This window comes from Aedes albopictus, chromosome 2 (assembly GCF_035046485.1).
Source record: "Aedes albopictus strain Foshan chromosome 2, AalbF5, whole genome shotgun sequence".
Taxonomy (NCBI): Eukaryota; Metazoa; Arthropoda; class Insecta; order Diptera; family Culicidae; genus Aedes; species Aedes albopictus.
The window spans coordinates 160004480-160115335 of record NC_085137.1 but is presented as its reverse complement, the minus strand read 5'-3'; the positions used below and the strand labels follow the sequence as shown (position 1 = coordinate 160115335).

Below are 110856 nucleotides of genomic sequence, written 5' to 3'. Positions count from 1 at the left end.
GAAGTAGTTTTCCTTAGGTAGTGCGATAACTGGTACAAGCACCCTACTTAAAACTTTAAAAAATGTTTCGGGAAAGTAGCTAATTTGTTGGCGTTAAGTCAAAATTTGTCATTTTTTGCGATGGTGTTCCGTTACGCTCTATTTCTTAATATTTCTTGAAGTAAAAAGTTCCAATTTTCATTTAGAAAGCATGAAATGAATCTTCTAATCAAATATGATCGTTTGATATACTGGTTAGCATGTATTTAACAACATTACAATTTTTGGAAACAAAAGTTTGATTCTCGCGCAAAACGTAACGCGTGAAATGTGTCTAACAGTATAAAGCTTGTAATGCACGAGTTGAATTGCGCCTTACATTGTGTGAAAGATAAAAAATGTAAAAATATCGTTTAAAAGAAAACCATTCTTTCACTTTTCTACATTTTGTCCTTTCAACAGTTTGCCCCTTCGATGTTTTGTACTTTTGACTCTGTCACACAAACACCTGGTACGAGTTGTACCAAGTACATGAAGATATGGATATAGTGAAGCGAATAAAAGACGGAAGGCTACAATGGGCAGGTCACGTAGCCCAGGCACGTACGTCGGAGGAATGACAAGCTACTTAAACCTTTTTCAACAGAAACCAGGAAGTGGCCATTGGCTTCTTGTAAGCCCGCGCACACGTTAGATTTTTGCAATTGAGGAGAACCTACGGACTCTAAATGTTTAGGGCGACCGGAAGCGTTATGAGTTGTAGGCCTACTGCGTTGTAATTACTGCAAAGATGATTCTTTGATACTTGAGATCAAGTAGTCAGCCTCGAAGCATCTCAAGTATCTACAGGGGTGGATAGATGCGTGGACATACCGTACCAAACGCTCAAAGTTATGTGTGATACAAAATATGCGAAAACGCCATATGAACTAAAGTAATCATGCTTCAAAGAAATGGAATTCTCTCACCGAATTTCTGCAATTGTTTGAATCTTCACGACAAGTGTTCTCGAAATTCTTTAGGGGCTTGTTGTAGCACAAGAAGTGAACTCGCATGGCAATTATCCAGAACGGTTCCTGGCAATACAACTTCTTGATGTTCCTTGTAGCTTGGACACACTACACATTCACATACTCATTCAGAAAAAGGTCCAATCACAATGGTCCACGAAACAGATTTACGAGGAAAGCTGCATTCAGCGCCTTCAAATGATTTCTAGATTAATATGGTCTTCTACAAAGTTGTTTCTAAAAATAAGGCCCTCTTTTCAATATACATGAAAATTAGGGTGGTTCATATTTTCAAAGAAATTGGGAACCAAACTTTTTTATTTGCAAGAATAACTATATACATTCTTCAGGATAGTTGTAGATCTATTAATTTTGAGCAAGTTTGCTGAAGACACTTTTTATGTAGCTTTTAAATTGACCGATCTAGAGGTATTTTTCTGAATAAGCTTCTGAATAACCGGTTTTCTGGCGTTAACTTTTTCAGTTTTTATTTATCATCAAAGTCGCCCAAGAACACTTATAGAGCATTTGGAGACGTGTCGTTTCGTGCGCTGAGATGGTCGTTATCTCTTTTGGTTCAAAAGTTACAGGCATTTTTCTTTAAAAATCATAGTTTTTTAAAAAGGTGTTATGACGGGTTGGGGCAACCATGAACAATATCTTTTGCCCGCATTCAAAAGAAGAAATGTTGTTATAAAACATATAAAAAATTAGAGGGGTGTTATTTTTGTAACTCAAGTGAAAAATACTTGAAAAGTGCCTATTTTTTCTAGAAAATCATCAGAATCTTTTGAACGGAATGACGTAGCACATTCTCATTTTTAAAGCTCCAAAAATGGTTCTTAGACAACTTTGATGAGAAATTTGAAACAAAAAAGATAAATCGTTTAAACTGTTTTGACCAAATTTGGAGCATTTTCCCATAGCTTTAATAGGGTGACGCTAGAACAAATCATTTTATTGCTTTATCTTTTTTGTTTCAAATTTCTCGTCAAGAATCACTTTTAGAGCTTTCAAAAACGCGCATTTTCGTGCGCTGAGAATGTTGCTACGTCATTCCGTTTAAAAGATATGAATGATTTTCTAGAAAAAATAGGCACTTTTCAAGTATTTTTCACTTGAGTTACAAAAATAACACCCCTCTAATTTTTTAATATCTTTTATAACAACATTTCTTCTTTTGAATGCGGGCAAAATATATTTTGTATGTTTGCCCCAACCCATCATAAACCCTTTTTAAAATTATGATTTTTTAAAGAAAAACACCTGTAACTTTTGAACCAAAAGAGATAACGACCATCTCAGCACACGAAACGACGCGTCTTCGAATGCTCTACAAGTGTTTCTTGGGCGACTTTGGTGAAAAATAGCAACTGAAAAACTTAACGCCAGAAAACCGGTTTTTCTTGAACCACCCTAAGCTTATTCAGAAAAATACCACTAGATCGGTCAATTTTAAAGCTACATAAAAAGTGTCTTCAGCAAACTTGCTCAAAATTGATAGATCTACAATTTTCCCGAAGAACGTATACAGTTATTCTTGCAGATCAAAAAGTTTGGTCGTATTATTAGGGACAACTTTGTAGAAGACCATATTTGCCTAAAAACTCATTTGAAGGCGTTGAATGCAACTTTCCTCGTAAATCTGGTTCGTGGACCACTGTGAATGTTCCAAAAATGTCTCTTGTTTGATTACAATTAACATTTCATACCGTTACTTTCGTTAACGTAACAACTTACGCGTGACCCCCAAAGAAATTTGCGTCAGGTCATAGCAAACATAAAATATAAACATAATTAACAAAACTAACTACTACTTTCTGTTTTAAGAAGGATGAAAAAGTGTTCAGCTAAAAAAGGGAACCAATACCCTGTTTCAGCCTTTCTCAAAATTCTTTATCAACGCATAAGCCGTTCAAATATTTGACAAAAACAAAAACCTGGTTTAATTCGATCGAATTTCCAATTGAGTTGTCCAAAAAATGTCTCACGAAACCTAATGCAAGCCTATCCATATACGTGAGAACAAAAGATGTTTACAAAGTTCTTACAGATAGATTAACACGGGAAATCTGAACACAAACCACTACCACACAGGAATTTGGATTGGTCAATAGTGCCATTCAGATGTTTTCTCTTTAGTTCATTTCTTGTCAAATATTCGAGTACACGGAGGGCGTTGGGGCCTTACGGAGTTTGCGAAAGGCGGCCCTATTTGCGAATTTGCCCTATATCTCAAACTGTCGGAGTTACAGGTTTTTTCCTGCGGAGTTTCAAGTGTTTGCAGAGGGTCCTCAGGAAGTTTCAGAGGTATTCAGGAGAACTTCGGAGGACTTTTGGGGTTTTCAAGAGATTTAAAAGATATGTCAGAGCGATTCAAGGGGCTTTAACAAATACAGTCAGGCCTTTTTTTTTACGCGGCCACGTAAATGAAAACTTCATACAATATTTTTTTCATCGTTTTATTTATGCATAATTCGTCGAGAAACGGCGAGCCTTTTTTTTATTTTAATTTTGAACTATTTTTTTTATGCATTCTCCGTGTAAAAAATCTGACTGTACTTCAAGAGGTATTAGAGGGTTTTTGAATTTGTTTTAGCGGTGTTAGGAGTGCTTCTGAGATTTTGTCACGGCAATATAAAGAAAAAAAGCTTCGTACCTGCCACGCTATCTACACGTGCAAAAAGGCCATTGGCAGAGGAAGCCCCCAATAATTAACTGTGGACATTGACGCAGCCCCCTGACACCACCCCCCCCCCCCCCCCCCCCCCGAAAAATTTTATGACTATATGTATGGTAATAAGAAAAAAAATAAACCACTACTACTGCCCTAATGACAAACACAGATGTATAGTAGACACACAGACAAACAGGCGTAAAACTCTGATAATTATCATCGTACATCGATTTAAATTTGATGGTTGGAGAAGTTTCTAAAAGAATTCCAGGGGGAATTCCTAAAGGAGTCCCAAAAAGAGTTCTTGTAGGCATTTTTAAAATATTTCTGGAAGTTGTTCCTAAAAGAATCACAGAAGGAATTCCCGGGTGAATCCCTGGAGGAATTCTTGAAGGAATTTGTAAAGAAACCTCATGATCAATCCCGGAAGCAATCCCAAGAGGTATTCCATAGGCAATCTCAGAAAATATTTCTTAGCGAATTTTTAGAAGAATTTCTGTAGGAATCCCCGGTCCGGGGGGATTCTGCATAAATAAAAAAATCTGAAGAAATCCATGTGTGCAGTAATTTTTGGACGAATTATTGTGGGTTTAGCACTAAATTGATTTCCGAAAAAACTTCATTGACTTCCACTGCCTTTCCTTTGCGTTAAACATAACGTCGGAAGTAGTGCGCTGTACAGTAAATCTGGTTTTCTATACAGCGCACTACTTCCGACGAAATGTTTAAGGCATAGGAAAGGCAGCGGAAGTCAATGAAGTTTTTTCGGAAACCAGTTTAGTGCTAACGCCACAATATTGAAGGACTCCTAAACGATTTTTGTACATTTTTTAAGAAATTCCTAGATTAATTTTTGAATAATTTCTAGTAAAATTTTCTGAAAGTATTTCTTGAAGATATTCCTGCAGAAATACTTCGAATAATTTCAGATGGACCTATTGGAGCAATATCTAGCGGAATTCTGGAAAGAATAAATGGAGAAGTTTGTTTTGTTTGTTTGTTTGTTTATTTACCAGTAGCGTAAAGGTGAACTTTTTTTGTTTGCTACCTGTGGTTCAATCGGGTGATACACAATAAAAACTTATCAATTACATACAAAACATCTATATAGGGTGCTGGTTCCCTTATTAAGCATGTGGCTCCCATTTTCATCCTACGAAAAACAAAGGATTGAAGCGTTGTTTGTTTTGTTTGTTATTTTTGTATTTTTTGTTAGGAGTGAGCACGCATGAAATCAAAAAGAACGGAATCAATCGGTGCTGTAATCGCTGGTTTTCGAATAGGACGAATATGGGAGCGTGAGATTACTGATGGAACACATACCCTATATAAAAATGTAGTGGCATACGTGGGACCACGCATAACTTGCGAACGGATGGTTCGATTTAGGTCGTCTAAGTTTTGTTCTGTTAGTTTTCACTCAAGGAAGGTTTATGAGCCAAAAAAACATGAAAAAATTGAGAGATTTTGAAAATCGGGTTTTCATACATTTTGAACGGGGACTTGGGCTTGGATAAAGACTTGAAACGTCAAAAAACGCAGTAGGCAAGACAAAGTTTGCCGGGTTCAGCTAGTCTTCTATCTATATATATAAAAATGGATTTCCGTCTGTCTGTCTGTCTGTCTGTCTGTCTGTCTGTCTGTCTGTCTGACCGCTATGCATTCGGAAACTACTGAACCGATCGGTGTGAAATTTTGCATGTGGGTATTTTTGGGGCCGAGGAAGGTTCTTAGCTTGGTGCGGGACCTCTCCGGTCTCTGGAACGGGGGGCTCCCATACAGATGACTTAGCGGGGGACGTCCCTATTGAGCTGTACGTCAAAAAACACAGTAGGCAGGCAGTACGACGTTTACCGGGACAGATAATGACACAACATGACTCTAACGGACCGAGAGAAAATGATCGCAATTACTTCAATTATGATGGCCGTCGGACGAGTGCCATATGATGATTGGGCTGCTGCGGGATCATTGCCGGGAATTCCGGAGGCTGGGGATCATATGCAAGTGGGTCAAGCAAGGCAAGAGGCGTCCGGTGGCCCTGATTCAGTTGGCTTCACACATAGGTCTGTGTGCTATGTTATGCTGATTCGGCTATGCGAAATGCAGAGGATCTCATTGGAGCTGGGGGACCTTCTGAATGACCCGGCCATAGTCAAGGTTGACGTTGACTCACTGAAAGATAATAGATTTCTGAAGAGCGACTACAACCAGAAGGCGGAGAGCACGCTGGATCTGTGGCACCTGGTCGATCGATGCGGAGAGTCGAGTCCCTACGAAATGGCAAAACTGGCCGAGAAAAAGCTTGGCGTCAAACTAGACAAATACTGGCGTATCAGGATTTCAAACTGGGAAAATACACAGCTCTCGAAACGCCAGATTAGATGCGCAGCCAGCGATGCCCATATGACGGTGGAGATGTTTCGGACGTTTGCCAAAAAGGCTGTTCCGCGGTGAGTATCAAGCACAATCCCTATTCAATCAAATTAGCGATAGATGCTAGAAAAAGTTGTCATCGTTAGCTATTAAAAATATTGAATTGGGGATTAACATTCCCAGATCAATATTTGCCAGCCAAAAACCTGGCTCACAACGACCATCGGCAGCTGGAATGTTTCTTCAACCAGAGGTTCCGCGACAGATTCGTGGCAAGTGACAATTCGAAGAGCCAGGGTAAAAATAAGACGCTGGATGTATCCATCGACGCCAAACGCACGATAGCGACCCGTGCCAAACCGCTGTACGACAATTATCTCATGTAGGCCTAGGAGGTGCTGAGCACGTGCGATCACAAGAAAGCCAAATGGTACATCAAAAAAGAGCTGGCGGAAATCGTAATTGATCAGTCGACTTATACTATCCGTCTTAAGTTCGAACCAAAGGGCACTAGGAATAGATAAATGACCCAATTTTGTTAGTCCCTTTTGGGAGCACGGTATTTGCTTTCCTTGAAAAGACGGGCCGGGGCAGGTTCCTAGCATGGTTTGAGACACCTTCCCCTCCGTGCGATGACCTTAAGCACTTTTGATAAGACGCCGTCCACAAATTACGTAACGCTCTAGGGGGAGTATGGGAGGTACAGTCGAGCATTACGGACCATACAAAATGTTTAGGATTTTCATACAAAAAATCTACTGAAAATACTTCAAATAGTCTACTATCCGGAATTTTGGTTCCCATTATGCCATTTGCCCAAATAGATCATTACATAGGACCACGAAAACATATTTTTCTTAAGTTTTGGAAACTCATTCCTCTAGGGATTGCTTTTAAAATTCCTCCACGAATTCTTTTAGAAATACCTCCAGGATTTCTATAGAGATTCCTCCAGGGATTCATCCAGGCATTCCTTCAGGATTTAATTCTGGGACTCCACCAGAAATACCTTTAAGAATTCCACCAGGAATTACCACAGGAATTCCAGCAGATATCAACTCAGGAATTCCTGCAGAATTTAACTCAGCAATTCTGGATTTCATCCAGGCGTTTCCTCCAGGATTGCCACCAAGAATCTCCTCTCCTCTTCTTGGCGTAACGTCCTCACTGGGACAAAGCCTGCTTCTCAGCTTAGTGTTCTATGCGCACTTCCACAGGTATTAACTTAGAGCTTCCTCTGCCAATGACCATTTTGCATGTGTATATCGTGTGGCAGGCACGAATATACACTATGCCCAAGGAAATTTCCTTTACGAAAAGATCCTGGACCGACCGGGAATCGAACCCGTCACCCTCAGCATGGCCATGCTGAATACCAGTGCATTTACAGTAGACGTTCGCTCGGTGCAAACGCTTTAACTGCAATGCTTTTTAACTGCAAGTCCGCTAAGTGCAACAATTTTGCAGTTATCGCACCGCTATCCGTCAAAATGAAATGTCAGCAGCGATGCGATGTTATTCGCATGCACTTTTGTTGCAATGCGATGTTTTTCTTATGCACATTGGTTGCATTCTGCAGCAACTGACAGTTAGGTGACGTCTGTCAGTTGTTGCAGTTATCGAATTTCATTCGGTAAGTGAAACGTAAACATGTTGCACTTATCGAACGTCTACTGTACCGCCTCGGCTATATGGGCCCTAAGAATGGGCCACCAAGAATACCTCCAGGAATTATCCCAAGAATTGATCCAGAAAATTCTCCAGGGATTCCTTTTTGAAATTCTTTCAAGAATTTCTTTAGTAATTCCTCCAGGAATTTTTCCAGGGATTGCTCCGGGAATTCTTCCAGGGTTTCCTTGAGGAATTTTTCCAGAAATTTCTCCTCCAGGTATTCCTCCAAGGATTCCACCAGAGATTTATCAAGGAATTGGTTCAAGGAATTCCTTCAGGAATCCCACCAGCATTTCCTCCAGGAATTCCTTCAGGGATTCTTCTAAAGATTCTTCCAGATATTCCTCCATGATTTCTTCTGATGATTCCTCCAATAAATCATCCAGATATGCCTCTAAGAATTTTTCATGGAATTCCTCCAGAAATTCTTCAGGAAATTCCTCCAGAAATTTCTCTGGAAATTCCTAATGGAATTTCTGCAGGGATTCCTTCAGTAGTTCCTCTGAAGATTTCTCAAGGATTCCTCGAGGAATTCCTCCAGTGATTCCTTCAGGTATTCATCTTGATTCCACAAGGAATTCTTCGAGGAATTTCTTCAGGATTGTCTTAAGGATTCCTCCAGGAAATTTACCTGAAAGTTATCCAGCGATTATTCATAAAAACCTCAAGAAACTCCTCCAGGAATTCCTCTGAAGATTTCCCAAAGAAATTCTCTGGCAATTTATTCAGGAATTTTTTTAAGAACTCATCCTCCCGGATGCATTATTCCAAGAATCCAGGGATACCTCCAATGATTCCTCCAGAGATTTCTCCAGGAATTGTACACTGTAATGAAAGGATGGCCTTTTGTTAACAAAAATGAAACAATAGATAGAATTTATTCAGGCAATTCAAACACAAAATGTATATTTCTCAAGTAAAAAGCATGTTCTGATAGAAAATCTGATCGATTATACATACACGACGTTGCATACCCTTTGTAGTCGATGAAATAGGGGAATTTGCCTATTCTTGGCCGTTTTGTTCTCTTCGTCTTTGGGGGTTTTTTGAAACCTATTGAACTCAGAGTTGGTCTCAAATCCTTCCCAGCTAAGCTGAATTATATGGCCAAGTTTCAGGCAATTTTGCTGACAAAAACCACCCATGACGAAGAGAACAAACCTGCCGATAATACCCATTGTCACCCTATTAGAACGATCGGCATGATTCCTTGCGCGGTTCAATTCGACTTCAGGGTGGCTATGTTTAGATGTATAAAAAGTTGGAAAAATAAAATACATAATTTATTAAAAAAAACTGTGACATTACTGATATATGCATGAGATGCAAAGAACAAAATAAAATAATAGTAAATGCGGTAGATGATTGTAAAAAAAACTACATCACCAAATGGGCAATACAAGGTTTGCCGGGTCAGCTAGTATATATATAAAAATGGATTTCCGTCTGTCTGTCTGTCTGTCTGTCTGTCTGTCTGTCTGTCTGACCGCTATGCATTCGGAAACTACTGAACCAATCGGTGTGAAATTTTGTATGTGGGTATGTTTGAGGCCGGGGAAGGTTCTTAGCTTGGTGTGAGATCTCTCCGGTCTCTGGAACGGGGGGCTCCCATACAGATGACTTTGCGGGGGACGTCTCTACAGAGCTGCATGTCAAAAAACACAGTAGGCAGGCAGTACGACGTTTGCCGGGACAGCTAGTATACTATAAATTCTTATACATTAATCACGGTTCCAAAACTCTAGACTAGCTGCTTTCGATACTGAGCGCTTTACCACAGGAGGTAACATGTTGTAATTTGTCACACCTCGAACGAAAAAAGAGTTGGAGTCGCACATCGAGCTGTTTGGTGGGGAGTCCCTGAAGAAATCTCTGAAGGAATACCTGCAGCCATACCTTAAAGGATCTCTGGAGAAATTCCTGAAGGAATCCTCAAAAACAGCATTTGAACAATCACTGGAGAAACCTCTAAAGATATCCCAGCACAAATCTCTGAATAAATGTGTGGTTGAATCCCTAGATGAATTCTTGAAGGAATCTCGGGATGATTTCATGATCACTGCAGTAAGCTATGGAAAAATCATGGAGGAATTGTTCGTACTCATAGTTAACGAAACTAGAAACAAATCTAAACCAGTCATTTTGATGCCTCAAAACTGCAATGCTGATTTGCACACAAATCGGACACCCATGCCGCTTAAAAGTCAGGCCCCCTCCTGAAAAAAAAAATCCTTGCTACGCCAATGACTGTGGAAGTGATCATAGAACACTGCTGTGAAGCAGGCTCTGTCCCAGTAGGGGACCTACGCCAAGAATGTGAAGAAGAAAACGAAGGAGAAGAAGAATATAGAGAAAAAGGAAAAGTCTTCAAGGGTTATTACGTTGGCCTAATGACTTTCACAAGATTAAAAAAACACTGTTTAGGATTCCGACAGCATTTAGGTTTGCAGACACAACTGAAGCAAATCAGTTTATTCGATTGGTCACATTTTTGTAATCTTACTAACCGCTTCTAAACCCAAGCTTGTTCCGTCTGTTTACCGACCATAGATTTCCACTAGAAAATCATAGCCTGAGCCCATCTGGCGCCCCTGCAGCCACACAGACACGTTCCGGTATCCAAGGCCACCTGAGTACACGTGTGCTGCTCCGGTTCGGTTCAACGATCGGTCATAGGCGCGGATTGCGGTGACGTTGTACGTTCCGACGTGATTTACGATTCGACTAACCACCTGGTTGGCCACTCCGGCGGCAGCGTAGCCCTGGGAATGCAGCACCCGATCACCGGGAAGAATGTTTCCCAAAATCAAATCCGTTGCGTGGATCGCTCCGAGCAGGGCAACCGCCACGATGGCCGAAACGATGATGGATTTTGCCATTTTTTTTGCTCTTCTGTTGTTTATTGACACGTTTAGAATGATTTGGTTGGCCCCGGGCTTGCGAATTTATAGCAATCAGTTACAACTTACTGGACCGGTAGATGTAGATAATGATACGAAAATCACAACAAACGGAAGCAGTATCAATGTAATATTGATTTCTTGTGAAACAGTTGGGAAATGTGATTCCCATTTGGATTGTGATAAGTAAGATAAGAAAAGGTAGCATTTCTTCGCGTCCGGAAACAGCGATTTGGCATCGAATTGACTAATTTATTGCTATAACATGCACCTTTATCTCATGCTATCAACAGCCAACACCCATATCATATCTAATCGTCGCTCCACTGGAAAGGGACCGTCGGGTAGGTTCGCAGCCAGTACGCGAAGTCCGTGTGTCTGAAGCCCAACTTCTCGAACATACGTTTGGAGGGAATGTTACTGTTGTTGACCAGTGCGAAGCAGTCCTGATTGAGGATGGCTAGTTTCTTGGCCATCGCCGCCGTCACTATCGAGCCGTAGCCTTTCTTCAGATGTTTTTCGTCGACTTGGAGGGCGCCAAGGGGTCCAGCTTGAAGCCTGAAAGAATGGGAGTGAGTTCAATAATGGTATGGAGAGAGTGATAAAAGTACAGTGATTTTGAGTGAAATTCCAATATCCGTCCAATTTTCGAATATTTATCGATATGGACAAATTCAATGTTTCAAAACAAGTACATCTATGAATTTCATGAGCCTACGAGGTTGAAACTTTACTGCTAATCATTTTATTATGAAACATGTCATTTGAAATGCAAATCAAAAGTTTTACTTTCGGGGTGAAAATGATCCGTCAGTGAAATATTTTTGTAAGTATGCACTGAAAATATTTTTTTCCGTCTGTGTTAACCATCCCATAATACGATAAGCTATCCAAAACATTTACAAGTTCGCTAGTGTTTTAATTATTTTAGTTTAAAGATTAATAAATCCTAAGAAAACGCCTGAAAGTATGCCATTTCCATACTAAATATGTGATTACTTCCAAAAAAGTATATTTAATATTTATTTATAGAATTTTTGATGACGAATTCGGGTTTAGCGAATATTTAGCCGCTAGAAACTTCCATTCCAATATTCATTACATCGGCACCAACATTTCAAAAGGGCGTAACTGTATTTACAACCAATGCCTTCTCACAAAGCTGTGGAGTGTATCCCATCCCTCTCGAGCCATCCACTAGCACAAATAGAAAGATAAAATCCTCCTCTTTCGATTAATGGATGTGAATTGCGTGAGATGAATGAAATACGACTCACAGCTCTGTGAGAAGGCATTGGTTGCAAAAGCAGTTACGCCCTTTTGAAATGTTGGTGCTGACATATGTGATACTGCTGATCAATTTCACCCGAAAGACGGAACATTGTTTTTATAGAAATGGATTACCTGCAGGGAGTGCGTTCAATGTTGCTCAATAGGAGTAAAATCATTTTATTTTGTATGGCGAAAAGCATCTAAACTCGAATTTCTCGAAATGAAAAGCTTTTACCCAAAAAATATTTGGTAAGCACCAAACCGGTCATCATTGTGCACAACCGCTACCAAATATTTTTTCGAATAATGTGTTTCACTTCGAGAAATACGCCATTAGGTGCTATTCGCCATACAATATTTTTGCGATTTACTTTTAGCGATCTTTCGCGCATAGAAGCTAGCGCCACATTGGTCGATGCGGAGAGTAGGAAAACAGTCGAAGCATTTAATTCATGTGGACGGTGTTCTGTTAAAACAAACTAAATGCCATTTTTTGGAAAAGTGTTTTTTTTTTCAACCATTGCATCACAGAGAACAGACATCCAAGCCTTTAGAAAATTTTCTCGAAAACTGTGTAAGGGTTCAATTTTTTACCTATGCGGCAAATTGCTACAGTCAGTGGTGAGTACGCATATCTAGATAAGTTTTATATTCACCACCGACAAAAGCGTGGGAACTTTGCGATAGCAGCGCCACTTGCGTTGCCATTTCAAATGACCGTTAAATTCCTTACACAGTTTTGGAAGTGGAATTGGATGTCTGTTCTCTGTGATTGGCTTTCAAGGGCAAAACAAAACATACTGTTACCTATCTTTGTTTCGGTAGCGCAACTACCGAACTGATGATGTTTACCTTTTTTACATACCTATCAACATAATCTGTTGGGGGAATTATTTTATTTTTCCTACTTACAACCCACATCCGACAATTTTTTTAAGTGGGAATGGTAGAACTTTTGATTCCCTCGGTCGCACGTACATTAGTTTTGCATTTTGTTCCACCATTTCCAGGAAAAATGAGATCCGGCTTGTGCAAGTGAGGAGTTGAGGTTAGAATTGTAGGATATTCTAGGTTAGATTTGCTGTCCACTTCGCCTGTACGATTTTCAGACCCAGAAATATCGTACTTCTAATTAGTTTTCGCTGCCGTAAAAAAATACTGTTATGCTCAGAATAAACAGTTAGGGTAAAAGCTCCCTTAGTGGAGGTAGCACCAATAGTGGTGGTAGTGCCAATTTAGCACTATTTCAAACAAAAAGCTTGCAAATGACATTTTTAATAGATGCATCATAACTAATTAATAACATTAATTCAGTTTTGTGTTCAGGATTTGCCGAAAAACCTATTTTAAACAATTATTTTCCTTAAATTTTTAGCTCCTTTGCACCTATAGTGGTGGTAGTGTTCCTATAGTGGTGGGTCCCATAAGAAATCAATGGAATGCGCCACTATAGGAACCAATGTTAAATTTTACCTCCATAATAGGAACCGTGTACCTATAGTTGGTGCAAGTGATTTATTAGCAAAAACTTAAATAAACCATGTTTTTTACATTTTTCCTAGCAAATTCAAGTGAAAAACTACCGATTAACGTTTTCAGACTTTTTATTTTGTGGTATTATCAATTTTATTCAATTAGTTTTCTACAAGGAGCTACTAATAGCACCACTATTGGTACATTTACCCTATACCTTCGGATCACACTTATTTACTCAAAAATCTCAATCTGACTGTAAAAATAATGAATTTCTTTCCAATGTTTTGAAACCCCGAACGAATTTGACATTGCTTTCGGGAAGCATCATCACGACGACGACAACACTCCCAAGCGGTGGAATCGTCGTTTTGGGGGCGAATTGCATGTAGCAAATCTTTCTGCCATGTGAAAATCGAGTAAATCGTACCATTTTCTGTTGAGTTATCAAACAATTTCGGCTTGATAGAATATGCAAAAAGTGAGATTGCAGCCAAACAGACGTAACACATAGAAGAATTTTCGTAAAAAATCCATCCAGTTCACACTGTAGTGTTTGACCACCGCCGGAATGTAATCCCGAACCAGAAACACGGCACAACTCGAGATCCGGAACCCCAAATTCAACCATCCACAATCGCTCTCCTGACAACACTCCCCGTCCACAACGTTCCACGTTCCTCTTCCATCCCTCTCTCTTGTCAACTCTCCACCAACACGGAAAAATATTAAAACCCAAAAAATAAGTTTTAAAAACTCAAATTTGGCTAAACTGCTTTTAGTTTTAACTCAAAGTTGGGTTGTTTTCTCCCTCGCCCCACCGCAATGTTGTCGAAAACAAAGAGAGAAGCACCGACGCATCCGCTGCTCTTCCGTGGAAGAAGCCAAATTTGGGTTTTCTTGAGTTAACCCAAATTTGCGTCATTTGAGGCCTCCGTTGGGTGAAAATAACTTACCAGTGGGTTATTTTTTTTGCCGCTCTCAAACGAGAACTACTCACTCACCACTTTCGCAGTTTGACGCAAATTTGAGTTATTCCACGGAAGACCGGGATTGCGTCAAAACAACTTAAATTTGGGTTGATTTGTAGTTCCGTGAATGTCTCTTTCCTTGCAAGTCCGCTTATAGGGCACTGCATGAATTTCTCTCTTTCTCTTTCACTCTAACAGAAATTTTGTAAACAACAAGGCCAAGAAACGTCAAAATTCCATACAAAATCAAATCAATGCAGTGCCTTATTGCACCTGCATGTTAGTATTTGTAAACAGGGGATAAGACCCTACACGGAGAAACTGAAAAACTCAAAATTAGGTACTTTTAAACTCAATTTTGAGTTCTTTTTCATCTCCCTTTTCATGCGCTCTTTCTGTTGTTGTCAGAGAGTGAAGAGAGAAACAGCCCAACTTTTGCAGTTCCGTGCGTCAAGCCAAAATTGAGTTTCTAGCACAGTACTCAAATTTGAGTGAATACAACGTAGTCAAAATTTCGGTTGGGTGAAAAAAACTTAAAATTAGGTATTTTTTTCACATGGAAGCAAGCGGGAACAACCCAACAAAAACATCGATTCCATCAACTCAAAATTGGCTTGACGCACGCAACCCCGAAGTTGGGTGGAAAGAACTCACTTTTGGGTAGTTTCGTCTCTCCGTGTACATCCCACCTTTTCTTTAAACAAAAAAAAATGAATCAAACAGTATTCAAAGAAATATTTTAGTTGTGTCTAATGCATTGCCTGTAATCAATGCCGTGCATACAAGGTACATGGACACATCGTATCTATTGTGCAAACTTGCCTTACTTTGCATACTGCTGAGCACATGATGATATTCTCTCATATGTAAATTTATACGTTAAGCTGGTCTACAATGATTGACGAAATAAATAAATATTGAAAAAGGGGTTGTTATGTATTCCGCAAATATACACTTGAATATTTTAAAGAACAGGATCAACTTTCCATCTCAAATAGAACATCCTGAATTGTACTGAGTGATACATTCATATAATGCTATCCTCTACCCGTCCCTTTTTTTAAATTATTATCTGTAATGCCACGTATTGTACTTTCATACTCAATATTAAAAACTGCTGCATCTTTCGTCCTCCTACTCAGTTAAGGTTTGACACTACTTTTAGGAAAACTAGATATAAGCCTAACCTGTCCTTCTCATCTAAACTTAGCTTCAGATGAACCTCCAGTTGGAACACCAGCCAACCTGACATTTGAATACATAAATGAATGCGTAGAAATGTTACTATACATACAGAGCCAGAATTTTACTTAAACATCTATTGATTAAACGGTATCGTTCATCTTGCCAGTCTCAAGGCTGTATTAAACAAAAGCACAAAGCCCAGTATTAGGATTATAAAAGCTAACAACATATGAAAAGCATATGTGGAAACAAAACATTACTATCGCTCGCAACACCTTGTTAAATACCACAAGCGTTTCTATCCTAAGTTTTGCAATAAAAAGCTCCATGAACAAAACAATGAGCGTCGAAATATTGTACTTTGCTTATTCCACCTCTCATGGGACTTGGAAGCCTTAAAATTTACTGTTTGGAGGTTATTCAATTTAATGTAATGTTATTGAAAAACATCTATAGTAATGATAAAATAAATAATTTTAAATAGATGCCAAAACTTAACACAAATTGCTTTGTGTTGAAGATACAAACCTTGACAAACCACAAAGTAAGTCAAGAACTCTAACGACTCTCCAATGTTTAGATTTTGTAACACATACCAATCCTCACCCACTTTCTTCATTCCTTCATTCTCACCCATTGTTACATCGACAAGCTTGCCAGCTACTTTCCAAATATTCCTTCGACTATGTTACATCACCAATCAATATGGTCTACAGATACCTCGGTTTTCAGATCGACATCTCATCAAATGTGTATAGATATATTAATGTAAATATTTCTCTGTTAAATCTCATTTCAATATTTCTTGACTTCCAATCTACACAATTCCTTCAATTACTATAAGCTGACAAACCGATATCGCATTATCAATACATCTTCTTCGAACCTAACCTAGACCAACGTCCACCGATATCTCCATCGATTCTTAAATCGATATGTCCGTTGACCATCTATTTAATATTTCCATCGATTCTCAAATCGATATAACTTTGTCAAATTATTATCTTCATCGATTCTCAAAACGATAACTCCTTCGATTCTCAAACTGATAACTCCTTCGACTCTCAAACCGATAACTCCTTTGACTCTCAAATCGATAACTCCTTCGATTCTCAAATCGATAACTCCTTCGATTCTTAAATCGATAAATCCGTCGATTCTCAAATCGATAACTCCTTCGATTCTCAAATCGATATCTCCTTCGATTCTCAAATCAATTTATACGAGTCTCAAATCCACATCATGCTTTTGGTTCTCAAATCGACCTCACACCATTGACTCTGATGCCGTTACTTCATCATCGATTCTCAAATCGATAATAAAACGCCATCTTATCTTCGATTTTAACTCATCGGGCAAGTCAATGAAACTTACGGTTAATGAATCTGTAAATGACTCAACCCGCTCAACCACAATGGGCTTTTTTCATGTTAGAGCGTGCATTTGTTTACAAAGGTTGAGCAACAGCTGCAAACACGGACCTGTCATCTCAATAGAAGAACCGTCAAAGTCAAAGACCCGAAAAATCAGCTGATTTAAGACGTCAAATGCAATGAGAGTCTAATCAGGGTGTGGAAGAAAATACTTCGTGCTCGTGAGATCCGTCTTTGGTGCAAAACATATCACATATACCAGGAGATCCCAGGAGCGTTTAAAGGATCCCAAGGGGTTTCAGGGGCTACCAAGAGATCTCAAGGGAGTTTCAGGGGATCTCAAGGGCTTCCAGAGACGTAACAAGTACCCGTTTAAAAGCGTTTTGAAGTTTTAAAAGCGTTTTAGAGAGTCCCATAAGGTTTCAGGGCTTCCAGGAGCTCTTATGGACGTTCTAGGGAGCCATTACGGGGTTTTATTGGGTCTCAGATCCATTACAGGGACTCGTTAGGAGTACCTGGAGGTCTCAGATGCGTTTTCAGGGGGTACCGACAGGTTTCTGGGTTGTTTCACGTGGTCTCAGGGGCGTTTTAAGGTGTTTCTGGAGATGTTGAGGGTTTCAAGGAGGTACTCTCAGGAGCATTTCAGGTAGTTCCAGCTGGTTCATCCCTGAAACCTTCTGTGCCAGGGAGCCACACGGGCGCTTTATTGGGTCTTAATTGCATTTCAGGGGGTTCTGGCGGTGTTTTAGGGGATCTGTTGAAAAAACTCGTGTCATTCATTTGAACAGTAATCCACAAATCTTATCAGTCATGTTTGCTTCTAGTCATGTTTAAAACAGGCTGGCGCTTCGGGCGTCTCTGTTGCTACGCCCTTAACCTTCCTAATACATACATGGAAAGAGACGAACCAGCCAAGGGCTGAAAGTCTCTATAATAAAACTAAATCAATCAATCAAACCTAATACATCACGTTGGAAACAGCTAGCTGACGTAGTACACACTTTGTGTAAAAAATGACTCTTGTGAATAAAGAGTTGAAGGCTCCTGAAATCCCTTGAAACGCTCCGGAAACCCCATGGAACCCCATTATTTTGGTATCTCTTGGAAATGCCATTGCATTGGACTCAATTCAAAAGCCTCAAACCGCAAGACCTGCTCTTGCGAATTAAGTTTCCTTGTTAAAGTCCTGATTTAATTTATGCACAAATATCCCTTCTTCTAGGCCATTTTTAATTCCCAGCCAATGGCATAAAAAGAGGTTTCACTGCATAAATAAGAAAATAAATGTTTCATTCGTAGAATTGTGTTTTCTGTGTATGCATCGTGCAAATTACTCTTATTTTAAAACTTATCCATCACGCGCCCTTGACAAGCATGATTCATCAACGGCTCTGTTCACAGGCCATTGCATAAATTAAACGTCGAAACCTTGATAATCACCATAATAAAATCACTTTCATTTACTCACCTAAAGCACCATGCAACCAGTTCTCCGCTGGCATTGTACAGCCCCACGTTGGGGTTCCACGCGGCAAGCCTCTGCAGAAAGAACAACGACCCCGTGTGCCGATTGGGCCACACCGCATCGGCCTTGGCTGCATCGGCGGCCGTCAACTCGCCCAGCCGGAATCCCTCGGGAAGCTCGACCGTCAGCCTGGCCGACTCCTCCCGGGCCATGTAGTACAGATAGGTACAGCTGTCATACTCCTTGCGAAGGCCCTTGGCATCGATTACGTCTATCACTGCGTTTCGGTGTCGCGCCAGGAATGAGCTCACTTTGAACCCTTGGCTCCAATCGAGCAGGTGCAGTGCCCGCTGCAGCACATCACTGCCGGCGGCGGCGCCCGCAAGCGTGTAGAGAAACAGCTGATAGCGATCCTGAAATGGGGCAAAAACATTGTTGATTTCTCCACCTCTGTCTGTTCTATGTTTGTGTAGTCAAGCGGTGTCATAGGCAACTCTAGTGTTTTAGGTATCGTATATGTACCATATTTCTGTGCTAATTTTTCATGGAAAAACTGAAGTAGATGGAGAACAAATTAATACGGCGATTCTGTACTCCATGACCTAAGACTTTGCTGAACAAAGTTACAAAAAAATTACTTATCCATTTTTAGTCATTTTTTATTTGTATGTGTGCGTCAATTTCGGGTCAATCTTTTAAAAGATGAACAATGAGAACTGACTAGTATAAGAAGTCTGTTTGTCTGTGATCGCACAGTTTTAAGTAGCACAAATGTAGAGAACTAAACTGCGGTGGCAGTGTCCGTTAAAACTTTGAACGATTAATCATTCATTGGTGATTATTATACAATTACCAAGCAAGAATGGTTTTTGCAGTCACCCCCTTCAAAATCCCCCTTCACACATCACTGGCCATCAATACGACATATACGCACAGCAATACGTATAAGGTAGTTGCGCTCTGTTTCACTTACCACTATCACGTAAGTGCCGTCCTTGCGCCAATCGCCGTTCAGGCTGTAGAACGTCAGATTCCGGATGCTGGGATCCCTCCGATGCCACTGGATGAAGTTGTCGACCGTGTGATAAGCGACCAGATTGTGGGGCCAGTTGGCCACATATAGGTCGCGTAGCTCGGGCCAATCCGCGGGTGGTATCACCGTTAACGTATCGACGACGGTCGTAGTGGCGGAGGCGGCGATGGCCTCGGCGGCGGCGATGTTCATCGTACCGTGTAAACTAGACAACTGATGGTTACTGTCCGACGAAGAACGATGAGAGACCAGACCACTATGCCGCAGTACAGTGGGACATACGCGTGTGAGCGCATAGTGGATATTTTGCTCTGATTCAGAGAGCAAGTTTGCTGTGCAAAATTACTTACACCCCTGTATGGATTGATACTAAAATGCTCGATTAGTTGCTGGGGCAGAGATATTCACTCTCCGGCATGAAACATGATATGGCACATGGCACAGAGAGGAGAACAAGCTCGTTTACCCACGCAGTTTGCGAATCATAATTTGTGAGATAGTTGCCGTCTCCATAAATCATCTGCTTACGTCGTAATTAGTAGGCAGTAGCTTAATCAGATAACAGCTGATTACTTTAACACTAGTTGCAATGATTTTTTCTGCATTAACCTGTATAACTCAAACTTGAATCAAAGTATAAGTTTTTTTTTTTATTTTCTTGGCGTAACATTCCCTTTGTGACAAAGCCAGCTTATCAGCTTAGTGTTCTATGAGCACCTTCACAGTTATTAACTGACGGTTTCCTCTGTCTATGAAAATTTTACTTGTGCATATTGTGTGGTAAACACGAAGATACTCTATGCCCAAGGAAATTTCCTTTACGAAAAGTTCCTGGACCGACTGGAAATCGAACTCGTCACTCTCCGCACGACTTTGTTGAATACCCGTGCGCTTACCGCATTGGCTCGGCTCAATAATAACTTATTTTGATATACCTAGAGATCAAAAAGTATCATTACGGTAGCGGTGAAATACTGACATGACGATCAAAACGAGGTATTGGTTTGATAAAAGATCTGGAAATAGTAATTAAACGAAAAACGTCACCTTATCATATATTTTTATAATTTTTAATGTCTATTTAACAGTTGCTACTTAATTCAATACTTATCATATTGATCACCTTCAAGATCTTACCAAAAGTAACAAGTTATTTGTTTTACATTGATATATCAAATTTTACTATTATTCAGATGTTCCAGGGGCATTTTTAGATATTATTTCAAGTTCTTTTATCTTTCATATCAGTACTTCTGGGCGCTGCGGCGTTATAGTGCGCCATGCTCAAGAACGCCGCAGGTTATTGAATCGAAACAAAAAAAAAAACAAACTCAGCCTCCAAAACGCGGAACGTCTTTTTGTTATATATTTTTTTGTTTCGTAAAACTAGTGTCACTTCAGGGTTTTTTTTTCAAAATATTTATTATTTTTTATTATCTGTATTAACGAGATTTTTAGCCTTAGACTAGTTCATCTCGGGACCCACGCTTTACTTCCCTTCCGAAGGAAGAACTCACATTTTGCGAGTTTGTCGGGAGTGGGATTCGATCCCAGGTCCTCGGCGTGATAGTCAAGTGTTCTAACCATTACACCAGGTCCGCTCCCCTTCAAAATATTTCACAAGTTTTTAAAAGTTGTGTGGATTTTTGGTATCGTGGTCCGAATATTTCAAAATTTATCAAATTTCAGAAATTACGGTGGTTTGATTTTTTTTGTGGGGTTCTGAAATAGTTTATGGTTGTACCCGTAACAAATTCTTGTGCTTCTGCTTAGTTTACGATTTTAAGGAAAGTAACCGTAAGATAGTTGATCAGCGGGGTGAAGTTGATCACTATGGGATCCACGTCTTTCAACTGCTGAGGACGCTACAGTTCTGTTTTAATGGAAGAACTTTTGACGTAAATTAATTGTGTGAATATTTTGAAGGTTTTTTATGCCAATTGTACCAGATTTTACATAAAAATATCGACTGTTTTGAATGTGTATTAAAATTTGGCAAAAAGATTGACATTCAAAAAATCGCCTCCCATCAACGCCATGTGTATTAGATGATTCGCAAAACCCTTTTTTTAATTCACGTTAGGCTCATTCAATATAGCTTTGAGTTAAAATTTATGTTAATATATGGGAAATTGTGTATTTTCGGCAGTTTTGTTCTCTTCGTCATGGGGGAATTTTTGAATGTTACTCACTAAGATCAGCTCCCCAAGTAACACAACTTGTTATATAACAGTCAAAAATTCACTTTTAATGCTTATTGAGAAGTATTATTCTTGTTAAATTTACTTAAATTCGTGTACTTATATCATCAAAACAGCGCAAAAAATGGCGGCTTATAAAACATCTCACAAGTTGTATAATATGTATTCGAATACACTTATAGTACCAAAAATGACGTCCGCGGTATGTTCAAATATACGCTTGAGTAATTATTAGTTGTAATTCAGTCATTTGTTTGCAATTCAAACTTATAAAATACGATCATAATACAATCATATTAAGTAGTTGAAAATAGGCTGCATTCAAGTGATATAACACTTAGAGAATACACTTATATTTCATACCATATGGAGATGTTGAGACTAAGCTATTTCTGAGTTATATTACTTACGATCATAACTAATCAAGAAAAACATCAATGTTAAATGTAGAACATGTCAGAAAAATAAACATTTATGAATACATTTAATTTCTTCAATCTCAAAACAAATTCCAAGTGATGGATTCCTTGGCTTTTCATAACTATTCAGATAACAAATGCTGAAATGGGCATTACTCGATGGTAGTACAGATGTTTTTCATGCGATTCAAGATTTATCGTGGAATCATTGCTTTAAGTCACCCGTAAATTATGCGCCACTGAATTGAACTGAAAACATAGCATGTCCCAACAAAATAATACTGATTTTTTAATATAAATTGTAAATCCACACGCAGAAGCAATATGGCAGACTTTTCGAAAGACCTACAGTGCCGTTCAAAATGCTATAAACTATCATAATCACAATTTTGATTAAACTTTCAATCTGAATAACGATGATTATCACAGACAATATCTCTAATGAAATTCCATTATCAAAACTTTACATTAGAACTGATAATAAAAGTTTTTTCGCAAACAAAAGAAATAATAAGGCTAATTTTGTTTCACATTTTCGTTTCAATTAAGAACATGTTAACTTGTTTTTTACCGGTACTGTTGCTGAAAAATATATTAATTTCTATAAATTTTCATTATCATTGTTAAGTTGAAACAACGTTGAAATTGCGTTATGATGGCAATCCAATAATGAATTGTGGGGGCATGTGTCATTAACTTTTGTAATACGTCTTGATAGCGTTAATTTAACACGCGCATATCAAAATATTAATTTTGTTTTGAGGATGTCATTACAACATTGGAATAACCACATTACAACTTATTCTTTAGTGAGGTTAGAGCTTACAAGGGAAGGTTACGATGGTGTCCCCCGGGGATTTCAACCGGACTATTTTTGTTGCATTCTACTTGTGGAAATATGAATAAATCCAAAGCCTTTCGGGTGATGGGCCAGTGGTGTAGTCAGGAGGGGCCCTCAAAGGGGCAAATTATGCAAAATATAACATTATTGAAAATGCTCAAACGTCATCGAAAAGCAAATTTCAATATATTTTGAAGTAGAAACACACAGAATATGCATAAATACATGTTTTCGTAATAACAATAATTTACCATAGGCGTTGCAAGGGTGAGATGGGTGTTAAACAAAGTGATACATTTTTATTAAAATAACTTCAATTGGTTTTTACCCTGGCAACGCCTATGGTAAATTAAATTTGATACGAAATCATGTTTTCATGCATATTCTGTCTGTTTCTACTACAATACATTGTGAAAGTAGCATTTTGATGACGTTTGAGCATTTTCAATAATGTTATATTTTGCATAAATTGCCCCTTTGAGGGCCCCTCCTGACTACACCAATGGCCCTTCACCCGAAAGACTTTGGATTCATTTATATTTCCACAAGTAGAATGCAACAAAAATAGTCCGGTTGAAATCCCCGGGGGACACCATCGTAACCTTCCCTTGTTAACCAAATGTCAAAATATTATTGTCAATAAGCATCGTGATGTTTGATTTGTTTATGGTGATCACCCTCGTCAATTTTTGGTTTCCGCGAGCTTTCTTAGTATAATCGTGGACTATTAACCTGGTCAGCGTATAGGTCAACGCGTACAGAATATTTCGCGAGTGAGGAAATTCATTTCCAATCGGCCAATTGGCTGACAGCACGAGGATAATTGAAATGACGATTGAGTGCATCGGATCTCTGCGACAGAACCCCAGTACACTGCAAACCCGCTAGCGGATGATCCTGTACAACAATCGGCAACCTGCAGCTAGGTATTATCGGTGCTGATGTAATGCTAAGGAGAGAAAAAGAGCATTACCATCAGAGAATTACAGCCAAAAAATTCGTTGTAATGCGTAAAACTCTAGTTGACGCGGGTGGATCAGCGATTAGGTTCTACTGCCGTTCTGGCCTTGCAGTTGGAGCAGAGTGCAAAGTACACCTGAAGTTGTTCAAGTTAAATGTTTTTATCACGATTTGTTTGTGTTCTAGAAATGTTTTTTACAAGTAAAATCGCTTCATTTTATACATATTGAAGTCGATGAGGAAACAAATTGTATTTATGTTGTTTGTAATTCACAAACATATATGGAGCTTAATATTAACACAAGTTGTTTTCAATTACAGATATACGACATTTATAATACATCTTTTAATACGTTGATTTTAAAAGATGTTTTCTGTGTTACTTGGGTCGGTATTTTCCCCATCTTTTTACTGAGTTCTCAACAGCAGATTTAACTCGGTACGCTCGGTTATCTGTTTTGCCTAATAAAGTCTTGTACCACGGGTACAAGGTACGTACGGTATCTAACTCTGTACAAAAATTCAAATCAATCGGTTTGAAATTGACTTAGTTATAGCGGCAAGTGCCCAAAATAGGTACACCTGCCCAAATGGTACAATACCCTACTCTGTAAATAAGTTAACGAGTTCTGCAAATGAACTGTCAAAAATTACAGATGAACGGTAAACATCGTTACTGATGAACGGTAAATATTGATTACCGAGTGTACCGAGTTAACCCTTCAGCGCGCGCTGTTGTAAAAAGTACAACACTACCAAAAAACGTCGCTCTTGATATACAGCGCGAGCGCGGTGCAGTTTCGGTTGCTTGATGGCGCGCGTCCTGGAAGGTTAAATCTGCTGTTGAAAACTCAGGAAAACGATGAAAAAATACAGAACTCAGCGAAAATTTTACTGAGCTGGAAAATCAGAATCTTAGTTTGTAGGGTTGCAAATCACTTGGGCTGCGGCCGGTATTTTGGGCACTCTTCGCTACAACTCAGTCAATTCCAAACCAATCGACTTGAAATTTTGTACACGGCTAGATACTATAGGTATCTCATCGGGTTCCAAAAATTGTTTCAATTGGTTCAGAATTGGCTGAGTATAACTCAGCAGAAAAGTGCCCAAAATAGGACCGAGATGGTTCCACTTCCCTATTGAACTCAGAGTTGGCCGCAAATCTTTCCCAACCAAGCTGAATTACACTACCAAGTTTCAAGAAAATTGAGCGACAAAAACCCCTCATGACGAAAAGAACAAACCTACCGATAATACCTATCGTCACCCTATAAGTTTTATTTGAAAATAATTTATTTTTGCGAAAGGCAGATATTTTCAAGAAATTGCCTACCTTTTGGCGTTTAATGTGGGTAATTCTGTAGCTTTCCAAATTTTATTTTTTTTTAACATACAACATACACCAGTTGTAAGAATTTGAAGAACTCTCAGATTCAGCATCATGAACGCTGAAAAATGTTTACAAAGTATTATATTATTATTAGATATTATTAAGATTTGTTAAAAGAATTGTAATGAAATGACCAATCCTGCTTCAAAATATATTGGTACATTGTTTTCCAATAGCATGCGAAACACTCCTTACCAATAGCTTGTAATTCAAAAATTAATATTTCAAGGACCATTCCAGTTTCAAGTTCTTTCCAGAATAATTACCGTCAGTATTCCAACCGCCATGCTGGCTGAAACTTTTCGAAGCTCCACATTTTGATCGTAGAACAATACATCGATATGCAAATCTTCGGTTTCAAATTTTATTGTTTTAGATTTTTATTTATATTTTGATGACAATTGATGGAAAACTATGTAACCCTTCATCTCACAATGACCCGTTTCATGCATTCATTAATTTAATTCAACATCTTATTTATGTATTTAACATCAACATTTATGATAACACTGAATCAACAATTTGGCGCCACGCCTTTTTGTACCAACCGGATGGTTAACAAACACCAACTTAGTAGGGTTGTTGTCCGTCATTCTTGCAACATTCCGTATCCGTCCGTAGAGTGCAGCGAACTCGTGGTTCATCCTTCGCCGCCACACGTTTCTTGAACGCAGCCTAAAATCGTCATTAGAACGCGTCGCCCGAAAACTTCGAAACTACCCCGGCTAATCGCATAACACCTTCCAGGGCGATGTTGAATAGTAAGGACTGTTCAATTTATAAAACGGACAACTTTCTTGTGCGATATCTTTTTTATTTTTCAATAAAATCATTATCAGTTTTTTGCATAACTTTCTATAGCTATTCTCAAATGTAGGAAAAATATAACATTGAACAAAATGTTCTTTATTGTGTAACTGATGCGGTTTTCGTAAAACATCAATAAAACCCCATTTCTCAAAATCCGATATTACTTTCCACATACTTATCATGCACATTTTCATGAAGTTTTTAATGTATTGGAATCTTGTACTATCCAATTAAAGATAAAGCTCAATAGTTGGTCAGTAATAATGCACCAAGCAGTCTCCAGCTTGATATAGTGAGTTGCCTTGTTTTCATAGAAATTATTAAAAAGTGTTCATTTAAGTGCTATGTTTCAATAGCATCACGGATTCGGCTAAAAATTTGTCCAGGGTAGTAGAATATTGATCTCTGAATGATGCAGAAGAAAAAATTACTTTTAATTGCATTTTCCATCAAAAATTTAATCCATAAAGATAATCATATTAATAAATTTCATACTTTTTGCTCCATTAGTGCAGATTTTCGACTCTAGCGAATCTTGTTATTATTTATTTTCAACAAAGTTGATCCTATGTTATTGTACACCTTATTTAATAATAATCGGATGCAAAGTTTTTATTTCCAACATCATTGTTACGCAAAATTTGCATTAGGTTGCATTGTTATTTGGAAGAACCTTCAAAGAACGAAACGGTTTTGATTACTGTGTCTGTCATGGCGCACAGTAACCAAACCAGCAATGTTATTAAGAAGCAGTTTTCTGCATTTAAAACCTTATCATTCCCACTTTCGACTGGATGCATAAAAAAATTGATTATTTAATATTTTCATGCCCTTTTTGCTGTATAATTCAATTTTATTCAAAAAATCGAATCTCACTTGAGACTTCAATATCTCAACACCTAATTTCCCGATTGAGTTTAAATTTTGCCAGAATGTTTATTACTCATGCAGCTGCAGCATGGCACATACTTTTCTGGTATTAAAAACGATATACCATAAGTAAACAGTGATTTTATATATATTTTCAATTTTCAGCAATCGAAAAATTCACCTCATTTAACACCTGGCCGATTTTCTATGGAATAAAACTATTTTTATTCGATTCAAAAATGATTACTATAATGAAAGATGATGTACTGAACAACGAAACAAGGGGGGTTAAATTTGAACAAAGCGTCTTTTTTTTATAGCCTTGTAAAGTTGTCCGTTTTATAAATTGAACAGTCCTTAGGCATGAGAGTTCGTCACCTTGTCACAGTCCTTGGCGAAATTCGAATGAACTGTATAGTTCACCTGAAACTCTAACGAAATTTTGCACACCATCCATCGTTGCTCTTTATTCAGTCTAGTCAGCTTCCCAGGGAAGCCGTTTTCGTCTATGATTTTCCATAGCTCTGTGCGGTCGATACTGTCGAATGCCGCTTTGTAGTCGATGAACAGGTGATGCGTTGGGACCTGGTTTTTACGGCATTTCTGGAGGATTTGCCATACGGAGAAGATCTGGTCCATTGTCGACCAGCTGTCGATGAAACCGGCTCGATAACTTCCCACGAACTCATTCGTTTAAGGTGACAAGCCATGTGACAAGCGACGGAAGATGATCTGGAATAGCACTTTGTAGGCATCATTCAAAATAGTGATCGCTTTGAACTTCTCACATTCCAAATGGTCGCCTTTCTTGTGAATGGGGCAGATTACCCCTTCCTTCCACTCCTCCGGTAGCTGTTCGATAGTCAGCTGTTTAGATCCTGGCTATCAGCCGGTGCAGATAGGCGGCCAACTTTTCTGGGCCCATCTTGATGAGTTCAGCTGCGATACCATCCTTATCAGCTGCTTTGTTGGTTTTGAGCTGGTGAATGGCATCCTTAACTTCCCTCAGCGTGGGAGTTGGTTCATTTCCGTCCTCCGCTGCACTAGCGTCGGCGTTTCCTCCGTTGCCGTGGGCTCCCGTGCCTACGTTCTCCACGCCGTTCAGGTGCTGATCGAAGTGCTGCTTCCACCTTCCGATCACCTCACGTCCGTCCGTCAAGAGGCCTTCGTCTTTATCCCTACATATTTCGGCTAGCGGCACGAAGCCGTTGCGGGATTCGTTGAGCTTCTGATAGAACTTCCGTGTTTCTTGGGAACTACACAGCAGTTCAATTTCTTCACACTCCGCTTCTTCCAGGCGGCGCTTTTTCTCCCGAAAGAGGCGGGTCTGTTGTTTCCGCTTCTGTTTGTAACGTTCCACGTTCTGTCGAGTCCCTTACTGCAGCATTACCGCCCGTTCTTCTCCTCCAAAACCGTTCTGCACTCTTCGTCGAACCATTCGTTCCGTCGATTCCGTTCCACGTACCCGATGGTGCTCTCGGCTGCGTCGTTGATGGCTGCTTTCACTGTACTCCACCAGTCCTCTAGAGGGGCCTCATCGAGCTCGCCCTCGTCTGGCAACGCGGCTTCGAGGTTCTGCACGTATGCTGAGGTGACATCCGGATGTTTTAGTCGCTCTGGGTTGTACCGTAGCGGTATCGTACATTGTTGGAGACGGAGAGTTTTGGACGCAATTTGACCATCAGTAGGCAGTGGTCGGAGTCGATGTTGGCGCCACGATCAAGGAATTGGCATCCCTATCCCTCCAATGCAATGTTTTCGTAGACAGCATAACAGCGGCTCAAGCGTAGGGCTCAAGCTGACAACCTATCTTTCAACACAGCAGCATAATTTTAATGCGGGGTAAGAAAACAAGAAGACCATAACAGTCCCCTGGCCACGATAGGTCCTTACGTCGATAATGTCGAAGAAGCCCTCCGTCAAACAGAACGTGGTCGATTTGCGATTCCGTCTGCTGTGGTGATCTCCTGGGCTGTGTTGGAAAAAGGTGCTACGTATGGCCATATTTTTGCAAGTGGCGAAATCAATGAGTCGTAGGCCGTTTTCGTTGGTCTGCTGGTGGGCGCTGAACTTAGCAATCGTCGGTCTGAATTCCTCCTGGCCTACCTGAGCGTTCAGTTTTCGTTACGATGATCTTGACGTCGTGGCTAGGGCAGCGATCGTACTCACGTAGCTTTGCAACTCGCTACATAAATATCTATTCAAAGTCCGAAAATAGTCGAAAATAGGCTGAAATTTTGAACAGTTACTCCTTTTTGGGTGCCAATAAAAATATGGGGGTGGCCTTGAGAATCAGGGAACATTTTTGAAAATGTGGACAGGCCTAGGGACAGGCCTACTGCACATTCTTTAGTCGATCGGTCACCAACCGATCAGGTACCTCTGCATATCACCCATCACGGTGAGAGCTGTTCTCAGCTCGCGTGTGTTGCCGCAGCTCTGGTAGATGGTATGATTATCTCTAAAAGTTCGTAACATGGATCCTGTCCAACACACCTCCCGCAGCGCTTCGATGCTGAACCAGCAGTCCTTTAGTAGATCGGCGAGTATGCGGGTGGTCCCAATGAAGTTGATAGATCGGCAGTACCACGTACCGAGTTTCCAATCGCAAGTCATTTTTGTTCGCTGGGGTCGTTGCCGTTGGTCTCGGTTCATATTATTCTGTTGCTGATTTTCCGTTACAATGTTTTTTTTACGGCTGGCTCGTAGGGCCTGACACCTATCCCCAACTTTCCGGAGCACCATAGTGCACTCGGACGTTGATCAGCCGCCTCTAACATGGGGATCAGACGCTGTTGTGAGCCGCTCCTCCTGGAAAACAGACGCTCAGGTTTGTAGAAGCAGCGTCATGGTCACTTGAGTACTTATTGAAAATAGAGGTAATAAACTATAGAGGGAGAATGTCGCTGGCGTCGCCGCTGAAACATCTCTTGCTGGCGAAGATAGGTAGGTATATAAGTGCCAAAGCGAAAAAGTATGCAGTTTGACAGATAGATACCCGGGATGTTTTCGAACGAGAACAAAGGGAACAGCAGCGACATTCGTCCTCTATAGTTTATTAACTCTATTTTATTGAATTACTGAAGAATAAAAACGGTTATTGGTTTGATTGAGAACATCAGAAATAATATCAAAATCTAGTAGGGACAAGTGTTCAATAATAACTCGTTAAAATATTACAAGATCAAAACAATATCAGACAAAATGTGCCGTCATTTTTCCTTGAAAACAAAAAAAAAAATCTCCCAATAGTCAACATTGAACCCTTGACCTGAAAATCCACAGAAACCGATGTTTATCATTCAACTGCATTCAAGCTCACTGTTATTAAATTAGGGGGAAAAAGAGCATAAGGATCTTCGTTTCCATAGTTTCCATTTCCTTGAGAAGAACTAAACTTGTTCTTTCATAGAAATTTCCAGATATTTCGACAAGAACAAAAACTGCAATCATATAATTTTGTGTGTGATATAATTTTGAGTTATTAGTGCGATATTCGATAAATCTTTGAATAACACATCAATTTCACATAGAGATATGACATTAACAATTGTTTTATTTGAGATCTGATTTAAATATTCTCGTCTACCCGGGTTGCAGCTTAAGGTGAAACAACAGATAATACAAATATGGCTTACACAATGGCCGATTTGAACCTTCTACTAACTAATCTTAATAATTCGTAAGCAAATTGGCCTGTTCTGAAAACCCTGTTTCTTTTATTTTGCGATTGAGAAATGCCAGGGTAAACACTTACAACTTTGTTCGATATATCATTCGTCTGATTTGTGCCTCTAAAGCTTATATGCAAAATTGAAACGGGATTTATTGATAATTCACCTTAAACAATGGTTTTCGTGTAGAAGTAGTTTTGAAAAAAGAAAAAAAAAATGCTAGAAGTAAACTGTTTTCGTTTCCGAGAAAACACTGGGAGAACAAGTCTCACCAGTCTCCAGGGATCAAGTATCCTCAGTCTCCCCTACATATACCGTCTTTTTTGAAACACAATTCATTATCAGTTACAACGTCATGCTCACCAAACCTGTGATAAGCACTTTTTACTAAATTTGCATTTCAATTGTATGTTGCACTCTTTGTAGCGCTATCAGTAAAGCGAAATCAAGCAGCCTCCATTGTTATAAACCCTGATAGCGTCTTCTTCCAACAACACGTCGGGAATTTCTTTCAACAAACAACTCATCTTGCCTTTTCTCTCAGTATAGATTTATAACCTTTTCACTAGTATATTTACAAAATTTAAGTAATCTCATTTTGCGTTGCACTTCACTCACGCCGTCTTCGTTGACTCGGTACTGCAAACAATCTCCTCTCGACAGTGTTTCAGTTCACGTTCGTTCAGTGACTCCCCATTAGTAGCTCTCCGCTTGAGATATCATTGCACACTCACTCCTCCGACTATACGATTACTCAGAGCTGTAGCTCTTCGTAGTTCACAATTCAATCTCAATCATTTCGTCATGGGGAGCGGCAGGAGGTCCTCCGTTGGACGTAAGGCGGGCTACTTCGGGGGTCGGAGCAGCTGGTGGTGTTATCTGTGTTGCGAAAAATACGGAAGAGTGTTTTGCAAAGATTAGTCTCTCTCTCGGTTGGTCGGTACCCTGATGGGAGAAAATGGACATTATTGTATACAACACTCACATGCGGTTTTATTTAGATGTTTCGGTTGCGGTTATCGTGGTAGTATAGTAGTCGTTGGATGGGGTAATAGACCTTTCCCGCGGGAAAAAGAATGTATATCGTGGTTATTTCATGATGATATTGTACAGATTTTATTTTTGATTATTTAAGATTTATACATTTTGGATTCTGTTTAACCTAGTTCTTGTTTATTTTGTTAAATGATAAATATATTCAAATATAAAGTTATGGGAATTTTTTTTTATAAATTTCCCTAACAACGTTTCTAAGATTTCAGCAAAAAAAAAATTGTCATATATTTTAGATGTTCTGGTGGCTTTCTCACTCTTTAAGTAGAAAACGATTTTTTTCTACTCTTCCGACGTTTCGGCCGAAGGGTTTTGGCCTTTCTCAAGGGTCGTAGAAACCCTTCACCAAAACAAATGTTCTCGGCATAAAGACCGAGAAACCCATCCGAAACATCAATCAAACATCCAGTCGTAACCCTTATACAACGTAATATAGTTTTTTTTATGTATATCTAGACGACTTTCTATTCATGAAGTTTAAAAATTATGCCCCAGTGAAATTTTTCGAAGGATATTCAGTAGATCGGTATTCTTATAGATATTTGGAGGAATTTATGGAATGTTTTTTAGCAGATCATCTCGCATAAATTCTTGGAATCGGACTGGAGAAATCCGACAGGAGTTTCTGCAAAAAATATGAACCGTTATGTGTCCGACAAATTTTTTGCTTTTTTCTACACCGTGCTTTTCAAATGGGCGCTGGGTACCCGGGTACCCTGTCGGCCACATAAGGGTTAAAATGATTGTAAAAGAGTTTTTAGAGCACTACCTAAAGGACCTGCACGAATGAACTTCATTTGTTTAAAATGACCTTTATAAAAGGGGTTCTAAACAGTGCAATGCTTCAAGAGCTAACTGTCTATCTCAGTTTGGAGAACTTCAATACTACTGGAGAGTTTTTACAGCCAGTGCTACTAAGTATAATTCTTAATTATAGTGTTTACACAGACAAACAGACGTAACACTATTCGATTCAAAACGTAACATTATTGGACTCAAAACGTAATCACGGAAACATATTCGCCCAATGCTTAGAAGTCTGAGTTTGGCCAACTATGAACTAGATAGCGGTAGAGAGCAAACGTCAAACTCAAACAAAACCGATGCGAGCGCCACGGGTAAGCAGTTGGCCAACTATCAAATTTTTAAATTGGTCGTTAAATCGGTGTATGATGAGAATGGTAAAAGTGTTACGTCTGTTTGTCTGTGGTTTTTCGCTGATATTGATCGGTCGGTTTCAGTTGCACGGTATGAGAACTAACAGAATCCGAGAGCTTCATTCGTGTTTGACCCGCTAATAAGTGGTATTCAAAATCATCCCCACACTGCCTGTGCTGCCAGGTCTTTCATCTCAAACGGTGGCTTGTGAGAGTGGCCACCTCACGCGCAATCATGAGTGTCAATGGTGGAAACAATCACCTTAAGAAAATTGAATGAAAATTAGAATTTTATTTTGCTTATCTTTCTCAATAAATAAGTCGGAATATCAGTCAGTATATAAACTATAGACTGTTTCAGAAATTATAAATACACTTTGTTTATTAAATTAAATGAACTGTTCTAATGATTTTTACCAACTTCTTTCAGAGTATAGCATATTGTACTCCATATTTTTGTATTTCCTTTCAATTGTCTTGATATTTTAAAGAACAGTCGAGTTCTCTAACAAATAACTTAATTTTTCAAATTTGCATTTGCACAAAGGTGTTTTTTCATGATTTCAACATTATTAATCACTAAATACCAAAAATTATCTTAATTTTTATCACATTCGCTTTGTTAACAAGTTGTCTAAGGAATGCCTTGATTAAAATTTGGGAAAAATCTATAAAGGCATTTCCACAACATTTTTTCGGAGATCAAGTTTCTCATTTTTTAAGGTTTTCTACGGAACATAAGAACTACCACACAGTTTCTTAGCTTTCCTGAACACATTTATTCTAAACAAACTTATTTTTTCAGCTCATTCGATCCTTCTGATGGCAAAGCTTGTCATACCATAAGGGCCTGTCCATAAACTACGTAGACTCTTAGGGGGGGGACGGGGGGGTCTGGCCAAAGTCTACGCTCCATACAAATTTCGAAAATTTTGTATGAACAAAAGTCTACGAGGGGGGAGGGGGGGGGGGGGTCTGAGATAGCCGAAAAAAGTCTACGTAGTTTATGGACAGCGCCTAAAAACGAATGCAGTAAGCAGTAATTAAGACATTACTGACATTCATTTGCTTAACGTTTGTTGCTACTGGTGTTGTTGAGAAATTTGGAACAAAAATTTTTGTTTTGAGAAGACCCGTAATGGTGGTTCTTGATCAAATATTCCAGTAAAAACTACTCTTACCAATAGGCTAATCCAAATGATCCCCAATTTTTATTTATTTGTCGTCAATCAATACGTAGACCAAATTTTACAGTAAAATTTATAATAAATAACGTCTGTAACAATGAAATTCTTAATTTCTATTTTCACCTGTCTTATTGCCTTGTGTATCTTGAAAAGAAAACATGTTTAAGTTTCGATCTATTCATTGTTATATCAATTGCTTCACAATAACTATTATAGCACGACATCATTCTATTAATAGGCCCATTAATGCCATAATCAGTTCTTTGGTATTTAATATAAAATAGATTCCTATTTCTTAGTTGACGAGTGGGAGCGTAAAAATTTAGATTTTCTGGCATAACTGCGCTGTCGACTTTCTGTGATATAACATCGTTGATGAAGGCTATCATGGCAAATTCTCTTCTTTTTTTGAGACCAATCAAATTTATTAGCAAACATCGCGATTCATAAGAGGGCAAAGGTAGTGTCGTCCAGCCAAGCTTACGAAGCGCAAAAAGCAAAAACTGTTTTTGAACAGACTCTATACGATTTATATGCGTTTCATGATATGGAGCCCAAACAATACTACAATATTCAAGAAGTGGTCTAACATATGTAACATACAATGCCTTGATTGTGTAAGGGTCATTGAAATGGTAACTGAATCTCTTTATGAATCCTAGCTTGTTACTTGCTTTGTATATGATGTTGTTGTAGTGATCATTAAAACACAATTTAGAGTCAAGAATTATACCTAAATCTCTAACCTGCTTACATCGTTCAACCGGTATTTTATTAAGGTAAATAGCTGTTGGCTCAACCGTATATTTTCTTGTAAATGAAATAGAAACGCATTTTTCAACATTGATTTCAAGCAAGTTTTTCTGACACCAGTTATGGAAAACATCTATATCATTTTGAAATACATCAAGATCTGCTGAATTACATATCTCAAGAAACAGTTTCATATCATCAGCATATATTAGAACATTGAAGCGATTCAAGACACGTTCTACATCATTGACAAATAAAATGAACAATAGAGGACCAAGATGAGATCCTTGTGGTACCCCGGATGTAACCTCAATTATTTTTGTGGATATACTATGTTCAAATCTCACTCTTTGGGTTCTATCGGATAGGTACGATTGTATCCACTTTAACAATCCAGGATTAAAACCAATCCTACCTAATTTAAATAGTAATAAAGCAATATCAACTCTATCGAATGCCTTACTGAAATCAGTGTACAGTGTTTCAACATAATGCTCTCTATCCATGGCGTCAATTGAAAATGTTACAAATTGCAATAGATTAGTGGTCGTTGATCGTCCTTTGAAAAAACTATGTTGATTACAAGTTATTAGACATTTGACTTGAGAGAATATTATGTTTCCAGTTCAAAACCGAATTAGCGACATTTTTTCTTTGACTTCCGCTGCTTTTGCCTTGCGTTAAACACAATGTCGGAAGTGGGGCGCTGTATTGTAAACCTGATGCTCTATACAGCGCCCCACTTCCGACATTGTGTTTAACGCAAGGCAAAAGCAGCGGAAGTCAAAGAAAAAATGTCGGGACCACCACCTTTGCACGGAAAAACACCTATTGACAGCAGCTTTCATCTTATAGCAGCTTCAATGCTGTGAAATAGATTTATTTATTCAATAGTTATAACCTAATTACAATATTTTCGAACTTACATTTAAGTGTATACATCCGCACTTCACAAAGGTATTCTACTTCCAGTTTAGCGAACAAACTACTGACCTATCGGCTCTTCGTATTTGACCAGTGTTGCCAGTTTCACTAAAATACCGCTCCAACATTCTCCCCCCTGTGAAATTGGCTACCTGCCAAATCTCAGAGCTATTTTTGCAATTTCCAAATCTTTTTATTCCTATCCTGAATTGACTTGGCAGAGGTACACAAATTTGCAATTGATAATACTTGAACGAATTATTCACATTTTTTCCTCCAGGGTCATAAATAACAAATCCTGTCGTTGTCGGCATCATCATCGAGCTACGCACTTCACACCGATTCAAACCGTTACATTGGTTACATATGTTATCAATATTGTTGCATCCAAGATTGCATGCAATTTCTTTAATGCGATTTGTTTTGCACTCAATCAATATTGCACTGAAATGGCGCAACAATCCGGCACACATTATTTCTCCCCTACTGCCTGCACCTCTCGCGGTTCCACATAAAACGTTACCAGCATCCAACCATTGTCTAGAAAGGGAATTCTTCCGTGGCTGTCTCGGTAGTTGTTGATTGATAGCCTTGATAGGGGATGTAGTACAAACGGATGGTGATATGTCAGCATCAATGACCGGCTGCAATTCTGGTTTTGATCCTATTCTGACTTTGTAATCACCGAATTGTTTTCTCATCCCATTCCTTTTCACAGCAAACTCCAGCTCTATTTCCTTTGTAGCCTTATCGAACTCTTCTCCAATTTTTATCAGCTCTAGCTGATACTCCTCTTGAATTCGACGTTCTTCTTCTTCGTAATACTTCCGCCGCAGCTCTCTCTGCTCTTGCAGCAATTGGATTCTACGTCTTGTATCCTCCATCTCGTACTATCCGTAGGCGCTTTAAATCATTGAAGATTGTTGGGAGCACCACCTTTGCACGGAAAAACACCTATTGACAGCAGCTTTCATCTTATAGCAGCTTCAATGCTGTGAAATAGATTTATTTATTCAATAGTTATAACCTAATTACAATATTTTCGAACTTACATTTAAGTGTATACATCCGCACTTCACAAAGGTATTCTACTTCCAGTTTAGCGAACAAACTACTGACCTATCGGCTCTTCGTATTTGACCAGTGTTGCCAGTTTCACTAAAATACCGCTCCAACATTCGGTTTTGAACTGGAAACATAATATCTTGTCATTGATTATTGATTCAAATAATTTAGGGATACAGGATAAAATGGCTATTCCGCGATAGTTTTTTAATATCAGATTTTTTACCTGATTTAAAAAATGGTACTAAAAAAGATTCTTTCCAAATATGCGGAAGATAGTTGGACTTAAGAGATGAGTTAAATAGCCAGAAAAGTGGTTTAACTAGCTCTTTCGAAAGTGACTTCAGAAGGACTGGTGGTAGACCATCTGGTCCAGCACTCTTAGAGGGATCTAAGGTTTCAAGGCGCTGTAAAATCTCAATAGGAGATATATTATCTACTGCAATGTCTTTGGTCGGTTCTGGAAGGAAAGAGAAATAATCGTAATCTCTTATATTATTTTCATGAGTTGTATAAATGTTCTGGAAGAAATCGGCGAACAAATAACTTATATCATCTGAATTATTTCCTACCTTTTCATTTAATTGCATATTTGATGGAAAGTTGCTGGATTTTTGTTTGTCTTTTACGTATTCATAAAACGATTTAGGGTCTGACTTGATATTGCTTTCAATTTTGTTGATATGGCTTTCATGTGCTCTTTTAATCTCTAAGTTTAACTGATCGCATATAGACAAGTAGAACGCAAGGTTTGAATCGTTCCTATTGCGTTTGTAGGCTTTATGAGCCTTTTGTTTTCTATTCTTAAGATTTACTATGTCATGATTGTACCATACAGGTACTCTATGTATGTTCACTTTCTTCCGCTTTTTAGGAACAGTCTGTTCAATTATATCGAAGATAGTACGATAGAATATATCGACACCCTGATCAATGTTTGAGTCACGAATAAGAGTCTGCCAATCTATACAGTTCAGTTTTCTTTTAATGAGTTCAAAGTTAGCATTTTTGTAATCGAAGCTTGGTTCGAAAAAAATGTCATCAGGCCTCACCGAGGTACTATGTACGAAAATGGAAAATTCAATTGCGGTATGAAATTTTTCATTTTTCCATAACGGGCTTAATGATTCTGTCACACAAAAATCATCAGTCATATTAGTAAAAAGTAAATCTAAATAGGAATTATTCTCATTTCTAGTATGATTGACTTGATTGAGACCAATTTCAGAAGTGTTTTTGAAAAGGCATTGGAGTGTTTCATTGTCTCCCACAATTGGTATCAATAGAGAGTCATTTTCGTCATCAATAACAAAATTTACAGAGCGTTGATTGAAATCGCCATATACGTGAATATTTGTCTCTGGACTGAACTTTGAAATAATTTTGCTCAGCAATAGTGAAAAATTTTAAGTATGACTCTTTTTCAGCATTTTCAGGTGGAAAATATACCGTTGCAAATATATGAACCTGATTCCCTATTGATGATTTGACCCAAACATGATCAAATTCTTTACACTTGCTGGTTGAAATTTGCTCCGACTCGTAATTGGCACTAATTGCGATTAATACTCCTCCGCCAGATTTCTTATTAGCTACTGCTTTGTCACGATCATCTCTAAAAACGTTAAATCGACTTCCAAAAACTTCCTCGCTACTTATGCTTTCGTCCCAGCTCGTTTCTGTACCTAATATGACAGAGAAATTACTAGCGGCAACCTGCCTATATATTTCATTAACTTTTTTGGCGCCTTTCATTCGGTTAAAATTTTGGCAATATACGATAACCTCTTTACTAGAAAAACATATTTCTGACTTACTATTATCCTCTTGCGAGTATTGCGTCCTTAGTATAGAAAAATCGGGTCCCTCTGTGATGTCCTGGATGATAACGGTTGCATCATGCTCCAAGACTCATCTGCTGTATGTCGGGAGGCGCTTGGTGAGATAAGGAGAAAATCGTTTGTTTACATAAAAAAGTCAATTTTTTGTCGTCCAATTTTACTCATTTTATGCTCTAGAAGTTGCTATTTTCCATTTGCAATAGCTTCCATGATCATTATTCTTGATGCCCACGCCGACAGACATCGGATTGGTCACCTAACAAAAAATCCGGAAGATCGCCCGCCGGAGGCATAGTAAGAGCTCCTCAAATTTATCACATAAATTGTTCGAAAGTACCTACCGCATCTAAGCGCATCTGAAAGAGAATCAAATTTTCTTTCCGAAAAGTGCTCGTTTGTTTCTCTACGATGCGGAATTCGATACCTACGAAAAAGTGAAAAAAGTGCACTTTTCCTATGCTGCGCCATGGAAAATTTTAGCGGAGCCACGTTTTTCATAGGGTTCTCATTCACGCCACCAGATGCGGAAGGATCGTTAGCTTCCGTTGGATTTACCTATCGAGAAATATCTTTTCTAATCGATACAGTAATTTTTATTGTGTTTGGAAATTAAATATTTTATTTGTGAGATTTTTTCCTTTTGTATTATGCTACATGTTTTGACCACTTTGTGCAAGTTCATATTTAAATCATCTAGTTTACAGAACCCTTATTTTCAACTTTTACAAGAAACATCAACAAAGTTGGTACCTATTATTTGTTTCGTTAGCATATCTACTATAAGAGCTAGAAGAATTTTTTTTGATATTGTGCTCAAACTGAAATGGCAGTCAATTGTTAGTGTATTTATAATTTCTGAAACAGTCTAAAGCCTGTATCCGTAATAATCGGGACACAAAAGTACGGCCGTAACTCTGTAATGAATCGGTCAAAATGTCAAAATGCCAAAAAATTGACTGAGAACTCTTTGGTGTATGTTTATTATTTGTGCCAAATTTCATACAAATCGATGCATAACTTTTAACTGTGAATGTTAAACAAACAGACGTGGTTTAAAGCATTTTGTACAATAATAACCAATTTTCATTCGCATTATAGATGGTTCTTTTCCGCTACAGTTCTAAGTTCTGTGAGGATAATTATGAAATTTCGTAAGCAGTTATGATACTTATAGAGACACTTTCTTGCAAAATTTCATCAACTTTGGTCAATTGGCCTGATAAAAAACCTATAACGAAGAGAACGAACCTGCCAGTAATATCATTGGTCACTCTGTATACAAGCTGATCACACAAAATTCCTTACGAACTTCTAGAAATATTGTTTGAATTAAAAAAAATCGTTAGAATATCAAAATATTTTTTTCCTGGAATACTAATTCAAATTCTACAGAAGTGTTCATTATAGTTTCGTTGTAATTTTTGTAAGAATTTTCTCGCAATGAAGCCATCAAAAGCGCTTAGAATTTTACTGAGAAATTTTCGAGCACATTCAACTAAACTTTTTATGAGATCATTGATTCCAAATGGCTTCATTTGAAAATTCTTCGAAGATTTATGCCACACACGGAGAAAAATATATAGTTATATCAATCATATTGCGGTCGCGAACAAGCATATTTGTGCACTGACTTTTATATAAGCCCTTTTTGAGATTGTATTACGCATAATATCATAGGACGAAGCATAACAGAAGCTTGAAATGATTAAAATTGATGAATTGATTAGAGCAAGAAATATGGTTGACTCAATCATATTATGCATACATCAACAATATATATTATTGATGGTTTGACAGCTCATTTATTCTCATGGTAGATTCAAGCATGTTTATATTTAAGTCAACCCCTCTTAACCCTAGACTTGAGACTTAAACTAACTGTATCGGATAATTGTTTCAAGCATACACAAAAATTCGTTCAAATGAGGTTATGTTGCATTTTTAGAATATTTTTTTTTAAATTTGGGATGAACATTTCTATAATGGTCGTATTTTAGTGCAATATGTTCTAATTATAACATATTGCACTAAATACAACCATTACAGGAATGTTTAATTAGCAAAAAAAAAAAATCTTTATTTCTTTAATAATTTGTTCAACTAATTTGTTATCCAAATAATTTGCATAGATGTGCATTTTACGATTCATATGAATCGGCATCGACCCGGAAGTGCAGTCAACGTGAAGGCGTAGTGTAGGCTTTCCGGCGTTTCACCAGCGCTGAGGCATTCTCACATCGGCTCATCAAGGGTTCTGAGGTCACGTCGTGCGTCATTGGGAGGTTCGTGGAGTAAACTCTTCATGATATGATGGCATCTAGTCCGGTCTTGCGCATCTCCAGCAGGTAATCTAGTTTGGCTTGTACAACGGAACCGTCCAGGAGGAATCATTTTTTGCCCACCGGTTTGTCCAGATTGGAATTGGTCAGTCTCCTGTAGTAGTGGATGCTGGGTTCCCTTGTACGAACCGGGGGGTCCCACCAGAGTTGCTTTGGTTCCGGTGGTTGGTTCTTGCTCCTGTTTTGGTGCTGCGGCAGCCGCATTTCGGGCAATCTTTTAATCGGTGCGGTGGTGCTGCACCTGGAAAACATTGAAAACACCATACACATCATGAGTTTTCGAATTCTCGCTCCTTATTACCGGCGGCAAACTTACCTGAAGCTGAAGAAGCAAAGTCCATGAAGATTGATTAGAGCACACTTTTCATTCTCCAGGAAAAAAGTATTCACGTAATAACAATTACCCAACAATTTTCTATATGAAATCGAGCCACGACGACAATAACGTTGTCGTCAGTTTGGACTGCCGCCGCCGCCGCCATGACGAATAATGACGGGGTAGACAGCAGCCAGGAGTCTCGGTCAGCAAGAGGTTAAAATAATGACAAATATGCTTGGTTTAAGCATTAGATGGTTGATGTTCAATGATGTTGATTCTAACGAAATATATGCTTGATGCAGACATGAAATCATTATGAATCAATCTTTTGAAGCAATTATGTCAAGAATATCTCCGAAGCTTGAACGAACTATGAAAAAGGTTATATGAATCAGGAAACATTTCTGTCCGTGCATTTGAAGTTCCTTATTTTAAGTAGTGTTGTGCATATGTGGATGTTTTTTACTTATTCGTTTATTTGGAAGGCTCGAACCACTTATACGTTTTTGTTTTTACATCGTTTACATGAAATTTTATGTGGATGTTCACCTGAAATATTTTTCAGAGGAAAGGTCTATTACACGATTCAGTTGCTAGTCTCCCAAATGAGGCACATCTCGTTCGCGGATTGGTGTTAGCTGAGAGCGAAGCTCTCACGTTTCGCATGCACTTTATACCTAATACATACAGTTACCTTAATTCTGCACCGATGCGATGATGCGGGAGGTGGTGATGGCTTATCAGCTATGGACCTGTGGTGGTTGTTGGTGTAGTACTATGCTCCCCCGACAAGTCGTGATGGTACGTGGTACGAACAACGCGCTAATGTGCGAGATTTGAGATTCGCGAGTTTGGGTTTTAGTAGCCTAGTAATGCTGATGATTTACCGTATGCTGGTATCTGTGGTGGTAGTTGCGTGGTATGTAGTGGTGGTGGTTGTTGGAAGATGAATGCATTCGAATGCACATGGTTGAAAATATACAAAACAAAGTGTGTTAATTCGGCTGTCGATAGTCGCGATCCAGTACGCAAATCGCCTTTAGCTAGGCAAACACACTACACGGAACAACTAGCGGCGGGGACGCATGCAGACATAGTGGATATATTTAGTTAGTACCTAGTATCATCAATGAAGGATTCTCATTTATCTACGGGAAAATATGAAGCTCTATTAACTTTGAGCATAATGGATGCCCTCAAATGAGTACATAAGACATCTAAAAGTAAACCGATATTTTCACTACATAACTTTTTACACTACATTTTCATTTAATTGCGGCGCCTCAAGTTTCTTTATTTTAACCTTCCTTATGCATTCCGTTGGCAACAGATCACTGACTTAGTGCACAGCGTGGGTCAAAAATGACCCTAATGCATATGGAGGGATAGGGAAATGATGTGTTTTTTATTCGCCGAAATGACTACACGGTGCTCCTCAGACCGTTATTATAAAATAAAAATCTCCATCCAATCGGTGCCCACCATTCGTTTTCTATGGCTATCCTGCATGTCTGGACAAAATTTGAAAAAAATCGTACGGCCCATTTTTGAGTTACGCCCTTTTAAAGAGCGTAAAGCCCAATATTCAAAGAAAAAATCGAAATATTTAAACATTTTTTAACGATTTTGATGAAATATTTTTTTGAAGAATTGTATTGCATTGAGTGTTAGATTTGTTTAGCATAGTTTTTTGTTGCAATAATTGAAGTAAATATGACGTTTTTGTGAGTTGACATAAATAAAAGTGTATTTATATGAAAATATTTCAATAATATTTGTAACTTCTCAGGTTCAAAAAAGATAAGAAAACGTGAATGTATATAAACAAAAAAATAAAGTAAATGAAAGGAAAGCTCTTAAAAAGAAAAAAAATAGCATAACATGTGAAAAGGGCCTAAGTGCTTTTTGTAAACAAACACGTTTCGATCGCTGTAGGGCCCAACTGTACTCACGAATATCTGCACCCTTTACCGATAGCCCGAAGATTGCACTTTCTGAAACATGTTTGTTTACAAAAAGCACTAAGGCCCTTTTCACATGTTATGCTAGAAACTATATTATGTATGTTTGAATAAATGGAAGAAGAGCTGTTGTTTTAAGCCCATACTAGTTTTATTCGCACAAGACAAAAAAAAACTAATCAATTCTGTATGAAATCATGAACACCAATATGTGATGATTTATAAATTTTTAATGATAATTACTTCTAATCAGATATGTATTTATTGTATTTGAAAACGTTATATTTTGAATAAGAATGTAGTGTATTACAAAAAATAATACCTACACTGAATGCCGCTTTACGGTGATAAAGACCACAAAAATGTGCTTAAATTTACTATCGGTGCCGAACCCAATCGCGCGCTATTCGTACGGGCGGTTGCACAGGTGCTGCGGTGGAAAGAGACTTTCGCTCACTGTTGAAAACAACTCAAGGCTACTCGACTATGTTTTAACAAAATAGGAAGGTTGGTTTTAAGTACTATGATACCTTACGTAGATTATGGACAACGCCTAAGTTGAAATGAGCCGCGCAAATATAAAGATATTACTTTAAAAAAAAAATGAGATATAAACAGATTTGCTTCGGCATTATCGTTTTTCTAAGTCTCTTCAATTGCATCTCATGTCCACATAGGTTTTAAAAAATAAGACAACACGCTGCCAGGAAGCGTTTGTGGTGTGATAATCATGTTTTCCAACAGTAAATTTACACACATTTTTGTAGTCTTTATCACCGTAAAGCGGCATTCAGTGTAGGTATTATTATTTATAATACACTACATTCTTATACAAAATATAAGGTTTTCAAATACAATACATATCTGATCAGATGTAATTATTTTAAAAAATTTATAAATGTTCATGATTTCATACAGAATTGATTCGTTTTTTTGTCATGTGCGATAAAAACTAGTATGTAAAGGGCTTAAAACAACAGCTCTTCTTCCATTTATTCAAACACACATTATATCGTTTCTAGCATAACATGTGAAAAGGGCCTAAGTGCTTTTTGTAAACATGTTTCACATTGGCATAGCTAGCTTTTTCTTTTCTCTCACTCACTCTCCTAAACAACCTCGCGAAAGAGAAGGATGAAAGAGGGAGCACAGGCTCCCTCTTGCATCCCGCTCTTTCTCATGTTTATTTAGGAGAGTGAGTAAGAAAAAAGAAAAAGCTAGCTACGCCAATGATATTTCCGAAAGTGCAATCTTCGGGCTATCGGTAAAGGGTGCAGATATTCGTGGATACAGTTGGGCCCTACAGCGATCGAAACGTGTTTGTTTACAAAAAGCACTTAGGCCCTTTTCACATGTTATGCTAAATTTCTCTTTTTAAGAGCTTTCCTTTCATTTACTTAATTTTTTTGTTTATATACATTCATGTTTTCTTACCGTATTTGAACCTAAGAAGTTACACATATTATTGAAATATTTTCATATAAATACACTTTTATTTATGTCAACTCACAAAAACGTCATATTTACTTCAATTATTTCAACAAAAAACTATGCTAAACAAATCTAACACTCAATGCAATACAATTCTTCAAGAAAATATTTCATCAAAATCGTTAAAAAATGGTTAAGTACTAAATATTTCGATTTTTTCTTTGAATATTGGGCTTTACGCCCTTTAAAAGGGCGTAACTCAAAAATGGGCCCTATATTTTTTTTTTAAATTTTGTTCAGACATGCAGGATAGCCATAGAAAACGAATGGTGGGCACCGATTGGATGGAGATTTTTATTTTATAATAACGGTCTGGGGAGCACCGTGGACTAATGTATCAAAACTGATATTTAGTAAGTTCTGATCATCATTAAAATATTCACAACTTGTTGCATATTTTGAAGTCAAATTCCTCCAACAAAATAACTTTACAATGATCTTCTCCTGGAACTGCTTCAAGAAAAGCTGATAAAATTTATACGAAAATTCCCTTGAAAATTTTCCAAGGAATGCATGAGTTTTTCCACATAGATTTTGTTAATTTTTTCTCCCCGAAATTCATCCTGACATCTTCTCTGAATTCCCCATAAAATGTTTCGGAGTTCTTGGTGGTATTCTTAAAAAAAGCTAGAAAAAAAATTCATTGTGAAAATCCCAGAGGAATTGATATTTTTGAAGGACAAATTTTATGAAAAAATTGCTAACGAAACATTTTAGTTTTTTTTTATACAGAGTTTCAGGAGAAATTTTATATGAAGTTATTTGTGGAGAAATATCCATGCAAAAAGTCAGGAGAAAGTTTGGAAGAAATTAAAAAAAAAAAATTAGGACAAAAAGCAAGAGAACAAATACACTTGTATGTACCTTCGAATAAATTCTGTTGGAATATTTTATACTTTCCTTATAAAAATACAATATTAGGTTAAAAACCTTTAAAATAACCTTTGTTTCCCTAAAAAAATATGATATGTAGTTCATATCTTCTGTAAGATTTATTACAGGACTAGTTGGTAAAATCTAAAAACTTCATTAATACACAATCAACTATTACGTATATTTATTGAAAAATCCCAGGAAAACTTTTGGAAATATTCCTGTTTTCATTAAGTGTAGAGATTGCTTGTAAATTAAATACTTATGTATTAAGTACTCAGAAATAAAAATATTTAAAAAACGCAGGAGTTTTGAAAGACGCTATTTAAAAATGTTATGAGATATTTCTCTTGGATTATCCCTTTTGGATCCAGTTCGAAATCCCCTGATTAAGTACTAGATATTTTATTGGGTGAATTTCAGAATGTGGCTCAGATAATTCTCTTCGACAAATTATCTAAAAAAAACAAATGATATGCTAAGATGCTATTTCTGACCGAAGTACTTCATAAGAAACTTTTAATAATCTTTTTATTTTTTATCCTTCACTATCGGGTGTCCGGCATTTAAAAAAAATACAAATGATATGCTATGATGCTATTTCTGACCAAAGTACTTCATAAGAAACTTTTAATAATCTTTTTATTTTTTATCCTTCACTATCGGGTGTCCGGCCATTTGGCTGAATGCCAATTAGCCGAATGCCATCTGGCCGACTGTGTCGTTTGGCTGAACGCCGCTTGGTCGGATAATGATCAAAATAATTTAGAAGTACTTTTTGACTTGTCTTTTTTCTGAAGAAACTACAGGAGAAATATCTAAAAAAAAATCGTTGAGAAATGTGGGGAAGATTTATTTGGGGATTCCAGAGAAACGAATAGAGTTTTTCCTAGAAATACATACAGTAACTCCAAGAGATACTCCTAGGAAAGTTCTCGGAAAAAATCTGGAGGAACTCGTAGATAATCTGCGTCCAGAATTCTTCAAATATTTTAGCATGGATGATGTGCAATATAAATTTAAATCAAAACTTCTTGAAAAAAGTTCTAAACTACTTTCTGAAGAAGTTTCTAAAGCAGTTACCGTGGAAGCATTCTAGAAAGTATTCTTTAAAATCTCGAAAGAGCGACTGGCAACACTTCAGAATACTTTTAAAGAAGCGCATAAAAATTATGAATTTCTCGAGAAACATCAAAAAAAAAATCTAAAAAATCTTATTGAAATTCTGGAAGAATCAGCTAGTAGATATACATACAAGAGTTTCACAGGACGTTATCTCTGGACTTGTTCAACCTTGCAAAAAAAAAACAGAAATTCCAAAATGTCCAGGATGAAACTTTAGAGGCATTTATAGACAAAGTGCAGTACAAATTCCTTAAAAAATTGCTGAAAGAAATTCAGCGGTACTTGCTGAGACACTTCACAATAAGAGCTTGGAAAACCTTCACAATAAGTACCTAAAAACTAGTTGTAAAAAATCTTAGGAAAAATCTATAAAAATCGCAGAATAATTCATACGAGGCACTTCTCAGACATTTTTACTAAGTATCCCAATAGAAATGCCGTTAGAAGTTCTAAGTTAGTAAAAAAATACACAAATTTGTTCCAGGAGTTTCTTCTGGGCTTCCCAGAGTTTCTCCCGGACGTTTATTTAAGATTCCTTCAGAAGCTCCCTCCGGGGTTCTTCCTGAAGCTTCTTCTAAGATTGCTTATGAGTTTCCGTCTGGAATTCCTTCAAGAGTTTTTGTCCGGATTTCTCTAAGAAATACTCCCGGGGTTCTTCCAGAGAATCCTGGATCTCTTAAGATAATACTTCAGAAGTTCCTGTATTTCTTAAAGATTTCTTCCGAAATTTCCTTAGAAATTAATTTTGAGATTCTTCTAGGAATTGCTTGAACTGTTGGAGAAAAATCAGTAAAAACTTACAGGAACAAGGAACTTCATGAGGAATCCCAGAAGAATTCTGGAAGTAGTTCCTGCAGAAATCGCGGAAGAACTTCTTAGGGGAATCCCAGAAGGAGTTCCCGGTGGAATTAGCATAAGAACCCCAGAAGGAATGCTTGAAGTAATCCCAGATTCATGAAAGAATCCCGGAAGGAGCTCCTGGAAGAATCTTTTTTTATGAATTTTATAAGGGATTCCAAAGGGAACTTCTGAAGGAACTCCAAAAAGAATCTTAAATGGAGCTCCCTGAGGAATCACAGAAGGAAATCCTAGAATAAATTTTTGGAGCAACCACGGAAAAAATCCAGGAAAGATCCTAGGAGGAATCGCAGAAATAATTTCAAGAGAAATTTCGGAAAAAAAACTTGAAAGAATCTAGAATCTCCTGTAGTAATTTCAGATGTTATTCTTAATTTCTTAGTCCTAGACAAGACCAAACGCGAGTTCCACATTTTGAATTAAAAAATGTGTCGAAAACTTGTAAACACGTTGGAAAGAAATAAAAAGAGAGGAGAGATTTAAAAAAAAAAATCATGTGAAAATTCTCGGAGAATGTCCCGGAATAATTCCTAGGTCCAAGTCGTAAACAACGAGGCCTCAAAACGTTGAAGACTTAGAAAAAAAAAATACCTTAGCGACTGCGGCGTGCATTTCCCTAAATTTTTAAATTATACATTCCGGAGCCAGAGATTTTTAGGAATAATATTGGGCGGAATTTCACACGAAATTTCTGGAGAAAAACATGTGAGAGGAGTTTGTGGAATTCCAGGGGAGTTCCTGAGGAAATTCTACAAAATATTAAAAAAAAATAATGAAAAAAAACTAGGAGAACCTGAAAAAATTTCGGGAATAATTCTAAGAGATTTTTTTGTTAAATTTCCGAAACATTTCGAAGTTACATTCATGGGCAAACTGCAATATGGACTTAAAGAACCCTTTTGGAGAAATGCCTGAAGAAAATTATAAACTTCCCAAACTAAAAAAAAACCTGAAGGAATTTCTTATCCAATTGTTTAAAATTCAGATCATTTTTTTTAGAATTTTGTGAGTTATGAGAAAAATGCAGAAGAATTTCTGTCATACATTCCTGATTTTTTTTTTATTGATTATCAGGATATATTCCATTATTGATTCTCAGTTTTGGTAGAAACATTTGAATTTTTATGAAATTCTTTAAAATTCTTCTGGAACTTCAAATGATGAAATCATGGAAAAGTTTAGAGAAATTCGTGCACACATTTACGAAGGGACTTCTGATGGTATGTATCAAATGTTACGAATTTTACTCATTTGGCAGTTTTGATATAAGCTTGTCGCAGATATTTCAAAAGAGACTTATCGAGAAATTCTTGAAATATACCTCATAAAAAATTAGCTAGAATTTTAAAAGCAGCTTCAGCTAATATTCTTGGCGGATTTGCTAGAAAACCTTCTAAAGCAATATCTGGATAAATTTAAGAAGTGCTTTCTAGACAAGTTCCCAATAAAATTTCTGGCATAATAATTAAAATAAATTGAGAAGGGTTCTGGAATAAATATTAGGAGAAATTTCAGCAGTTATCTCAAGGGTGACATATTCCTGAAAAATTTCAAAAGCAAAACTAGCCAAATAGAATACCTTTCTGATGAAATTGTCGAAATAAATCTTATAAATCCTGAATGCACATCTGATTTTTTTTACTGTATTCATTTGATTCGTTTTTTGACTTTCTGCATTTCCTCGTATTATATTATGTCGAGCAATAACAAAATATTGAAAATACTAACTCAAACTGGAACGACAAATAAATAGTAGTATCCCATTGATGTGAGATCCACAAGGTGTAGATTGAGAATCACTAAACAATACTAGCAAAAATGTCTGTTTTTATCCGTTTATTAAACATTAAACTTCATCCTTCGACACACAAATAACAGAACAAGCACGACAGAACAATAATCGATTACGGTTTCAGCCTTGTTAGTGGGTCGTCACACCGACACACAGACATTCTACGACACTACGACTCTACGCGCGCTTCTTCCGGCCGGAGAGACCGTTTTCAGCGGCCAGGTTACGATGACGGTGGTTAGGGTGGCTGCCATTTTTATTAGTACCATTACTACTACTATTACTACTATTGCTACTGCTATCTAGCGCGTACACCTTCGGGCTTACTTTGAAACACCGGATCCGGAAGTGGGAGCACATTTCCCGTACCACACCTTGGCCGTAGTGCAGGTGCGCCACGGTGACGACCAGAACCAGTGCATACAGGATGTTCCGTTCGTACTCCAGCCAGAGGGCGGGAATACCCAGTATCGGGTAGGGGAATATGCAAACGATGGCGGCCGCCGTCAGGAGATTCAGCAACCCGTTCCAGAGGTCCGCCCTGGTGTCAGTCATCTGGGCTACGATCAGTCGGCACTGCGTGGAGACAAAGTTTGAGATGTCGGGTAGAGAAAACAGAGTGAAAACAAAAAAATTATAAGTGTTTCAAATTTAAACGTTCCATGAAATTTAAAAACGCCTATTGATTTTTATGGTTGAAATATCTCAAAATTATCTTCCAATATTTTTTGACACTCTATAAGGTTGATTTAATGCATCCTGGTAGTTTATGTTAAGTAACTGTTTGTAGCGGAAACAATTGATGTTGTGATTGTAGATCCCAAGGATATGTTTCCAGAACAGTTCGGGCGAAAATTTCGACTCGAAATACATAATAATGCCAATTGATCATCAATGAAATTCAGTGAACATGGTCGATTATGTGATACTTACGTTGATGTTGGAGAAGACTGTTCCACTAAGAACAATGAACATCCGTGGCTCCAGGGTTACAATACTGTTGGGGGAAAGGAATGCCCAGATGGTGCTGACGATAGCTAGGAAAAACAGCGGAACCATTGGTCGGAATGCCTCTCCAAATGGACGCATCTTGCCCGTTTTGTCCCGGTACGATCTACATGGATAAAAACAATACAAAATTGCCATTGAAAGCACCCCTCAGAACCATCTCTCGCGATAATCTTACTTGTAGATGTTGTACGCAATAATGGGATGACTAGTGAGCAGACCGGACACGTATAAAGCCATTTCAAAGTACAAACATGGTCTGACTCCGAAGATTGGAACCTGCCAAATTTCCGGTCCGAAAATACCCGTAGCTGCCATAGTTAGCGAAACACCCTGGAATAACCAATCGGAAACGTCAATATCCTGATTCCGTTGAAAAACCTCCTCCCGCCCGTAGAGATACGTACCCACATAAGGAAATCGTAGCCCCAAGGCAGGAACATCACACCGGTGATGTATTTCTCCACGTGTGGCAGATAAAAGTTGAGATAAGCGTTCAGCATCACAAAGTGCATTCTAATGGGAGGTAGATCGACGATTCCGAACAAACTGAATACGTACACCGGAATCAGTAGCGTGGAGTACGAGTCTACACCGTGGTCAAAAAGTTCTCCCAGTGGTCCACTGGTGCCCGTTCGTCGAGCTTGTTTTCCATCAATACCATCTGTGGAAGAGGGTGATACTTAGAGCTGCGAGGTCGTAACAAACTATTTGCAAGACAGGCTAGTCTGTAACCCAGACCACAAGTCATAAATTATTGTTTCAATAAAAAAAAATCACAGCTATTATAAGAAAATTAGGTTTTCTCTAGCTGACCAATAAATTTTGATATTTATAAGAGCCCTTATCCCTCAAAGTCGATTTAGATTCATTTTTATAGTTGGTTTACTCTAAAAATATTGTTTTTTAAATTATGGAGCAGTGTTTTTGAAAACGGTTCCCGTACAAAGCTAAAGGAAGAGTCAAGGTATAAGTTGTTTTTTTTCCTGGTGACTTATTTAAAAAATGTTTGAACGTAGCGATATTCAAAAAAGTGTAAATGATTTCCGTCCGATTTTCTTCCTTTACCGCGTTAATGCAGGGCTCCGGTGGACCTCCTTTCACGTTCAACTCATGGGATGAACACCACAGACAAACAGACGTCTCACTCTATTCAATTCCCATCGTTTCCCTTTTTAACGGACTAATCAAATATTCTGTAGTTCGCAAATCTCTCGATCGTGGCGCTTGCATCGTTTTTGCTCTTGTTGGACGTTTGCTCACTACCGCCATCTACTCAGTGTGTTGGCGAAATGCAGCGTAATTAGCATTGGGCGATTACACTTTTGTTACGATGATTTTAATCGCACTTTGTTCCATGTGATACGTCTGTTTGTCTGTGGATTAACTATGAAATCTAATCAAAACAAACAAACAAATCAATCAGGATCAATCATGGAGATAATGACGAGGCTAACCCCAACGCAAGAAGTGGGATGGCTAGGTCTCCATCAAGGAGAAGTGAGGAGTCAGGAGCGGAAAGCTGCGCACTAGGGCAGTTCAGACTTTAAACATGTCAAAAATTCAAAGCTCCGATATGTTCTTTACAATCCTTGGTGCAAAGTTAGAGTCCTGTCTAATTTTCAGCCATTTTGGTGGTGATTTAATGGTGGTCCAAAAGCAAAATAGGTTTATATGGGAATTACTATTAAGAATTTTCGAAAAAGGTTCTCCGCGCTGTAGAGCATTCTCACATGCGTGAACTCATTGGATCAAAGTCGAATTGAATTCTTCAGATCTTGATTATCAATGTTGCCGAAGACCGGAACCAATTTCGACAATCGGGTAAAAAGTTATTAAACAAATTCTCACTCGCATGCCCATCTTTATACACGATGTCCTGCAAGGTGTGCAAGAAGGTAACACGCATACTATGATTGCGTGTCAAGCGTGTCGATCGAGCTGTGGTCTTCTGTTTAAGCATGCATGGATGAATATTGATCAAAAACTTCTGTCTCGTGAGTCGGAACGAGTTGCGGTCTTCGGCAACATTCATTATTGAGGCCTGAAGAATTCAATTCGGCTTTGACCCAATGACTTCACCTATGTGTTAATGTTCTACAGCGCGGAGAACCTTTTTTGAAAACTCTCCATAGTAATTCCCATATAAACCTATTTTGCTTTTGGGCCACCATTTAATCACCACCGAAATAGCTGAAAATTTGACAGGACTCTAGTTTTGCACCAAGGATTGTAATGAGCATATGGGAGCTTTGAATTTTTGACATGTTTAAAGTTTGAAGTTTGAACTGCCCTACTGCGCACGCATTTCCATCGTGGGAGCTCCGATTCATTCGCGGCTAGCCTGCCGGCGGAGATATTGGATGGAGCGTAGTTGACGAGGCCCATCAATTAAAAAAAGGTGCTCTTTCTACAATAGAAGTGGCTGAGCAGCAGCTTGGCAAGATCATCGACTTTGCGTCCACGAATTTCAACATAAGTAAGGACCTTAAAACGGCCTTGTTGCGACTTCGTAAGTCGAAGGACGATGCCAAACAAGACCACGAGAGATACGTGAAGACTGCTGCAGCTGCAGAACTGGCGGAAGCTAAGGTTACGAAGTCAACCCAGACGGATGCCTTCACTTTCGCCGAAGAGGAAGAGGAAGAAGAAAAAACCGCAAGTCGAGGAGATCAGGGACGAAAAACCAAGAAGGCGTAAAAAAGCAGGTGCAAAGCGCGTGAAAGGCGACGTGCTCGTTATCAAGTGCTTGGAAGTGAGGACGATGCGAAACGACGCCACCCAAGTAACAATTTCAATTCCTTTTAGATTTGATTATTTTTATGGAAGCTTTATCACAGCATGACCAATTCATGGAACATTTGTAGTTGTTTTTATCAAGAGAAAACAATCTTCGTTCGTTTGCGGTTTTTAAGTTGTCTTCAAGTTAATTTTGAAATTCGCGCATAAAACAACTGAATTTACAAGAGCATTAAATCTTATAAAAAGTTTTAAGGCGTATTTGAAGTTATTTTCAACACATAACATTAACATAGGGCCCATATAGCCGAGGCGGTAAACGCACGGGTATTCAGCATGACCATGCTGAGGGTGACGGGTTCGATTCCCGGTCGGTCCAGGATCTTTTCGTAAAGGAAATTTCCTTGACTTCCTTGGGCATAGAGTATCTTCGTGCCTGCCACACGATATACGCATGCAAAATGGTCATTGGCAGAGGAAGCTCTCAGTTAATAACTGTGGAAGTGCTCATAGAACACTAAGCTGAGAAGCAGGCTTTGTCCCAATGAGGACGTTACGCCAAGAAGAGAGAGAGAGAACATTAACATATTTTATTAAAAGTTTATGCTTCGTTTATTCAAGTGCATTTCATCTAACTGATCCTTCTTTAAAAACTTCTTGAAGCCTTCTATTCTTGACCTAGAGCCATTACTCTGTAACAAGAACTATGCGAAATAATAATAAGACAACGAACTATTTTTCAATCCAAATAATGAATGTAACAAATTGGTTGAAAAACCGCGTTCTCATGCAAATTTTATCACATAAACATGTTTGCTCACTGATAATTTAGCCATTCTTGTGCTGAAAAGTAATCATGTCAACGAAAGAATGATTTAACGGCCAATCAAAAATGCGAGTAGCTGGCTGCTGTCGTCCTGCCTTCAACCAGTTCCTCACACAGGCCACAGCTTTGCAAATCGAAAATGAAATGGGTACTTACTGTGACTCTGCTCAAGCTCATGCCAAATAGTGTAATTTTAGTAAGTTTCACTTTATTATTAATTGCAAAAATACTGGGAAACAAAATATAATTGACAAATCTTGACGCGAAACACCGCGAAATGTACAGAGAAAACTTTCTAGCATCGAAAACGTAAACAAACAATTGTCAAAGGCTGTTACTCTTGAATAAAACGAATAAGTTTCATTTAAGACGAACAAATATGCCTCAAGATCATAACTAGTAAAAACGATCTTCAACAAAGGCTATAGCTTTCTTGCAAGGTGACTTGGTTTCATCATTGTTTTGAGGGGGTTTGGATTAAAGGTAATAACAATTGATGGCGGCTGCAAGAGTTTTGTTCGCTTGGAACGGTAGCCATGTTTAGATAGAATTGAAAAAGTGGCGTAGCCTTTTGTTTTTATAGGAAATTTATGTCTTCGTATATTAATGATTGATATTATTTTTGAAGCGCTTTGTTATTTTCGTATGTTTTGGGCGGCATATCAACGGAAAATTTTGATTCCCTGTCATTAATGATCTATCAGGCAATTTTAATGGTTTAGCCATTTCCATTTGATGAAAATTTATTTTGCAGTTTAATTAACATTTCATCCATTAAATAAAATTTGTTTGCATCTGCATTTTGCTTAGGTGAAAAATTTCATTTATTATGCACTGTTGACACTTTTGAGAAAGACAGCTAAAAGATCAACATGCCTCAAGCTATTCTTGTTAAAGTTTCATGAAGTTCTTATTATAAATCATCAGTGCAAGTACATAAATACAACTAGTTTCAAAGCAGTCTTCAAAAGCAGCTTTGAAGATCTCCTAAAGAGTGGGCCAGATTAGTCTTATGGATAATTTATGCCTATTTTATCTCAGATTTGCAGAAAAAAGAGCTTTATTGCTAAGTTTTATTATTCTATCTTAGAAATTACTTCAGGATTGCCACAAAAGTATAATTGTTACTTGGGCAAGCTCGTAGATCGTAGATCTGAGAGCCGACGTGCGCAGTATTAGACTCACTCGTATGGGTGAAATGATCCTAGAGCTTAAACGCGACAAGGAATGCAACGGCGCTGCCTACAAAAGTCTGGCGGAAGAGGTCATTGGCGAAGGGTTCGAGATGAGGGCAGAGCCGACTCAGAAGGTAAAGAACCTAGTGTGTGTCATTGGGCTACAAACACCGACAAACCGACGTGACAGTGGTGTTTCAAAAGTGGACCCCCCCCCCCCCCCCCCCAAATTTAACGGTCGATCAGTGAAACGAGCGATCGCTTCTGTCAAATCAGCGCAGACGCGAACCTTTTCCTATATAAGCACACGGGGGTTTTCTGTCAAGTTATCAAATGAACGCGAACCGTTATAGAGGTGGCGGTAGTGTTTGGCTATTTTTGATCATGGCGTCGGGGACAATAAATTTGAACTTGGTTGTCCTACCTGTCACATCTGTTCGTCGGTTTTTTTTTGTTTATATTAACGTGTAATTTTAACAGGGGTTCGTCGGTGCTGCAAAGTTCCTGACAGGAGAAAACTGTGCAGGAGATGCGGTGCTTCTAATTTTAAAAAAATGTCTCCGGGATATGATTTCCTTTGTGAAAAGTGATCCACTAGTCGAAATAAGTGGGCTGTACAAAAATGAGTGATTTCGGTTGATATTTAGGGGTGGCGCAAAGGGTTTGAGTAAAATTTTTACTAGAACAAACCTCCAAAAAACATTTCAAAATTAATTTGCAAACATAACATTTCTAGACTAAATCGGTGATTTTAGAACCTAATTAGGTCAAATTTGTGTTCAAAATTGCGATATTTCCAATGGTTTCCAAGATATTTGAAATAAATGTCATGTTTTGGTATCTGACCCAAAAAATACCAAAATACGACATATTTTTTCAAATATCTCAGAAACCAGTACCTAGAGATATTGCAATTTTGAGCACAAATTGGGTTTTTAAATTTAGAAAAATTCAATGATTTTATATTTTTAAACAAAAAAGCACCTTTTTCTAAACCTCTATAATTTTTTTCAGATTTTTAGAACTTTGTTTCGATACCTAAAATCAATTTCAAAAAGATTTATTCAAATCACCTTTTGACAGCTGAGCAACTGCTTGACAGCTCCACCCAGTACAAAATCCAACGAGGGGTGATTCGACAAATCGCTCCCATACAAACTTCAAATTGATTTTTTAATAGGTTCCGGGCTCCAAAATTCATGAAAATTTGGATTTCGGCTCAGTTTGGCGTGCAGATTCAGAATATGGAATTATCTCAACATCGCTTAAAAAGCCAATTTGGCCCAATTGGGTTCTAGAATCATCGATTTAGTCTAGAAATGCTATGTTTTAAAATTAATTTTGAAATGTTTTTGGAGGTTTGTTCTAGTAAAAATTTTACTCAAACCCTTTGCGCTACCCCTGAATAAGGACTGTATATTAAAGAAAGTGGACATCTGTTTACCAATAGTTTAGAGTTAAAACTAAACAAAAAATTGTGAATTTTTGCTCAGTGTGTAAAAACATTGTTCACTTCGGCAACACACTCAAAGAAAACGGAAAAAGTAAGAAATTTCGGGCGATAGGTCGAATTAGCTTTGCGACTAGCAGATTAATTCTGCACAAATGGTGTTCCAAAAAGTTGTCGTTTCGAGAATTGGCTTACTAACACACTTCCGGGACCGCAATTTTTTAACGCTAAGCAGGGGACAGTTGTGCCGGATGCTGTAGGGTACATCAGAACTGAAAAATTTGGGAAAAAGTTTTTAGTGTGGCAAGCCAATTGTTCATGTGGCTTAAAGAGTTCTTCGTATTTCACAACGGGAACAATCAACGGTGAAAATAACAGAAAGGAATGCATCAAAAAACGACTTCTACTTATCTACCGAAAACATACTGATTCTCTTTTGTTTTAGGTGGATCTGGCATCCGCTTATTACGCTTCTTCTACACTAGAGATGCTCAATACGGAAAAAGTCGATTTTGTCGAAAAATGGCAAAATCCACAAAACTTCTCTGAACAGCGTCCTGTGGAAAGATACTGGACAATAATTAAGCGGCATCTTAAGCTCTGTTGATTGGTTCAAAAAAAAATTTGGCCTGCGGCACAACGAAAAGTTACGGAGAAAGTTGTGCAGAATCTAATTGGAGCTGTCAAGAGGAAAGTCCGAGCGTTCTTCCGAAAAGCGAAGTAAATGTTCAAACTCACGTGAATTTGGCCACATGTATGTTGATTGTCATTTATAAAAAATAAAATTATGAATTTGTTCGAAAATACACATTTTCTATTGAAAAACAGGTGTCCACTTTCTTTAATGAACAGTCCTTATCAACCGAAATCGCTCATTCTTGTACAGCCCACTTATTTCAACTGGTGCAGGGGTTTTCAGATCACTTGGAGCATCACGTAACCATGACAAGTGCACAGCGACACATTTAGAAATTCATGCATTTTCAAATTGATTTGATAAAAAGTAATTCGAAATCGTTAGAACATGGGGTCCATGGCCAAGCTAAGGTGCTCCAAGGGATTGAGAGGAAAATGGTTCCCACACCCTCGCAGATATTGGCGAAGAATAATGGAACAAGTCTACAAAAACTCTCCTCATAAATATCATATTTTTAACTCGTAATGGGTAGTCACAAGCGCCCTACAAGGAATTTTAAATGAATTCGCTAAAAAATCTTAGAACAAATCTTAATAATATTTCTTAGCCTTGCCTAATACCAGAGATGGAATCTCTCACTTCTCCAAAAATCGGTTGACCTGTAAATTTAAAAACAACGTATTTATGGCTTTCAAAGCATTTTCGACTGCATTAACAATAGCACTTGGAGGGAATCTATCAAAAAATTTTTTTTTATTCTTAATCACTTAACCTAATTACAGCTCTATTGTCCACAAGGGCACTACGAGAGCGATTTCAATTGACAGCTGCACTTACATTTTGTACAGCGCCTAGATGTATATTCTATTCTACTTTATCGAACTGGTTGCCTTTCTGCTGCTTTCACTTTTCTACTCTATACATGGTAGAAGGATGAGCACAAGGATGATGGATGGCCGTTGTTCCTTTCCAGTCCGATTGGGGGTCCAGTATGAGTGGCAGTTCGCCGATGTCCAAGTATCCGGGTCCGTTTGAGCCACGGGGCTCAGAAGAGAGTCAGTGCCATCCACTCTCGGGGGAAGAGCAACTCACGAAACATTGCAAGTGCCGGGACTGGGAATCAAACCCATGACCATCCGCATATGAAGCGAACGTGTGATCAACTACGCCACGGACCCCGGCTCTATCAAAAATATTGGCAATAATATGCCAAAGTTCTGAAAATGAAACTTCCCAGTGTCTTGCTAGGATTTTTTTCAGATACCCAGTAAAGTCTTAGGAAAACGTCTATCGAAAATCATACAGGGGTCATCAGAAGACTTCACCGAGTTTCTCATTTTAATTCCTTAAAAAACAAAATGCTATTAAATTGAAATGAATTTTATGTGAAACTTTTCAGGATTTCACTCAGCATTCATAAACATCTTGTTTGATTGTTGCTACGAAAAATACGAGTTTTTTAGAAATTTGAAATTGTTTTCTTTTCACCAAATAAACATGTGCACCATGGAGCGATTTATTTCAAAAAAGTGCACCACGATCCAAAAGGTCTGAAAACCCCTGGACTAGTGGATCACTTTCCACATGGGAAATCATATCCCGGAGACGTTTTTTTTAATTAGCCCCACCCTAATGCGGTGCCGAAGGGCCACAAGGCCCAAGGCTGCACGAGCCCACCCATTTGTCTGATTTGAACCGAGAAATCCGTGTACAACAGGCACCTAACAGGGTTGTCCAAGGTGCCCAGCCTTCAAGCAAGCCGCAGTAAACAAACCACAGTGCAGGTGATGCAACTGAATCTGAACCACTGTATCACAGCTCAGCAAATTCTTTGTCAGACGGTGTCCGAGTGGAAAAAGTAAATCGCTATCATAGCGGACATTAGAATAACTAGCCACAGAAGTTCAATGTCGCGACTGTTCGTGTGACTAACATCTAGTTTGCCACGCCATTACAGCGTCAGTGGCGGTACTGGAAGTGTCAAATAAATTTTGTTTACCAAAACAAAAGATCCTTTACAAGATGGACTTACAAACAATCAATTATTACGATTCAAGTTATTAATTTCATTAAATCAGAAAAATAACTACAGCGCCATTGGAGTTCTAGTGCATTTCTATTTAGCGGACCCATACATGGTACCCGGCAATTGCATACATGGTACAACGGCAATTGGGTCTTGGATGGGTCCAGAAAAATGGTGGCGATATGAACGACGGATAAATACCCCGTCCATATCTCCAAAGATGTTGGAGGGGATCATCGAGGGGCTTTTTCCGCGTCATGATCCTAGTTCTTGGCCTTCTTTCGTAGGACAACCGAAGACTGGGGCTGGCGATGAGGAGAGGGTCACCGATGTGGATCTTGCGGGGATAGCAAACGGCGAGGTGGGCAAAACGGCTTACTTCAGTGATCGGATCCGAACCGGATCCATCACATTAGTGAACCGGATCTTCTGATCAGATCAGCGGCTCAGTTGTGGAAAGAATGACCAAGCTTCATCGAACCAAATAGGACTGCTTGCTTCAACGCGTTCAATAGTGCCAGTTTGCCGGCTACAGCCGATGCGCTCCTGCACATGGACCTGCGTCTTGGGATACCCTGGTACCTGTACAAGATTCTCGGAAGTTACTTTCAGATTCGTGTACTAGTTTATGACACAGCCCAAGTAACAATCAGCATGCATTGAAGATTTATTCATGTTTTATCCTGGTTTTATACGAGCATGTGAAAAAGCTAGTTGTTCTATACTAGTTTTATGTGGTAGTTTTTTACTTTGCACCTTTGGCATTCCATAAAACTATCATATAACTTCTGCTATAAACATCGTCATTTTAAGACTTTCAAGTGGTCATGAATTGGTTTTATCACTAATTATATGCCATTTCAATAAAACTTGCTTTTGCGGTTGTTGTCGGAGATATTTCTTTTTGTAAACAAATGAACAAAACTGTGAGGCAACGCTTAGAACCAACAAAAGATTTCGTGGCCATATGAAATGCTGTGATAAGACCGTTAGTTCTATCATTAGCCCAGTTATGACCAGCTTAGGAGGGTTAGCCCTATTGGAGAAATCATCAGGAACGCAGAGTTTTATCAGAAAAATATGTCGCCTAGCCGGGATAATTTATGTAAATACAGAAAAATCATTACTCAATTTCATGATTTCACGTACAGCACTAAAAATCAAACTTAACGATTCAACACGTTTCCGTCATATTATTTTCAGAAAAATTACATAATGTTTTCGAAACTCCGCTATGTTGAAAAAACCTTTTTAACGCCCAATTCCACCGAGTATATTAAATGCATTTAACTTCCTATTAATTCTCAGTTTGTGTGACGCACTTATTTTTTGACAATATCACAGTCACATTCACCACAAATTTCCCGTTGCATGTCTCCTGACACGTATTAAAATGGGAAAACAAACCTGAATTCCAGACCGGCATCTATCCAATTGATGGCTGGATAAATAACCAAGCATAATTTATTCTGACGATCGAACATTGATAATGAAAAATAATCAAAACAAATATTTGACAAGTCAGAATATGGTTATATTTAGAAGGTTTATAAAACTATGATACAACCTGAAATCCTAAGCCGGTTTGCATACGAAGTCCTGTAGATCATAATAAGGCTGGGCCAACTAGCCAGATCGTGGACTTTTGGAGGCATAAAGGAGCTCGAGAGTATTTTCAAGTCGGCATCAATGGTTTTATGGTTAGGGTTTTTGAATCGCTACAAACTTCGATGAAATCAAAATTGTTACTTGGGAGAGGTGGGTCGGAAATGCTTTCACATAGCCTCAGGAGTCCCGCAAGGTTCCATCCTGGGTCCGGTGTTATGGAATGTCATGTATGATGAGGGGTTGAGGTTAGAGTTCCCGGTGGGGGTGTAGTTCGTCTGCTTTGCTGGCGACATTACGCTTGAAGTCTACGGTGAATCGATCAAAGAAGTGGAGTTTCCTATTGCTTTTTTCCAAACTTGGCTAAAAAATCTAGGAAAAAAGTTATTAAGTAAATTAAGTCTTGATGTCATCGACTAAAAGTTTGGGGTCACCCCTCAATATGATGTATCAGCCAAAAGTTTAGGGTTACTTTCGTAAAACATGGAAAAGTGATTTGATGATATTTTTGTCATCTTTCATTCAATTTTAATTCTTCTTGGCTTATTTTTTTTCTAGATTTTTTAGCTAAGTTCGGTAAACAGCAGTTGAAAGCTAATAGAAATCAGGTTATATTACCGCCTCATCTTTAAATTCCCACCCAATTTGACCCAATTTCCAGCAACACTGCCTTAAGTTTATATTATTTTTTTTAGAAAATTTGGCAATTGTAGCTTAAGTTTACATACAAACATTTTGAAAAAAAAATCGATCTAGGGTTTTGAAATCGGACACAAATTGGCGGAGATATGGGCCTAAAAAAATTACATGTTCTTAAGGGGGTGACCCCTTAAGCCAAAAATATAATTTAAATACTATTGACACATACCTAATGTATACGCTACGAATAAATTAATGCCGGCTACTATCCACACCCAGCCGGGTATGGGATTCGGCGTCTGGGTGGCCGCCGTAAAGCCATAGTCGTAGTATCCTATCAGGAAGAAGTTCACCACCGTCAGCATGAAGCCGGTGAATGTGAGCAAATTGGGGGCGATCCATCGCGGGAAGAACTGCACCAGCCAGTTCCAGAAGGGGTGCATCACATGGACGCTGAGTATGCTGTTGTCTACGCAGCTGTACTGTAAACAGATAGAGGAAAAACATTAAAACAATACGGAAATATTGAAACACCATCGATGTAAATACGTACTTCAATGCGCAAAAAAAGTCTTATCGCGTGCTGGGTGATTACGGAAAGGGAAAGTTCACGGCATGGAATGTGCGCGGGTCAACGGGTCTGGACAAGCGAGAACAACAGCACCGCGTCGACATGTCGTCGAAGAATTGTGAGAGAGAAACATGTGTCCAAGTAACACTAGTTTACAGCATTTTTGAACTCGGTAAGCTGATGATCATTTTTGGTGTAGAATCATGCCCGGAGTTCGAAAACGCGAAGGAAAAAAATTACAGTAGAGCGGAATTTTTTTCGACTTTCCATAGAAGGTTGATGATTTGAAATCGATTTTTGTTCTATTTTTAAGCAATGTCGCTCACTTCAAACATCTCATTCTCCGCAATCAATGCTCCGATTAAGGAGATTGTCCCTAAAACACGCCAATAACTCGAATTTCATCAATCTGACGCTACACCTGTATTCAGATGATCGAACGGTATTGTATTCAGCTTTTGATTTATGGAAAAAGATTTAAAATTGGTTGAACAAAACGCAATATATTTGAATTTTAGTAAAGTACATATTTTGAAAAGTTGTAAAACTCGATATTGAGCTAAAACTCAAAAACTGTTCTACTTAAATTTTTTTGAAGTTCGGTTTCGAAATCAGCACTAAATTGGGCTCCAAAAATTCTGGTCGTAGACAGAAGTTCATGACTTTCGTTTTATTTTGTAAACTAGTGTAATCAAAAGCTCCGCTTCCCATGTCAAAATATACATACATCCAAGTAGGAATACAAAGTCTCACGAGCAACTTCAGAATACTCAAAATTTTGAGAAGCATGTTTAGCAGCTTTCAAGCTGATTAAAAGGCTCATACTGAATTTGATCGGACTTCGCACATAAGGTTCAAATACATTAACTGTTTGCCTTTTAAGTAGCCTGCAAGCTGCTTAAGATTCCTTGGTACGATGCTAGAAGTTCATCTTGGTATCTCGATCATTTTGGCGAGGAAGCCCAAATTGTCAGTTTACCAAAAAGATTCAGAAGACAAGTTCTAAACAGTGTTGGTAAAAACTCAAATTCTCAAATCTCATGGTTGAGTTGTTTAACGCACGATTCTTGACTCGCCAAACTCGCCGCCGAAAAAGCATGGATGAGTTAACTCATGATTTAACTCACTGCTTTATTTCTTGGTATTGTTATTATTTACATCGAAGTTTTTAAAATTTCTTGATAGAACAAAAGTATACCTAGCGTACAACAACATTGAATGCCGTTCAAATTGATTTAAATTCGTTTTATAAGCAAATGAGATTTCGGCGCTTGACTCGTGAGAGCGAGATTTTGCATGAAAAACTCGCGCGTGAGAAAACGATTCAGAATCGCGCGCGAGTTTGCTCACGCAGGAGCGGTTCATGAGTGTGCTTTGAGTGTGAGTTTACCAACACTGGTTCTAAATAGAGTGAAGTTTTAAATACAGCGTGTATTTATTTAATATAAGGTATGTTTACAATACCAACTAAAAACAAGATTGTATTGTTGTAGTTCAGACAACGATCTAAAAATGAAGCTGCAAATAAGCCTACAGTGGAACCTCTAGTAAGTTGTTTAGTTCTATGAAGTAACCTCTTATTCGAACTTTTTTACACGGGACCGAAACGTAAAAAAGAAAGAATACACGCAGTGTAGAGTTCATATATTAAAATTTGCAATCACAATGATTTATTGAATAATACTGAAAACCACAACCATACTTGTACCATACTTGTGCCAACCACTGAAAGTTTCTGAGTCGCTTTGAAGCACCTGAAACCCACAGAAATGCGTTCAATCCTTTCTAAAACCTGTCTTCCCTAAAAAGGTCTCCATAAACGTCTGTTAACGTCCATGCAACACGCTAAAACGCTATGAAAACCTACTGACATCCTTCTGAAACACGGCATTATAACCCTTGGAGCCACCTCCTGAAGCCTCATAAAACCTGCTAAAACACACACCGTTTACACCTTTAAACCGTTCTCAAACATCTCTGTGACTCGCCTGAAACCTCTCTACGGCTCTTTGAATTCGGTGTATCTTTATACTTGTGTTATAACATACAGTTCAAATGTATTCTTCAATTTGGCATACCATATCGTAGGGGGTGAGAATGGGTCAAAAATGCATACTTACTTCCACATTTATTGTTCAATAACTTTTGCATCTTTGCATGAAAAACTCGTTTGACCTGTGGAATGTGATCTTTGGTTGCATGCATTACTTTGGTTTCAAAAGATGAAAAAATATTTAGAGTTCTACAATTTTCCTGAAAACTAAAGTGTATAAAAATTGATCCCTTTTCACCCCTTCGAAGGAACCGAAGTTGTTCCGCATTGACAATAAAACAAGTTAATAAAGTTTTGGCCAAGGTTGATACTACTTACCAATAATACACTCTGTTCCATAACTATAGATCCAACTAATATTTATTTGCTATTTATTCAAAGTGCAACTGATTATTTTATGCACTACGCCATTATGATTACTCATGTGCCTTACACAAACTATCATGTAATTTAATTCATGCACATTAGACCTGTTCACTTTGAAACTTTTTTTCTCCGATTCTCCGTGACACATCAAATTATCATCCCACATGCAAAAACAAGTCTTCAGTCCAAAATTGAGCCAAATTGATAAAGATTTAAAGGTGTATCAAATCGATTTTTTGTTTTTTAACCGTTTTCTCAGAAATTTACTCATAAATCCAGAAAATTGCCCCGAAAGGGTGCCGAAAATACCGTTAGGATATAGTTAGTACAATACTCTACAACTTTGCCGAAGATACTACGGTGTTTAAATTGCTTATTTCGAAGCTATTCAATAATTTTAGTTGAAAAATCACGAAAAAGCACGATATTTTTACGATTTTAAATATTAAAGTCATGTAATTTTACATTATTTTAAGTGACTAAATTAATTAGCTATTTCTCCTTTGTGTAACGAACATTTCGTCCATACATCGTTTTTGTGTTGGAATTCGTTTTCAATGACTAATTATCAAAAGTATGTCACGTTGATACTAAAAATCGCGTAGAGTTGCCAGCACGAATTAAAACAAAGTTACCCATGATTAAGACGTCATGCCATCGTATTCTAATGTTTTTCGATTCAAGTATCAGAAATGGCGCAGATGATAAGGCTCGAGCCTGCGGATCAGAAGGTCCCAGGTTCAAGCTCAAATACATAATAAACTTTTTTTCTTTCTTTGTAGCAGTTAGGATGATGAATCTGCCATGAACCATGGCCCATGACTTACACGCAATCTCCCAAATAATGATGATCGGGACCTGCCAATTAAGCCCATTCCAGGACTAGCTAGATATTTAGTTTACTTGTTGACCAGAAATCGTGTCGACGAGATCTGCTGGACGAAATATTGGACATCTGTTTGATACCGATTAATTTAGCTAAAACAATTCAATACGATGATGGAACTGCTTCTGGATGCAAAATTTATCATACAACTGTAGAGATTACTTGCATCTATCTAGCCACAAGCTACACAACTACACGATAAACGGAAACTTCATTCTTACTGTGCACTCTACGGTTTCGAAACAAGGCTATGATCAAGGCTATGATGCCAAATTGCAATGAGATGCAGAGTGCAGTCTTATTAACTTATAGCTGGATCGAGACGCAAAAAATCCTATTCCAGGGCTCGAACCTTGAATCTTCGAATCGGCAGTCTCATGCTCAACCATCTACACCAAATTGAAACCGATGCAGATGCGACAAAGAAATGTAATGACGTTTTAATCATGGGTAACTTTGTTTAATTTTGTGCTGGCAACTCTATGCGATTTTTAGAATCAACGTGACATACTTTTGATAGTTAGTCAATGAAAACGAATTCCTACACTAAAATGATGTATGGACGAAATGTTCGTAACACATAGGAGCAATAGCTTATTAAATTAGTTACTTAAAACAATGTAAATTTACATGACTTTTACATAAAAAGCCGTAAAAATATTGTATTTTTTCGCGATTTTTTAACGAAAATTGTTGAATAACTTTGAAATAAGCAATTTAAACACCGTAGTGTCTTCGGCAAAGTTGTAGAGTATTGTTCTAACTATATTTTAACGGTGTTTTCTGTGCCTTTTCGGTGCAATTTTCTGGATATTGGAGTACATTTTCGTGAAAATGCTCGAAAAAACACAAAATCGATTTGATACACCTCTAAACCTTTATCAATTTGGCTCAATTTTGGACTGAAGACTTGTTTTTGCATGTGGATTAATAATTTGATGTGACACGGGTAGGTCAAAAAAAAGTGAACAGGTCTAATGCACATGTGTATATACAGATAAATAAAAAAAACTGAAATCCCTTTGTTTCATGACTATAGATCCAATACATGTAAGTCATTTGTTGTGCCTAAAGCCGTTCGCAATGCTGTTTTATTTTGTATGGCGAGTTTTAAAAATTTTAAAACTCGCCATACAAAATAAAACAGCATTGCGAACGGTCTAATCAACGCATTGTTTTAGGTTCTGTGCTCAGGTGTATTTCGGCGTTGGACGTATTGTTACGTGTTAACTTTAATTTATAATATGCCGTGTGCAAAATATATATCTGAAGTTGAAATGAGAAAGATTTTGACACATCAAGACAGGTGTTTAACAGTTCGTGAAATTTCTCGTCGTATAAGCAGATTTCATCGTGCCGTTGTAATTTTCTTGTAAGATCCAATTCAATACGGCAGAAAGAAAACACGAGGAAGCTGTCTAATCGTACCAAACGGAATAAACTCGCTAAAAAGTTTGAACCACTTAAAGAAAGAACTAAGTAGCACTAGACGTCTAGGTTGGCAATTTATAGAGTCCTGAAAGAATGTCCACACGATCAAAGTGAATAAAAATGGAATGAGCTCCACAACTTTTGAGTCATCTTAAGGATTCGTGTTTGAAATTTGATTTCAATAACATGCGTTGAGATTGGAGTAAAGAAGATACTACAGTTGACACCACATCTTGATGTTCTACAGGTAAATATTATCTTGTACCGACTTTTCGTACCCTCTGCAAAATACCCTCTTCGAATGAGTGTATTCAGTTTTGTACTTTTTAATTCTGCCCTCTATAGGGCGGCATAGAGAGCGGCATTAAAATGTACAAAACTGATTACAGTTCTTTGAAGGTAAATATCACTTTATCTCCCCCCAAGTAACAATTTTAATTTTATCGAAGTTTTTCAGCGATTCAAAAATCCTAAACATAAAACCATTGATGCCGACTTGAAAATACTCTCGAGTTCGTGTATGCCTCAATAAGCCCACGTTCTGGCTAGTTGGCCCAGTCTTATTAGGGTCTACAGGACTTCGTATGCAAACCGGCTTAGGACTTCGGGTGGTATCATAGTTTTATCGTATCCCCGATACAACCTTCTAAATAAAAACATCTTCTGACTTATCAATTTTTCACTCTCCATGTTCGATCGTCAGAATAAATTATGCTTGATTGTTTATCCAGCCATCAATTGGAAAGATGTCGATCTGGAATTCAGATTTCTTTTCCTATTAAATACGTGTCAGGAGACATGCCACGGAAAATTTGTGGTGAATGTGACTGTGATAATGACAAAAACTAAGTGCGCCACACAAACTATGCATAATTTGGAAGTTAGATGCATTTAATTTACTCGGTGGAATTGGGTGCAAAAAAGGTTTTTTCAACACAACGGGGTTTAAAAGACATTATGTAATTTTTTTGACAAAATAAAATGACGGAAACGTGTTGTATGGTTTAATTTGATCTTAAGCTGTACGTGAAATCATAAAATTGAGTAATGATTTTTCTGTATTTACATAAATTATCCCGACTAGGCGTCATATTTTTCTGATAAAACTCTGTGTTCCTGATGATTCCTCCAATAGGGCTGACCCTCCTGAGGTGGTCATAACTGAGCTCATGATAGAACTAGTGGTTTTATCACTGCATTTTTTTTGTCTATGTTACGGCCACGAAATCTTTTGTTGGTTTTATACATTGCTTCACAGTTTTGTGTATTTGTTTACAAAAAAAATCTCCGACAACAATCGTAAATGCAAGTTTTATTGAAATGGCATATAATAAGTGATAAAACCAATTTATGTCTACTTACAAGTCTTTAACTGAAGATGTTTATAGCAGAAGTTATATGATAGTTTTATGGAACGCCAAAGGTGCGAAGTAAAAAAGTATCACATAAAACTAATTTAGAACAACTAGCTTTTTCATATGGTCGTATAAAACCAGTATAAAACATGAATAAACCTTCAAGGCATGCTGATTGTTCAGTGGCGTAGCCAGAAATTGTCTCTGGGAGGGGTTTTCAACGGTCAATGATACCTTTTTTGATTTGACACTTATATTTTGCAAACAGTAATGAGCAATTGTATTTGTAGTTTTAAAATGGCGGCGCAGCCGAAAATTTTTTTCGTCGCAAAGCGCTTTATACTGAAAATTTGTTCCACAAATTTTGGCTCTGGGGGGGTTTTAACCCTAAACCCCCCCCCCCGTGGCTACGCCAGTGTGATTGTTACTTGGGCCTGTCTTTATTCGATCACGATGTTTTTTGTTCTAGATTTTCTCACGATTTGTCAATATACTATTTTTACAGGTTAATACTGTACCTAGTTCCAAAGGTGCAAATTATTCTGAGAAGGTGAAATTATATCTGTTTGGTGAAGGTTTTTCCTAGTTACGAAAGTTTAAAAAAATGGTTCTTCATTAAGATCTCTAAATTGTTCAACAAATTACAGTTCATTCTGCTCATCTCGATATATCGATATAGGTTGGTTCTTCAGCATGCGGCGAATCAACTGTTATTGTTTAAATATTTATTTGATAGGTTTCTCAAGACATATTTGAAACTTTGGGAGACCTTTTTGGTCGAAAAGAAGTTCAGCTTGTATCAACCGAATGTTTTTTTCGTACTGGAGAGATTTACGAAAATAACCAAGTTACTTCTCAAGGAATCTCTCGAGGGTGGCAGCATGATGGTATGGAGAGGGTTCTGTCGACTTGAATGGACGGGCATTCAGGGATGTGCCGAGCTTCTGAACCTGAAAAATATATACTATCGTTTCTTGCAGCAATGCCGTCAAACAAAATAGACAACGTTTTATCAAGATCATGAATACACTTGTCCACGCGGTTCAAGCAAATATGGCTTAGTTTTGTTAAAAGCTTATTCAGATCTATTCAGATTAAAGAATGGTCAGCTTCTTACCCTGATCAGAACCCAATTGAGAATTTGTAGGGTTGATTATAAAAGCAGTGTGTAAATAGAATAAGCCGTACGGATGTTTTCCAAATCTAAACCGTTTAGTTGTTGGAACGTGTAATAAAATCCACTAAAAGTTAATTAAAAATATCCTGGATAGGCTGTTTGAGCTTAGTAAGAACAAAAGAGAGACTACTTATTATTGATATGTTGAATGTTTTGTATAGCTTAAATTAACTAGAATGAATTCTCGCTTGGATCTATTGTTATGAAACAAGGGAACTTATATAAGATTATTTATCAGATTCAGAGAACAAATGTAATATCAAATTATTATTTTTCTCATGTATACTCTAAATTATGAATTAAACAGGAGAACAATATAATTCGAATTCATTCTTCTAAAATATTGTTTGGATCTATAGTTATGGAACATAGTGTATATTATTTGATAAACATGAATTTGAGGTTCTAAAGAGTATCAATCCATCATAAAGTATGATGTTTCATTGAGCCTCAAAATTGGAATTTTGAAAAGGCCTTATTTTCAAGCTCTTTTTGATGATTTATCAAAACTAAACTGATTGCTCCGGAAACCTATTTTTTGACAGGCTGGCAGCTACGAGGATGCCTCCATAAAATTTTTGGTTCGATATTTGCAATATTTGATGAGATATTTCAGATAAGGTATTGACCCAATCTCGCCCCTCTGGCCCATTGTCATCACCAACTACGGCACTAAACTCTATGAAATAAACTATGTAAGATCAATCTCACTGAGTCTACATAGTTTCATAAAATGTATATGCCAATTGCCAAAATTCAACAGTTTGTCACATCAACAATGTGGTGTATACTGATTGCGCACAAAAATCTCTAGTTCCGGCTGGCGGCGTCCGTCGTCTTAGCTTAGAACGTGCGGATCGCTATCAGGGAACCCTTTCTCATACGAGCGTACGTAAAATAATCGCATGACCTGATGACCCCTCGCCGCGCCGTCGGCCGTCTGCTGGTTGTTCAATTCAATAAAGCTTCGAGTCAACAAACGAAGCCTCTATTTTGCGCTCTACATATGATAGTTGGTTTTTGTATTTCCATTCACCGGCACGGCATCGACTTATTGTTATAACAGCGAATCGATTATGAATATTATTTATATTTGTGCCATTCCAGCTGGCATAAGTACGTGATAGATTCAATCATATTCAAAATTTTGTTTCTTAAACGTGGTCCCACCACTAATAACTATCCATTTTCGAGAAATTTTGAAATCGAACGTGCAAACATTACAAAATACCAGTTTTGAAAAAAAAAATGTTGTCCACATTTATATATTTGGACAACCTAGAAGAAGAGTTCAACATACAGTGGTACAAATTCGTTTAAACGCACTCGATTTTTGAACGGTAAACTTTACTTGAAGGTCATCTGTGTTTTAATGGTATATAATTCGATAGACACAAACGTAATAAACTATCTGCACTAGTAACGAAAAATTATTTTTAATTCGTTTTATTTTTATCAGGGAATAACTATCTAAGTTTTGGAGGAAAATTCGTTTAAACGCACTTTTTTCGATTTTTCCATAATTGTTTATTGGCAACTTATTTCACAATTTTTTATATCAATATGCATTTCTACAAGTACTAGTTCTAGTGATACTTTGAGCGGTATTATCATAATTTTTAAAACACAGCAACATAAAGAGAATGTTTTGAGAAGTATGTGCGTTTAAACGAATTTGTACCACTGTAGCTCTGGCCCTCGTCTTTTCTTAAGTATATCATGAAGATTGATATGGTGAACCGTATGTTTTGGTTGAGCAGCAGAAATATTTCCGAAGAGACCTGAAGGAACCTGTGTCAGGTCTTTGAGAGTGGCCATATTAGTCAAAGTATCCTGGCCTGGCCTATTACATATGTCAAAATCGTGGAAAAATAATTATCATAATACGTCGCAGGGCATACACACTTCAACCTATCTTTGCTGGTTCATTCTTTTGAAATCATGTAGTGTAGATTGATAAGTCGAACGGAATTATTTTGTTGAAAACCAGAAATGTCCGCAAAGAGATTTCAGTTCGGTGCGCTGGGCAAGTGAAAACGAATTGTCAGTGCGAAGAAGAGACTCGGCCAAGTGGGATTCGCTTCCCCCGCCGATTAGATGAGCTTTTTTTTCGATTCCCGGATATTTCACCGGTGATGCATAAATTGGTAAGCTCGTTTCATGCTGTTATTTTATTGTTAAAGTTGGATTGGGAGCAATCACTTGTTACAGGGATGGATATTTATCGGTTATTTTTTTTCCGTAATAAAATAATTAATTTGATATGATATTTAAAACCTAACCTAACTTCAAGTGTCGCATGGAGCCTCATAAAACTTCCTGAAAACCCCTGCAATGCACTAAAATGTATTGTAACGCTTCAAAACGCCTTGAACTTTACTGAAGCTTCCTGAAAACCTTAATCAAATCTCTTAGAATTTCCTAAGACCCTCATAAAGTCCTCCTTAACTGTACTTAAGCCCTCTCAAATCCCCTGAAACGGTTGCATTTTTTAAGACAGCTTTAAATTCAAAGCTGGAATACCCTACAGAGGTCCCCGTAGACTTCCCTTGAATTTCACTGAAGCCCCTAAATCCTACCGAAACGCCTTGAAATCCATGAAAACGCACTGAGAATCCTCGTACACTTGCCTTGAATCTTTTGAAACCCTCTGAAATTCCCTGAAATCCTTTTAAATCCACTGAAACACCCTGAAATCTTTCTGAAAATCTCCAATCCACCGCTAATAGGGTAGTCTATTAAACTTCACTGAAGCTCTGTAAAACCCATTAGAATACCCTACAATCCATTAAAGCCATGAAATGCTTTGAAACCCCCCGGATGGCCCCGTAGAATTCCTTTAAACTCGACTGAAGACCCGTAAAGCCCCTGAAATTTCTTGACTCAACTACCATTTTCAGCGCTATAAGCTTCAGTCATTTGCTTTCTGTTGTGTAACAATCGAATGAAGCAGTCAACGCTGAATAAAAGGGAAGCTTGTCAAATATAAACCAAAAGTTAATATACAGCTGCAAAACAAGCATTATACAGCTAACAAACTCGGTTTTCAGAAATCAATCACTTGTCAATGGAGCTGCCTTTACTGCACTCTATTCCAACTCGGGGAGGTTTCCCGGAAGATGTGGAAACTTGAACTAATCGAATAGGAGTCCCCACTAACAAAACAGCTACTATCATACACTCGACTGTACAGTACAATTCGAATTACTGACAAATCCACAAACTTGCGATAGCATTTCAGCTAGAAGCTGTACGAAAGAAACTGGTGCACGGTGTCAAAATTTCGATTATTATCAAACTTTCATGTACCTCGGATAGTTCTTCATAGAATTTCAGAACTTTGGCTTAATAGTATAAATGGAAAGTTTTAAAATATTCCATCGGAAAAAAATATGATTTGACAAAGTTTTTGGATTTTTTCCATACTAAAATTCAATAAATACTATTTCAGCCCAAAATATGTCCCATACAAAATGTATGGAAAAATTTTCGCCGATGAAATATTTTCTAGTTTTTCGATTATGAATATATAGCCCAAATACTTATCATTTTTGAAGGAAAATACGAGGTACATGAAAGCTCGATAATAATCGAGATTTTGACACCGTGTGGTGGTAACAAAGTTTAAGTGGAATATATAGCTATTTACTAAACAAATACTTTACAGCTATCCATCTCTATGCTGTGAAATTATGTTGGCGCAACCACACAGCTTGTTCAATGTAAATATTGTTGCGTTTGACGTTTCACAAGCTTTGGCAGCAAGATGAAGTTGATTAAGGCTTCTTGTGGCACAATTATAAAGCCTTTTCTGGAGTAAAACAAAACGGGCTATTTTCTATTTCCCATATATGCTATTTATATATAGCAGTGTAGGAGCGATGTCATCATCAGGACCAGTAGTGGATACGGAGATCGAGAGTTCGATTCCAAGTAGTGGCAAATACTTTGATTATTCAATTTTAAAAGCGATAGTTCCAGTTACTCATGAACTGTGTCTTGGGAGGTATCATAACCTAAAATTATATTTAATCTAATAATGTGGGGTTTCTGTAGAACTTTTATTTAACAGCTACCAAAAGGGAGCAGGCCGTTAGGCCGAATGCCGTTAGGCCGAAGACCATTAGGCCGAATGCCGTTTGGCCGAAAGGGTCGTTAGGCCGAAAGGGTCGTTAGGCCGAAAGGGTCGTTAGGCCGAATAGGTTGTCATTATATGTGTCTACTGATTTTATCGTTTTATATTGCACAAAACAAAATAAACATGAGAAAAGTCGACGTGATAGCGGAACTGTAGGGAAAATCAATTTGGGAGGCGAAGTAGAAAAAATATAGCATCTTGAAAAAGCTTATTTTTAGTCAGAAATAAAGAGTTATAATGAACGGGCAGAACCAAAGCTGTCGACAGGATAAAGATATTCAATACATAAACATTGGCAACATAATTATACTACTTGCAAATGAATGTAATACAAATCAAAAAGGCCATTATACCAAACCTAAAAGCATCAACATCAAAGTGCTTATCATTCTACCATGAGCAGGATACGAAAAAAGGAAACAGCGCAAAGGTATCCAGTTCAATATAGTAAAATAGAATACATTTAGGCGCTGTACAAAGTGTAAGTTCAGCTGCCAATTGGAATCGCTTACGTAGCGCCCTAGTGGAAAAAAAAGCTGTGAGCATAAGTGGTTACGAATAAATATAGCATTTCAGCTATTAAATTTATCATCGGGGATTTGTCCTTTTTTCAAACATAGGCTATTCATAGGCATAGGCATTAGAGTGGGTCAACGTTGTATGGAGAAACTTTAAATTTGATCGTATCAACCCGGAACAAAGCTTTTTTAATCTATATTAGCGCCCAAAACAACTGTGCAAAATTTGGGAGCGATTGGTTGCGTCCCCGTATTCCGCATTGCGATTGAAATTTGTATGGAAGTTAGTATGGGAAAACGTACTTTTTTGCATTTTACTCATAAGTTGAATTTTTTTGTTCAATACCATGTAACTAATGACGTTAAAGTATAGCCTAGGATATGCCGAGAAACTTTGCCGAAGACCGCAAAGTGATCCGACGCTTGTGAAAAAAGTTATTCGCCTGGTAACTTAGGCCAAAAATTGAGATTTTATTATTGATGTTATTCCTTTACATGTTAAATGTTAAGCACCACCGGGCAATCTGTACGTTATAATTTTTTTCACAAGTGTCGGATCACTTTGCGGTCTTCGGAAAAGTTTTTCGGCATACCCTAGGCTATACTTTACCGTCATTGGTTAGATTGTTTTAGAAGAAAAAAATCAATTTATGAGAAAAATGCAAAAAATCACGTTTTCCCATACTAAATTCCATACAAATTTCAATCGCAATGCGGAATGCGGGGAAGCAACCAATCGCTCCCAAATTTTGCACAGTTACTTTGTACGCTAAAATGAATCGAAAAAGCTTTGTTCCAAAAAATCGACTTTGTTGACCCAGTCTAATAGGCATAGGCAACATAGGCATACTCACTGTGAGTATTACAGCAATTAAATTTTTCATCGTAGATTTTTCCTTCTTTTGAAAATAGGCTGTTCTTTCTAGTTTGACTTTTCTACTCATTATAAGTATTTCAGCTATAAACTTTTTCATAAAAGTATTCCCTTCTTCTGTACATAGGTTTTCTTCTAGTCTAACAGTTAAAAGACACGGACACGTTTAGTACTTCCAGCGAGCTATTCGCTCTTTGAAGGAAGCACGACGCTAGACAACGGACTAGCATGCAACATCCAGTGGCACAGCCGAAAACTTTTCCTGACAGCTGCGGCGGGAATCGAACCCGCGCTCCTAGCGCGATGCGACTAAATGCTTGGCGACCACGAAGCCACACAAGAAGCAAGCTTCAAATAACAGAGCATTTGGTTATTCTGTTTTTGGTCATTTGTAAAAAGCTTAAAATCAGAAGCTCAGATGCCCTGATTTTGTTAACGAAGAGATTTGTGCGCTCGAAATTGTGAGCAGCCATTTTGGGATTCTAACAAGTCTGTCCTTAAACAGTTTTTTACCATCCAGTTACCTAAGCAAACCGTTTAACCTTACAACCCATTTGACCAAGTGACCAGTTCGGCCTAACGACCCGACCCATCCGGTCAATGGCATATTCGGCCAAACGACCCTTTCGGTCCAACGAAATTCGGCCTAATGACATTCGGCCTAACGGCTTTCGGCCTAACGGGGTAGAACCACCCGGGACGAAATGGACACCCCTGTTTTTGCCGAAACCGTTGACTTTTATGTAAAACTTTTAATGCATAAGTGTAAAGGAACAAGTCATGGTTCTATTATTCAAAAGTACCATTACTATTGCTCAAAAAAAAAACAAAATTTCATTAAAATTGAAATTTGTGAAATTCTTATAATTTCCAAGCAGCATCAAATAAGGTATTACGAGTGTTGGAATGTGTCCACCATAAAAGCAAGTGAACTGTTACCTTATCTACATGTATACGAAGATTTAGCAATGGATGAAGCATTTTATTTTTGATCAGAATTTACTTAAAATAGCAATTTTAATGTTGTAGTCGATTCGGGGCGAAATGAATATTGGCAATTACGAATGGATGTATGCGAATTGCTTACTGTTAGGCGCTTTAGGGAGTTTGGTTATAATCAATCCGATTATTTTAGCCTAAAGTTTATTTAATTAGCTTTGATGTTATGTAAACTCGTCTAAGAAGGAGTATTATATCTGTGGTATTGATCTTCGTAGGCAAATTACTTAACTGTTCGATTGTAACCAAGGAATTAGCATAATATATGCAGGGGTGTCCATTTCGCCCCGTACCTTTCCTGCGAGCCCTGAAAAACACCTTTTATAATTCATTGTTTCTTCACAATAAAGACATTCTACAACCGGGGCCCGTGGCGCAGTGGCTACACGTTCGCCCCGGCACTTCGTCAGTTGCTCTTTCCCCCGAGAGTGGTTGACACTTGACCCTCTTCTGAGCTCTCATAGCTCAAACGGACCCGGATATCGGCGAACGGCAACCCATAATGGACGACCCCTAATCGGACTGGAAAAGGAACAACAGCCACACATCATTTCATCATCGTGCTCATCATTCTAACAAGGACAGGGTAGAAAAGTGAAAGCAGCACAAAGGCAAACCAGTTCGATATAGTAGAATAAGAATATAATAGAATACATTTAGGCGCTGTACAAGTGTACGTGCAGCCGCCAATTGGAATCGCTCACGTAGTGCCCTAGTGGACAAAAGAGCTGTAAATAGGTTAAGTGGTTAAGAATAAAAAAAGACATTCTATCTGCTGTAAATGATTGGAAGACGTAGGAAACAAGTTAAAGTTGTAAGTCAACTGATAATATGTTTAGATCTACTCTGTTATACAGGCCTAACGTACTCATTTGCTTAAGGTGTCCATTATTACCCTTATCCCCCTATATGTGGATTAAGTTCGCTATTGGTATAGGGCTTGCATAGAAGCTTCCGTCCATATGTACAACAAAGTAACTCAGCATCAAGCCGTACTGAGGACGCTTTGTTGACGTTTACATTCACAATAAATGTTAGTTGGGGAAACTCTTCAAAAGCAATCAGAAAAGTTACCTGAGATCCCTGTAGTCTTCCCAGAAACTCAACTAAGAATCCTGTGGAACCCCCCCAGAACCATTGAAATGCTTTGAAGCGTATTGAAAGTCGTTCGCAATTCCCCTGACACTCTCTGAAAATCCCTGATATCTTCCGATGATACACCCTGTAACGCCTTGAAATCCCTCTGAAACCTTTTAGACCTCTCCTGGAAGTCACTGATTTCCGGGAACCCCTCTGAAACCCCATATGGCATCACCTTGAATTTTCTTAATCACTCATCTTCCTTAACCTTTAAAATGGCAAGACGATCCAAAAACCAAAAAAAAATCGAGATCTGAATGGTTTTTCAAGCTTTTAAGCTGAAATAAGTATTGTAAACATAATGGGAATAGTTGTACTATTTGTGAAGCTTCGTAGTCGTGCGGTTAGGGTCACCAAGCTTAATCGCACCATGTTATGGGGTGAGGGTTCGATTCCCGCTCCGGTCGATGAAACTTTTCAGTATCCACTGGTGCATGCTCCGTGTGTCCGTTGTCTAGTGTTAAGTTTCTTTCAGTCTGTACAGCTTCTGGCTGAAGACGGTGTCCCTGTCTTTTAAAATAAGATGTATTGATGGACATCCCCCTGCACTCTCCACCCTTTTGGAGGGGTGTCGTGAAATGCTTACATTCAAGATTTTCTTTACTGATTTTTTTTTTCGGAAATCCTTGGTGTCTGATTTACCTGGGCGATCACGTCCAATATACCTAGACCATCTCAAGGCCTCCAATACGTTATGGAGTCATATGCTCTGTAAGCGCCTGAATGTAATCAATGCAATAAATTCATGGGACAATTATGTCGGAATACTCTTAGAGCCGCAAGATAAAAGCAGGCAACTGTTTTCGGCTTGTTTGGACCATGTTCTAGGATATCCAAATTATCATGGAGTTAAGACTTAAATGGTCAACAGGAACTACGCAGCTCCAATTTAATATAACTTGGCGGCTTTTGACCGTTATTTTCCGAGTTGATTTATAATTGAACGAGAAGTACTTTTTATGGTTTCGGGATATTGCAAGGTTCGCAAAATGTCCTGAAGTTGAAAATTTTCAAGTCCTACAAAAATTTACTACAATCGCCATTGAATCTACGCTTGGGGTTTACGGTCATTGTTATCCATACCTACTTCGCAATTCTACGAGAAAATCTTAATGAGGTTGTACAACATTGCAAAGTATGCAGGACATTCAAGTTCTACAGAATCTACCTCAATCGCCATCTAATCTACGTTTGCAGTTATTGACCTCTAACGTGCTCCCCAACCTAACAAAAAGTATTTTTTCGGTTGTCGTTATTATAATTTGTAAAGTTTGCTAAATGTCCTGAAATGCATGGCTTTCAGGTTCTACAAAATCTACCACAATCACCATGCAATCTACGCTTGTGGTTTACGGTTATTGTTATTCATGGTACTCTCCACAATTCTGCGAAAAAATCTTTTTTAAGTTGTTCAACATTGTAAGGTATGCAAAATATTTGGGAGTCTAGGACTTCCATGGTCTACACAATCTACCTAAATAATCTAACTAATTGCCAATCAGCCCTGCAATTTTTTGAAGTTTTCACCTGAATAGATTCCATTTAGGTTACGAATAGGTAAAAAACTCCATTTGCGTCTCCGACCCATTGTCTAAATAGAGATTTCGGTGTAGTCAAGATCTTCTACTATCTTGCTACGTTGAAATCCTAATTGTTGAAGAACAATTTTAAAGAAATATCAACTTAGTGAATGCAAAAAAACAGCAGATCGTGTTTTTTTTTTCGAATGGTGCATATTACTCCAGACACCCTAACGACCGCTCAGCCGCAAACAATCATCTCACATTTGCGCGAATAACTAATTCCCGGCTTATCAACACACCACACTGACTACAGGCGGAGATTACCGGCCTTGCCCCTGCACTGTGTATGAGTTTGAGTATGAGTACAATTGAACCACCGTCGGCTTCTCGGTGTGGTGATTGCCCGTTCCAAGACAACTGTTGATCTTAAATGCCCTGATACGTTGCATTCTCGCCCCTCATCACTAATGATAGTGTTGTGTTCTGTGACTTAGTATGCAGCTGATTCTACGTAATCTGTTAAGTGACTATTTTTGCGCACTGACTTCACTTAATTCCTACAAAGTATTTGGAAGTTGTATGGTTGTATATAGGTGCGCTACTTACTTTGTACTTCTCGAAACCCTTCAGGTGGGCTTCTTTCAGGTATTTGATTCCCAACATCGTGGATATTCCGTTTGTGTGCAGCAATTTATCCGCGAGAGAACACAGATCCGTTGAGTTTGAATGACAATGGCGCGCGCGAAACTATCGAGATCACCACGCGGTAAGACGTCCGCGCTCGGCTACGCAACACCACCGAAAGAAAGGTCCTTCTTTCCTTGCTCGTGTAATGGCACCCACCACTACCACTAATCCACAGGGGCCGTTTCCAATGATTCCAGCATGGACCACAAGATGTGCTGCACCATCACACTTCCCCCGTCCGTAAGGAAGATTACAACTTCTTCTACGATGTCTCCCAAGCACACGCGGTTTACTTCACTAACACTTCTCGGCTAAATATTACCCGGTCGGGTGTTTTGGAATTACCGTTCTATTTATTACACTCGTTCGTCATATATGGGTTCATTGATAAGAATACAACGGCACATATCATCTGATGATGTCGTTACTCCGTTCGGATTTTAAAGTAATGTCCGTCTGTGTATGATTACAGCGTTGTCTCCGCTGAACTATACCGTATGGCGTGTATACTATATGTAGATGATGGGTCGATGGACTATCTCTGCGTGTGACCTTAATAATTCAATTGTTTCATTCCTGTGTGGAAATTCACGGCTTACTTCCGTAATAATAGACTATTCTCATTCAATTTTCTGATGATACACCTCACTCAAAGTTTGAAGCTACTATCGCCCATTTGATTGCACTCAACTAGTGATCCACCCAGTCTCAAGTCGCCTCCACAACTGAACCTGGCTGCTAACAATGAGTGATGGGATGTTTTACAACCCCAGGACTGAGGAATGCTTTTCAATAGAGAAACGCAAACACCAATACAGAAATCACAGTCGGATAGTCTGGAATCTAAATACCATGCGCTATACATTTTTGATAAACAAATCGTATGATTTATTTCAATCGATCCACTGACTGGACCGGGTGGCGTTTGATGCAGTTTTTCCAGGGGGGAAACGAGAGTGACCCGCACAAAGCATAACGAACGCGTGTGGCTCATATCTTGCGACCATAATCGTTTCACTAATAGGCTTCTGAAACGATAATCACAATCGTTATCGAATCGAACGTTGTGGCGTGAGTTGTGAGAAGATTTTTAAACGGGAATGAATGAGACTTGCAGGGTAGAATAAACATAGTAGGGGAGCTGCGGTATATCGCCTTTGCGCTATTCAGTTACATTTGCGAAATTTTCTGCAGATGCAAGCAAAATAGATTGATCTCGTCAAGATTAAGAATGACCTTTACATTCTTAGCCAACATAAAAGCGTAGAAAACGACAATTTTATACATATGAAAAGATTATTTAATTTGATGCGCATGGAATTCAACCGGACGTGCACTGGTTAATGGTTATCTGGGATCAACCTATTAAGTACCATGCGCCTCCATCTCCTTCCATTATTGCTGCAGTGAATAATTCGCATGGAGCCTCCAGGTAGGGTTATTTGCCAAATAATGAGCAGTTATGACTGATGTTTTTGTTTTCTTTTGTTTTTCCGCGCAAATATGCAACATACAGTCAAGATTCGTTATACGCTACGCCCACCGCGATTGTTCAGCCGTCTAACATCCGAATGAGCTCATTTTTTGTTTGTAGATACGGCATATCGTGAGCTAATTACCCTTCAAAAAAGAACTGAATTGGTTGAAAGACACCAGAGAAATAACGGTGGGCGCAAAGTGGGTGGCACTCCGCATAACGAATCCTTTTTTATGTCTTTATTAGAGAGACTTTCAGCCTTGGCGAATAACGAATCCTGACTGTAGTTGAAAAATATGTACTGAACATTTCTGAACCAGTCAGGGGTAGGGTGCAGGACCATTTAGTCAGGAGGTCCTATTTTTGGCATTTTCCGCTATAACTCAGTCAATTCCCATTCCTCCAGGGATTCCTCCAGGGATTTCTCCAGGAATTCTTCCAGGGCATTCTCAGGGATTTCTCCTGGAAATCTTCCACGGATTCTTCCAGGAATTCCTCTAGGCATTTCTTCAGGAATTCCTCCGGGCATTTTTTCAGGGTTTTTTTTTCAAAAAAACCCTCTGGGGATTCTTCCAGAGATTCCTCCAAGAGATCCTCCTGAAATTCCTCCGGAGATTTCTCCTGGAATTCCTTCAGGGATTCTTCTAGGAATTTCTCCAGGGATTCGTCTTGAAATCTCACGTATTCCTCCAGTAATTCCTCCAGGTATTTCTCCTGGAAGTGCTCCAGGAGAAGAATCAAATGAATTCCTTCAGGGATTTCTCCAGGAATTTCTCCTCCAGGAATTCCTCCAATAATTCCTTCAGGGATTCCCCCAGGAATCTCTCCAGGCATTTTTTCAGGAATTTCTCCAAGGAACCCACTAGGGATTCCTTCAGGAATACAACCAAGAATTTCTCCTTCAGGGGTTCCTCCAAGGATTCCTCCAGGAATTCCTCCAGGGATTGCTCCAGGAATTCCTCCAAGAATTCCTCCAGAGATTCCTCCAGGAATTCCTCCAGGGATTCCTCCAGGGATTCCTCCAGGGATTCTTCCAGGGATTCATCCAGGGATTCCTCCAGGAATTCCTCCAGGGATTGCTCCAGGAATTTATACAGGGATTGCTTCAGGAATTCCTCCAGGGATTCCTCCAGGTTAACCTCAGGGATGCTTCCAAAATTTCCTCCAGGCATTTCTTCAAAAATTCCTTCAGGCATTTTTCCAGGAATATTTCCACGAACCCTCTAGGGATTCTTCCAGAGATTCCTCCAGGAAATTCTCCAGGGATTGTCCCAGGAAATCCTCCAGAAATTTCTCCGAAGGTTCCTCCAGGAATTCTTTCAAGGATTCTTCTAGGAATTTCTCCAGAGATTCTTCTTGGAATTCCTCAAGGGGTTCCTTCCTTTCTCCAGTAATACATATCTCCTCCATAAATTTCTCCAATAATTCCTTCAAGAATTCCTCGAGGGATTCCTCCAGAGGGTTTTCTCCAGGGCTTACTCCAGAAATTCCTAAAGGGATTCCTACAGTATTTCCTCCAAGTACTTTTCCTGGAAGTGCTCCACTGTTTCTTCAGGACATCCTCAGGGGTTCTTCCAGGAATTCCTCCAGGCATTTCTTCAGAAATTCCTTCAGGCATTTTTTCAGGATTTTTTCCAAGAAACCCTCTAGGGATTCTGCCTGAGATTCCTCCAGAAAATCCTCCAGGGATTCACCCAGGAAATCCTCCAGGAATTCCTCTGAAGATTTCTACAGGAATTCTTTCGGGGATTCTTCTATGAATTTCTCCAGAGATTCTTCTTGAAATTCCTCCAGCGATTCCTTCAGAGAAGTCTCCAGGAATATCTCCTCCAAGTATTCTTTCAAGGATTCCTCGAGGGATTCCTCCAGGGTTTTCTCCAGGGCTTCTTGCAAAAATTCCTCCAGGGCTTACTCCAGGAATTCCTTCAGGGATCTTTCAGCAGCGCTTGAAAAGTGAAGCGTTTTATCTCAGACGAATCAAAATTTGCTCTTCTTTAACCGGCGGTTTTCAACCCAAAGTGGTAGATAATCGCCTTCATTGGCTAACATGCTTCTGAAGCAAGTGGGAGCGGGAGCAATAAAAATTATGAGTGAGAGTGAAGAACGACGATTCAACGCTGTGCGGCTCTCTGAATCTCTCTCTTCGTCGATGTATACCTACGGCAATGGATATAGTTGGTTTTTATCCTGTTATTACAGTGCAAATGACATAAACTCGAATTAAATCGGCTGTAATAGTCGCGTCCATCATTCTCTTACGATCAAAATGATTGTTTTCACAAGTTTTACAAACAAAAAATAAATCCACTGAATCATTTACGCATTTTCAACCTCACCACCGCAAGTGAGAACGAAGGGTTTCAAGTCGGTTTGCTTCACCAGCCTACCGATCGATGAGGAACAGTGATCTCGGTTGGTTCGGTTACTCTTCGCTCCCTGTGCGTGTTCGTTCGTAGTGATGGTTGGCGCTGATAACTGATCGTATTTTTCATATGCACTTGGATTCAAGCACTGTCCTCCAGGGATTCCTCAAGGCACTCCTCCAGGGATTTATCCAGGATATTCTTCAGGGATTTCTTGAGGAAATCCTCCAGGGATTCTTCCAAGGAATCCGCCAGGAAATTCTCCAGAACTTTCTTCAAGAAACCCTTCAATGATTCCTCCAGGAAATCCTCCAGAAAATCCTTCAGGCATTTCTCCAGGGATTCCTCAAGGAAATCCTCCAGTGATTCCTCCAAGTATTCCTCCAGGGAATCCTCCAGGGATTCCTCCAGGAAGTTCTCCTGGGAAGTCCTCCAGAGATTCCTCCAGACATTTCTCCAGGAAATTCTCCAAAAAAATCCTTCAGGGATTTCTTGGGGAATTCATCGAAGAATTTCTCCTCCTGGGTTTCCTCTAGGAATTCCACCAGGGAATCCTCCAGGAAACAATCCAGGGATTCCTCCAGGAATTTCTTCAAGGATACCCCCGGGAATTCCTCCAGGAAGTCCTCCAGGGATTCCTCCAGACATTTCTCCAGGAAATTCTCAAAAAATCCTCTAGGAATTTCTCGTGGAATTCATCCAAGAATTCCTCCTCCAGAGTTTCCTCCAAGAATTTCTCCAGAGATTCCTCCAGAAATTCCTCCAGGCATTCCTTCAGAAATTCCTCCAGGTATTCCTCTAGGAATTCCTCCAGAAATTCCTCCAGCAATTCCTCCAGGATCTCCTCCAGGAATTTATCCAGGAAACTTTCCAAGGCTACTTTTAATTTTTTGAAAAAAAATATTGATTTTTTAACTTTACATGAAAGAGCACCTTTTTCTGAGCCGCTCAGATTTGTTTTTACATTTTTAGAACTTTATTTTGATAGCTAAAAACAATTTCAAAGAGAATTTTTGACAGCTGGACAACTGCTTGATAACTCCGCCCAGTACAAAATCTGCCGAGGGATGATTCGCCAAATTGCTCCCATACAAACTTCAAATTGATTTTTAAATAGATTCTCGTGCATCAAAATGTATTTCGATCCAGCTTGATGTGCAGATTCAGAATTTGAAATTATCTCAACTCCGTTAAAGAAGCCAATTCACCCAAGAATTTCTTCTCTAGGGATTTCTTCAAGAATTCCTTCAGAGATTCCTCAAGGGATTTCTCCAGGGAATTTATCCTGGCGCCCTTCAGCTACTCTGCCAGGGGTACCTCCACGATTTTTTGAGTGGTCCATGCAGGTAATCCTCCAAGGATTCCTCCAGCAGCTCTCCCAGGAATTCATCTACGAATTCCTCTAGGGATTCCTCTAGAAATTCCTTCAAAAATTCCTCCATGGATTTCAACAGAAATTACTCAAGGGATTCCGACATGATTTTTTCCAGGGATTTCTCCAGGCATTCCTCCAGGAGTTCCTGCGGGAATTCCTTCAAGCATTCCTCCAGGGATTACTCGAGGAATTTACGCAGAAATTCCAAAACATCGAAATAAATTCTTAAACTTCTTTATTTGTCAAGTATAAAGAATAGCAATATTTCTAAAAAGTTTATCTTCAATCATTTTGGATAAGATTTGTCGAAGACATCAACTTTATGAGTCAATTAAATATTGAGCCATATCAATTTTTAAACGTTATGGTAAGCTGGCCTCATTAACTTGTTTTTTTTTCGAATAACTTTCTTGTTTCCAATTTTACGCATGTTACACCTTCTATGAAATGTGTCTTATTGTATATTTGTAGTGTTCTGTATTATTTTTCACGGCTGGGCGCCAAGTGAAAAATAAAATAGAGCATTTGTAGGGTTCCATATTATTCACGTAAAAATCATTTTATCGATCGGATAAGACTTGACAACTTTCTCCACGAGCGTCGCATTGCTTTGCGGCCTTTGGAGGTCTGATTCTTCATGAAACTTTCTACAGAAATCATTCATTGACTTATTTTTAGGGATCAAGGGTTGACCCCAAGCAATTTTTCATTCCAGAAGTAAATTTTCCCCAATTGTATGAAAAACTAAAAATGGCGGGCACTAAAATATAGTTTTCCCGATCGATCTGAAACTTTGTACAGTTGATATGGGACTAAATTGGAATTCAAAAAGTATACAGAAACTATCATAATAGAAAATTATGATACAACTTTCTTAACAGCCCTTTCAGGTCATCATCTTGATGATACAGGGAATGCTACAATCATTCACCCTACCAGTAGTAAATAATACATTTTTATTAGGGTATAGTTTTTCCATGTGTCCCAGGCTAATATGTACACAGGCATCATCTACGGTAGAGTGCAGATGGAAGACGAGACTTGGAGAAGGCGATTGAACCACGAACTGCATCAGCTGCTGAGAGAACCAACCATCGTCCACACCTCGAAATTCGGGGGGCTACAGAGGGCGGGTCACGTCATCAGGGTGTCAGATAGCAACCCGACTAAAGTGGTTTTCTAAAGTCACCCGACCGGTATAAGAAGACGTGGTGCGGTTCGAGCTAGGTGGGTCGATCCAGTGGAGGATGATTTGTGGACCCTGCGCAGAGTGCGGAGCTGGAGACACGCAGCCATGGACCGGGTACAATGAGAGTTATTCACAAAAGTTGTTTTAAAGTGACCAATTTAACTCCAGATTACGGTACGTGGAAAGGAGTCGATGAAACGAATGGTTCAACGAAGAGTACAGAACGATTTTGAAGGTGAAGAATGCAGTACGGGCGGTAATGCTGCAGCATGGAACCCGTCAGAACGTGAAGCGATACGAGCAAAGAATGAACAGCACATCTATCGGGAGAAAAATGGGAGGCAGGAGGCGACTGCTGAGCCGTTTTGAGAATACGAATTAGGAACAATTAAAAAAAAATAAGTTTTCAAATTGGTCAACTATAGTTTCTAAGATATCATGATCACCGCAACGGTACTTTTTATAAACACGATTTTGAGATAATCGCGTTTAAAGTTTTGCCTGGGTGCCCTACAATGGGCTGTAACTTTGGTTCTAGAGCTTCAATCTTTATGAAATTTTGGATGTCTATTGTCTAGCAAGTATAGAGGAAGGTGGTGTAATATGCATCCCCTTAGCAAACGCTGTCAAAAAACTAAGATTACGATGATTTTATGGGTGTCTTGTGTTTTGGAAGATAGTTTACCACTTTGGACACCTTTTGGCCTGCGTGATATCAAATTTACTGCAACAAATACACAATTTAAATTAGTGTTACGTTTTAGGTGCCGAAAACTATTGGGGCAAAACGCACTTTGAGGTGGATCTAAACGACCTTTGGCATTTCCCGTTTTCAATTCTAAGGTATTACCTTGGGGTTCATATAGATGTTTACGGCAGCAACGGAAGGAATGGGAGGTGGATGGTAGTTAATGCGGTGATTCCATATTATCAACGCGCAGTCGCTTGAATTCTGTGCGCTTCAAATATGACAATCTTTCCAAATGTGGAATACTATCGTTTTCCACGCTTTTCATTTGAATGTTCTAGTAATTCTTGAGCTTGACCAGCTTAACCTCTCTTATATAATGAAATAACGTGAGGGCGTTTTACCCCGAGGGTACGTATTACCCCAGGTTACTTTCAGATAATGCAATAATCATAAAGATCGATTTTTATCACCCTTAACCTATGTAACCCCTTTAAAACGCCATTGAAGTTGAGCACAGTGATCCAAAATCATGTTCAAAATGTATTGTATCGCTCCTAAGACCCTCAGAAATCCCTCAAAACGCCTCGGAAACTCGCTGAAAAATTTCTTAAACTTTCTGCAAATGTGTCCGAAAGCCCCCTGTTAAGCACCGAAACCCACTGAAAATCATCCGTGAAAATCACCTGAGAACCTGTAAAGCCCTCTGAAACACATTTAAAAGCCCTTGAAAGCCTCTGAATACCTCTGAATACCTTGAACCGACTCCTGAAACTCCCATGAAACCCATTTAAAAATCTTCTAGCCACTCGCCCTTCTTAAAAATCTTTTCAGCCATGAAATCCAATAATAGCCAATAATCTGAACCCATTTAGGTAAAATTCTATTTCGGCAGTCCCGACTCATTACCAAAATAGAGGTCCTAGTGCTATTCTGCTCTCGGACACATAAATGTCACATGCTACAATAGAAAAACACATTTGAAGTTTCAAAATAAACTTTGGCTAATGTCGCATTTGAATGACTTCAACGCAATTCAGCTATCGAAATGTATATAAATATAAACATATTGACAAAATATTTCAAAAATACGTATCAAAATATAATCACAGACAAAAAGACGTAACACTTCGAACATTTTTCGATTCACATCATAGTCACGGCCACATGTTCGCCCAATACTAAAAGGACTGAGCTTGGCCGACCATCAACTAGATGGCGGTAGTGGGCAAACGTCAAACTCGAGCAAAAACAATGCGAGCGCCATGGATGGCCAGTTGGCCAACTATCAAATTTTTAAATAGACCGTTAAATTGATGTGGGAATCATCAGAGTGTTACGTCTGTTTGTTTGTGATATAATGTTTGACCACAGACAAACAGACGTAACACTCTGATGATTCGCATCGTACATCGATTTAACGGCCCATTTAAAAAATTAATAGTTTGCCAACTGACCACCCGTGGCGCTCGCATCGTTTTTGCTCGAGTTTGACGTTTGCCCACTACCGCCACCTAGTTGATGGTCGGCCAAACTCAGTGCTTTTAGCATTGGGCGAACATGTTTCCGTGACTATGATTTGATTCGAAAAATCTTCGAAGTGTTACGTCTGTTTGTCTGTGCCCGTATCATTCAAATTATATGCTTGAATTATGAAATATCGCATAGTCGCAACGAATAAATGAAATATGTTTAATCTCTAAGAATGGCAAATTCGTTGAATGAACTTCTCAAAAACATTGGAAAATATTTTCCTGCGAACGATTCCTGTCTATATCTGTCTATCAAACTCAAACATCTCAACTGCTAGCAACACCTTTCAAATATCACATCATATGGACAGTTGCTTTGACGCGAACGTATTATTTATCGCACTTTTTACACTCAAACATATATCGGTAAGGTTTCCCGGTTTACCTATTTATAGTGTCTACAACTCTGTCGTCGTTACGTTCTCACTAGCTAATAGATCCAACAACACCGGGAATTGTTTATTTACACACGCTTCACTCGATAATGAGATTAACTGAGACACGATACGATTTTATGCACATCATCGTCCCGTCCCGACCCGTTCTGGAGAAGCTCGACGCGCTTAGACGCAGCAAATTACCCCGATTGTTTTACTTCAAGCAATTCAGCGAACAATCGCCGTTGGCGCGCACTCGCGCACTTTCCGTGAACCGATCCCGCACTGCTTTGCTTGTTCCTCCGACTCAACACACCACCGGATCCGATTAACCAGAGTTTTCACCTTTTACCGAGCGTCCGACCGTTCGACCCATTCGGTTGCGGAGTTCTAGCGAAACTGAACCTACCTACTGACCGGAGGCAAATGTGCTGCTACATACTACTCAGTCAGACTCAAGTTCAAAGTTTGGAGGCGCACTTTTCCGATTTATGGATGGGCTTGTTGTGTTATACTCGGTCAACTGTCTCATACGTTCTAGTGGCAGTGGTTGTCAACTTGTCGTTTTTGAGTGAAGAACTTCTTGGCAGTTGAACAGAACCATAACAAAAATTAAGAAAAAAGTTCATATTTCCAATTTTTTTCGAAACTTTTGATTATTTTGAATTTTTGATAAATATTGCTTCGAGTCTAATATGTACAGTTTTCCGGTTGAAAACCTCTTCCCCAAAGACACATGCATGATACGAAAGTACCCTGTGTGAAGTTTCATTCTCTATCCTCATTCTCATCTTTTTACACACGACGATGAACAAACTGGACATACCTACCTAGTTCCGTAGTAGAATCTGGCAATATGTGTCTGGCTGGCCTGATGTACGATGATGTTGCTATACATACTCAGTTTCCGTTGTAGTGAGAGCTCGTCCGTCGTCGGTAGGCTGCCTACTATTATCAGCTGATAAGGAGTATGCACTGGTGTGCAACTATTCAAATAGCATCTCTTCTCTACGTCGTAAATGGGGTTCATCTGGTATAAATAAGTCATGTGTATACCGTGCTTTATAATTGGATGAAACACAGCGAGTGAGGAGACGTGAAAAAGTGTCACAACTTAATGAGTTTCTAATAGTTTGGAGTGATTTAGTAGTTTTAATATTCGGAAAGATGTTCACGATGCTGGTAGCTCTTCAACACATTTTTCACCGATCTATTTATAGGACCGTTTACCGAGAAGAGGAACATTTTTAGAGCAACTGGAAAGATTGATGAATTACGTTTTAAATAGCCATCGATGGGAATATTTCAAAGGCTATCTGGCTAGTTAAATTGACTCTCGTGGGTTTTAAAAAGCTGTTCTTCATTTTAGGGGCACTCTTAACGAAAATTTATCTAGCAGTGTTTGGTCTTTAAGGCCGGATTGGATGAAAGTGGAGCTATTCGTCAGATTTTTCGCCGTATTATGAATTAGAAATTGGATCGTACTTCGCACATTTGACACATTCCAGCGTAAGGTTATAAGTATGTACACATGATCAAATATTTGTCATTAAGAGAACTCAAGAAAGAACATCTGTTTGATATTAACGAAAATTCGGTCAAGTCAAACAGGATGTTTGAGCATTGGTTTCTTTTTGACAAATATTTGACCTGGAATCTTAACACGACACCACGAGTGACTTTCGTTGATAATTTACGAGTGTCTTCAGAAATGTTCCTCGTGGCTACATAGTTCAACAGATTTTATATCAAACGTATAATATGCATTTTATCGAAGACTACTTTATCAAGAAGACATGCAACTCTGTTATTTTCCCATACTAACGGCAAGCCTCACTGACTGGTGAGTACCTTTGTGTAAAAGTGTAAGAGTGTATTGGTGCGAGTATGAAAATTTAACACACTATCATGAGTAGTGCCACCTTCATCCGGGATGGCGCTGCTAGCACTGACTCCCGTTTTTCACTAGTGCTGCAAGTCTTCTTGATAATGTGGTCTTCGATTTTATGATACATACAACACTCGTTTAGAGCATAGTTTTCCAAACTGTGGGTCACGACCCCCAAGGGGTATCACAAGAGGGATCACCGACAGGAGGCTCAAATTACAGGTATACCTCGATTTAGTGGACATTTTAATTTTCAAAATGTCTATAAAATAGAATTTTACATAAAATCGAAGAAAATTTTTGAAATTCATTACCAAAATGTATCAAAATATATAAAAACTGCATGAATGAGTTTTCGATAAACAGGCTCGGGATTTTTTTCATAAATTAGTAATAGCTAGTACGATCGAAATCTTCTGTGTCAAAAAAATATGAATGGTTGATTCAAAAGTCAATATTTTGACCAATAGATATAGGGTTTTTGACCCCATTCCTGGCGCAACAGGTAAACATTTACCTTGGAATTCCTTACGAATTGCTTCAAAAATATTACTTTACGAATTTCTTCAGAAATTCTTCCAAAGATCCCTTCTGAAATTCCTCAAGGTTTCGTTCGGAAATTTAGTGATTGGTGACAAGCACTTGATAGAGCGTGGTTACTGGTTGTGCTGTCCTTCCTTTCCCGAATCCTTTCAAAAAATCTTCCATGAATTCATTCGGAAATTTTGTTAAGGGATTTGTTTAGAAATTCCTTATACCATTATAGATTCCTTCAGAAATTTCTTTAGACATTTACTCAGAAATTTCTCCAGAGATTCCTTTAATAAAACTTTCAGCAAAGCCTTCAGAAACTATTTCAGGGACTTTCAGGAAATGTTTCAAAAGTTCCTTCAATGTTTGTACTGGGGTTACTTTGGAAAATCTTCCAAGGATTTTACCAGAAATTCCCACAGCAACTTCCAATTTCTCCAGAAATTCCACTAGGGATTCCTCCTGAAGTGTCACAAAAAGTTGTGTAAGAAAGTTGTGTATGAGTTTCTGCAGAAACTACTCTTTCAGAGATTTACCGTATTTTTGGGGACTTTTCTAGATTTCTAGATAGATTTGGAAATTGGTGCAGGGATTTTTTTTTTTTGAGAATTCAAATTCCTTTCAGATTTTTCTGATATTTCTTCAGAAATTCCTCCAAGGACACTTTAATAAAATGGGATCCATCCCATTTTTTTCAAGGTATTCTCTCAGAATGTCTCCCATGGCTTCCTTCCATTATAAATTCGACTAATAGTTTCTTCAGAAATATCTCCAGATTTTCCTCTAGAGATTTCTTTACATACTTCCCCAAGGATTACGTCGATAAAACTTCAACACATTTTTTGATAATTCTTTCATAAATAATTGGATCCATTCTAAACAGAAAAAAATGTTGTGTAATATTACTTCTGAACTGCTGCAACCCAAACAATCCATCGGTTGCATGAATATTACATCGGACGATGTACACATAAGAACAAAAGAATTTACATCAAAACGATGTAAACGTTCATAGGAATCGTGATTACATTGATTATTTAGTACATCGGAATGAGTTACATCGGGCGGGTTGCATCTTATTTTTGCTGTGTAGGATTCATTCAAAAAATCTTTCACGAATTCCTGAAACAATCTCCAAGGAATTCTTAAAGAAATTCTTTGGGGGACTCCTTTGGAAACCCCTGGTAGATTTATTTTAAAAAATCATCCTTGGGATCGTTAAGTAATTCAGTCAGAAATTCTCTCACATAATCATCTAGGGACTCCTTTAGACTTTAGAATGTCCACAAATTTCTCCAAGAACTCCTTAGAAAAGTCTTGCATAGATTGTTCCGGAAATTCAGCTACGAATTGCTTCAGTTTTTTTTTTCATAGAGATTCTTTCAGAAATTTTTCAAAGCTTTCGTCTAGAAAACCTTCCATGAAGTTTCTCAAAAATACTCCATTATTTTTTTTTTTGAAAATGGTACACGGATACATTAAGAATCATAAAATTAAGAATTCCTTTAAAATTTTCTCGATAGCTTTCTAAATAATTTTCTCCAAGGATTTAGAAATTGTACTAAAGATTATAAAGAAAAATCTCTGAAACAATGTGTAGATAAATTTCTGATGGAATCCATAGAGGATTTTCAAGACTTTCTTAAGAAATGCTTGGAGCTATTTCTGGAAGAGAAATGTCTTGAAAGAATATATTATAAAGGAATGTGAAGAAATCTTTCGCATTCCTTTCAAAACATTTCTCCAGAAATTGCTCCAAGGATTTCTTAGGAAAGTCTTAAAAAATCCTCCAGGGATTCCTTCAGAAATGTGCAGGGGATGGTAAAAATGTTTGGGATAGGCAACTTTTTTTCTCCCACAAAAAAAAATCAACATGCTGTAACTTTCCATAGAGTGCATAAAAAAATCTCAAATTTTGACTGTTTGTCAACCTATTATATGTGCATCATTGGTACAAATTTGGGCTCAATAGATTAATTTTTCGCGAAGTTAGAACTGATCAGGTAAAACACAATTATTTAGGCAACTAATTTTTGAACTGTCATATCTCAGAAACAAGTGAACCGAATTGAATGATTTTTTTAACATTTATCAACAATATATTTATACTTAATACGACGTTATAAAATGTAATATTTTCTCACGGCGAATTAAGTTATATCGGATTGAAATTTTTACCCATATAGAGGAAAATAAGTCAAATTTACGATACCACACAAAAATTACTAAATGCGTTCTTCCTTCAATCTAAATAGGCTCTAATATATCTGATAAGAGATAACTTGAGAACGGAAGTGGAAAATCTTTGGATATCAACACTAAAATTTATTTACATTGATGTAAAAAAAATACATTTCTTCGAGAAAAATCCATAAAGTGTCAATCCATGATAACTTTTTTCAAAGTTTTAAAAGTACCTATGTTTTAATAGTCTGTGAAGCATTTGCATATTGTTAATGTACTTTCAAAATTTCATTTAATTCGGTTCACTGGTTTCCGAGATATGACACCTCAAAAATGAGTTGTCTGAAAAATAGTGTTTTACGCGAACGGTTCTAACATTGCCATATATTGAACAATCGAGCCCAAATTTGTACCAATGATGCACACACAATAGGTAGACAAACAGTCAAAATTTGAGATTTTTTGATGCGCTCTATTAAAAGTTATAGATTGTTGAACTTTTTTGTGAGAGAGAAAAAAGTTGCCTATCCCAAACATTTTGGCCATCCCCTGTATCTACATATTTTTTCAGAGATTTTTATAAGGATGCTTGCAGAAATTAACACAGACACTTCATCAGAAATTCCTCCAGGGTTTCCTCCAAGCGTTCCTCTAGGATTTTTTCTGTGAATTCCTCCAGGAGTTCTTTAAAAAAATGTTTAGGATTTTTATATCTCAAGAAGTTTAGTTAGATATTCCACCAAGAGTTTTCAGGTGTTTCTTCAGGAATCCCTCTTAAAATTTCTTCAGAAAACCCATCTGTGGATTCCTCAAATACGCCTGCTGTTTCAGAAATTCTTTCAGGAATCCTTTAAAAATTTTAAAGTTTTTTTTTATTCCTTTCAAAATTTCTTCAGCGATAGTTCCGAAAATATCTTTAAAAACCTCTTCAGTATTTTTAGAAGTACTTCAGAAATTTCAGCAGGGATTTCTTCAAAAGTGGCTCTATGGATTCTTTCAGAAGTTGTTCCAGCAGTTCCTTCAGGAATTGCGCTAGTGGTTCTTCAGAGATTCCTGCTGGGATTGATCCATGGGAATGTACCAGTGAAGGAGTGATGGAATCGAGGAAACTTGATTAACTAGCTCTGATTTTATCATGACAGCACTGGAAATAATTTATCACACATCTTGCCAGTAATCTGCCAAAGCAATGACCTTTTAAAGGAATTTGCTACAAGTTTTGGAATTCAATCAGCTGCGTACACGACGCCAATATAGTATTTATAATGAATCTACTGAAAATATCAGGAATATATTACAATTTTCGGTGAGGAAGTCATAAGAAATTTTAAAGGAGTTTGTTAGAATGCTTTGAGGAAAAGTCTGGTGAATGAGCAGTTTGCATGCATCCGGCAAAAATGTTGTCATGGCTAAGGACTGTAGAAAATATCGCGACAAAAACATCCCATATACTCCACTCAATCCCGTGTCCAAGGGAGGGGTTTTGGGGGTTAAATCCCTCCCATTGCCGATGTTCTATACACTAGGCGCCCATCCACTCTGTGCCAAAATTAGGGAAAACCCCTCCCTTGTCACCTTTTCTGTGCACGGGCCTGACTCCACTCATCGTGATTATTGACAAAGCGAGCGATATTTATAAAAAAATGAAGTCAGAAAACGAAGTATGTCATGAGGTATTCGCCTTGACAGAGCTCTTACCTGCCGTCTGGGTGAAGCGTTGCTGGGGAAGTATAGGAAAAAAAAGTTAAAAATGCTTTTAAAAAAATAACGATGTTTTTATTGAAATGAGGATTAATGTACGAGGTAACAATTTAAAAAAAAAACTACATTATCAGTACTAAATCTAGAATACAATATTGAAATAAAAATGTTATGTTTATTGTGAAGCTAATCTAACGTTGTACATCAACCCGCATTTCAATCAAAAATTGCGTTAATTTTTTTGAAGAATTTTATTTTTTTTTCTTATACTCCGTCAGCAACGCTTCACGCACACGGCTAACTTTTCGTAGATGGCAGGTCAGAGCTCTGTCAAGGCGAATGCTTTAGCACTGTTATGGGTGCTCCACAAAACAATTAATTGATATGAAGTGTCCGCGTGTCAAAAGATTGAAAACCCCTGCATTTAAGTCATAATAGGTAATACAAACTGCAAGTTTCAAACTGATTGGATATTAAAAATTTCACCATTTAAAATGTACATAAAATCGAAGTACATTAGGGGGCATCCATTAAGTACGTCACGCTTAAAAGGGGGAGGGGGTACTGAAAACTGTGACAAGCAAAGTAATAAGTATAGGAAAAACCGTACGAACAAAGGGGGGAGGGAGGTTAAAAATTTCTATTCTTAGCGTGACGTACTAAATGGATGCCCCCTTAAATTAAATTAAAGTGTCTATATAATCAAGTGTACCTGTATTTTGTCTGCGAAACTTAGTGCATTTTAATAATTGGTCGGTGATAAGTCAGAGGGGACCAATCAACCAAATTGATGAAAATGATATTTTTAAGGCATTGCATTGAGAATTACATTAGCTACATGCCATTTTATTAAGGGGTTATATATGTTGAGGTCGAGCACAAAATCGATTTTTTTTATTCTTTTATCTTAAAGTATGGGTTCTTAAGAATGCTGTGTCAAATTTTCATAGAGATCCAAGCAGTACAAGCAAAGATATAGCGTTTTGTGCCTCGCTTCCTAAAAAATAGTGATTTTTTTGAAAAAAAAATTGTCCCCGTTTGAAAACAAAAAACATTTTTCAATATTCTGATCGTTCACAAGATCCTCTAGTAACGGGTTTCTGTTGGGTTTGTGCTTTCAGTTGAGCCATTAGACTGTAATCATAGTCACGACAAACCTCTTTAAAGAAAACACTTTTGACAGAAAATGTTATAACTTGGTAATTAGTACTATTTTTTCATGTTCTCAAGCTAATTTTACACATTAAACATTGTAGTATTACGTAAAATGAGAATTTGAAAAAAAAATAGGTTACATACTTTTACAAAAGTTCAAACTATTCCTTATTTTCACATACCTCAACATATATAACCCGAATTAACGAGAGTTATTGCCCAATTTAATTTTGATTGATCTGCAAAAATCGATAATACTTAGTGTGCAGTCAGAGTAGACCAAATGACCAAATGCTTTATCTCAAGAGAGCTGAAATAGTTATTTATGTAAAGAGTTGCAAAAAGTTGATTTTTTCAGCACGAGTCGTACATTTATCCAGCGAGGCTTGCCGAGTTGGATAAATACGCAGAGTGCTGAAAAAATCGAGTTTTGCAACGAGTTCCATACAAAATTTTATGCAATTCAGTATCAGCAAGCCTCGTTGGATAAATGTACGACTCGTATTAAAAAAATCAACTTTTTGCAACTCGTTACTTAAATAACTATTATGCAATGATTTTTGTCATTATACAACTCATATGAGTTGCATAATATTCATAATGCAACTCAAATGAGTTGCATTATGAACAGTGTATGCAGAACATGGCACCGCAAGCGAAAAATAGGCAACAAAGAAGGCACGGCAGCAACGCTTTGTTTTTTCGTTAGCAGATAATGACAAAATCGCTCCTGAGTTTGTTCACAACAAAAACGGTAGGAATATTTGTCTCATTCTATTCACATCGTGATTTTCACATTATTTTACAATTGAAACTCGACTCTGAGGTTTGCAAGGGTCCTAATTCGTCCAAAAGCATATGAATTCGATTATGTGGGTCAAAAATTTCAGCAGAAAAGCCGGAATATCGGCACACGCATGGCAAGCGATGTTTGTTTTATTGCTCTCATCGCCTGACATGCGCTTGTTGCGGAGCGTCTTTGTTACCAACATGCACCGCTTAGGACAAAGCGTTTGTTTTTCGGCGTGATCCGTTTTTCGTACCCTGATTATGAACACAGCAAAAAATAATGTAAAACGCATCGACGTAATGATGCCGATGTATGAAAAAAGCGATGTAACCACGATTTTCAGACGCAAAATTACACAATTTCGATGCTTATCTACACCGTTTTTCAAATTACACAAATACACTTTCAAAATTTGGCATTACGGCGTTCCTGTGTAATATTCACATCAAGAGAATGTGATTATTACACACAATCAGCTGCAACCAAGTGGTTCTGTGACATCAATGTGAAATTACACAAAAACAATGTCATATTGCATTCTTTCAAGATGCAATATTAAGTCTAGCAACACTGGACCCGCTTGCTCTCTGTTGTTGGTCCGCCGGCGAAGCAAGCTGCCATCTTTGTTTTTGATTTCAGCCGGAGTGAAATTTTTTTTGCGTTTATGGCAGGGTTTACGGGCAAGTTTCGTTATAATTTAATGATTCAAAAGTTAATTTAACAATTTCTATTTCAGCGGTGGTAGCCAGGACCAGATGATAACGTAAAACCAAGACCGGACGCGGAAGCTTCGAAGTCTGGGACCCTATCGCGGCTTCGTAATTGTAAGTATTTTCATAACATGTATATTCCAGTGGCATCCGGTAATAAGTATCGTTTTCGGTTTCATTATAGTGTTCCAGTATCACCAACGTGCAATCAAGACATCCTACAAGAACGCAGAACCGAAAGATTTCAGTTCCGGTACTGCTGGCTGAGAAGTGCTTGTAAACATGTTGTTGCTCAAGGAAAGTTGATCGCCCTGGGAGGTCCCTGGGAGAAAGGGGGGAAACGATGCACCGCGCTTCCGATACCGGATTACTTCATTCAGCCGTCTAACAGGAGAAGTAGGAAAGCAATGTTCCCTCAAACGCAGCACGTCGCTTTCTCTGAAGAGGCAGCATACATTGGTAATATTGCTGTGCGGAAAACGACCGGCGTTTTGTATCTACGAAATATTCTGACCAGCTTCTCAAGGATCTGCTGTCTACATAGGCGCTCTGATTGACTCCGGATCAACATGCTGTCTTAGCCAACGTATCGATATCCCCCGGGTCCCAATATTTGGCTCCTCCTGGCCCACAAAACAAACGTCGGTATTGAGTCGATCATCAAGGCCAACTAATTGGCCAGTTGCATGATGTAAAATAGTACGATTAAGTTCGTCGGCAGGTGCTCGATCAGTTACAAGGTTCCCATAAGCTGCCAAACCCCAACTGGTCCGTATTGGCGATCTGGTCAAGGTCGACCGCTCCGTATTGCCCAACACAACGATGTGGCGTCCGGACCGACACTGTGACACACGATAATCGCCTGAGTTCGTCTAAAGCACTACGTTCTCATCGTAGAGGCATGGAGGAAGTTGATTCTGCGACGTCCATCAGGATTTCATGTTGAAATGGCTACGAATTCCGGAACGGCGGAGGTGTTGAGAAATACCAATTAAACTGTCAGGTAATGGTAGAATAATTTATTTTTATGTTCTATGTTTCATGATACGCTAATGTACGCTGCATGCAGGGAATGTTTCAAACGAAATTTTCACATTTCTGAAGGCCCGAATGTGCTTTTGATATTCTCGAGCGGGGAAATCTATGAAGGAAATTCTTACGGAAGAATTCTAGCGGAACATCTGAACAGAGATGGAAGGAAATCACTTCTAATGACAAATATACAAAATTAATGTTATACATGTTACATTGAGCACACCGGGAAATCCTCCAGGTAATTCCGAAGAAATCCGTTCAAGAGTTTCTTGGAAATCCATTCCAGAAGGTAGATACTCGTGAATTTTCTGCAATAATTCCCCGAGAATCCCTCCAACAGTTCTTCAGTAACTGCACTTTCACGGAAATGTGTTCAGATCAGATGATCATAATGAATTGTCTCAGGGGTGTCTCTGTCCATGAGAATTCCTTTTAGAGGATCACCAAATATTCATTCAAAATTTGCGGAGCTTCCAGGAGTTTCTCGAGAATTCCTCCAGGAAATTTCGGGTATTCCTTCAGGAGTTCCCGGGGTATTCATCAATGAGTTCCTCGGGAATTTCTCCAGGACTTGAACGACAATTTCTCCAGAAGTTCCTTGAGAATTCCTCCAGGAGTTTCCCGGAAATATCTCCTGAGGAGTTCCTCAGGAATTACTCCAACGGGTTCTTCATGATTTTTTCCAGGAGTTCCTCGGGAATGCCACCTGACGCTCCATGGAAATTCCTTCACGAGTTCCTAAGAAATTCCTCCAGGAGTTCCTCGAGAATATCTTCATAAATTCCTCGAGAATTCCTCTCCACAAGTTCTTCGGGAATAACTTCAGAAATTCCTCGGAAACTCTTCCAAAAGTTCCTTGGGTATTCCTTCAGGAATTCTTTGGGTATTCATCCATGTGTTGCTTGAAAATTCTGCCAGGAGGCCCTCGGGATTATCTTCAGAAATTCCTCCAGAAGTTCCTCGGGAATTCCTGCTGGAACTCCTCGGAAATTCCTGCGGGAGTTACTCGGAAATTTCTCCAGGAGTTCATCAGGAATTCAAGTGGAATCAAGAATAGTCAAGTGTTCTAACCACCACACCAGGTCCGCTCCACGTCAGGAATTTCCTCGAGGATTCATCTAGGAGTTCCCTGAAAATATCCCAAGGAGTTCCTCGGAAATTCCTCCTGAAGTCCCTCGGGAATTCCTATAGAAGTTCCTGGGGAAATCCTCCAGAAGTTTTTTTGAGAACTCTTCCAGGAGTTCCTCGAGAATTCCTCCTAGAGTTCCTTGAAAATACCCAGAAGTTCCGGAGAATATCCAGAAGTGCCTCGGGAATTTCTCCAGAAGTTCCTTGGGTATTCTTTCAGGAATTCTCCGGGTATTCATCCATGAATTCTTTGGAAATTCTCCCAGTATTTCCTTAGAAATATCTTCAGAAATTCCTCTAAATTTCATTCCTCGAAAATTCCTTTCAAGTTCCTCGAAAATTTCTGTGGAAATTCCTCAGTTATTTCTCAACAATTACATCAAGGATTCATTCAGGAGTTTCCCGAAAATTTATGCACGAGTTTCTCTGGAGTTCCTCGAGAATTCCTCCAGGAGTTCTCCGGGTTTCCATCCATGAGTTGTTCGGAAATTCCTCCAGGAGTTCCTTTGGAGTTCCTCCAGAAGATCTTCGGGTATCCCTTCAGGAGTTCATCAGTTCCACCAGTTCCTCAATAACCACTCCCAGAAGTTCCTCAGAATTCTTCCAGGAGTAATTCGTCAATTCCTTTAGAAGTTCCTCGAGAATTGCTACATGAGCTTGTACAGGAGTTCCTCGGGAATTTCTCCAGCAGTTTCTCGAGAATTCCTTCAGGCGTTCTTCGGGTATTCCTGCTGGAGTTCCTCGAAAAAAAAATGCAGAAATTCCTCGAGAATTCCTCCAAGAGATCCGCGGAAATATCTCCTGGAGTTCTTCGAGAATATATCCAGAAGTTCCTCGAAAATTCCTGCAGAAGTTCCTCGAGAATTCCTCCAAAAGTTCCTCTGGAATTCCTCGAGTATTCCTTCATGAGTTCCTCGGGAATATCTTCAAAAATTCCTCAAGTTTTTCCTTGGAAATAGCTCCAGGAGTTCTTCGGGAATATCTCCAGAAGTTCCAGGAGTTCCTTGGAAATTTCTCCAGGAGTTCCTCAGGAATTTCTCAATTCCTGGATTCATCCAGGAGTTCCCCGGAAATATCTCCAGGAGTTTCCTCCTGAAACTCCAAGGAAATTTCTGCAAGAGTTCCTCGGGAATATCCAGGAGTTCCCCGAAAATACCTCCACGAGTTCTTCGGGACTATCTTCAGATATTCCTCGGGAACTCGTCCAAAAGTAAGTCGGGTATTCCTTCAGGAATTCTCGAGTTCTCATCCATTTGTTGATCGGAAATTCTGCCAGGAGTTCTTCGGGATAATCTTCAGAAATTCCTCCAGGAGTTCCTCGGAAATATTTCCAGGAGTTCTTCGGGAATATCTCCAGAAGTTCCTCGGGTATTCCTCCTACAGTTTCTAGGAAATTCCTCCACTGCCCATAACTGCGTAACAGTAACATTCGACAGAAGTAGGCATTGGAGAAAATGGGACCCAAAGTTGCAACTTTTCATAGTATGGGAATGAACCGAAATTGTAAACATTTTTCATTGTATGGCAATAAGATCTTCTACAGTTCTTCTTGTATACTGGACCTATTGTGAGAAAATAAATCGGACCTAAGTATGATGTATGACACGCATTAAAACCAGTCTATTTTACCGATGTGGCTGTTATGCGGTCACATTAGTTAATGATGGTCAATGAGACACAACGACTTGGTGTTTATTTCACAAATCCTAGAACAAACTTGAAAAGTTTTATTCAGGTAGTCGAAAGTACTTGTAGTTTGATGATGATCTCCGATATTAACTCAATAACAGCAAAATATGCAAATGTTACTATTATGCGGTTATAGGCAGTCCAGGAGTTCCTCAAAAATTTCTCCAGTAGTTCCTCGGGAATATCTTGAGAAATTCCTCGAGAATTCCTCCAGGAGTTCACCGGAAATTCTCCCTATGAACGGAATATCTTCAGAAATTCCTCGGGAACTCTTGCAAAAGTCCCTCGGGTATTCCATCAGGAATTCTCCGGGTATTCATCCATGTGTTGCTCGAAAATTATGCCAGGAGTTCCTCGGGATTATCTTCAGAAATTCCTCCAGGAGTTTCCCGGAAATATTTCCAGAAGTTCCTCGGGAATTCCTGCTGGAGTTCCTCGGAAATTCCTGCAGGAGTTCCTCAGGCATTTCCTAAGAATTTCTTCGAGTATTGTCTCCAGGAGTTCTTCGGGAATGTCTCCGGATGTTTCTCGAGAATTCCTGCGGTAGTTCCTTGGAAATTTCTCCAGGAACTTCCTCGAGGATTCATCCAGGAATTCCCCGGAAATATCTGAAGGAGTTCCTCGGAAATTACTCTAGGAGTTCCTCGGGAATTCCTCCAGAAGTTTCTCGGGAAATCCTTCTGCAGTTATTTGAGAACTCTCCCAAGAGTTCCTCGAGAAATCCTCCAGAAGTTCCTTAGGAATTTCTCCAGAAGCTCCGTGGGTACTCCTTCAGGTGTTCTCCGAGTATTCATTCATGAGTTCCTCGGAAATTCTTCCAGGATTTTCTCGGAAATATCTCCAGAAATTCCTCTAGAATTCATTGAGAAGTTCCTCGGAATTTCTCAAGCATTTCCTCAAGGTATTCCTCCAGGAGTTTCTCGGGAATTCCTCCATAAGTTCCTTGAGAACTCTTCCAGGAGTTCTGCGAGAATTTCTCAAGGAGCTCATCGGGATTTCTTCCAGAAGCTTCTCGAGAAATCCGTCAGGAGTTCTTCGGGTATTCCTGTTCCGGATTTTTTTTTCAGAAATTCCACGAGAATTCCTCCAGGAGCTTCGCGGAAACATCTCCAGGAGTTCTTCGAAAATTTCTCCAAGTTTCTCGGGAATTCCTGATGGAGTTTCTCGGAAATTCCAGATGGAGTTCCTTGGAAATTTCTCCGGGAGTTCCTCAGGAATTTCTCAAACATTTTCTCGAGGATATATTCCTCCAGGAGCTTCGCGGAAACATCTTCAGGAGTTCTTCGAAAATTTCTCCAAGTTTCTCGGAAATTCCTGATGGAGTTCCTCGGAAATTCCAGATGGAGTTCCTTGGAAATTTCTCCGGGAGTTCCTCAGGAATTTCTCAAACATTTTCTCGAGGATATATTCAGGAGTTCCCCGTAGATATCTGCAGGTGTTTCTAGGAAATACCTCCAAGAGTTCCTCTGGAATTCCTCCAGGAGTTCCTCTAGTATTCCTTCATGAGTTCCTCGAGTATTCCTCCAAAAGTTCCACGGAAATATCTACAGGAGTTCTTCGGGAATATCTCCAGAAGTTCCTCGAGAATTCCTGCTGGAGTTCCTCGGAAATTCCTGCAGGAGTTCCTTGGAAATTGCTCCAGGAGTTCCTCAAGAATATCCTGGAGGATATATCCAGGGGTTACTCGGAAATATCTCCAGTAGTTCCTCGGGAATTCCTCCAGGAGATCTTCGGGAATTCTTTCTGAAGTTTCACTTGAATTCTTTGGGAATTCCTCAAAGAGTTCTTCGGAAATTCCTCCTGAATATCCTCCTCCAGGAGTTCGTGAAGATTTTTTTCAGGAGTTTTCCGGCAATTGCTACAGGAGTTTCTTGAGAATTGCTCCAGGAGATCATCGGGAATCCTTCCAGTAGTTCCTCAAATATTCCTCCTAGATTTTTTCGGGAATTGCTCCTGGATTTACTCGGGAATTCCTCCAGGGGCTTCTCGGGATTTTTTCCAGGAGTTCTTCGGGCATCCCTTCAGTATTTTCAAGGAATTGCGTTAGGAGTTCCTCCGGAATTGCTTCAGGAGTTCCTCGGGAATCGCTCCAAGAGTTTTTCGGAAATACCTCCAGGAAGTCCTTTGGAATTGCTCCGGGAGTTCCTCGGAAATACTTCCAGGAGTTCCTTTAGAATTGTTCCAGGAGTTCCTCAGGAGTCTCCTGCGAGGAACACCTAAAGGAATTTTCGAGGAGCTGCTGAAGTAATTTTCGAGGAGCTCGTGGAGGAATTCTCGAGGAACTCCCCAGCAACTCCTGGAGAAATTCCTGTGGAATTCTTGGAGGAATTGCTGAGAAAATCCTAGAGTAACTCCCGAGGAATTCCCGAAAAACTGCTTGAAGAATTCCCGAGGAACTCTTGGAGAAATTCCCGAGCAACTTCTGAAGGCATTTCCTTGAAACTCCTGGATGAATGACCGAGGAACTCCTGAGAATACTGCCGAGGAATTCCTGAGAAAAATCTGGATGAATTCCCGAGGAGCGACTGGAGGAATTTTCGAGGATCGTGGAGGAATTTTCGAGGAACTCCCAAGAAACTTCTGAAAAAAATCTTGGAGGAATTCCCGAGAAAATCATAGAGCGAATCCCGAGAATTTCTCACGAAACTGCTTGAGGAATTTCCGAAGACCTTCTGGAGGAATTCTCGAGTAGCTGCTGGAGGAATATCAGTGGAACTGCTGAAGGAGTACCAGATGAACTCTTGGAGGAATTCCCGGGAAACTCTTGGATAAATTCTCGGGAATTGCTCTATGATTTTCTCGGGAATTCATCCAATATTTTTTCCCGAAGTTGCTTGGGAGTTTCTCGAGAATTCCTACACGAACTCCTCGATAATTCCTCCAGTTGCTCCTCGGAAATTCGTCCAGATTTTTCTCAGGAATTCCTCGGCAGTATTCCCAGGAGTTCCCCGGTCATTCATCCAGGAATTTCAAGGAAATGACTTCAGAAGTTGCTCGGGAATTCTTCAAGCAGTTTTTCGGGAATTCCTCGAGAGTTACTCTGGGATTTTCTCAGCAATTCCTCCAAGAATTCCACAGGAATTTCTCCAGGAGTTGCTGGGGGAGTTCCTCGAGAATTCCTCCACGAGCTCCTCGAAAATTCCTTTAGGCGTTCCTCGCAGGAGACTCCTGAGGAACTCCTGGAATAATTCTAAAGGAACTCCTGGAAGTATTTCCGAGGAACTCCCGGAGCAATTCCAAAGGACTTCCTGGAGGTATTCCCGAAAAACTCTTGGAGCGATTCCCGAGGAACTCCTGAAGCAATTCCGGAGGAACTCCTAACGCAATTCCTGGAAAATACTGAAGGGATGCCCGAAGAACTCCTGGAAAAATTCCCGAGAAGCCCCTGGAGGAATTCCCGAGTAAATCCAGGAGCAATTCCCGAAAAAATCCAGGAGGAATATTTGAGGAACTACTGGAAGGATTCCCGAGGATCTCCTGGAGCAATTCTCAAGAAACTCCTGTAGCAATTGCCGGAAAACTCCTGAAAAAAATCTTCACGAACTCCTGGAGGAGGATATTCAGGAGGAATTTCCGAAGAACTCTTTGAGGAATTCCCAAAGAATTCAAGTGAAACTTCAGAAAGAATTCCCGAAGATCTCCTGGAGGAATTCCCGAGGAACTACTGGAGATATTTCCGAGTAACCCCTGGATATATCCTCCAGGAAGTTCTTGAGGAACTCCTGGAGCAATTTCCAAGGAACTCCTGCAGGAATTTCCGAGGAACTCCAGCAGGAATTCTCGAGGAACTTCTGGAGATATTCCCGAAGAGCTACTGGAGATATTTCCGGAGAACTCCTAGAGGAATTATCGAGAAATTTCTGAAGATATTTCCGAGGAACTCCTGGAGGAATTTCTAAGGAATTCATGTAAAACTCCTAAATGAATACCCGAGGAACTCTAGCAGGAATTCTCGAGGAACTTCTGGAGATATTACCGAAGAACTCCTGTAGATATTTCCGTGGAACTTTTGGAGGAATACTCGAGGGACTCATGAAGGAATACTAGAGGAACTCCTGGAGGAATTCCAGAGGAACTCTTGGAGGTATTTCCTAGAAACACCTGCAGATATCTACGGGGAACTCCTGAATATATCCTCGAGAAAATGCTTGAGAAATTCCTGAGGAACTCCCGGAGAAATTTCCAAATAACTCCTTCTGGAATTTCCGAGGAACTCCATCAGGAATTCCTGAGGAACTTGGAGAAATTTTCGAAGAACTCCTGGAGATGTTTCCGCGAAGCTCCTGGAGGAAATCTCGTGGAATTTCTGAAAAAAAAATCCGGAACAGGAATACCCGAAGAACTCCTGACGGAATTCTCGAGAAGCTTCTGGAGGAAATCCCGATGAGCTCCTTGAAAAATTCTCGCAGAACTCCTGGAAGAGTTCTCAAGGAACTTATGGAGGAATTCCCGAGAAACTCCTGGAGGAATACCTTGAGGAAATGCTTGGAAAATTCCGAGGAACTTCTCAATGAATTCTAGAGGAATTTCTGGAGATATTTCCGAGAAAATCCTGGAAGAATTTCCGAACTCATGCATGAATACTCGGAGAACTCCTGAAGGAGTACCCACGGAACTTCTGGAGAAATTCCCAAGGAACTTCTGGAGGAATTCTCGCGGAACTCTTGGAAGAGTTCTCAAATAACTGCAGAAGGATTTCCCGAGAAACTTCTGGAGGAATTCCCGAGGAACTCCTAGAGTAATTTCCGAGGAACTCCTTCAGATATTTCCGGGAAATTCCTGGATGAATCCTCGAGGAAGTTCCTGGAGAAATTTCCAAGGAACTACCGCAGGAATTCTCGAGGAACATCCGGAGACACTCCTAGAGACAATGCTCGAAGAAATTCTTAGGAAATGCCTGAGGAACTCCTGCAGGAATTTCTGAGGAACCCCAGCAGGAATTCCCGAGGAACTTCAGGAAATATTTCCGGGGAACTCTTGGAGGAATTTCTGAAGATAATCCCGAGGAACTCTTGGCATAATTTTCGAGCAACACATGGATAAATACCCGGAGAATTCCTGAAGGACCCGAGGGATTTATGGAAGAGTTCCCGAGGAATTTCTGAAGATATTCCGTTCATAGGGAGAATTTCCGGTGAACTCCTGGAGGAATTCTCGAGGAATTTCTCAAGATATTCCCGAGCAACTACTGGATAAATTTTTGAGGAACTCCTGGACTGCCTATAACCGCATAATAGTAACATTTGCATATTTTGCTGTTATTGAGTTAATATCGGGGATCATCATCAAACTACAAGTACTTTCGACTACCTGAATAAAACTTTTAAGTTTGTTCTAGGATTTGTGAAATAACTTTCCGAGGAACTCCTGGAGGAATTTCTGAAGATAATCCCGAGGAAATCCTGGCAGAATCTCCGAACAACACTTGGATGAATAACCGATAATTCCTGAAGAATACCCAACTTACTTTTGGACAAGTTCCCGAGGAATTTCTGAAGATATTCCCGAAGAACTCGTGGAGGTATTTCCGGGGAATTCCTGGATATTCCCGAGAAACTCTTGCAGAAATTTCCGTGGAGTTTCAGGAGGAAACTCCTGGAGATATTTCCGGGGAACTCCTGGATTAATCCAGGAATTGAGAAATTCCCGACGAAAATTTCCTGCAAGAATTTCCGTGGAACTTCTGGAGATATTTCCGAAGAACTACTGGAGATATTTCTCCAGGACTCTCCAGAAACTCTTGGAGAAATTCCCGAGGAATCCCTGAAGAACTCCTGGAGGAATACCTGAGGAACTCTCAAGGACGAATTCTCGATTAACTTCTGCAAGAATTTACAAGAAACTTCTACAGGAATTCTCGATGATCTTCGGCAGCAATTCACAAGAAGCTGCAGGACTTCCGAAGAAGCCCTGGAGAAATTCTCGGGAAATTGATAACCATGGAACTCCTAGATGTATCCCCGAGCAGCTTCAGTGCAGGAATTTCCGTGGAACTTCTGGAGGTATTCTTGGTTGAATTCCAATGGAACTGGTGAGAAAATTCCCGAAGCAGTCCTGAAGGAATTCCCGAAAAACTCTTGGAAAAATTCCCGAGGAACCCCTGGAGGAAGTTCCGTGGTACTTCTGGAGGTATTCTTAAAGATATCCAGGAGAAATTCCCGTGGAATTCCAATGGAACTGCTGGAGAAATTACCAAGCAACTCCTGGGGAAATTCCCGGGGAACTCCTGTAGAAATGTTATTACGAATGAACTCACAATCTGAAATAAAACCAAAGTCTTTCGGCAATTCCCATAAATTCTTGTAAAAAATAAGAAATTGTCTGTGAAATTTTATTAAAACTCTATTTAAATATTGATCCATTTCTAATAATTGATTGCTAATAACGTTTGTATGTTTCCAGGATGCAAATGCAGCCATCATCGAGTCAGTGGCACCGTTGGAATACAGTTTCTTACCGATTTTGGCAACACGAGGTGAATTTAATGTTGCCAAATTGGGGTGTTGCCAAAATCGGTAAAAAAATTTTGTGGATAATTTTCAACTTTTATGCGTCAATTTGGCTTATATTATAAATATGGACTATTCACAAGCTATAAAACGATCCATGTAGGTGACGTTCATAAATTACGTCATGATTTGTAAAATTGTCGATTTTGAAAAATTTAATGAATTTTGATCTTTTAAAGAAAAGTAAGGATAAAATAACACTACATTTACAAATACAAACGATTTTTCGGTAAAAATTTTTGGTCAAAATTTTTGTTGCCAAAATCGGTAAAATATTGTTGCCAAAATCGGGTGTTGCCAAAATCGGTAAGAAATTGTTGCCAAAAACGGGTGTTGCCAAAATCGGGAAGGAAATGTTGCCAAAAACGGGTGTTGCCAAAATCGGGAGTAGACAAAAACGGGTGTTGCCAAAATCGGTAAGAAACTGTAATCATAAATATCCTTTTCGTTCTAAAGTGTCAAAATGGCTCGCGGACCGAAAAACATTTAAAACGTTTGAACGCCTCCAGGGTTACCTTTTCCCTGCGTCCATCCACTGACTGGCACACACAAACTGCGCGAGTCAATTGCGCAACCATCTGAAGTACATCTTGACCAACACCGAGGTCACCAAGAACTGCAGCGTCTCATCTAGATGGCAGGCATGGTTCGCATCATGACCCCAACTACCCGGTTGGATTCATGGATGTCATCACTCTTTGATCTACGGCGTCAAGGATCGTTTCACCGTTCACCGTATTACCTCGGACAAGGACAAGTACAAGCTCTTGAAGTGCATCCAGATCGGCCCGAAGAAGGTGCCGTTTATCTTGACCCACCATCCGGATCCGAGCATCTACCAGAACGATTCGATCCGCTACGATATCGCCACCAGTAATGGACGTGCTCAAGCTCGAACCGGGTAATCTGTGCATGACCATCTATCCGAATTTTGTTCGTTGCGGAACTAGGATCCAGCGTGAGAAGCACTCGGGATCGTGAAAAATCGTGCTCTTCAAGAATTCCAAAGCACACGTATTTGCCACCCGTCCTGTCCAACGTTTTCATCATCGACTGTTGAGAAAAATTGTAAAAAAAAACAATAAACTTTGGTTCATTTTTGTGTTATTAATGTTCATTGCTTTCTCTTCTATGGCTGATTAAATTATGTTTTTATTCTTTTTCGATTTGAATTTAGTATAGATGTAGTGTTTACTTTAGCTATACAAAATTCTCAGCGAAAAGGGATGAAAGCGCAATTTAATCGGCTATAGAAGGGCGTTTGAAATCGTTTCCATTTTACATCGCTTCATTTACATCGTATAAATGTACGTCGAATAAATTACATCGCAAAAATTACATCGAATCTGTTTATTACATCAACAGCCGTCGAGTACATCGGGCTGTGTAATATTAATCAATCGATGTAACGACCTGGTTGCAGCGATTTCGATGTAATATTCAACAACTTTTTTTGCTGTGAACATTATGCAACTATTTTTTATTATGCAACTCATTTCAGTTGCATAATGAACCAGTTTGAAAAAAATGGTCATTATGATACCAAAATGAGATATATAAAATAGAAATTATGATACCGAATTGCATAAAAATATGTTTTAGTTAAAATCTAATAATCATAATAATTTATCACCAAGGCGTAATATGTTTCCGAATTGAATGACTTCTGAACACAATTTCTAATGATTATAGATCAAGTTAAAACTTGAAAATTCATTGTATTATAGATTATCGTGTTGAAGCATATTTCGGTATTTTGCGAGCAGACAGAGTGCACCATGTGTCTCTTAGAAAAACAAGTAAAAAAAACCTACTCAAGCAGCGCATAACTCACAAATGATTGTCGACAGCGCAGGTTTTTGGTTGGACACGAGTCATTTTCAAGTTATTCTGTCTTTGAGTTAGAATTACATGAATGTAGCTCCTGTACAACCGTAAACCTGCGCTGTCGACACTCGTTTGTGACTTGTGTGCTGCTTGGGTATTCTTCGTTATCCTATCTATATTAACATATGTATGTTTATAAGCTGTTGGGCATCCTATTAAAATGTACCATTACCGGTTTGATGGAAAAGTTTATTTTACCAGTAATTTGGGAATTTTACTTGGCTCACACTGACTGAACGAATATAAGAAAAACGCTAGTTCTCTGAATAATTTATTATGAACTGTGTAACTACAACATTCCAAAAACTTTTTGAACTGTTTCACTTGGTCCACGATGACTGAACTTAAGAATTGTAAAATATTATCTTCAGCAAAATAACAAAAAAATCAAATTCCAAACTTTCAGTTCACATATACACGGTGTTCAATAAGTTCGGATACACAATAAAATTGAATTTATTTCCCATCTATAATTCAGATTTGCAAAGTGAATGTATTAATTGAAAGCCCACATAATACTGATCAAATACAGTATATGTTTTGAAATAAACTGTCCTTTATCATTTTGTAAAAATTGAAAATGTGTCTCAAGTTCCTTTCGGCCGGCACGCACGTCTTTCATTGGCATTTCGTCTAGTTTTTATTGAGTAATGGTGTTAAGTTGAATCAAATGAGGTTTTTGTCCTCAGCATTAGTGGTAGCAACTATGACCATACGAAATAATCTAAAAGATTCAGATGGGGTGAAGTACGGAGTCAATTTATCTTGACCTTTAAAATTGTTAAAATTGTCTCTGTACCTGTTTTAATGATATTTGTTTTGTAAAAAAGCAAGGTTCCATCACACTAAGAATCGCAGAATTCTGTGAAAGAATTCACCAAATCAAAACTGTAAAATATGTTTTCACAGATCTTTCTGTGAAATTTGATGTTCTCCAATCCAACTGTCACAACTTCACAGAAAATTCGGTAAATGCAAACAAATTACCAAATTCGGTGAAATTTTTACATTATGGTTCGGTGAACATTAACATTTTCACCGCACGCTGCGATTTTTACCGAACTTCTGTGAAACCAGTAGTCGGCCATATTACCAAGTGCGAGCTGTCAAAAATTTAAAGGTTTTTAATTTTTTTTTGCGTGAGAGTAACAAAGTCATTGGTAGACTAAAGATAGAATAGCAGAACAACAAAAATGAAGGTTTTACGACTTTCAACAGAAGTGCGAGATGCTGGTTGCTGGTATTCTCAGTAAGTACTAATCTCTCAACCATAATATATTTTTTGTAGTCATTCTGTTGAATTGCAGTTCCCGGATTCGTCATCGCATTGAGAAGAGCAACATCCCATGAACGATCGTACAAGAAAACAGCCACTTTCGGCACGTTAATTTTTGTGTTATGCCCTCTCACTGACCTGCATAATGAATAAATAATAGTATTTCAAATTAAAAAAAAAACTAATTTTATTATGGTTTTGATTTGAGGAAGCAGTAAAATTTACGCAATAGTTCGGTGAATCGCAAATATTCCAATTGAG

General features: G+C 38.7%; 4 protein-coding genes and 1 pseudogene across 12 annotated transcripts; 2 read left to right on the top strand and 3 right to left on the bottom strand.

Moving 5' to 3' along the window:
* The first annotated feature begins 5246 nt into the window (after window positions 1-5246).
* On the top strand, window positions 5247-7196 carry LOC134285933 (exonuclease 3'-5' domain-containing protein 2-like). The gene is made up of 2 exons (XM_062847491.1): window positions 5247-6119; window positions 6226-7196. Exons 1-2 carry the CDS (start codon window positions 5542-5544, stop codon window positions 6320-6322), a joined length of 675 nt encoding a protein of 224 aa, XP_062703475.1. The 5' UTR covers window positions 5247-5541; the 3' UTR covers window positions 6323-7196.
* A 2933-nt stretch (window positions 7197-10129) lies between these two features.
* Window positions 10130-10640, bottom strand: LOC115258709 (uncharacterized). Its single transcript, XM_029859063.2, has one exon. The coding sequence runs from the start codon at window positions 10590-10592 to the stop codon at window positions 10251-10253; it is 342 nt and encodes a 113-aa protein (XP_029714923.1). The 5' UTR covers window positions 10593-10640; the 3' UTR covers window positions 10130-10250.
* A 180-nt stretch (window positions 10641-10820) lies between these two features.
* LOC109414302 (uncharacterized) lies at window positions 10821-19769 on the bottom strand. Its single transcript, XM_029859036.2, has 3 exons — window positions 19326-19769; window positions 18356-18765; window positions 10821-11171 (listed from the first exon to the last, which is right to left on the bottom strand). The coding sequence occupies exons 1-3, from the start codon at window positions 19575-19577 to the stop codon at window positions 10925-10927; spliced, it is 909 nt and encodes a 302-aa protein (XP_029714896.2). The 5' UTR covers window positions 19578-19769; the 3' UTR covers window positions 10821-10924.
* Window positions 19770-31078: 11309 nt separating this feature from the next.
* LOC115258575 (ethanolaminephosphotransferase 1) lies at window positions 31079-88533 on the bottom strand. Of its 9 annotated transcripts, XR_009997532.1 has the most exons (9): window positions 79031-80188; window positions 61623-61875; window positions 50704-50960; window positions 50475-50629; window positions 50222-50402; window positions 49616-49864; window positions 41883-42088; window positions 31536-31607; window positions 31364-31429 (listed from the first exon to the last, which is right to left on the bottom strand). XR_009997532.1 is itself a non-coding variant. In XM_029858788.2 (8 exons), the coding sequence occupies exons 1-7, from the start codon at window positions 79085-79087 to the stop codon at window positions 31548-31550; spliced, it is 1212 nt and encodes a 403-aa protein (XP_029714648.1). In that variant the 5' UTR covers window positions 79088-80190; the 3' UTR covers window positions 31079-31429; window positions 31536-31547. The 9 variants fall into 9 exon arrangements, 7 of the variants coding, with proteins under 7 accessions (XP_029714648.1, XP_029714647.1, XP_029714642.1 ...); XR_003893694.2 differs by lacking the exon at window positions 31536-31607 and having other exon boundaries at window positions 31079-31429; XM_029858788.2 differs by lacking the exon at window positions 41883-42088 and having other exon boundaries at window positions 31079-31429; window positions 79031-80190.
* On the top strand, window positions 85621-108614 carry LOC115258485 (small ribosomal subunit protein eS4-like; annotated as a pseudogene).
* The last annotated feature ends 2242 nt before the right edge of the window (window positions 108615-110856 follow it).

Coding starts and splice junctions, on each gene's coding strand:
- LOC109414302 (XM_029859036.2), bottom strand. CDS start 19,577: ATGAACATCGCCGCCGCCGAGGCCATCGCCGCCTCCGCCACTACGACC. Junction 18,766..19,325: donor ACGGCACTTACGTGATAGTG/GTAAGTGAAACA, acceptor GCCCCATTTCAG/GATCGCTATCAGCTGTTTCT. Junction 11,172..18,355: donor CTGGTTGCATGGTGCTTTAG/GTGAGTAAATGA, acceptor CCATTCTTTCAG/GCTTCAAGCTGGACCCCTTG.
- LOC134285933 (XM_062847491.1), top strand. CDS start 5,542: ATGACTCTAACGGACCGAGAGAAAATGATCGCAATTACTTCAATTATG. Junction 6,120..6,225: donor GCCAAAAAGGCTGTTCCGCG/GTGAGTATCAAG, acceptor TAACATTCCCAG/ATCAATATTTGCCAGCCAAA.
- LOC115258575 (XM_029858782.2), bottom strand. CDS start 79,087: ATGTTGGGAATCAAATACCTGAAAGAAGCCCACCTGAAGGGTTTCGAG. Junction 50,961..61,622: donor ATTCGTAGCGTATACATTAG/GTATGTGTCAAT, acceptor CCTCTTCCACAG/ATGGTATTGATGGAAAACAA. Junction 49,865..50,221: donor CAGTCTTCTCCAACATCAAC/GTAAGTATCACA, acceptor GTCTCCACGCAG/TGCCGACTGATCGTAGCCCA.
- LOC115258709 (XM_029859063.2), bottom strand. CDS start 10,592: ATGGCAAAATCCATCATCGTTTCGGCCATCGTGGCGGTTGCCCTGCTC.